Source organism: Amphiura filiformis, unplaced genomic scaffold (assembly GCF_039555335.1).
Source record: "Amphiura filiformis unplaced genomic scaffold, Afil_fr2py scaffold_23, whole genome shotgun sequence".
NCBI classification, from domain to species: Eukaryota; Metazoa; Echinodermata; class Ophiuroidea; order Amphilepidida; family Amphiuridae; genus Amphiura; species Amphiura filiformis.
This window is the reverse complement of record NW_027305487.1, coordinates 866,423-1,010,601: the sequence shown is the minus strand read 5'-3', so window position 1 is coordinate 1,010,601 and position 144,179 is coordinate 866,423. Positions and strand designations below refer to the sequence as shown.

General features: G+C 36.3%; 1 protein-coding gene across 1 annotated transcript; it reads right to left on the bottom strand.

Annotated features, from left to right (window-relative positions):
- Window positions 1-60,198: 60,198 nt before the first annotated feature.
- Window positions 60,199-132,065, bottom strand: LOC140143549 (uncharacterized). The gene is made up of 23 exons (XM_072165373.1): window positions 131,655-132,065; window positions 122,221-122,322; window positions 107,608-107,673; window positions 101,054-101,173; window positions 99,837-99,893; window positions 92,461-92,652; window positions 92,005-92,116; window positions 84,491-84,651; window positions 84,097-84,276; window positions 76,486-77,589; window positions 76,133-76,172; window positions 75,420-75,727; window positions 74,752-74,806; window positions 73,264-73,326; window positions 72,646-72,690; window positions 71,189-71,254; window positions 70,121-70,231; window positions 66,664-66,765; window positions 65,416-65,598; window positions 64,203-64,232; window positions 63,097-63,389; window positions 62,774-62,907; window positions 60,199-61,338 (listed from the first exon to the last, which is right to left on the bottom strand). Exons 1-22 carry the CDS (start codon window positions 132,063-132,065, stop codon window positions 62,794-62,796), a joined length of 3,915 nt encoding a protein of 1,304 aa, XP_072021474.1. The 3' UTR covers window positions 60,199-61,338; window positions 62,774-62,793.
- Window positions 132,066-144,179: the final 12,114 nt, after the last annotated feature.

Below are 144,179 nucleotides of genomic sequence, written 5' to 3'. Positions count from 1 at the left end.
CAACTAATCACCGAAGTGGCAGAATGTTTAGAATTATTATAGTTTAGGTTTTAAACTTACCGAAATGAAATAAATGTGCTAGAAACTGTAATGTCCGATCCCGGGTGTCCGACCGATCCGCGATCCCTGTTCCACAGCCATTGTAGAATGAAGAGAGGCACCGATATGCGATATCCGTTAAAATCCAATAATTCATGTTCCGGGCGCACATCACTAAGTATTCCTCCCATTCTAGACCGTTTTATAAGAACAGCCCATTAAAAGCCTTAACACTAAAACTACGAATATTTTTATCCGTCTTAAAACAAACGCGCGTATTTACGACCTAAGCTAATCGAACATCCATCCTTTGTGCTTGTTTTAATGATAAAGTTTTCACCCCATCACTTTACTCGGGGTAGGACCGGCCATCAAAAATTCCAAGGACGTGAGGGACACCTAAAACAAGCCCTGTTCACAAAACGAGACGCCTCTCGAATAGCGAGCGAAGCGAACACCGGGCGTAGAACTAGCCCCGTTCACAAACCGCGACGCCTCTCGAATAGCGAGCGAAACGAGCACCGAGCGTAGCTATTTCACTATCGGTGGAATATCATCTTGGATATCATAGGTATCGTAGTACAGCACAGAGTCTGTGCTAGGTCCATCATTAGTTTCTACAGTAAAATCCATGAATTTCATTTTGCTCATTTCGCCTTTTATATTTAGGAGAATTTTATCCGAAAAATAAATTTTGCCTGTACATAGCCAGAATTTCCTAAATTTGCAAGGGCGCGCTTGAATTATGACGTCAAAGGGAAATTACGTGGCGAATGTCTGTACTTATTTTGGTATCACTGTATAGAAGATACCTATACATTGATGCCAGATATAACGGTATATGACGTTTATAATAAATTGAAAATTAGCCCGCACAGTGTCAACACCCTGTATTATAAATATTTTTTTCCATACATCTCAATACTCCGTTGAAATCAATATTTTATTATTGACACAGATAAAGAAAGTTTACATATGCATTGTGTTATAGGACGTGCACCTGGAACTTAACTGAATGGGCTAAACGCGTTCCTTTATACCTATAAAGTATAATTGTCATTCTCAAAATTAAATATATCTCAATTTTTACTTTGGATTTCAAATGTTTTACTTTAAAAATGCAGTAAAAGATATCCACAGCAAGCTGCAAGGCCCCGCTAATTAGTGTACTGCTTTTCGAGTGAGTGTACTGGAAACAAAAACCTGGTTTTACCTGAAAACATTTTTTCTTGTAATAGCAACATCATATGGGGTATTAGAGCATGCACAAATCGTAATAATGTGTAGAATACAGAAACGCTGTGGTATCGCATATGATAGTCATGGTATGCTTAGCCCTGAGATCTCGAACAAAATCGCGATGCGTAGCTGTTAAAAATCGAGAGGATTCACTGTACTATCACAGTAATTTTTAACACGAAGATATAGGGATGATGACGATGTGGCCCGCCCCCCTCGTAGTCCATGTTACAAAATATGGCTCAGTAGTGCTAGAGTTAATACACGATTTCGGTTAAATTTCAGGGTGAGGTTATTTTTTTGGGATTATTTGATTGATATTGACTTACTTGAATACCTGATTCATTGCATAATGTATCGATTTACTGCGATTTTTGTTTCTATATGGGACTTTTATCATTTGATAGATCAGTATAGATTAATCCATCAAGCAATATATATTATTAATATTGCCCTTCTTACAGCTACTTGGTTTAGTGGTTGTATACGCGATTCACGGGTTCGATTCCCGGCTCCAGCCTGTAAGAGGACACATCTTTTCTGAATGCTATTATAAACAGCCTCCCTCTGGAATCAAACGGTGGAGGTGTACCTTTACGAGCTCTTAAAGCCACGGCCATAATGTACGATCTTATGATGAAATTGGTTAATATTTTTCAAACCTGATTTTGTGGCGTATTTGTAATGTTTACATATGTCGCAACTTACACCTAATTGGAATCAGCCGAATTGTTTGTGTTTGCCAGGTAAACAGAACAAGATTAACATAAAGTCATAATTCATACATAAAGTCCCCATAGAACTCCATGTTAAACTGCCAAACTAGTTAGTGTGGTTTCTTTCACGTTATCTTGTCATTCGACTTAAAATAGACAGAAACCTTTCCTGACACGTATTACTAATATCATTTTAGCATTTTGAGTATAGAATAACACAAACATAAGTGAAGAGGCTAAAAAAGTCTGCGTAACCCGATCGACCTTGTTTCTGCCACAGATTGTTTCCGCAGAACTAGAGGAGAGCCAAATAGTTGCTTGGTGACCGGCATGGTATAAAAGTCCCGAATGAAAGGAAGTGGGCCAGTTCCGAAAGCTACGGTATATAAATACGGTTGTATAAGTTTTGCATTTTCTATTTAAAGGGAGTCTCCGGTAATCACAACATTATGCCTTTTATGTGAGGAAAATTATTATCAAGCACGAATTACATGGTTTTATTTTAAACAAACTCAAAACAGCCGTGTCTCAACACGCGATATTCAAAATTCCAGGACGCTGAAAGCTCCGAAATTGTCCGGTGCAATAACGTCTTTATTGATCATAAAGAAAACCAGGCAGTGGCAGGAACATCAAGGTTGTCCGATTTTGCCCATATTTGGTATAGTAGGGGTGTTTGATGAAACATTCTCACTGGATTTTGACCCACCTTGTTAAGGGTTTATAGCCCTTATTTGTTTTGGTACAATCTACCCCCTTAAAAAATTGATTAATTTTAGCCAATTTTGTATTCTCATTTTTTTCACAAGAAGTTGAAGTTATTTAAGTAAATTAAGTATTTGTATGAAACATCTACCCCGGGTATTACAGGGAAAAATTGACATTGAACCAACCCCTATCATTTGGCTCTGGGGGGTGTGTAAACATACCCCCTTCAAAATGTCATAAACAAATTGAATTTTTAGTTAATGAATTCAAATGCAAATATAAAAAATATACATCCAAATTTTGAATTTTTGTTGGTGTCATTAGAGTGACCCAACATGTGGCTGTGGGAAACAAATTAGAATATCTTGGGGCGGTGTTGCTTTTTTTTTAGAAAATACAGTGTTTCTATATGGTATTTTTAGCAATATTACAAACTGAAAATATTGTAATATTAATGAAATATGTGACTATTTCAACTACATACTTTATTTAGAGCTGGTTATTAAGTTGAGTAAGGTTTTAAACTTTAATATCATGGATAACAAAAGCAAAATGTTAATAAAATTTAAGTGTTTCTAGATTTTATTCGATCTAAAATGAGAAAAACCTAAAATACGCGGTCAAACCCTCAGGAATTTTAAAGAACGGTTTGATTGAACAAACCGCTTATGAACAGAAGTAAGAAATAAACAATTATTTGGTAAGCAGCACTCCCTTAGGATTTAAATCATGGTCATACAACATTGCTTAGCATCAACATAAATTATATAAATATGAGTTATTATAGACCTAGCAATTCAGTTTTTTATTAGTACATAATCATGATGACACTTTGCATGTTACTGTTCTTTTCAACGCCTAATTGTACTACATGTAGCTGAGGACAGGCAAGTGTCAAAATGATATTCTAGCTTACACATAAGAAGTTGTATGGAACTGAAAGTGCAATGTTTACATTAATTGCTTTGAGGAATCACTACATTAAGAACCATTCAGTGTTTCTATATGGTATTTTAGCAAGATCACAAAACTGAAAATCTCCGTTAAGGAAGCACATGTCTTTTAAGGTATTTCTTCTAATGTTGACTAAAGTTACCAAGCTGATAATAAATGGAAAAATAAACACTACTAAACCTTTAAAATGTAGATGTTTCTATATCTCATTTGATTAAACAATCATAAAGCTGAAAGATATCGTATGTCTTTCATGCATTATGCCATGCTGCACGTATACTAAAATCGAATGAACATGATGTATGCCAGAATCTTATGCAAGAATAGTAGCATAAGAATAAATATTATTATGTAGATCTTGAGGTTAATTTGCTTCCGCACCAAGTGTCAACATTATTTTCGAGTTGACTTGACATCTAAAGATCTTGTTTGGAGCTGAAAGTGCAAAGTTACATTCCTCTAAAACATCTACAAATTGTCCCAGCGTAGATTGGCTGTGCACTTATTTTCTTTGTTTCAAAATATCACAATCAGCCTATAAATAATATAATGTAAGAAAACAAAATGTTGCCTCATACTGGTGTTTGAAATACAATTATCGTGGCATTGTTGAAAATGTCTATTAACAAGTTACAACGTAACCACTAAAGAAAAAACGAACAAAGCAGGATACTCGCAATATTAATTTGGAGTATCTCAAATGGAAATCTGTTACTTTTTTTTTTTTTTTTCAAAAAAGACAAGATTCTTGGATTTTACTCTCAATCGTCCATTGATATTTCTGATCTTGATAATCATGATAATATAGAACAACTCATCCCAACTTACCCAATATTTTATTGAAAAGTATACAATTTCTAAGTATTCCAGCCAGAATAGATACTTTGATTAAATCATATACATCAAACATGTTTTACTTCTCAAGTATTTATGATGTCTTGCTGTAATATTATTTTGACCTCTGCATGACCTTTGACCCCTATAAAATGTTCCCCTGGTCATGAGATTTGTTGTCACCGAGTTTGAGCCCCATACCCCTTACGGATGTCGAGATAATGCAATTGTAAGATTTTACCCCCTTAATGACCTTTGACCTCAATTATTTGTTCAACTTTTAGACATTAGCTAAAGCTGATGCAGGTATGCACGTGACGTCATTGTGTTATGAAATTTGTGGAAGAAGAAGCATTTTTATTGAAAATCATATTTTGGCCATAATGACCTTTGGATGACCTTCGACCCCAAGTTGGTCATGTAACATTTGTGCCCCCACCCACTGGTCCTTGTGACCAACTATGGTTACATTGGCCTAAGGCCCTATGGCTACGATGGCTCATTACAAGTTTCATAGAAGAAAGAAAGAAGAACTGTCCAAAAACAGCGATTGTAAACAATCCTGGTTTGATTTAGTGAATACTTCAGTATTTATAAGGCAGTTGCAGTTTAAGCAGTATAGCATGAAATTGAAGATCATAAAAGACCATATCTGCCCCAGCTACTAGCTAGGCCTACTAGAACTACATCCCATGGCTAAGATTCTTGGGCACTTGCAGTATAGTGTTTCTAGAATAATTATTTGTGAATGTAAACTGTGATCCAATTTATTTGAAATGATTAACTTACTGCTTTATAAACTCTTGTGATTTATGTTAGTTATCAGCTATTATCACAGTAGGGAACTAATATCCTAAACTCAACCAATAAAGTATCGAAACGATTGCAGATGGTCAGATATATCGGGAACTGAAATATATAGCAAAAACCTATTAAATGTATATAAAGCGCAGTTTTCTCTTGCGCATTTTGATACCTCTTTTGTTGCTCTACGGTAGCATTTGGTTGAGTTATGGGCGCTTGAGTGGCTTCACGTCGGATTTTGAAAGTTGCACTTAGCTCCTATTCAAGCCTAATGCGTTCGACGACGAATCCAGGCAGTGGTAGACATTGATGGTGGGCACACCAAGTATTGGAGCATTGAGATGTCAGCAGAAAGAGTTCATGAGATAAGTAAAGGGTATAGCAAGTATTGAAGTTGGAAGTCGAAGGAGTAAAATAAAGTAAAGTTCATGGTTAAATAAACAGAGCACATCGGTGTCATCTGTCTTGATTTTGTGCGTGTGTGTGTACACGACGAAAGCATTTGGCTTGAATAGGAGCCAAGTGCAACTTTCAAAATCTGACTTGATGCCCTTCAAGCGCCCATAACTCAACCAAATGATATCGTAGAGCAACAATAGAGGTATCAAAATGCGCAGGAGAAAGCTGCGGTTTATATACATTAAAGAAGTTTTTGCTATATACAGGGTGTCCCAAAAAAAGAGGCCCCACATTGAGCCCTCTTTTTCTCCTATTTCTGAAAAGTTGATTAAATATATTTTGATACGTAAAGAAACCTTTAATCGTTAGCTTTAATAAACCAAAACAATTGTTTCAATCGGCGCACAACTTTTGAAGATATGCCCTTTGGAATAAAAGTACCCGTTTTTCACTCTGTCCACGGATAGAAAAACAGAGTGGTTGGGATGGCTCATGCTGTGGAGTGGCCTGCACGACCACCAGACCTCACACCACTTGATAGTTTTCCTTTGTGGCAAAATCCAAGATCTTCGCAAACGTATTACTGAATGCATTCGTAAGTATCCGGCGCACAAGGATGGTACGCAACGCAATTGATGCAACGAGGACCAGGGCTGAGGCCAAGGAGGCAACCAGGTACAGGGCAGAGAAGCATAGTAAACTCACTTCAGAAGAACCAAATACAAACCAAACAGCCTTTTAGGGCTACCTTTTATCCTAAAAAGAGAAATGACTTAATAAAATAAAAAAGCAAGAAACAACAAAGTAAGAAAGTAAGAAACATAATAAAACAAAAAGGCATAAATAACCAAGAAAAATAAGTAATTGCAAGTAAAGCAAAAGAAGTCCCATTCGGCATCCATTTTACCCACAAATTAATGACACTATTAACAAAATCCATTGCCCAACCCACCGGTAAAGCCCATTCCATAAATAAAGTTATTTTATAAAGTTATCATTGAGGAATGTTTGATATTCATGCATGGTATGTGTACTCCTTTTCAATCTTTGAAGTAACCAAACCTTCTCCGTGGACAGAGTGAAAAACAGGTACATTTCTTTAAAAGAGCATATCTTCAAAAGTTGTAAGCCGATTGATATAATTGTTTTGGTTTATGATAGCTAACGACTCAAGGTTTCTTTACATACCAAAATATATTTGATCAACTTTTCAGAAATAGGAGAAAAAGAGGGCGCAATGAGGGGCCTCTTTTTTTGGGACACCCTGTATTTCAGTTTCCGATATATCTAACCATCTATAATCGTTTCGATACTTTATTGGCTGAGTTTAGTTTCTTACTCACACCATGGAAATATTAGATGAGAAGGAATCACAACTAACCATCATCAAAGTTCCAAACACATTGCCGACATGTACATTGACGTTTCTATACATGTCAATCGCTATAGTTATATCATAATCTTCGGGATTATATCCCAACACGATGGTCATCGGTGACGTAACATTTCTATGACATGACATTTTCAATTCTAAAGCTGCAGTCAAGCGACCAATGCTTATGGACTAAATGCGGCCTTGTGAGCAGGAAAGGGCGGGAAATATGAATGCATTATGGGACAGATGGGATAACATAGCCAAAAATAATGCCTTGTGGGAAGGATGTATTACCAAAATCGGAAGTAGAAAGTCATATATTTGAAACATTTAGGGGCAAATTTACCTATGTGGGCGGTCTGGGGCACATGTGAAGACAATTTGATAGAATTGATTTTCCGTTTGTCTTATGATAGCATTTGTTCCCATTTTTCGGAAACAATCGGAACAACTTGTTTTATACCTTTATATTTTAAATAAATTTGGGGTCAGCGAAAATACGATTATCCTTACAAAATGTAAAACTTTTTTTAAAGTGTCTTTAGTCGAAAATACAACGTATTTTGATTAAATTTCCCAATATGTGTATTGTTTTGACTTCTCTGCATCTGAAAATGCAGAAATCTGTTGCAAATGTTTATAAAATCCAGTCTAAATGAACGTTAAAAGTGCGCTTCATCAAGTAAGGTCACAACAACCGGTTAAAAATTTGTTTGTGCGCAAAGATTTATCGCTATGAATTTCCAGTTGTGCAACCAAATCACGCTGATGGCGGCAATATGAGTGTCCTCAAAAGGGAATTTGTTGAGTCCTCTTCCTTTGTAATGAAGAATAGATAAGCGGGATTAGTCACAGGCGATCGATTTCGTTGTGATTCCTTCTCATCTACTATTTCCATGCTCACACATATTGGCCTTGAGTAACGCAAACTTTAGACTAGAATCTACTCATTTGTCGCCATTTGAGGGACACGCTTGACCAACTTCAACGCAAACCTTATCACTCTTAGAAGTGCCAATATTGATTAAAAGCTATTAAAGTCAACTACTGAAGTGCGTACGCAAACATGCACCTGAAATCTCAATGGGATTACACGACCCTGGGAACTCGCGACTTTCCTCGCTGTTTATCTAGCATGACTATATTTACTTGGGATAGTAATTGTCTGTATTTATCCATGATATGTAATTCATTCACTGACCACTTTAGCGTGGTATCGGTAATTGAAATAAAAAGAGGTTTCATAGCCAAGTAAACAAACACCTTTCAGGTTTAAAAATATTTTTATAATTTGCGATTAAGATGTATTATTTTATGTTACTTGAGTTGAAGCGAATAATTTTATTACGCCTATGATCCTCAGCGCTTTATTAATCACAAAGGGAAAATAACAAAATAGGCCAAACTGAAAACTAAGGGCGCTCAAAATGGGGCTCTGTTCGGAGTGTTCAGTCACTCGCCAAAAATGTCCAAATTAATATTCTCAGAAATTTGTAGAGCTATAGCCCTACATTTTTAAATATACGTTGGGACATTTTTAAGCCAAATTTAACGTGATGAAATCCACTAAAACGGGTCTCTTAACGGGAACGGGAAAAATGGGATCTTGCGGCACCCTGCCCTGATACTATTCTCATAGCATGTTTAAGGCCTAAAATAGGTAATCGAAAAGAGAAAAGAAGCATAGCTTTCTTGGCTCTTTACCCTCTGGCTCTTTACTGTCCGGTGTAATAGGCCTATCTGTGGTTTTGCCGTGCGCGGCGAGTTCCCGAGGCGAGTTCGTCGAGCCAGCTCCCCGAGCTCTTTACGCTAGCCGCAGCTCAGCAGCGGGTCCGCGAGATGGCGACCCGGTGATGGCGGCTGACACTAAACATGTATATGTAGTAGATAAAGGGTTAGAAACAGACCATTACCGTAGATAATCGGTGTCTTGTTGAGATATGGTGAGCATGTTAGTCGCTCGGAAGGGGTCGAGCCTTCCGAGCGACTAACATGCGAACCATACCTCAACAAGACACCGATTATCTATGGTAATGGTCTGTTTTGAACCGTTTATCTCACATATACGGTGAGCCAAAATAAACGAATTTGTTGTTATGGTTTATTCATTTTCCAAAAGACAAACTGGAAAAGCTGATATGATTATCTTGTGTAAGTTTAGGGTTTTTCCAAAATAAAAACACACCGGGACAGTGTAATATTCTTCTCATGTGTCATGCGTTCGAGTCTATGAGTCTTATCTTGTTACAATTGCAAGTGATTTAATCAAATCAATACAGCATTGATTTCAACCTATTTAACGCGTTAACGGGAGATTCTATTCAATTCACTCGATAGCCTTATTAATTCTTTATACATATTCGTAATATTAATAATGAATATGTAAATAGTTCAAAGGTCAAATTACCAAAGTGGGCGTGTTTTACGTAGATATGACGGTAACTCATTTAACACCATAGAATATATATTTATCTTTAATATACTTATACAACTAATGTCCTGAACCAAATCAACGCATATTCCTGGGTACCCTCCTCGACCTTTTTTGGTTGGGGTTAGGCCGCGGATTGTTGTAGTTACTAGTTTTTCTACATCTAGTCTTGTTGGCCTGTAATGTACTGCATTTTAGGTGCAAAATATCCTTGGTTGAACTTAATTTGTAAGACATCATGGCTCTGTTTTGTTACCTACTTTGTCGGAATCTGCGTTTGTTGGGAAAAGGGGGACAAAGGTAGATTGACATCCCCGTCCTAATTATACAGGCTTTAAGAGACATAATACAAAATAATTTGCATTATTCAATAGAGGTGTTCTTGGTGTCATTTAATACCATGGAGCTATTATAAGATGGAGAGGAAATAGATTACGTAACGCATTGGAACCTTGTGCCGATTTGAAGTCTGACAAGCTATTTATTGACCTGACCAAGATTATCTTGACCTGACCAAGATTATCTTGACCTGTCCAGATTATCTTGACCTGTCCAGATTATCTTGACCTGTCCACATTACTTGATATAATCGACAGTTGACCAGACTTTGAACAAAAGAAATACAATAGATAATGGAACAAAAGAAGAGGGCTAGACATATATAAATTCTCTCTATGTTAACTTTCCACTTTAAAATGTCATTAATAAAGGAAATCACGTTATTGATGGAGCATATCATGTCACGTCCAATGTGCTCTCTTTGTGCATATAGGCCTTTACTAGCAAGTCATACCAGGGGACAAGTTATGATGGCTTAAATGAATTGGCGTTACCCACGAATTCAAAGATAAAGCACCATATATGTCATTGAATGTCCTTCAATCAAAATGAAATTATTACCGTTAGAAAGACGTTTGCATGATCTCTCATCATATGTAAAACGATTGAATTCCACCAAAGTTTGTGGACTCTAGAGGCCATTAAGTCAATTTGGCTAATAATTTTGTTACCCGCGTATCAAAAATAAAATGATCGTTCTGAAAAATGTTAAGTGAATATGCCATAAATGACTATATCATGAAACGAAGTTTCGTTATATAATTCTGAGGTTCAAGTGATTAGTTTATGCAAATACGTTTTACCCATAAAATTCAATAAAATCAAATTTGACGTTACCCACGTATCAACTGTTACCCACGAGTCCAGCAAACATAATTGCCATAACTTAAATTAATATTTAATGACTTTGGACACTGAATTTAGTTTGACAAGCGCTTAAAATGGTAAATCGTAAAAATACGTTCACCGCTTTAAAAAAATAATCTACGACGGTTTAATCTTTTGTTACCCACGAATCCCGGATAGATGCTAACCTTGAAAAACAAGGAGATTGTTTATTTTAATTTTAAATCAGCACATAATCAAGCCATGGGTATGCTATAATTTTTACAGTACTTACAGTTTATGCACCTAAGAAACGCAAACCCCAAACGGCACTATAGGCCTTATAGCCTTACCCACGAATTCGGCGTTACCCACGAATCCAAGGATTTACTCGTAAATTATATGTTTCTTATGCATCTTAACATTTTGAAAACATGCGAAATAGGTTCCAAAACAGTCCTGTTTAATAGCGTCCTTATGAAGGCATACTGAAGCTGTATCATGAAGTTTTGATTGATTATCCTAAATTACCATTTTTTTGGGTAAATGCACTTGGTTAGAGAAACGGGAATCATTGAAACACAATGGAGGAATAAGCGCATGATGGTTTCCAACCTTCTGTAATATTTTCTATTTTGCCGCTTACCTATACATACCTTCAAATATGTGTTACCCACGAACATTTTGGTTACCCACGAATCCCTACTTAAATTATAGGTAACAATGTATTGATAGTGTTTTAGTTCATAGGAACTGTCAAACACGAGTTAATAGAATATTGCTGCATGAAAATATGGAATGATTTTACTAAAATAATAATATAAAACTGTTTGCTCTGTCTATTTGAATTTGGCTACTTCATTATTCTCAAAATTTTTATACCTAAAATGCCATAATGATCCATTCTAAATATTCCATGTAGTTTGTATTTTGATTAAAATTCATTTTAGTGCCATTGCAGCCTGAATTATTGACATACGGAAAAGTATTTTTTATTTTTTATTAAAAAAAATTGATAGGAATTGCCATTTTCCAGACGCTGTTACCCACGAATCCATCCGAGATCCTCATCCTGCCACGAGATACAAAATCTAACTTTATATTTATATGAAGCATTTATTCTAATCTTTCTAAATAATACAGTAATGTTAAATGATAGCCACTTTGGAAAGAGTTCGAAGAATTGACACAATCTTAACTGTACACCTGGTTCTTTCTTAAAATTTGTAATAACCAAAATATTTCTTTGTAGATATATGTAATAAAATTATATTTTACGTTCAAAGTCTTCACCGATTTCTAGTGTATATGAGTCACACATAAAATATTGAAAGATATTAAAGAAAGTGAAATTTTATGGCGTACAACAGGTGAAAAAGGTTTGAATTCGTGGGTAACATGCATATGCGCATTTAACACTTTATTTGGTCTAGCAAGAAAAGCTATTTTTCAATCCGATGGCACTTCCACCTGATGATTCACTAGATATGATCGTCTCATTTGATAAGTCTAGAATTGAAAAGGAAAACATTTTCAAAATGGCCCCCAGAGAGAATTTTGTCCCGCTTTGGCTGGAATTGACCATATACCGGGGTAACTTAGCCTTCCCAAGCCGACCAACAGCAGGGCATCGCCGTTCAAGCATACATACGGTAGGTATTTGAGGAAATAAAAAAAAATATACCTATGGTTCAAGTTTTAAATACTGAAAATTCAAACATTTGTTGCACCCGCCCGCCCGATACATGTAGCAATGCAAAGTAAAATAAACTTGCCATGAAAGCAGTTTAGGTATTCTTTTATTTTCTTTTTTTTTTGGTCAAAATGGCCGGCCTCGAATTAGGAAGTAAAAACAAAATAATTTGCAACAAAACGGTCCTTGGTCATGTTCAGTGGTGTAAATTATTATCCCGGGAAATATTTCCGATGTTATTTTAAGCACGCAGCTACAGCCTAGAGAACGAATCATAATGCGGATATCTAAATCAGGAAGGGCCGCAGCAAGCGGGTCAGCCGGGAGGCAACGACCGCCTCACTTTTTGAGAAATATAGGTTTTCTTTTTCTGTCTCATGCTGATTATTATCCATCCATGAACAAATGTGCCACTTTATTTAAATGTACTGGAGTTTACATTAATATGATAAACCTTCACTATACGGAATTTTCTTTTAAAAATTCAAAAAGTTTAGAATTGTACATTTTATGACCATATTAGGAATTAGCATGATGAATGCATTAATATAAGTACAAACAACCCAAGTATTGGTTCAGTGGTTCTTAAGATAGAAATTTTGAGAAAATATCTCAAAACTTGGAAGTTTTATGTAGAAGAATATTACCAGCACGAAAAGCATTAAGATTTTCTTGATTCAATAGATATCTAGAAAAAGAAGCTTCATTTTCAAAAAATTGAGTTGATTAGGATATTGAATTTGCTAGTTAAGTTAATTGTAGTGCCCAATATACTACAATGTCGTTATATGCGGTCCACAACTTATAAGTTCCCCCTAATACTTTTTTTAGAATAAGTCAAAAAATATTTTACAAAATGTAAAAATGTAAACAGATATGTATAGCCCTATTTGTTTTACACATGTGGACCAATTTATAGCGTCACACGTCATTGCGTTCAGTCATAATGGTTAATTGTGTAAAAAAGAGACCGTTTTAAAAGTGGCACCTGAGTCCATAGCAGTCCGGTTTTCTCAGACACATGAATATACCTATATACTGTATTGTATTGATTTAATACGGGCCAAAATTTTGAAATTAACAAGTAGTAAATGGTACTGCGTGTCATGCAGGCGATCTCATTTCTTTCTTTTTTTTTACATAACGAACCATTGTGACTGAACGCAATGACGTGTGACGCTATAATTTAGTCCATATGTGTAAAACCTTTGCATTTTGGTAAATATTTTTCGATTTATTTTAAAAAGTATTTAGGGGGGAACTTATAAGCTGTGGACCCTATATTAGTCTGTAGACAGATAGAAAATGCACATTAGACTGTGTCCGAAAGGATAGTCCAACAATTACCCCAATCAATTTGACTACGTATCGTTAACCCGAGGAAGAGAACGCATTGGTCTTCGTAAGAAGAATTTTAGCAAGTAAATATCGATTTTAGCCAAAAAAGTTTTACAATGATGATCAATTGGACAATATCAATACAGGCAAAGATTCTTGTCATGTTGTCACAATCAGCATAGTAAATTAATCGATTTCAAAATTAAAAAGAATCGACCAGCCATCGCTGGTCGATCGCAAGATCTAACTAATTTACTTCTATTGTCTCAGTTGCCTACTACGAGTAACCTTTTTTTTTCTTTTAGAAAAAGTGCATAATTTCACGGAAGGTTTGTTTAGATTGATTTTAACTGTGTAATACATTGTGTGGGAAAAAACACTTGCTTAACTTTTTTTAACTCTCCGGCCCGTATGCATGAAACAAGTTAGACCAAGCCTAAATTTAGAATGGAGATTAGTTCTATGGAAAAGGAACACTTTGGTATTCACATATCTTATTCTATATTACTTTAGATCCTGTTAAGGGCAAATACATGTACCTTAATATTAGAGAGATGCAGTTTAATTGTTGGAATATGATAGGAGTAAAGGAGGAAAAGAAAAGAGTACAAGGATACCTGCCTAAGTCTAATCTCTAAAGTAAGAACTGGTCTAACTTTTTTGTGCATACTGACCTCATAGTTCGGTAATCTATATGGGTATTTTGATCTGATTGGTTATCTTTGATTACAATTTAAAGCTATTTCATAAGAGTTACGAGAGATGGGATTCCCCAATTCAAATAATCATGGAATAGTTTGTGTTTAAAGACTTATTTGGAAAAATCCGTCTTGGGTAGAAAACAAATCTAATCATATCTACTCTTGGATATTGGAAATCACCATGTGAACACTGTATTGCATGATGTGGGGAAATGCCGTGGATGTAATAAGGTAGAAGTGACTGAAATAAGTAATTATAGCTTGGAAATTTCCCGTTTTACTAGTAGTATAAAAGGTGAAAAGGGTTAGTTTTCTCTTGGCAGTTAGGCCTATTATATGAAGAGAGTTTGTAGGGTCTCTATGTGTTGGTCGTCGTTGTGCTTCAAAGAGAGCTGCGTGCGAAGTTTGCATCTAGCCAATAATGTGCTAGTAATGTATACAGAAACGAATAAGACTTTGAGGACACGAATGTGCTCCTCCTCCTCCCCAAGGGCTTATAATCTTCTATCGATTTACTGGATTCTGGTTTATAAAACTAAACATCTGTCAATAAAGTGGGTCAGTGCAGGAAAAAACCTGTTTCCTGGAGAAAGAGAGTGATCGGTGAAATAAGCATCATTATTGGAGACTGTCGTCTGTGTTATGATTTTATACGCTTTGTATTTGAAGTGTACAGTGGACTTCGCTGAGCAGTGATTTTCGCAGGACAAGTTAACGATGATATACATCAGCTGTCCAGAACATTGCAACAAAACTGTGTAGCATTCACTCATACAAGCATTGAATGTCAATCAAACGATGTCGTCGTGGAAAGCCAAAAGTAGTATCGCCCTAATTTATTGAACACATCTAGTTCCAATAGGAACCCGTTATCGATAAGAAATCACCATATCGATTTGTATATCATTAGCGTATAGTTCCGTAGGAAAAAAGTTCCATTGAAAAAGTTTGCGAGTGACATCGATCGCTAGTGCTAAGTGAAAGACAGAAGGAAGTTAACGAAAGTTTTTTTATTTATTTCAAAATCATTTATTGGACTGTTTTATCATTGCATGTGATTAGCTGAGATGTGATACCCAGCTTAAGTCTTTTCTGCCGGCTGCCGATCAAGGATATCAGGCGCTAGCAACCGAAAAACAATTTTATGTATAATTCAATTTTTAAACATGTTTATACAATTTTCCATTCTTTCTTTCATCACCGTGCATAAGCAAAGTAAAATGTTAGTCCATTGATCACCAAATTATTTTTCACCAACATCTTCCGTCTACCCACGGCCTCTCATGAACCGACGGCCATCATGAGCGGGGGCACCGGCCCCTGCAACCCCCCCACCCACCCCACTGGCTACGCCACTGCTTCCCATCGTTGTCGGTACCACGTTTAATACACCCACGAAAGCTGCTAGATCGTTATAGGGGGGATTCTGGCCTAGAACTGCCCAGTCAATAGAATTATAGCGGACCAGCGTCGCTGTATTATTTTGCAATGCTCTAGTAGCCACTTCATCAAAGTATTGATATGGTGGAATAGGAAATCCGCACATATTGTAGTGGGTGATATTATTGAAAGTGGATTTCAAAATGGACTTTCATTCGGTGAGCATTTGTTTGTGTGCGAACCGTGCGTTTTCGTCATAGAGGTATGGGAAAAACGGAATCTCGACGGTCACAGCGAAGGCAGCAATTCCATGCAAATTTTAAGTTAACACCACCAGGCACCCCAGACAAAACTTAGTACACTAAGAAAGATGGCGCTCCCACTACAGGGCTCCAGACAAGGTTAGGATGAATCTATTAACTTATTCAGACAGTTTGATATTGTTTTGCATTCGTTTGGATCAAATTTCACTCTTTTAGAATAAAATTCACTATTTAAAAGTGACATTTTACTCTTTTTAGGAGTAATTTTATTCCACAAGTGTGAATTTAATTCCAAAAAATTGAAATATTCACTCTTTAAGGAGAGTGAAAATTTCACTCTTTTGGAGTAATTTTCACTCTTTGTAGAGTGAATAAATGCTCACTCTTTTGGTTCGGTCTATTACATTCAGAGAGCTAGCGCATATGATTGTGCAGACACGTCATTTGATTGTGTAGACCATACTGCAACCAACACAATATGAAATACACAGAGCATATAAGTTTCTAAATAAGAGCACATGTCATTTTATGATATTCACGCAAAAAATGGCTGTTAAATTGTTCTACATTTTAATTTTAAATTTTATCGTATGAATTATATTTTCGCTCCCATAAAATCAAGCGGGAGTGAGTCCCAGAATATATAATCTCCAGCAAACACAAAAACGTTTTTCAGCGTTTTAAACGGGTTGTTTTTGGGTTTTTGTTTAGATAAAAACGTTATAACAACATTAAATGTCAGGTTATATAAAGGTTAAGAAAACGTTTTGTATAAAAAACACACTACAACAATATTTTGAAAATGTTTTCAAAATATTATCGTAAAATAGTTTGTGCAAACATTTGTTGCCAAATAATTTGTCAACAACACTTAAAGAACATTATGTTAGAATAATTGCAGTAGGTTATCAAGGAATGTTTTTTAATGTTATGAAAACATTTTATACCCTTTATATAACGCGACATTTAACCTTTTTTCTGACAACCTTCCCTAACCTTTTGCGAATGATGTCCAAAACGTTTTGTGTTTGCTGGGTAGTTACCGCCATGCATTGCTCAATAAGTTGATGCATTGTTCTTAACAGTACTGTAGTATTATAAATGCAAAATATTTGTGTCTTCATGTAAAGTGTTAAAGTGTTTTTTTTTCTTCCGTGCCAAGGGTGTATGTTTGAAAAATATAATGATTTTACAACCTGTTGCAAGGTTTTCAGAATGGTTAAACAAAATGCTATATACAGTCTAGAAACCAATCGCTCGTCGCTCAGTGGCGGACTGCTTAAGACTGCCGATAAGTGATTCGTCTCGTTGTTAAATTTATTTTAAGGTTATTAATTATTTTAAACTGTTGTGATTTGGTAGTTCACAGCATCTTACGAATGGTAGTGAGCTTTGGCAAAAACTGCATTTCTCAATTCATAGCGAGTGTGTAGAAGAATTAAAATATCACAGATATAGTTTTATAGGAGCTGCGGTTCTTGAGTTACGTTGTAAAGAGGGCGGAAACAACAACGCTTTTGTAAAACGTACATAACTCATTAGTTTTCAAAGTATACGATTTGTATTATTTGTGTTATTTTTCAATAATATATTGATCTAGATAATGAACATCGATTTTTAGGTTGCTTCGACCAACAATACCTCGTCTACCATTTTGTCTCGTTGATGAATTCTCTCTGGTCATGCTGCTGAAGTTCCAGAGGGCGGTATATCAGTTATTGAAAAGTGATTCAGTATGACAAAGGAGCAACATAAAATTAACGTTGCAGTGCACCACCGTATGATCCGTTATTTGTCTATTTAGACTGGTTCTATTTTGGAAATATGTGCTATTTAAGCATCTAGCGGCAAGTTCGCGTAAAAGTTGGCACCAAATTATTTTGGTTCATTCGGGTATGCTGAATTCAAATATTTTGTCTGCCAAGCTATATTGGAACCCCGTGACCCTAAAAACCCGTGTTCATATAGGGGGCAAAAATTAAAAATACTCCAAATTCACTAAAAAACATGTCAAATTATTCTTCTGGGTCTAAGATCACACAAATCTTACATATTTGCGCGTAGGACATGAATTACCAAGTTATGAGGCTCAGTAGGTACAAGGTCAAAACAGGGGTGAAAATTAAAGTTGCTCCGATTTTCGTAAATATGGATGCAAACGGTTCCTCAAGTTAAAGGGATTCAGGAAAAGAATAGTTTTTATTATTTGCGATGTCAAGTTCAGAAGATAGATGATACATACAATTGAGTCCTATGGAATCCTACATATTTTTGACACTTTGCTGTGTAACATGCTAACTAGTAATCGCAGATAGTGCAAACTATTCTTTTTCTGAAACATCTTAACTAGGCGAATAATTTGCCACAACTTTTACGAAAATTTGAGCAACTTTGATTTTTGACCCATACACAATAAGCAAAGCAACCTTCCCTACCCTTTTGCGAATGATGTCCAAAACGTTTTGTGTTTGCTGGGTAGTTACCACCATGCATTGCTCAATAAGTTGATGCATTGTTCCTAACAGTATTGTAGTATTATAAATGCAAAATATTTGTGTCTTCAACATGTAAAGTGTTCAGGTGATTTGGGGTTTTTTTTCGTGCCAAGAGTGTATGTTTGATAAATATAATGATTTTACAACCTGTTGCAAGGTTTTCCGAATGGTCAATAAAAATGCTATATACAGTTTATAAAGCTGAATTTATACTCCATCGCTGAGCGACGAGCGATTGGTATTTGACCAATGAGGTAGCGCGATTTTCCTGACGCAACAAGAAGCGCAGTACCTCATTGGCTAGAAACCGATCGCTAGTCGCACAGTGGTGGAGTATAAATTCAGCTTAAGCCTGCCGAAAAGTGATTCGTCTCGTTGTTAAATTTATTTTAAAGCTATTTGTCTCGTTGATGAATTCATGCTGAGCATGAATTCTCTCTGGTCATGCTGCTGGAGTTCCAGAGGGCGGTATATCAGTTATTGAAAAGTGATTCAGGATGACAAATGAGCAACATAAAATTAACGTTGCAGTGTACCACCGTATGATCCGTTATTTGTCTATTTAGACTGGTTCTATTTTGGAAATATGTGCTTATTTAATCATCTAGCGGCAAGTTCGCGTAAAAGTTGGCACCAAATTATTTTGGTTCATTTGGGTATGCTGAATTCAAATATTTTGTCTGCCAAGCTATATTGGAACCCCGTGACCCTAAAAACCCGTGTTCATATAGGGGGCAAAAATTAAAAATACTCCAAATTCACTAAAAAACATGTCAAATTATTCTTCTGGGTCTAAGATCACACAAATGTTACATATTTGCGCGTAGGACATGAATTACCAAGTTATGAGGTTCAGTAGTTACAAGGTCAAAACAGGGGTGAAAATTAAAGTTGCTCCGATTTTCGTAAATATGGATGCAAACGGTTCCTCATTAAAAGGGATTCAGGAAAAGAATAGTTTTTATTATTTGCGATGTCAAGTTCAGAAGATAGATGATACATACAGGAATCCTACATATTTTTGACACTTTGCTGTGTAGTAATCGCATATTCTTTTTCTGAAACATCTTAACTAGGCGAATAATTTGCCACATCTTTTACGAAAATTTGAGCAACTTTGACTTTTTACCCATACACAATAAGCAAATCGACCTGTGACCTTTACAACAGGTCGTACCTTTTCTTAACAACAGGTCATACACGCACAAACATTACATTTCTGGGATCCATGGGGCCAGACGCGTAATTTTGACATGTTTGAAACTGTTATTGAATAAAATTGACCTTTGCCCCCTATGCAACCCTATGGGGTCTTTTGAGGGTCTTTTTTGAGAGTCGCGGTCTCAAAATATTGCTTGGCAGACAACAGAATCCATTTCAGCATACCCAAATTAACAAAAATAAGCTGGTTGCCAACTTTTACGCTAACTTGTCGCTAGGAACGCGATTTTTCCAAAATAGAACAAATCTAATTCATCATGTTCATGCGTAGCATGAATTTAACAAAGAGACGGTTCGATAAGCCTTTTCGGCACTCTTCCAAACTCATGACGAAAATATGATGTATTTCAAAAATACCTTGTGCATTGTATCCAAATCTCTATCATCGTTAATTGTGGTCACTTTCGAACTAAGGGCCCGGATTGGTAGACCACTGCTTATACAGACCAACATTATGTAAATATTTCATCAATATGACTCAAAGGACAAAAGATCAAAGATTAAAGACGGGTTTTACGGTAATTTACGGGAATTTAGGGCTTTTTTGAAAGAAACTACATGGTAAAACAAATGCGTAAGGAAACAGTGAAATTCTTTGTTGAAATTACATCAGGTATATGTGTCGGTTTTTATTTTTTATTTTTTGCATGTATGAAGATAAAATATTCAAATCAATTGTGATATTTTGGCCTAAATACATTTTGTTTAGCAACGTACGGCTTTCGAAAGGAGTGGATACGTGAGTTATCCTATACCGACGAGTGTCTGATTATTACGTACTCAATTCAAAGCAGCCAAAAAATAAATTTCCAGTATTTAAATCAATATATAATATTTAAAAAAGTAACACTGATGTTTTGCAAAAGTTCATTCTACAAATCATATACTTTGAAAACGTGAGTGATTTATTGTTGTTAATGAGTTATGTACGTTTTACTAAAGTGTTGTTGTTTCAGCCCTCTTTACAACATAACTCAAGAACCACAGGACCTACAAAAGGATATCTGTGTTAATTCTTCTACACGCTCGCTATGAAATGATCAATGCAATTTTTGCCAATGCTCACTATCATTCGCAAGATGTTGTGAAGTACCAAATCGCAACAGTTTAAAAATAGTTACTAATCTTAAAACATGGGCTTATGGTATGGTATGGAACCTAATTTGAAAAGTGAAGTATATGATTACTTGAGGTCAAATTTCAAAAGTTCAGCTTGTGATAACGAAATACGTCAATGTAGTACTGTTGACTACTGGTAGGAACACACACGTGTAAAATATCATTCACAAATTTCGTCTCGTTGGCTTCTGGTGCTCAACTTAATGCTGACTTCACACCGCATACCGCATTTGTGTTGTGAAATTGGAAATAAACACTATCAGGTTTTATAAACATATTAAGCATAGTTTGCGCAAAAATGTCGTCGGAAAAGCAAAAAGGACATTATGTAAAAGTAAACACAAGAGGCGGAGTGGATAGTTCCCTAGACGAAACGTATGGAGATGATGATGTTGCTAATAATAATACAGAAAGAGGAGAACATTTGGATGAAGAATCCGAGAAGATGGCTAAGTGTTTGAGAATAGCCAATCCTCTGGTACTAGTCTTGGCAGTAGCTGTCTTATTTACCTTTGTATTTTGTATAATACTTTATGGCTGTTTGAATAGTCGTGGATTAATTCATCCTAAAGCGTATGTTACAGTGACGTCATATCCTGCAAATACACCCTTTACCATGGTATCACCAACAGGTGAGTTTGTCGAATTTTAACAATTAAAACTAACTGATCTTTTATTATACGCATTTCTTTCTGAACAGATATAATTGTAACTATGAAAGTAGCCATTACCGCCAATTCCAATTGAAAAGGTAGGGCGTCGGCTTGAATTGTCACCAAGTGGCTGAAAAGAACAACAAATGGGCCATTTTGCAGAAAGGTGGGGGACACGTCCCCCTCTCGGATTGACGCCTATAAATGTACCTATGAATAAGCTGAGGAATTCAGAAAAAGAAGCAGTGTTTTAAAAATTCGGTTATCAATTAATTAGGACAAAATGTTATATGAACAAATTTAATGTATTATTTTTCATTTAAGTATTTAATAAAATTTAAAGCTTTCATGAGACATTAGCCATAACCGTTATGACATAACCCCTAAAACTCTCAAAACGTATACATGGTATAGGGATACGCTGAATCTAATTATTGTGGCAAAGACCTTTATCATTGTTTATGATTAAACTATTTTCAAACGTGTACACGATCGTTCAAGTACTATATAAATAACTTAATACAATATAGGCTAAACAAATAAGCTGACAGACTTTGACATCATTTTGAATTTATTTGATATTGAACAAATTGTCTATGTTATTGACGAACGGACCCAATGACATCGCAATTCAATAAGGCGTGGAGATGCGCGTGTAAAATCGTTCAGCGAAATAAATAAAATAAAAAAAGATTCGCACAAAATGTTTTATCAACTCTCCCAAGAAAGATTGGTTTTGGGGTTTTTTCCACCTCAGAAATATTCAGACAAGTAGAAAAAACGAACACTCTTTCCTGTCTCAATTTAAATTTAAAATGGCGCCAAAATTTCGATATATGATATATATCTTAGTAAATTTTCAATTTTTACCATAAAGACTGTGGCAAACTAATGGCAAACTAATTTACGTTTACAGTAATTTCAAACCTTTTCAGTATGATATTTATGTTTGAAAAGATTTTGCCCACCTACACGTGCAGAGTTTCTTTGGTGGGATTCGAAGGTTCTAAGAAATTGCCTTTTTTCAACCGCGCAGTTTTACTTCCGGTGTATGGAAACCAGCATGTACCACCATACATCATTACATGTGTAGGTTAGTCAACGTTTATATAGGGGAAGGACATTCCACTATACTATTTACAATATAGACCCTGCCACATGCAAATATAACTTCATTTAGGCACTTTTTTTTGGGGGGGGGGGGAGAAAAGTGAATTATTCGAACGGTAACCCATTCGACATGGGGAACAGAGTGGTAAAATGGTTAAGATTTTTTCCTTTTTTTCTCAAATCGAAACATCATGATCATATCAAAAATCTTCCCTCGCAGTATGGTTCATTGATATGTGTTCTCAAAATATAAACTTAGGCATACATATTTTTGAACACTAACTTAGCAAGCAAAAATAGAGTTAGAAACGCTGCCAATTCATCCCACTTTATCCATGAGCTTATCCCCTATAAGGGTCTCATACAAAGACAGGAAATTAGTTTTATCATTCACCAAAAGAGTAAACCAAATAAACTAAAATGAATTTAACAAAATAAAACACCGAGTAAATGATCTTTTACACAGTATACAAACATATCTGTAATATTTAATCATTGTTGACAAGCTTTGGTTAATTGTTTTGTTTAACTTAGAGATTAGCTTATCAGCTCAGTGACTGGCACAATGATTTGACGTCATACTTATCGAAATCTGTAAAAAATCAATTACAGATTTTCTGTACAAAATAGTTGAACTGCTCAACCAAATTATTAACAAGATAAAAAGCAGACCATAAAAGGCCATAATAATACATTGCCAAACAACTCGTACGTAGCTATAAGCATAAATCGCCACTGAAAACGCCAAAATGAAGTCGCACAACTTTATATTAGTAAATTACCAAAAAGAGTTATGTGCCCAAATGACGCTTTCTTGCAATATCACCAAATTATCAAATTTGGGGAAAACAATTAAAACAATGGCCATTCTAAAATTAATATACGTTCGCACTCGGTAACCTGGTTATTACCTAGCTAGCTGGCCCTGTGATTGTGTCTTCCCCCTTCATGTACTAGTACTTTAAGTTTGGCCCTTACAGAGCCCTTAACTGTAGTGCTATTCGCGAATTTACTACAGCTCTTTGAATCCTCCGAGATCTGGTAAAGTAAAAAGGCGCTAAAAAAGCGAAATCTATTTTGTTTATTTTGATTTGAGACAAGTTTCGATTAAATGGGAACATTTTCGAAATTTGATCCTGTGCATGGGATTTTGCCCGAATTTTTGACATTTGAATTTATAACTCCTAAAATAAGGCTAATAACAGACAAGTTTCTCAAGGACAATATTGTTCAAGGTTGCGCCGCAGGCTTACAAAGAAACAATAGCAATCAAGCTTAAACTTTAAATTAACACCCGATAGAGGGCAGGGCCTGAAGAATGAGGGAAATTATGGGGTAAATATTTAACGGAATAAACTGCATAATCATATTATTTAGATTTAGTCCGTTAAAAATCGTATCTTAACTTATCAAATTACTAGTTTTTATATTCTATGGTGTCAAATATTTATTAACAACGTTGTAAATACGCATTAAATACGATTAATAACAACAGAGGGCGCTTTTTCTCATTCACTATCGGTTACTGCCATATAGTGCTATATATAGTTGCTATATTGGCTCGATAGCTATAGGTTACTGGTGTGCAGCAGTAACCGATACCTATGGGTTACTGGTATGTGCTTTGGGTGTCAACTGTATTTGCCATTCAATCCATGTGACCCACAATCTATCACAACCTCGCTCTCACAGCTCTCTTCATTCATTTTTGACATTAAGTCATGGATGACGAAGAACATGCTCAAGCTCAATGAGGAGACGACAGAGTTTTTTTGTTGTTCACCTGAACATCTCAAGTGCAAGATGCCTTCTGTATCCTTGGAAAAATCGGTGATTAGTTGTTTGGTTATCAAAAACTTCCTTCACCCAATGGAATTTGGGGAGCTGCACAGATAATTGGTGGATGTTACAATCTAAATGCGGATAGGTGTGCGCCGTTCGGCAGCAACCTAGTTGATGCGATCTGATTGTGATGATTCACCATTGCAGCGAAATTACAGCGCTTTGAGTCCTCTAAGATCTGGAGAAAGGCGCTTTATAAATCCAAAATTTATTTATAAATTTATTTAAAAACACCTTCTGAGAGAGTCAGTAATCTGGGAGTTGTCTTTGATACTTCAATGACAATGTCTTCTCACATCACAAGTCTCTGCACCAGTCTTAACTACCAACTCGGAAATATAACGCGCATTCGCAAATATCCAGACTTTGATTCTTGTCACTCTGTCATCCGGGCTCTAGTTCTTTCATGACTCGATTATGGTAATGCTTTATTGCTTAACATCAAACGTCTCCGACGCATACAAAACTGGTCCGCGAAGTTAATTTGTGGAGCGCTGAAATTTGACCGTGCCACGCCGTGTTTACAACAACTGCACTGGCTACCTGTCAAAGACCGTATAAGATCATTGTTTTTGTTATGGAGCTGCACCCAACTATCATGACTATCTAGCATCTTGCCTGATTCTGTACCAGCCGCCACGAGCTGGTCTTCGTTCAGCTTCTGTCATTACCCAGGTATCCGAACGCACTCCTACTAAAACACTCATCTATGCTCATAACCGGACTTTCACATACATCGCTTGGAACAACTTACCAGCTGAAACTCGGAATCTGTGACACACTTACTACGTTCAAAAAATGTCTGAAAACACACTTGTATCCAAATGATGAATTGTAGTAATGTTTTTGCTTGTATTGTATATGTTTACCATTTTCTCTTATCGCCGTTTTCACTGGTTCATACTGCGCTTTGATCTTGATGTAACAACGCTATATTAAGTGTACTTTTGTAGGATGATGTGCATGTGGGTGGGTGTGTATATGTATGTAACACCGACTGTGATAGTTTCACTTAATAATAAGTAGTTATAATGTAGCTCACGCTGTTTCTTTAATCATGTTTCATGAAATATGCAGGAAATACAAAATGAAATACGTACATGTAAAGAGATTTACGAGTATAGTTTTACTCCTTACTGAACAAGATCTCGCTAAATCTCACTATTAAAACCACTGCTCGTGCACGCATCCTACATGATCTGATGACGCAATCAGCCTAAGTCATACATATCCAGGGAATCGCTGCCCGGGCAGCGTAACATCGGTGGCTACAGGTCGGTGAATTTCTTTCCCTTCCGATAGCCAAAAAACCTTGTGTTCAGTTAAGGTTATGTAGCATGTTTTTCTTAGATATAGGCCTTCTTCCTAGAAGTGACTTCTTTCTTCACCTTCTCTCCTTTTTTGTTTTCCGCTCATACTGAATGCGTCCCAAAGCCTAAAGTTATTATCTATCCATGTCATTAACCGTGTGTTTTGTTTTAATCTTTGATGTAGCCAAACCTCATCCGTAGACAGGGTGAAAATGGGCACATTTCTCAAAGAGGGCATTTCTTCAAATATTGTGAGCCGATTGAAATAATTACTGTTTTGGCTTATTAAAGCTAACGATTTAAGGTTTATTTACATACCAAATTACATTTGATCAACTTTTCAGAAATAGGAGTAAAGGAGGGCGTATAGTTTCATTGGGACCCCCTGTATATGTACACGGGAATATTCTTTGACGTTTTGTTTTTAGATTTATTTTTCTTATACACGTGGGTACAAAGAGGGGTCAATAGGACATTATATTAAACTTCTTTCAACAGAGGAGGAGGGGATAACGCTGCAACCTTTCAAGATCTTACGATGCAGCCATCAATTCACATTCATAAAATCACCCGATAGACAGAGGGCAAGCATAACTTAAAAGTTTACCGCTCCTCTGATTTGATTTGTCTTTGATGTTATGTCATCAGTACCGCGGAGGTTAGGTCACTCATTAAAATTTAGCTAACTGCTTGGCGCGTTTTCTGCTCGTCGAATGCTTCGCCTTCTACTGGTGTACCCGGTGTGTCCCAGGTGAAAGTGCAATGATATTTCTCCACCTTTATCACCTATCTAGGTCAGACGACGGCATACTTGCATTTTCTCATTTTTATCAGACAGGGGGCCATCAAAAGCAGAACCAGGTACGCTACCACCAGAGATGATGACTACCCTGACACCCATGGAGAAATGCGCACTACCCTTGGATCCTATCGAAGGTGTTTTAGATCCAGTCGATAAAGAACTTGGTGTGTTCATAGGACCTGCCGGAGGACATGTCATTTTAGGTAGGTGTACATGCATGTGTATCTAGGCCAACATTAGTCACTGTCAGAGTTGAATTGACAAAAACTCTTCTGCTGACAGTTAGCCTATTATACAGGGTGTCCCAGAATGATCTGTACCGGGAAAGATGGATTTTTTTAGGTATGAAGGGCATGTTGAATGGTCATATTGTATTACATTTTAAGTTCTACATATATTCAGCTTTCTCAGATTTTTTAGATTGTAAAAATTGGACGTTTCTAGTAGAAGTTATAGAAGATTGCGTAAAAATGGTGAATTCTAAGTTTTGACAACGCAACCTATTTTGAAAATCTGTAACATTACTAACCGTTCAGCACAAAGTTATTTTGAAAAAGTTATGCAGGTATTTTAGTTGTGCCCTGTTCATATTTCCACTAAATAGCCGATATCTATCTATTATTTATGACGTTACGAAGCAATCATTATATGGAATTCAGGATTTGTGGCCTAATCCCATTCTCTCTTTGGCGTTAGTTTTAAATATAGTTATTGTGGTGTGAGGTCCATGTCATTTGAAATGCTTGCAGAGATCGAACTGGTTGTGGTACAGAAAAGATGGCTCCTCAATTTACTGTACAGCAGCGTGGATTTCTTTCAAAGCCTTACTGGCAAACCGGCAGAGTGAAGCTTCAGGTGCTCGTAAGACTGTAAGAACTAGAGCGAACATTGCAGCTGTCCGGCAAGCTTTAAGGCGCAACCCCAACAGTAGTTGTCGTCGAAATGCTGTGCCAAACATCCCACGTTCTTCATTTAATCGTATCGTGCCATTTTTCAAAGGTATGCGAGTCGTTTTTCATTGATTTTACATTATTGCATGCCACGCCAAAACAAATAAAGGTAGCGTGCTGAAATTAACAGAATATGTAGGAGACATGTCCAGCATTATAATGCTGGTATCAAAAATAGATACACTGCCCGTCTTCTATTTTTAGTTATTTTTGCAAACACGGTACAAATCATTCTGGGACACCCTGTAGTAAAGATCTGTCAGCTTGCAGTTTAATGATAAAGTCTTTGCATAGACCTTAGTGCTCCAAGCACTGACCTGATTCAGAGAGTTTCCTAAGATGGCATGTGGCAGTAACATAATAATAATAATAATAATACTACTAATAATAATAATAATAATAATAATAATAATAATAATAATAATAATAATAATACTGAAATTAATGATATTTATACCAGGTATTTTGGCAAATTGCTTTCATAGATCCTAATTTCACGGTTGGTGTTGGTGTAAGTAAGGAAGTACGGCTGTCAATCAAGCCTAGGTCATCGTCTGGTGTCATCTTTTCTGTAAAGGACACGCCAAATGGTGATTTCCTCTTACTTGAGATGGTTGATGGAGTGGTGAGTAGGGTCAAAGGTTACAGGCATATGAATCGAAGAAAGGGAAACCAGCAACATTTTACTCAATATTTTCTAATGTTTTATTAAAGGGCATATCTATTGCAAAAAGAAGTTGAACTCCATTCGAAGAGAATGATTATTACATTACAAGATGACACTCGTTGCAAATTTTTTATTCGTATTTCTCCTGAAAAAAGAGAAATTGTGTTTGTAAATTCTGCCTCGTACACCAATTTACGGTCCTTCCCCCGCTCGAAGCAAAATTGATGTCCATGGCAGGAGACGGGTGACGTCACAGTAAACGAAGAGTCATATATTATATACACATGAGCCCTGGATATGAGCTCTTTTGACATTTAGTCATGTGTATAATATGCGACCTTGTTCCACTAGAAATCGGGAAGGTTCGAAGAAAAGGCCATTGAAATTGTTTATTTGCATAATAAATACAATATCGATATACATCACGCTAAAATTCTAAAATTGCACGGTAAAATTGGTCTGAAATATTTGTTATTGTTTAGTCCAAATATTTCTCAAAAACTTGATATACATATGAATAGTAATATCACAATTTACTAATATATAAAACAGAAGCGGCTGATTTTATCCATATTTTTAAAAACCATTAAATTTGTAACACTTGATTAAACTTTTTTCTGAGGACAACAACAATATACGTTTTGTGCATTGAGAGCGTTTACAGTCCCTTTTCTCAGAGCAGGCACATCTCATTTCATGACATCAACTTTTTTCTAGGTCAAAACTGTCTCGTTCGAAGGAACCTACCGCTTAAGCTGTTTTTTGCGGAATATCAATTTTAAACGTCTTATTTTCTCAAAAAAGGAGTCATTTTCATTGTCTTCATAATATTAGCTTGCCAATGATATGATTTTGTCCGAGCAATATATATGAGGTAGGTCCGTTCCAGATAAAAAAAAATACATCTTTTTCCTACCAACATGTTCAAAGTCATACTAGGTGGCCTCTGAGCTTAAATATTAACTTCTTTTATCCAAGTAACACACAATGCCAGGTATGATTTTTGTAGGAAAAGGTGGTGGTGTTTTTTTGCTGGGATTGTCCTGTCACACCGGGATAAAACATAATGTACACTTTACCACTCTGTATTGTACCACAATACGTCAGATAAACCCGAAATTGATTTTGCCCACCTGTTTTGGCCATTAGAAAAATAACTCTTGTATCATTTTGATGTAGCTATATCTACGCTGTGACAATGGTGCTGGTGAATTTGATGCCTCCTACACTCCCGCTGAAGGTCCGTTCATCATGTGTGACGGCAACTGGCACGACATTGCCGGTAAGTTCAGAAAATAACGTATGTAGGCGTCAAAGGGAATCTCAACATTTCACCATTTCTTCGGTGAAACCGTGTATATTGTTTACCTTGCTGAACAAAATGATAAGGGTGCATTTCGACCCGATAAATGATCGCAATTAGGTTGCATCTATGACTAATCTTTTCTCTCGTGTAGAGTGTTATAATGCTTTTAACAAACACTTAAAGATCTTGAGGAGGGCAGGTTAAAGATATGTTTATATTCCCGGGTTTATATCCCACTGATAATGCTGGGTCAAATGATGCAACAGCAAATTTTGCTCAAGCACCCACAACACCCATCCCCCTCCCCCACCACCCCTTCCATCAACAACAACAAAAACAACAACGAGGAAGGTCACCACTGGTCACGACACTGTGTAAAACCTTATCATGACAATTCATAAGTTAGTCATATTTTTGTCCCCGTTTACCACATTTTAGTCAATTTGTAGGTATGTTAATGACAATTTGTAGTCTTTGCCGTCCTTAACAATTTTTGTGCTGGAAATTTCCCCATAATTTCCCTCGTTGTCCGCTGACTACGCCACACTGGGGTTTGGAATATTGTGTTTTGCTTGGTTTTTGTTTGTTTGTTTGTTTGTTTGTTTGTTTTGGTTGAAAATAAATAAATTTGATTTGATTTTTGTTTGTATATATAATATGTAGCTATTATTGAAATACACACTATTTAATTTCTTACAGCCTTGAAGCATGAAAACACTCTGCAGTTAATTGTTGATGGGAAAGAAGGTGAAATAGGAATAGGATCAAACAGAGCCTTAGCTATTAACACTAATCATCCATTTTATCTCGGCGGTCTTCCAGGTAAACATGTAACTGACAGTTCACCTGACCTCTCAGTTATATTTTAACCCAGCTAGCCAAAATACGTTTTTAGAGCGTTAAAAAAAGTTTCACTTTGGTTGCGAAAACGTTTCAATATTACGGTTAAAATACGTAAAAGTGTGGAGTTTTGATTACGTATAAATAACGTTTGCATGAAACGTTCCAAACACGTTCTCATAACGTTTTTCTTACCTTCATAAACCGTGTCACTTTTGGTTTAGAAAACGTTTCAAAATTACGTTTTCATAACGTTAAAGTGTGGAGTTTTTTAACCGTTTAAATAACGTTTCCACAGAATCATACGACGGTAAAACTTCTCGATCTCTTGTGTAGTATAAGACATGAAACCGGTAAGAAATGCATTCAACTTGATGAATTCAAGATTCACATCATGAGATAAGCATATCCCAAATGCTCCGTGCTCTTGATATACTTCTCACTGCTGCGTCGGTTCTTCTTGCCGGCAGGAATGATTCGGATAACCAAAATATGAAAGCTATAATAGCTTCATAGCCGCTGTTTAGTTTCTTCTAACTGACTACACTATCAAACACCCTGTTTTGATATTTAGTGCGACCGCGTATATTATATCCACTACTTACATAGAAGCTTGAAGTTGGTTAATCCAGATCCATGATAAACTCGCATTTCGTTAAGACATAGTTCAATATCCTATAGCAAATTACCGATGGAAGAAAACTCAAACTTGAGTACCCGAAAAATGTCACTTTTTGGAAAATACTACTGTCATGGCAGTACCCCAACAGCTCTAGTCAGGAGAGTGTATTAAACATTGTAAATGCAGAAACTACAATGATATATATTTTTTTATATAAGTTTTTCCATTGAAATATTTGCACACACTGAAAACTTAAACTAGTCAGGCAGTTGCTTGACTAACTAAAGCTAGTCAAGCAGGTTAGTCCAGCCCGCCTGACCAACCTAACATTAGTCAAGCCCGTAGTTCAAGCTAGTACAGCCTGCTGGACTAGCTTGCAATTTTGATAAGCTAGTCAAGCCTGCTTGACTAACGTGTAATGCAGTGCTTGACTAGCTTAGAATATCGATGGCTTGACTAACTTGAAGATACAAACCGGCTTGACTAGCTTTAGATTAGTCAAGCCTGCTTGACTAGCTTTAGGTTAGTCAATCCGGCTTGACTAGCTTTAGGTTAGTCAAGCCAATGACTTTCGTAACTTTCATTTCACAATACTAAATTGCGCAACCGCTTGCACGTGCATGTTCAACACATAGCTTTGAAATGGCTTTGAAATGGCTACCCCATTTTACGTAGTTGTCTAGTAATAGTTAAATAATATTATCGGAATGGAAAGTTTAGGATTGACAACCTAGCACTAGCATCATTGTTAACAACACTACTGTTTATATTTGTAAAAGCTTTCTGATGGTTTTAATGTAATTTAGTGATATTTTGGATATTCACATGCGATTACAGAGTTTAAAATCTAAGGTAAGCATACTAAACATGATAAGTACTAATATTAAGTTCCATGAATTGTAAGTGCCTCCGTGGTCTAGTGGTGAGTGTATAGGGTTTGTAATCTCCAGGTCCGAGTTCAATTCCCAATGAAGGTAAGTGGTCATAAATGTGTTGTCATCATGATTACCAGGTAAGAGGATTTTCTTCCATCACTTTCAAAACGCAAAACTATGAGAATAAATCCCACCAGACAAGATAAACATCCACATTTGTATCTTTTTTTTCAATTTTTTACCAGTAACGTTGTTTACAGCACGCTAGTCAAGCAAGCTAGTCAAGCAGCTGCATTGACTAACTGCTTGACTAACGTTAGGTTAGTCAAGATGGACACCATCTGGACTAACTTAAAGTTAGTCATAAACTAGTCGAGCGACTAACCTAACGTTAGTCAAGCAGGCTTGACTAACGTCCAAGCTAGTCAAGCAAGTTAGTCAAGCCGGCTCGACTAACGTCAAGTTGGTCAAGCACGTTAGTCAAGCCAAAAATATCATCAGAAATTATTTTTAACATGAACCATTTCCCAGAACCTTTATATAAAAAACATGTTATGAAAATGTGTTCTTTGATGGAATGATGATGCTGATAATGATGACGATGATGATGTTGATGATAGTGATGATATGAAGATAATGATGATAAATGACGACATCCGATTTAATAATGACAAATTATGCTTATACCTATATATAAAATAATTGGTTGTATTGGAACGTTTTATAACCGTTGTAATTGCGCTCTAATATGATTGTTTTAAGAGCCGTTGCATTCGTTATTATTTCGTTATTAAAACGTTTTGGTGCAAAATTTCAGCAATCACGGATTCAACTGTTACACGGCTGCGTTTTTAAAACGTTTTTTAAACGTTTCATAAAAACGAAACCAAACTAAAACCAATTTAAAACGTTTTGAAAACGTTTTGTGTTTGCTGGGAAGTGACTTAAGCGCCAAAATTAAGCACAATTGTACACTTCTAACATGATATTTTCACATATGAAGTACATGGTCCAAAACGATCGGGAGCCATTTGGAATTTGACCCGTAGTAACCAATAGAACGGTTGGTTTGAATAAACGTTTTAAAAACATTTTTGTGTTTGTTGGGTTATTCAAAAAGCGCTAGATAATAAATTATGCGATGACTTGAACGAAGTAGGTAAGGTTGAGTGACTGACCGCTTACAGTTGAATTTCCAGTCTGCCAAGTCATGAAGTATTTAAGGCGCAGGTCTCGTAAACTTGAGGTCCTGGTGGGCTCAATTCCCTGGCGGCATCTCTTCCTGGTTTCGTTCTTTAATAATTGCTCAACTGCAAAACTCATAAAATATCATAGTTGTCACTTAGTTTTCAACTTTTTGTTCCCTTCCTCTCCCAGATGGTGTATCACATCGTGGTGTACGTACGGATGATATATTTGTAGGCTGCATACGTGACATCATATTTGACCAGAACCTCTACGACTTCAAGCAAGTCAATGATGTTGCAGGCGATGTGGACCTACAGGCTTGTCCTACCCATTAAGACAATTTAATCTACCATTACGAAACACGTCATTATTACGATGCCTGTGTTAGTTCAAATATGTGTTGGGTTTTCAATCTATCAACAATAAAAGCGCGAGTGACAGAAGCGTTGTCACCGTGAAAACACCTTGCGTCAATGTACTGGAAATGGTTCACTTTTGATGTGATTCCATTATCATTTCATTTTGTTTTAGCATCCTAACTTAATCCTTAGAGTACAGTGATACGATTATGTAACAAACTGAAATGAAAACCGAAAGTTTCTAACAAAGGGCACAGGCAAAGATATCGATAATGACGTCAGTCAAGAGCTTAAGCAGGATAATAGTAAACCACGTGACCAAAAGCAAAACCAATCCTGAAACTCACAATTTGAAGCGACCGAATGTAGACGTGATATGCATTGAAATACTTTGATAATGTAGGCTATACTGTACTACCGAGTGTTTGAATAAGGCTTGAAGGGTTAAACTGGCAATGCATTGTACTTTAACATTGTATCGTAATGCATGCGAGAGATAGAAGGGCTTACATTAAAACAATAACTATGTTTTAAAAGAATCTTACATTTGACCAAGATCTGATGACTTAAAATATATGATGAATTATGTTTCAGCATAACATAAAAATGAATCAATGACAGAAAGTAAGCCCAATTGTATTGACTCATTAGAGCGTATTTTAAACAGTAAACGTTAAAAACGTTTTAAACAACTCGTGGTTTAAAGTCTTACACGTTCAGTTGTTTAAATCATTAAAAGTATTTGATTAAAGGTTAACGGGATAATTGTATACGGTTGTAAAGCTTTACCAATTATTAAAGGATATCGGCAGTAACCAACTTTTACACAGTATTTTTGCCCATCAGGCATATTGAATTAAATTCTGAATACGAAGAATGTCCTTCTGATATCAAATAATTTTGATTTTTTTTTAATTCACGATATAATAAAAAATTTATGGCAAGTTGTTAATATTTTTTATATTTTTGATATTTAGCAGTCCTCAGAATAAACTTTATAAATACAATAATAAGTAAAAGCTACATAAGCTGGGGATGAAAAGTCGACCATTAATTGAAAATTTTGACCTTTCATAATTGAAGATACCATATACCTTTTTTTTTTTTTTTTTTTTTGGTGTTATCGGGAAAAAGATCTATACCTTCAAAACGAAAGGTCAAAAGGACTGTTAAATTTCAAAAATATCAATTTTTATTCATTTGCCATAAAATGTGCATAGACCTACACTACTTATATTTTAAAATAAACACCCGACTACAGATATCGCAGTCAGTAGTAACGAGGACTTTCCCAGTTCAGGACCTTAATGCAGAATTGTTTGTTTAAACACTCTCGAACAACCATACATCGTATACATACCAGTGGTAAATACATTAAGCACCCCTACCCTACACACACCCATACCCACCCCTACACACCCCATATTCACCCACAACCCCCACCCTCCTCTTACATTCAGAACCCTATACAATCAGGCATTCACAGAAAAGCGAAGATTAGTATGACGTACAACTCGCGATTTGACCGTTAAAGGTCACGTTTTTACGATGCGAGCTTTGCTTTGACGAACTGAGCCCTCGTGGGTATCGAGATCGATATTTTTTCGCGCGTCATAAACGGCGTGACTGCTCTAATCGAGTCTAAAAGGTCAGATTGATTTAAACCGGGTTTGTTCTAAAATGAATCTAGTTATACTTACTTTCTTAATATTTTCCTGCGATTAGCCTCGTCGGTCCGGTTAAGAAAATATTATCCCCAGTAGCAACGGACCTGTCTGGTAAGTGATATTTTATTATTGTTTACCTCAAACGATACAAATAACTACTGTCTTACCCCTCGGAGCAGAATTTGCATGTATTCATTAGCTCCACTAGTGTTGTTGGCAACTTTTAATCATATTTAAGTTATTGTGCACGACAATGTACTGGAAATGGTCAAACATTCTAATATAATGCTATTTAAGGGATCTGGAATGAGCGTTTTGAGCGGTTCGACAGTATTTTTTGTGGGACATGAGAGCACATCAGACATATCGAATTGCTTTCTGAATACGAAGAATATCTTTCTGATATCAAATAATTTTCATTTTTTGAAATTCACGATATAATACAAAATTTATGACAAATTATTAAAATTTGACATTTTCACATTTTGATATATAACAGTCCTCGAAGTAAATTTTATAAATCTAATGACATTATTCTTAAAGTGTAGGTAGCTGGAAGGAAAAGCCGACGATCAATTGAAAATTTGGACCTTTCATATTGAAGATATGGATTTTTGTCCCAAAAGACTAATTGTTTTGGGTGTTTTGGGGAAAAAAATCCATATCTTCAATACGAAAGGTCAAAAGTTTCAGTTGATCGTCGGCTTTTCATCCCACCTACATACACTTTAAGTACAAATCATCAGATTTATAAAGTTTACTTCGAGTACTGTTAAATATCAAAAATATCAATTTTTAACCATTTGCCATAAAAAGAGGCCAGCGAAGAAAAACACCTTCTCCTGAACACAAAGAAGACAAAAATAATGGTTGTAGACAGAGAGCGGAAAAGTGATGAGTTTGTGATAGATGGACAGCAGATTGAGGAGGTGAAGCAATTTGAATATCTGGGTTCAATGATTAACAACAGTGGTGACAGCACAACTGAAATTAAGAGAAGACTGGCTATTGCAAGGACAACTGTGCAGGGCATGTCAAGCATATGGAAAAGCAGAGGCCTATCCATTGACCTCAAGGTACGCCTACTTCGTGCAACTGTGTTTTCCATTGCCACTTATGGATGCGAGTCTTGGGCTATGACCAAGAATGATAGGAAAAGAGTAGATGCTTTTGAGATGTGGTGTTACAGGAGGCTTCTACGAGTGACATGGAAAGACAGGAGAACAAATTCCTGGATCCTCGACAAGATTGGTACAAGTCTAACCATCAGAAGCGGCATAATGGAGAGAAAGCTGAAGTACTTTGGCCATATTGTCAGGAAACATGGAGGTGTAGAAAAACAGATTTTGCAAGGGGCTATGGAAGGCAAACGAGGAAGAGGACGTCCACCAACATCTTGGACTAATGACGTGAAGCTGGTTTCTAACCAGGGAATGCAAGGTGCAACGCACTTGGCATCAGATCGAGTGAGATGGCGTACTCTTGTGAAGACCACAGCAGCGCTACACAACGCCACCTGACACAGAGAGAGAGAGCCATAAAATGTGCATTACATTGCGAATTTCAAAGAATCAAAATTATTTGATATTAGAAGGACATTCTTCGTATTCGGAAGGCAATTCGATATGTCTGTTGTGCTCTAATGTCCCACAATAAATACTGTCCAAACGTTCATACCCCGCCCCTTAAGTGTTGACCAAATATGTGGCAAAAAATGTTTGCAAACAATATTTTACAATAACATTAAAAAAAAAAATAGTGTTGTAGTGTGTTTTCATACAAAACGTTTCCTTGACCTTGGTATAACCAAACGTTTAATGTTAGTAAAAGGTTTTTTTCTAAACCAAAATGGTAGATTATGACGAATGCGTAGGGTAAGCTTATAGCTACAATCCAGGAAAAAAGGGTGGGCACACTTTGCCTGTCTTTTAGTATATCTCCTCCCCCACTCCCCCAATTCAACGTTGGACCAAGCCATGTTGTCAACAGGTCCGTGAGACCCTCCAACATTAAAAGATGAAGAGTGGGGAAGGGTGAGATATAGGGCGGAGTCTGTACTTCATATATATTGCATGCATGTTTCACTCGCCTCTCCAATTTTGACAGGGCACACATTTCCATTAGCTTCCATTGTTTAGTGTAAGTGTGCCAACTATTTTTTTCGGGAATGTAGCTATAGGTCACTACTGATTACAAAGAATAAATAATTATGAATCATTTGCTGCACGACTGTGATTTTTCACAGTGAGACTTGAGTATTGACATGCTTGATTGCGACTAGACTGAGTCTGAGAGTGGTGAGACCTCGACACATGACCTTGACATGCATCAGATACAATCAGCTTTTTTCATGCACATGATAACAGTTGTGTCTCATGAGATGGCAGATGCTGCTGTAATGGATGTATGGGTTATAAACTTATAATTCGTTACTGAAATAGAGAATCGGCGTAGCCATAGCTCGATACACACATGAAGTGTGTACATACAGGGTGTCCTGGTCCTGAAAGAACTATATCGTCAAAAACTTAACTGTTTGGGTATATTATATTATTTAGTATTTTAACGCCACAAACATGACAACTAAACATAACTAAATACTTGGTGTGCTTGAATATCAGCTATTACATACTTTTTGAATTTTGACAATTGACCATACCGTTTTTGAAATATAGGAAGTTTACGAAACTCCCTCATTTTCAGGACTTTCCACGGATTCAAATATCAATCGATGATCTATATTCAGAGTGATAAGGCCACCTTGATTTAATATTTCGTTCCAAAAAAACCCGCGCGCATTAGTAAAATTGCCCCTTTTGCGCGTTATTCCCGCTGGATTAAGCAAATTTCATTTTCTCGCTGTTTTATTTTTCCGATCCACCACACAAAATTATCACGTTTCCCTGGTAATGGCACTTTGAAATGGCATCTATTCAACGAAATTTCCCTGGTAATGACACATTTTATTCAATATGGAAACATTAATATTATACAGTAACACAGAAATAATGAAAATCATGATGTCTTTTATATTAGATGGATATTTGTGAAAATGTTTTATTTAACAATCACATGAAGCAGGCCATAAACAATTATAGTAATAGTTGGCTTATTCCAAGATGAAAAATAAACGTTTCTGATAAACTTTCAGTTCATAGAAATTAAATGCACACAAAATAATACCGGTAACATAGAGACAGGCTACTTTCATCAAAAGAAACAAGTGACATGGTTAGAAAAAAACTCGTTTGAGCGATTGCCATGTGCAAATATGTGTTTAAACACGTACGCCTTACGACTTACGCCACGACATATCAGGTCTGTTTAAATCCGGGGTTACAGCAGGAAAAAAGTGACCCAAAAGACGGCTCATCTTCCCACTTCACCCCATCAATAGTAAGAGTTCCGTACCTGAAAAAAGTTCATATATTTTCTCATACTGCCCTAAATAATAAGCCTCAGATTTGTTTCCTTACATATCGTTATGAGAGTGCCGAATACGCAGAATTGCTGTTCTGAGTAAACTGCGTTTGAAAATCTTGGTACTATTCCATTGGTCCTTCTAAAAATTTAGAACATTCGTGAGCACTAATTTGAAATGTATATTATAGAAATGAATGTACACGAACTATTGGCAATAATTGTATGTTCTGAAATAATCGATATATCCCTAAAACGCGTTTTAACAGCTATTCGGCTTTATGCTGTATCCAAAATGTCCCTACCACTGCGCAGAGAGAGGTCGAATACACATTCAACTATGTGGTAACCATAGCATGCATTCTTGATTTGGGGCTTTTGTGTACAAATTACTGGTTGTCCTAAGGCTATGTAGACTTAACTTGCTATATAAGTTATAAATAGTAATCCCTGTAATATTTAGCAAAACTCGAGGATTTAAAGCAAAAATAACAATATTGACCTATATTTTGAGTATGATTTTCCGGGATTTTCCAATTTCACGGGCGCGCACTCACATTATTAAACCACAGCAGTATCATGTGGGGAATGTTTGTACTTTTTTTGGTATCACTGGATAGAAGATACATACAGCTATACGTTGGTATCAAATATATTCGTATATACTATAGATCAAAATGATTTGTACAGCTAATTATACGATTCGTCTCTCTGCCGAATTAATTTATCGCACTTAGGCGCGATTCGTCCAAATCTAAATATCAATAACTAAATCTGTGAGTAAGATTTACCATTAGTTTTTGGTGGAAATAAATGATAACCTGAAACATAATCATAAGCATACAAAAACTCAATTTGCTCAAAATTCTCGATTCGTCACTCTGCCGAATTCATAACGATATGGAATGGAATGGGCAGCTGTATGGACATCCCTCAATGATGATGTACCACCCTAAAATAAATAAAATTTTCCTGAAAGTTTATAAGAAAAATAATGACGCGACCAACAGCACAATGTCGTCGCGTTGACCGGCTCCCAGAACGACTTTACCGGGACAAATTCGCGTTAAGCGCGCAAAATTTCAAAGGGCCAAAATGAGGTTACATGACCAATACGATGGAACTTGCACCAGATATGTACGGAGATCTATTTTTTTGGTCAGTCCTCAACCCCCTTTGGAAGAGGCCGCAACCCCCAAAAGGGTCACGACCCAGAGTTTGGGAATGCAAGCACTATACAGTCTAGATACATCTTTTACTTCTACGTAATATCCAAGCCACTGGAGCAATTTGGACATCAAACGGGGAACCAGATTGTTCTTCTGACAGGGGTACGGCTTGCGCTTAATACCCCTGTCAGACTTCCATGTCGGTTATTACTGCGGCAAGCGGCATGATTTATCAGCCAATAATAAACCTCGTGTGTCCGTTTGTCTGCAATGCGCGTGCGTCACGCCGCTCAGTGGCAAGTGGAAATCTTGGTAGCAAATCACAATCTCTAATAATCGCCGCTTAATTTACTTCTAGTGCATGTCTATAGACAAGATAGTGAGCACTACATTTTAGCCAATATTAAAAGAGGCCAATATAAAAATAAGAAAAGCATCCCTAGAATGGAGTCTCAAGTGAAAGAACGCATTAATCTTTTCAAGGTTATTCCAAAAAATGGGCCAAATATGTTTTTGTGGTGACTTTCTCCCAAATTCTTATTTTTACATGAAATCTTGTTTATATTTAGCTTCTTTGATTCCATAAATTTATGGTAAGTCTTGTTTTAGTAAAAGTTACCAAAATTACCACGCATTATTATTATTATTATTATTATTTTGTTGTTGTATTTCTTCCGTTGTCCGGGTTGTGTGTATCGCGTACACGAGCGTATAAAGCACACATGCAATTAACAGTCTTTACCACATGATGGTTGACCCATTGGTTGTCTGCGAGTAGAAGGGAGGAGACCTGGCCATTTCTACGCGATCACCGATCACTAGCGCGTACGTCGAGCACGGAAGAAATAAAGAATTAACTTTTAGGCGCCGATTTCAAAAATCATCATGGCCATTTCAGGAGCTGTACATCCAATAATTGACCTGCATAAGCATTGTCATAAAAAGACATGCAGTTGACCATATAAAACATGACTGGCTATTTTACTCTTTATTACAAACAGCTAATGCCATCATGACGTCACATTGGCTAAACAGATTTTTAATATGGCGTCGCCCATGAGTGGTCATTTGCAATTGATTTTCCCCGTTGCAATACTTATCGAAGGTATATGCATGCTGATTTGTAACAAGTTAACATATTTGGAGAAAAAAAAATGTTGTAAAATTCTGAAACCAGATCATTAAGGGAAGGGGTGTGAACGTTTGGACAGTATTTATTATGGGACATTAGAACACATCAGACATATCGAATTGCATTCTGAATACGAAGAATGGCCTTCTGATATCTAATAATTTTGATTTTTGAAATTCGCAATGTAATACACATTTTATGGCAAATCATTAAAAATGTATATTTTTGATATTTAACAGTACTCGAAGTAAACTTTATAAATCTGATGATTTCTACCTAAAGTGTATGTAGGTGGGATAAAAAGCCGACGATCAATTGAAAATTTTGACCTTTCGTATTGAAGATATGGATTTTTTTTCCAAAACACCCAAAAAAATTAGGTCTTTTGGGGAAAAATCCATATCTTCAATATGAAAGGTCAAAATTTTCAATTGATCGTCGGCTTTTCCTCCCAGCTACATACACTTTAAGACTATATCATTAAATTTATAAAATGTATTTCGAGGACTGATATATCTCCAAAATGTGAAAAATATCAAATTTTAATAATTTGTCATAACATTTGTATTATATCGTGAATTTCATAAAATGAAAAATTATTTGATATCAGAAAGACATTCTTCGTATTCAGAATACAATTCGATAGGTCTGATGTGCTCTCATGCCCCACAAAAATGCTGTCGAAACGCTCAAAACGCTCATTTCAGTTCCCTTAATTCAGCCTGAATTCCTTTGATGAAAGCAGATCTTACCTATATCCGGTATCTATTATGTGACCCGTTTCTACAAAGCTCGGCTCATGCCGACATACATAATTTTAGCGGTAAGAAATACATACCATCAAATTAGTCAATTATCTGAAACAGAGTTTTTTACTGCTATTAGGATGTAATACTCATATATTGTATTATTATTAAACACACACAACTTGCAAGCACTAAATGTTTACAGAAAACGTTTATATGTCAGATTATAAAAAGTGTATTAGTGCTGCAGAATGGTGAAAGTATTGTTAAATTTTGGTGAAAAGCCCAAAATTGGCACAGATGTAGCTCTTGATATGCTTAACAAATTTGGATCCAGGGCCAAATTAAATTCATTCCAAGATAAGGGTAGAGGTCATCGAACTTTTTACAGGGAAAAAATTCTTGCTCTCAGCATAATAATTCATAATAAGATGTTTGATTCCCAATGTTACTCCCAAAATTGGTCAGTCAATAGGCCTATGTACCGTTTGATATGGAGCTTAATGGTCTTGACCTATTTGCCTGTGCAAACTTGGGAAGCAAACTTCCTACATTATGTAAAACCTATCATACTATGGAATATTTCGCTGAGAGGAATAATTTGAGACCATTTTGATAACAATCGGAGCAATTTTTTCAAATTTGACCCCTGTAGAGGTCAAACCTGGTCAAACCTTGACCTTTGACCTTTTTGCTTACAATGTATAACTTGAGAACCGTACATCACAGATAGGTCAAGCTATACGTTTTCTGAATCAATTTGAACAACTTTGAATCTGTGTCAATTTTGGGACTTTTCACCAAAAGTTAACAATATTTTTGCTATGATTCACCATTCTGCAGCACTATATATAACACATTCAAGAATATTTCTGAAAACATGCACCAAAACATTGAAGCATGTTATAGGCACAACATGTTTTGGTCCTATAGCGCTATCGGTGCCCGAATAGGTACCGAAGGCTCTTTTTATCGTACCCTGAACATTTGTACAGTGCATTGGTTTTTATTTAAATGAAAACAATAACACTATACAACTGTTAATTATTATGCTAGTTACAATTTATTACATCACCAGGGAGTAATGTTAAGAGTCATTGGTACCTAACCGGGCACCGACAGTTTTATAGGACCAAATTTGATGTGGTGCCGTAAGTGTTGACTAAAATGTTGAAGTGTATTTTAAACATTTTATGACCTTCATATAACCCGACATTTAAATTTATAAAAAGTAACGCTTTCGCCAAAACTAAAGCACATTCACATCACGGTAATAACACGTTTTGAAAACAGTTGTGTGTTTGCTTGTAATGTAAGAAAAGTAATGTAAGAAAAGAAGACCTATTTACTGTAACTTTAGGTAATACACTCTTCAGTCCGCTAATTTTGGAAATTAGCTAAGAAGTAATGCATTGCTGTATTTCTTAGAATTGCTTTGACACTTATGTGTAAAGAACAAATGGTTAATTGCACCGTATCTTGATATACATGATACAATAAAGAAACTTGGTGTAAGCTTATACAATATGTACAGATAAAGGGTTTTCAACAAGTAAAGTGACATGTTTCTGTTTTTTAACGGGTCACATACATGTATTTGCCAACTAATACGTATCTTATTCAGCAGCATTGGATTCAAGTCGTACATGTTAAGTCGGAGTCTATCTTAGGTGGAGTCCAAGCCAGGTCCAAATCTACTGAGACAAGAATCCAGACTCGGACTAGAAACTCGAGTTCGAGTTAAAAAGTTTTCGTTGTTTATATTTGACTTGCTCGGTATGATCAGCGGCGTGTACGAACCGGTCAATGTTGTGGAGATTTCCCACCGGCCTGCTCCAAAGATAACTTCACGGGATTATTAAAATTTTACGGGCGAAATACCAAAAAACAAACACCACAATTTTCTGGCCCAGATGTCGTGTTGGCCCACTCGAACGATTGCATTAAAATGTGGACCGATTCCAACACTGCTATTTAGTAATTGTTATCTAGATAAAAAAAAATATTTTGATCTATGTTCAAGCTCCGAAATGCAGATATTTAAAGAGTTTGTATCATATTGATCACTTTTTACTTATGTACAGGCTGTATCAAAATGATTGTTCTCGGCACATGAATATCAAGTAAATATTAGAAATATAAAATCGTTTTTATCGGTTAATTTTGTTGGAATTTGCAATTGCATTAGGAAGATATTGTTCTTTAAATGAAGAAAGGTGATACCGCGAATTTCACTCACAGCACAGTATAATTAGTTCACTGCTTGCAATATTTATTACATGGGTGCTTTCACCAGTACCAAGCGAAATGGTAATTTCTGTACTTTGTAAGTTTGTCAAATGTATTCAAATAATAATACTGAAACATACTACTAGCGTATTTATTTTATTCTTGATCATTGATTAAGAAAACAAACTGGAATATGCCTTTTCACACATTTTTCCTGTCAAATCACATCGTGTTACTAGTGGTGACACGTCAACAAGTCAATTTTGTGATAAAATTGTGAAAATAAGGCCTTCCTTAAGCGCGCAATTTCTTCACAGAGTGTGATATTTTCACAAGGTTAACTTCTTTTGGCATTTTTAGCAATTGGATTACATAACAAAATTGCAAACACATTTATGCAACATGATACTGAGAAAATCATTAAAATTAAAAACAGTCCGACAACAATCATTTGATACAGCCTGTATGCCCATTATATCCACTTTCTTTGTTTCTTAAAATAAAAATTGTATTGTTTTCGAAATTTTTTTCTTAACACTCGTCTTACCAAGCTATTTTGTAAACGTTTTACAAAGGTTGCCCGTGGTTACCACCCACTACTGATTTTCAAAAATAAATACAATATGTATTTCAAGTACTACCAAGACAATTTGCAAACACTGCATATACAATTAAAGTTATATTGCTTTGTTAATTCTCAAAGTTTTTAAACATTCGTCTTACCAGGTTATTTGGTAAACGTTTTACAAAGATGGAGCCGTGTAGGATGGTTTCCACCAACTATTGATTTTCGACAATAAATGACATATATGTACATGAAGTATTTCAAGTACCAAATTGGCAATTTGCAAACAATGCATATTACCACCAACTAATGATTTTCAAAAATGAATGTCTATATTATGTAGAGTATCAATGGCGGCGGAACGAGAGGGGGATATGAAGGTCACTGTCACTACCCCCCCCCCCACACACACACAACACAAACACATATTTTTGAGTGGGGATTGCATTCTAACCATATCAAGCTGTATTCTAAATTGTTTGCAGAATATTAAATACTGAGCAGTGCGATTACTACATGTATGTCTAGGCATATCCATAGGCGTACGTAAATCGTAGGGGGATGGGCGGAAATTAATATTTTCCATGTTATCACCCCCACTGTTATGTATTGCGTCTTTTTGAGCACTTTTAACCTCATTATTTGACCATTTTAGCCAAGAATGGCGCATTTGTCCAACCTTAAAAATTACAACTTGTTTTTAAGAAAGTAGTATTTTGGGAATGAAACCGTTCCTTTCACTCTGCCCGCGGATTTTACCTCAACCCCCGTTTCCCAATGTCAAAAGAGAATTTACGCCATGGGGCCTCCAGTTGACTTAAAGCCATAATGTGTGATTTGCTTCACAACGACGCCCTCAATTTTACTCGGATTTCTACTTTTTGCATAATTATAATGCCCGGTGGTATACTAGAATACCACGTAAAAGACTAAGCCTGAAGTGCTTTAATAACAGTAAAATTTAACTTTTTGTATTAAAACCGGGTTGACCCGGTTTTATTCAGAGTTCAACAATCGAGTACTTGCTAACATGTACCATGGATGTCAGCTTGTATGTACACACGTCGAGCGCGATGCTCCGCGCAGTTACATGTAATACGATTGGCGAGCGTAGTACACGCATTGTAGGCGTTGGAATGAATCGCAAATTTCTTCGTTATACCTCGTTTGTTTAGCTCAAAATTAAAATGGGATAATGTGATCAGTGAAAACAAACATTTAATTAAGAATCTATTCTTTATGCAAATCACACATTATTGCTTTATATGATTTCCGCTGAAAAGCGATTTTTTAACTTGGGACATGGCCTACACACTTGACAAGAAAGAAAGTTGTTGAAGCCTTCTCTGTATAGTGTAAAAAAATGGTGCACCAACATACAACAAATGGTTTCACTTTCAAACATGCTCCCAATTCGGAGATTCTTCAACAATTATGCCCCCCCCCCCTTAACAAAATCCAGAGGGTTCAGTTCCTTTTAAATTGGTAAGACGAGCTAAAAGTGTATTTGAAGCCTGTACAGGGTGTATCAAAATGACTGGTACCCGTCAATATCCTTTTAGGCAGAATCAAGAAGGCCACATCAAATTGCAGCATAATTTGAAGAGAACCCAATCTTGAAATTGAAAGAAGCATGCTCTTCATTAGACAACAAAGGTGATGGGTACCAATCATTTAGATACAGCTTGTATAACAGTGCTACATAATAGTAACATTATATTATATTATAATATATATACACATATTAATATGCGTATGTTAATGACTTTGAAATGCATACACAAATCCGATTTGACACATTCCTACAACTCACTGGTAGCCATGTATGCGTAACTCTTCATACAAGACTTTTGACAACATTCAGATCTATAGAAAGTTGAGCATATTCACACCTACAGAAACACAGTATTTATACATCTCAATGGTTGGTCTTTCTTTTAACCCATAGAACTAGGTTAATTGTCCAAATGACCACTCCATTGTAAACAAAACAAGTTATTCAAAGATGCTGTCACCATTTGGTACTATATCGGATTAGTCTACACATAGTGTCCCAGAGATCTCTTAACCCTTCATTGTTGGACAAACAATTCCGAGAATTCGAAAACAATTTTGAAGGGAATTACTTACAGAATTATACAAAAAGCAAAAATTGACCCAGAATTTAAATCAACTATGCTTTAGAAAGTATCAGAAACAAAGAGCTAAAACAGGGATTTATTGGAGAAAGTTTATGTTAAATCAGTGAAGATATTCGGAAAGCATTGCAAAGTAATTTGACGTAACATGTAGCTGCTTTGTGTGCTGCGAAATAAAAAGTTTGCTTATTCATTTATTTCCTGAATTTAAATGTTATGTTTAATAATTGGCACCGTTCATCTATTGGGCTATTCCAGTTGAAATCCATACATCCAATAAGTAGAAATGGTCTTAACCTTTTACATGGGAGTGGAACATCAACACATGTCTTCTTGTCATCATTGATAGAGGGGTACCTTCCAAAGTTGTCACTACAAGATACAATCAACCTTGGATCATAAAACAGGTTAAAAGACTCCCTTGACAGAAGAAGCGTAGCTTTTTTAAAGCCCGGCACTCTAAGAAACCAAAATACTTTGAGAGATAGAAGGTTCTGAAGACTACATGTAGATTAGCTTGTAAGAAAGCATACAATGATTATGTGACTAACATCATTTCTCCAGAATCTTCCTCAAATCCTAAGCGCTTTTGGAGCTTTATTAACAGTAATAAATCTGACAGTGCTGGGGTTGCCCAATTGAAAGCTTCTAACGGTGTCAGCTACTCTGATAGTACCACCAAGGCAAACATTTTGAATGATCAGTTCTCTTCTCTTTAATATGAATGAGGATGCAACCACCATGAAAGACAAGGGGCCCAGTCCTCACTCAGCCATGGATCCAACCATCATCCACCCTGATGGCATCCACAAACTACTCTCTGGTCTCCAAATCCATAAAGCGAGTGGACCAGACGAGATCCCAACTATACTGTTGAAGGTGTTGGCAGACGAGCTTGCTCCAGACATCTCTTTGTTCTTCCAAGCTTCTCTCAACCAAGGGCTCATCACAGAAGATTGGAAGAAAGCCAATGTCGTGCCTGTTTTCAAAAACGGTGACAGGAATGAAGCTAAAAACTTCTGTCCCATATCACTAACATATGTCACATGTAAACTTCTAGAACATGTAATCTGCTGCAGTACCATGCATCACCTCGATAAGCATAATATTCTCAATGATGCCCAACATGGCTTCCGCAACAGACGATCGTGTGCGACACAGCTTATTCAAACCATCTAAGATCTGGCAAAGAGCATCGAGACTCGAGACCAGGTAGACGTCATCCTGCTTGATTTCTCGAAGGCATTTGATCGAGTTCCACATTTGAGACTGCTTCACAAACTTTAATTTTATGGTATCGAGGACAGCACATATAATTTTGCCTGGATTGTTGATTTTCTAAACCATCGCTCCCAGCAAGTGATCCTGGACGGAGCTACATCTAAGTCATCTACTGTCCACTCCGGGGTCCCGCAAGGCAGTGTGCTTGTGCCTTTGCTCTTTCTCCTCCTCATCAATGACCTACCTCAATCCACTCTCAAGTTATTTGCAGATGACTGCATCCTCTACCGGAAAATCCAGAAGGAAAGATGCAGCTGGTCTTCAACATGATTTCGATCAACTGCAGAAGTGGGAGAAAGATTGGTTGATGGCATTTCATCATCAATAATGTCAAGTGCTTCATGTCACCAACAAAGAAAAAGATCATCAAGATGCCATACAACATCCATGGCCGTACTGTCGACGAGGCAGAATCTGCGAAATACTTGGCTGTCGATATCCACCATAATCTCACCTGGAATCCCCACAAGCCAACTCTACCCGTGCATTCCTGCAAAGAAACATCAATCAGTGCCCTAGGGAGACAAAAGCTATCTGCGCCCTGTAACGGAATATGCAAGTGTTGTCTGGGATTCGCACTCCACTACTTACATCAGGAAACTGGAAATGGTAACAACGTAGATATGCCCGCTTTGTCTTCCATGACTACAGAACTACCAGTAGTGTATCAGCAATGCTTCACCAACTATAATGGCCAACCCTACAGGAACGGCGTGCCCAGGCTTAAGTGGAGATGATGTACCGCATCGCTTCCGGACTTGTTGACATTCCACAGTCCTACCTTGTTCCAACCGTGATGCTACGTGGGCACTCTAAGAAGAAGAAGAAGAAGAAGAAGAAGAAGAAGAAGAAGAAGAAGAAGAAGAAGAAGAAGAAGAAGAAGAAAAAAGAAGAAGAAGAAGAAGAAGCAGAAGAAGAAGAAGAAGAAGAAGAAGAAGAAGAAGAAGAAGAAGAAGAAGAAGAAGAAGAAGAAGAAGAAGAAGAAGAAGAAGAAGAAGAAGAAGAAGAAGAAGAAGAAGAAGAAGAAGAAGAAGAAGAAGAAGAAGAAGAAGAAGAAGAAGAAGAAGATGATGATGAAGAAGAAGGAGAAGGAGAAGGAGAAGGAGAAGGAGAAGGAGAAGAAGACGATGAAATAATCTATGCTCCCTGTATGAAAGATTAAGATCATGGATTTCAACTTGAACACCTCATTGTTGGAAACTTCTCGTTTTTATGCAAAAAAGGTTGCTTGGTTGCATAATTGTACAAGTGTATTCTTTTAAGCATTTCATAAATTTTAAGCATGCGCAAACACTGAATGCTTCGAAAAGTTAAAGAGATTTCTGAGACACATTTTTTATATATAAATGTACATGATATATTATTGAAACCAAGTGACAGTTTCAGAGTTTATAGGTTTTGAAACTGAGTACAAATTCTACTTTAATTATGTTAACACACTAATTTACATATGTTATATATGCGGGTACTTATAATGTACCCCAAACGTTTTTCAATGATAATGAAAAAAGTGACGATACTAGGAAACCACACATTTATATAAGGAAACACGTTTCTAAAAGGCATGTTAGTATACAATCCAACATATACCTTTTCATTTCTTCTCTTTAATTTCACTTAAAACCAATCTATCAACTTATATATATCATTATCCTCATTCAACAGGTAAAGCATTAAGTTTAAGAATAAAGAAGTCTATGTTATGGAAAGCAAACACTGTATTTACAGGTGTTCGAATTCAATGAAATATGGTATCAATCGAAGGTTCAATCGCGCCTAGGAAGCTCTCAATATTAGTTTCATTAGAATTGCGTTTCTCTTTTCATATTCATGTTAGTTTGGTTCCTTGTATCATTGAACGAATAACTATCAAAATGTAAAAATATTACAAATGTATTCGCTCATTAACATTTCATCTCCATTTTTCTCATAAACTATCATAAAATTGAACATCACACAACATGAGGTTTTTGTGACGTACCGTATACATTTTCAAACTGAATTACGTTACACTTCAAACTTATACAGGCAATCCCGAAAGTCTCAAAACCTAGACACTATTCTTCTCAAGGTTCTAGCTACGGTCCAATCATCCCGAACCCGGAATGATTTTTAACATTGGCTATGTCGATGAGGTTGCCATGGATATAGGGACAAATAATGGCACGGTGAAATAGGTCGTGTCGTTTGCAATTGCCCAATAAAGTGACATGATTTGATAATGAAGAGCTTAGTTGCAAAGGCCTTCACATCCACTTTTTGAGAAAAACAGCTTTTTTTATTGTGCAAATATTACTTGTGCGATTTGATTCATTTTGGTTTTGGATAAAGTAGGGTCCTATTGATGAATAGAAACTAGATATATACAGGGTGTATCAAAATGATTGGTACCGACGACTTTTCACGTTTTACCGATTTTTGTTACTATTTTTGTACCAGTTTGGGGTAAATTGTTTACATATTTGTAATTATAGTAGTTTTATCTTCTCTACGAATTTTTAGATCATAAAGAAAGCAGATTTTGTTCAGAAGTTACTTGATTCTAAAGGAAAGTAGGTGTTTTTTACACTTTTCATCGTAACGCTGGATCGGTAGCGCACCATTTTCAAAACTCTATTTTACTACAAATACCTTGTGAGAATGATATGTTGAAAATCATGGAAATGTTTAATTTTTCTTTGCCTATTTCTTCATTCATATTATATATAAATGTTCTAATCAATAGTTATTGGTTGAGAATAATATTATTGACTTGAATAATTTAGGTGGGGTGAAATAGGTTATTTGTGAATCTACACCTTCCAGGGCGGTAATTTAAATTGTAGTATTGCGATTACTAAAAGTATATAGATGGTGTGGCAGAATGGCTATAGACTGTTGACAGTGTAGGTTAGGTTAGACCTGGTAATAGTATTCCACAGTATTCCACACTTCAGCGTGCATTCATAGTAAAGAATCGCTGGTTGACACGAAGCTATGGAGAAGTGCAGAAAAGATTTTGAAGACAGTTTTCAAGAGCAAGGAGTATATCATGCAAACATGCTATAACTTGCAATGTTTCACAATTTGATGTGGGCAGTTATAGATCGGATTCATCCCAGGTGTTAAGTTCACTCAAGATAGGGCTTCACCTCATACTGTCAGAGTCGTAAGGCATGGACTTCAAGAACTATCTTTCTAAAAGCATGAGTAAAGCAATCTTTTGTTATGTAGACTGAGGTGAGATATTGAAGAGCATGTATGCAATAAATGGTTCAAGCAGTGAACCTATTCATCTTGTGTTGTGTAAGTAGAACCATGATTACGTCGATCTTCGTTTAGATGAGAATAGCTCCCAGATGCTTCAACCTATTATCTTCAAATTATTAGATCAATAAGGTAACATATGCCCCTTTCTATTTATAGTACAAAAACTATATGAATTAGCAATTTTATATGTTTGATATATTTTTGAAAATGTCACATAGCCCGGTACCAATCATTTTGATACACCCTGTAGGTTTGGTGCAATTTCCAAGCCGTACTATTTATTTTATTTATTTTCTTGTTAAGCGCTCAGTTCTTTGTGGGGCCTATTATGGTATGTTATAATTTTTTTTTATATCGCACCTTTTGTGGATGTAATGGTTAATGTTTTCAAAATCTCATTTACATTTTTAATAATGAATTTTTAATTACAATGCTAAAATGCCATTTTTGAGTTTTTCCGAAGCTACAAGTTTTTTTTTTAATTAAAATGATTTGTTTCCAAACATTCCCTAAGATTTCCCAAACGGATCTCCGGATGGGAATGTGGTATAAAGGTCAAATAGCAACACTATAATGTCATGCCAATAACTCAATTTCAGCCAGCGGTGGATGTAAGGACTTTTGCAACCGAACTCTTCATTTGTGAGGTGTAATAAATGAAACACTGTGTCAAATTTTGAAAATTATGTCTGAAGAGAAAACACTTCTATAATTATTTTGGCACCGTACTTGCTTTCATTCCTAAGACACAACCAGACCCTGCTGTGATCAAAGACCACGAACCCAATCAAGCCGTTCAGTCAGTCCAGATTGTCGATGGTTTTTGTATTTCAAGTGTGTTTCCAAATTCCATGACAATACATTAACCTTTAGATTTGGTCTTAGCTCAAAGCTGTAAGGGATTTTTAAAATTATTCAATCATGTCACAGAATCACCTCCCTCAAGTCAAACCTTGATTACCAAAATTGATGTGGTGCACCACATAATCAATGTTTAAGTTTAACGCCAAGTACCGTCAAAAGTGCAAACTAATTAAACCGTACTTCTAATTGGATCTTACCACCCTTTTACATCCACTTATTAAAAACATTCAACGGTGATGATCCTGATTCAGCAACTTGAACTAAACATGACCATCAAGCCATATAATAAATGGATTTTTAACTGATGAGTAAACTGTTAAAAACATTTCAGTTTACTGTTTTGTCATACACATATTATCGTTATCTTATTATAACCGTTTCACATTTGAAGTTATTTAAACCTTGCAAATCAATATTCTATCTACTCTTCTCTGGGACTCTTAATACTCTCTCCCAATCACTTTCTCACCCAATGACCACTAAATCAAGTCCAAGTCCATTCTTATCCCCAAACCATTACTTTCTAACATAATGAGCGATAATCACATCTTTGCACCATCCATTTCATATTAAAGTTCCGTACCCCAAACGCTTACAGAACACATCAATTGAGATGTATAAAGATATGTGGTCAAGTTCCACAAATTAAAACAAAAATGATCAAAGCTAAGTATAATTTGCACATGATGTATTACAAACATACAGGTATGTCTTTATATAGTACACCAATCATGACTCATCCTTGGAATTACATGAAATATTCCTATATAACAAGTGTTACTCATACATAATAATCCATTTATTTAAACATGGAGTAAAATTCTTAAAAATATAATCCACATTTTTGCGCGGAAATACTATAAATGTCATTTTCGTAGTTAATTATTTACATATTGATTTTTTATACATAATTGTTAATTTTCCCGATTGAAGCATATGTCAACAATATTCTACGCTCTACGGACTGTTTCAAATTCTCTTCCAAAGTGCACCTTTTATGTGTGTAAATTTGACCCAATGACTGCTAAATCAAGTCAAAAAGTCAATATATTTCACAAAGACCCACTTTAATACATTTTCTCACTGAATTCACCTTGCTTTTAAATGTTTTCATGTTGACGTACCACTGAACAACTTATACAAAATATATCAATAATCGAAATCTGGGTAGCACCTAACTTACAGGATCTGCTAGGCACTAAACATGCAATATAAGCTACAAACATAGGACTACAACTAAACCACAACTTTTACGGAACTGCTTTGTAAAACTATTATATACAAGACGAAAACAATGATCCCTGATTGGTAAACCTTCGAACCGTGATCATTATCATAATGTGGAGAAACTCCACAAATTAAATTGAAAGTGAAGGTACTAAAAACTGGCACATGGTGCATTTCATTCAAAACATGCATGTATATTTCATTCAGTCGTTCACCAATCAGGGCCCTTTGAATTACAAAATCTTCCTTAGATATTAATCATATCAAGGCCTACATCATGATATTCCATGTACTTAAATGTAGATACAATTCTACGAAACCAAATTTAAATATTTGCGTGGACATACATGCTAATATCGTATTACCAGCTATTACTGTTTTGTTATTTACATATTAGGCGTATTCATTTTGTTTTTGCAACTGTTTTGCATTTGAAGCAATTTATAATTGACAATTCAATATAACCACGCTTCCGTGCTGACGTTTTGACTCTCGTCTAAAGTCACTTGTTTTGTGTGCAAAAATCACGTTCCCATCCAATGACCGCACACTTTCTTATACAGTATATATTTTTCTCACCGAGATTTATATATCACCTAACCTGCAGGCACTAAATAAGCATTATAAGCTACAACCTTACGACTACAACAACTTGCTTTATGGATTTATAATATTAAATACATGTTGAACAAATACCGTAGCCCTGATAAGTGAATCTTAAACATTTTACTTGACCATTATGTTATGCAATAATTAGTGTTGTCATAAAACTTGTTTTTTGATAGACAAATCAAATGCTCTTTACTCACTTTCATTTTGATCACAGGTGTTCATGCTCACTGCACTTCCCGCCGTGGGACTTGAGCAGCGAGTCAAAGACGTGGTCCAGATACTAAATCCCTTTGTCTGGATTCTTAGTTTTGTCGCCCCTTCTCCAGATCAACATGGCTGCACGGATTGTTCTAGTAAATTTGTTCGAGTCTTTGTTTGTTATCTTGCCCCATTTCAGTCGATAACATGGTTTTCTTGCGATATGTGGTTTGAACAAGCCATGGTCCGCGCCAGATTGTATGCCAAAGATATATTGGAGATTATCAAGTAAAACTCTACTAAAAAGCTAACTGTCCACCTTAACTCGCTGGACCTGTCGGGAAACATCAATTTCAAATATGAAGAGGAATCGGAAGGAAAGATACCTTCCTAAATACGCGTATTGTCAAGAAACAAGATGGCTCGATAAAATGACTGGTTTATCGAAAGAAATCACACACACAGGCCAATACATAAACTTCGCGTCACAACATCCATTACATCAAAAATCTAGGGTTATCCGTACCCTACTAGATAGAATGCAGAACTTAGTAACTGATTAGAGGAAGATAAGAAAGAAAAAGAGGAAATAAATAAGAAAGCTTTCGAGTTATCCTAGATGGTCAGTTGACAAAAGTAAACATCAAATGTCAAATAAAGCGAAAAAGGAAACCAAAGACAAGAAAACTGACAATAATCCGTCGAAAGCTATGGTAGTGTTACCATACATAGAAGAGAAGGACTTTCGGAAAAGCTGCAACGAATCATCTGGAAGCACCGTGTTGCCACCGACTTGATACCTCACAACACGTTGAAAAGCCCCTACTTTTTCATTCAAAAGACAAAATAGAGGCCAGCAAGGCTGATGAAGTTGCCTTTATTGTGGAGTGTAAGGGATGTGATATGACTTTATGTTGGTGAAACGGTAAGAGCATTCAAAGAATACCAGAAAGACGTCAACAGAAAATAAATCTCTAACAACACAAATCCGCCATAACAGACCATATCGCACAAGAAAATCATGTTATCGCCTGGGAGGGGGTAAGATAACATCAAAGACACAACCCAATTTACTTGAAAAATCCGTGAAGCCATGTTGATCAGGAGATGGGGCGACCAAACCATGAATCGAGTCACAAGGATGTATTCTCTTGATCACGTCTTTGACTCGCTGCTCAACCAATCACCAACCTGTGGGAATGAGACTACAAAGTTCCACAGTGGGAAGTGCAGTCAGGATGGACATCTGTGATCAAGATGACATAACCGGTCATCGAAAGCTCAGAAAGTGAGTAAAAACATTGGATTTTTCTGTGAAATAGTCCTACAAAGAAAACTCTTTAATCTTGCACACAATGTTTTCAAACGTACAGGTATAATATCCTATAGTTCACTAATAAAAGCTCACCCTTTAGATTATAAAATTATAAATTCATAATTATTATGGCGAAACTAAATCTCGAATTCGGAAGAACGAGAAATCTAAAGAATTGACTTAAAATATATACAAAATTGAAAAAAAAAAATACAAATCATTTACACGTAAATAGTATGGTTAGTAGGTTAGTAAAAGTGATATACATAGATACATGAGGTAATAATATCTGCATAATACAGGAAGCAATAATATCTGTATAATACATTGAGCAATAATATTCGCGTTTTTCAGCAAACCTTTCCGTCACCAATCGCAATGTATCTGTCAAGGTAACATCGACAATTTGAAGGGTCATCAGATATATTTTTGTACATATTTTGCTAATAATTGTTCCACCAATTTGATCAAGAAACATACATGGGTCATTATAATCATAGTAAATCATCTGTATTTAATTGGATATTGCAAGTAATGAATTACCAGCCCTAATGACAAACATGTACGCATTCTTACATTTATGTCAAATGTCAGATTGTGCCTTTATTAGGTTATTTTAATGTTTGGCATTTGCACAGATTTTCAGCAAAATACGTGTTCCAAATGATATTCCATGTAATTATTGTAGATACAATTCTTCGAAACCAATTTCACATCTTTGCGTAGAAATACATGCCAATATCGTATTACTAGCTATTACTGTTTTGTTATTTACATGTTAGGCGGATTCATTTTGTTTTTGCAACTGTTTTGCATTTGAAGCAATTTATACTTGACAATTCAATATTACAACGCTTCTGTGCTGACATTTTGACTCTCGTCTAAAGTCACTTATTTTGTATGCAAAAATCACGTTCCCATCTAATGACGGCACACTTTCTTATACAGTATATATTTTTCTCGCCGAGATTTATATATCGCCTAACCTCTAGGCACTAGATAAACACTATAAGCTACAACCTTACAAGAACTTACTTTACTGAACTATAATACTAAATACATGTTGAACAAAAACCGTAGCCCTGATAAGTGAATCTTTGGATCTTAAACCTTTCTTACTTGGCCATTATGTTATGCAATAATTAGTTTTGTCATAACACCTTTTTTTGATAGACAAGTCCAATGTTTTTTACTCACTTTCTGAGCTTTCGATGGCCGGTTATGTCATCTTGATCACAGATGCTCATGCTCACTGTACTTCCCGCCGCGGGACTTGGAGGTTTCATTCCCACATGTTAGCGATTGTTTGAGCAGCGAGTCAAAGACGTGATCCAGAGACTACATCCCTTTGTATTGATTCATTTCTGTCGCCCCTTCTCCTGATCAACATGGCGAGTCTTTGTCTGTTATCTTGCCCCCTCACAGTCGATAACATGGCTTTTTTTGCCGTATATATAAAAAAAGACAAGACAATTTACAAGGATCCGTCGAAAGGTATTAAAGTGTTACAATACATAGAAGAGAAGGACATTCTGAAAAGCTGCAACGAATCATCTGGAAGCATCGTATTGCCACCGCCATGAGACCTCACAACACGTTGAAAACCCCCTACTTTTCAATTCAAAAGACACAATAGAGCCCAATAAGACTTGTGAAGTTGCCTATAGAGTGGGGTGATGTGAGACCGGAGGAACATTCGGAACTAGATTAAAAGAATACCAGAAACACGCCAAAAGAAAATAATCTCTAACAGAACAAAACAAATACGCCATAACATACATTATCGCACAGGAAAACCATGTTATCGACTAGGGGGGGCAAATGTACGAGGGTGGATCAGTATGTAATAAGAGTTGACCTCTTACCCCATATATTGAATATTTGGATGGGATTTCTTTATGATCACATAAAGACTGTACCTTTGTCTTTCAAACCTCATATGTGTAAATGATACCGTATACTTGATTACGTAATAGCATTAGCATACAATGGCATCAAAGGCACGTGTTTAAAATGTCCGAGAACAGCAAAAGTACAAACTGCATATGGGTAGTTTGGGGCAGGAATAAACACTAGCTCCACAGTTTATGAGATTTGGCATTAAACCTGGGTGGAAATGGGACGTCTGGGACTTCAACAACTTTCGGGCTTGAATGGAAGCAACATTATTCTCCAAAATTTGCGAAAATGAAAAGGCAGTTATTACAAATGACATTAATTATCTCCAAAATGAAACAGATTAAAATATAATGACTGGTCACGTGTGAGAGCTAGTCCTTAGTACGATGATAACTGGTGCAAATCAAAAAACAATATGCGCATGCGTAGGTGGGATGACCGATACAACATGCTGAAAATGCACGAGAATTGCAAAATTCCATGTAAATAGGGCCTAAAATATTACAAAATGCTGAAAAAATTTTAATCTAAATATTCATATGAATTTTTATGGATGATCTCAACCTCAATTGAACAGAAAAGTTTTAAAAATAAATTTCTCATTCAAACGATAGCCTCTCTCTCTCTCTCTGTACCACTACTTTTTGTATAAATGTAACAATGGTAGAATAACAGTTATATTTCAATCACGGTTTCAAATATTTTCTAGGAGACTCCCTTTTTAACCTTTGGGGACTAGTCAACAGAACTGGCAAAAACTAAAATTTCCACGTTTGCTATTGTTGGCAATATCAAAATGTTTATAGACAGAAAAGCCTTGTTTTTGTCATAAATAAAACATATTTGACCACGAACATGGTTTAATGAACTGGAAGTTTGTGTTCTATAACTGTTCCAAAAGGCAGCATTCTCCATACTTTAATTCCCGAGAAAATATAAAATATACAACAATACCTCGTTTCAGCCTCTTATTTCCCTTAACAAAAACAACTAGTAATAGGTCTACTCTTTTCTAATAAAGAAAAGACATCCATTTTAATGAAATCAAAACCACTCATGCTTAAATTTCATAGTAGAACATGATTTCTGTCACTAAATATTAGCATAGGCCTTCACAATGCCATAATAGACATTGCATTTGCCATTTTTAGAGAAAAACTCTGTCACTAAAAATGGACCAAACTGCAAATGTCAAAAAGTTAGGCACTTTGGACCTAAGTTAATTAGGTATGCAGATCCATGTTTCTACTGTGAACAAATATACCAAAATACTAGGTGATCATAAATTAAGCTGAGCAAAATGTAGCTGATGAGATTAATAAAAAGATCAACTAAGTCTTGATCACCATTAATCGAAACGCGTCCTACGATAGCTTTCTATAAGTTTCTCAAAAATAGAGAAACTCAAGTGTCTTTTATTCCTATACGGAATTAATGGCCATTCTTCACAACCACTCATATTACAATCTCTATACGCATTTTTTGCAAAGCAAAAACATAGCTTCTTTTTACCTAAAACGTAGCAATTAATTTGCATAAAGGTAAAATATATAGCTATACCCATCTATTCTCTTAAAATATAGGCCTACCGATATCTGAACATTAGATTGCGTAACTCTATCACCCCCCTTACGACCATTAATTTGATGCTAATGCTGTTACGTAATCATGTGTGTGATATAATTTTTACACGTGTGTTGTTTGAAAGCCAAAGGTACAGTGTTTATGTGATCATTGAGCAATGCCATGAAAACAATCCATACATGGCGTCACAAGTCAACTCTTATTACATACTGACCGACCCTCATAATAGACAGAGATTCGATCCAATACTAGAAAAATACGTGAAGCCACGTGGATCAGGAGATGGGGCGACAAAACAATGAATCGAGACACAAGGATGTATTATCTGGATCACGCCCTTGACTCGCTGCTCAATCAATCACCAACCTGTGGGAATGAGACTACAAAGTTCCACGGTGGGAAGTGCAGTGAGCACGGACATCTGTGATCAAGATGGCATAACCAGTCATCGAAAACTCAGAAAGTGAGTAAAACATTGGATTTATCTTTGCAAAAGTCACCAATTGTATGAAACAATCCTATAAATAAAACTCTTTAATCTTACACATAATGTTTTCAAACGTACAGGTATATTGTCCTATAAATCACCAATAAAGGCTCATTCTTTAGATTATAAAATTATAAATTCATAATGTTATCATTGGTTATGGTGAAACTTAAGCTCAAATTCGGAAGAACGGGAAATCTGAAAAATTGGCTTAAAGAGATTATACAAAATTGGAAAAATAAATTATTTACACTCAACGAGTATTGTTAGTACGTTAGTAGAAGGTGATATACATAAATACATGAAGTAATAATATCTGCATAATACATGAAGCAATAACATCTGTTTAATACATTGACAAATAATATTCGCATTTTCAGCAAACCTTCCCTTCACCAATCGCAATGTATCTGTCAAGGTAACATTTCAAGGGATAATTATCAGATATATATTTTTGTACATATTTTTCCTAATTGTTCCACCAAGGAAACATACATGGGTTATTGTAATCATAGTACACCAAATTTATTTAATTGGATATTCATATCCAAAAAACATCGAATTACTAGCTTTACTTGCAAGAGAATAAAATGTAATTGTGTACGAATTTTCAGCAAAATACATGTTCCCAAATTGCCAAATTTCATTGAACTTTGATGAGTTTCTTTTGTGTTCTAATATAGCGGATCACTGATTGTTTGGGAAATGTGATTCAGAATAATATATTTGATGCATTATTAATAACTCTGCATGGTAAGATCAAACAATATAATATGTTTTATGCCTAATATTAAGGCAATCACAACAAGGTGTCAAAACCGTGAAATTACTTTCAAGTCTTTAACGTTACCAGAAAAGACGTTAAATACATCTTTCTGTTAACTGTTAATTACTATTTCCAAATCTCAAAAACCAGCGGGCCTATTTACGCTGGCGAAGTTACGTAATTAATCGGATTAATTACCATAGCAATAGATGAAAACAATTTTGAACATATCGACCTGCACTACAAGCAGGTTACACTCATCACCTGTTTATGTCTGCAATCATAGATTGAATACAATACTGGTATTTTCAAAGATACTAATCTTACAGGTGCAAGTAATCAGCATGATATGGTTCAATGAAGAGGTACCGCGTGAACGTATCAGTACAGCGCGGTATATTCAAAGATTGTTTTCACCTATTGCTATGGTAGTTAATCCGATTATTACGTAACTTCGCCAGCGTATAGAAACCCGTACTTTACGAGACTGGAGCTTCGTGATTAGGCGGGTAGAAAATCGAACCTATAAGCGGTCACTTAATCTTATCTCCTCCCCACAAAAATGCCCGTAGTTGCTAAGGCTTAAATACGAGAAATAAATTGCCGTCCTCCCTGTAGAGGAGGGTGGACATTTTCCTTTACGAGGGAGGATGGCAATTTATTTTTTGTATTTTCCTAGCTACTATATGCGACTGCGAGCCTGATAAAACATGTGTCTATTTTATTTAATTTCCGTCGATCATTGCTTCCGCTGCGACTCGTCAATATTTATCGTCAATCTAAATAAACTTGACCCTGGCTCCACTTCTTCTGCTGATATGTTAATACCTTTTGATATGAATGGTAAACATTTGCACTTGAAAACTCAGATAAATTGGAGAACAAACTAAGAAAGTAATGACAAAATAGTGTCATTTAAATAGTAATTGGGCCAATTTTATCATGAAATTTATACTTTCATCAAAGCTTTGAAGTGCTCAGAGGGAACACTGGTGGGATGAGCTTGTTGATCGGACCATCCTTCGTGAAATCCATGTTTGTGGATTTAAACACTGGTGGGGATGAATTTGTTGATCGGACCATCCTCTGTGAAATTCATGTCTATTGTGTATCTAAACACTGGTGGGATGAGCTTGTTGATCGGACCATCTTTCGTGAAATCCAGGTCTTTGGATTTAAACACTGTTAGGGATAAGGTTGTTGATCGGACCATCCTTCGTGAAATCCAAGTCTATGGATATAACCACTGCTGGGGATGAGCTTGTTGATCGGACCATTATTCCTGAAATCCATGCCTATGTCGAATTTCTCAACATCTTTGTAGCTGATTTCCATAGAGAATACAGATCTTAGAAGTCGCTTGGGGTGAGTGACTCAACGGCGTCTCAAGTGTCTATATATATGAATAATTTAAAGAAAAATATCTGAATTCACACGGTATGCATTGCACAATAACTAAGGTGTAAAAATACCAAGGGCAAGGGTGCTGGGTATGCGGCTCTAGGGGTAGATCTATTTCTAGGGTAAGTTTACCAAAAATAGGGACCGTAATGATTTTCATTAATACAGTTTCATATTATTGCCGATTTTACATTTATATAACGCAAGCTCGTAAAAAACTGCATTTTGCGTTAAACGTTCATTTCATGAAAATTATCATGAAATATATCCATGTCTACGGTATTTACATTTCTAGCGAAAAAAACCTTGCCCATTTGAGAGGCACATCATCGTATAGAGGAAACCCAGAGGAGGCTTAAGGGCATTCCTACAATGCACTATGATTGGGAAATTTGATCAATATAACCTAATCTTAAAGGCAAAGTCCCCATTGCCACACACACAAAATGGTAATTTTAAAACTGCAGTCAACAGGCAAATAGTTGAGACTTATAACTTATATTTGAATTTCTTACAGGAAACATTCATTATTGTCCCGCTGCATTAATTTTATTCATAAGTCTCAATGTTTTGAATGTTAAATAAAAGGATGCAAACACCAGATATTTGCACACAATCCCAATGCAAGGTATAGTCAACTATGCCACATGTGTACAAAGGCCAGACATACCAAGGTCAGAAACCCCATTGGGTTATGGGAATGCCTTTAAACATCCTCTGGAGGAAACCGTGAAGTGTTCGCCCTATTTTCTCTGAGTAGCCTAGTGTACAATGTAAATTGGGCAGTCATTCTTTTCCGGTAAATTACTAATTTATTGGAGGGGTATAAAAAATGTAGGGGGAGGGGACACTCCCCGATCTTCTCTACCTCATAGTGTAAGTACCCCTTCCCCTGAAGGATAAATTTACGCTAAAATCTGAAAAATCTGAAATATTTTTTTTTAACATAATTATTTTTAAAAAATGTACAAATAGCCCCTGTTCTGTAATATTCTGTAATGGGTATGATGTATGACATGAGCCGTTTAATATGCAATTGAAGTATCCTTGTTCTACACAACTCACACAATTAGGACAACAGCTATTTTTCACAAATCGTGCCAAATATGTATTTGTTTTTTATACTATAAAAGGAAAAGACTATTTTAATGTAAATGGCACGTGTATGTCCATATACCTTAGAAGATCTCATAAAACTTATTTTAAGCTCATGAAGGTTCACCAGCCCCTGTACACGCCCTTCCACACATCCTCGAGGCTAGATCTAGATGGGTGGTTGGTCGATATTATTTTCTCTAAAATGTAAGCAAAGGATGACCAACGACTTAAGTCATTGACTGAATGAATGTATTTAATAGAATCAACTGTAATAAAGAACAGCTTTGAAGGTTTACTGAAACTGGATTATCAAGAAGACAATTTAGTACCTAATTCTGACGGGTAAAGCTCAGTCTTCATCATCATCTGAATTCGAACTTGCAGGACGCGGGGACTCCATTGTGCTGTGTTCCGTTTTCTCCGTGAAGCCAGAAGCTCTACCAGATGGGCTATCCGTTTGTATCTGTCGTTGAGCGAAATGAGAATTAAAGGTAAATAAAGATGGAATATTTTTTGAAATAACGTGGTTACTCTAATCTTCAGCTTTACACAGTGGAAATACTACTTAATGATGTTTATTTTTCTTTGTTTATTGTCTTGAGGTTAACATGTGTTTGTTTATTTTGCCACCCTTGGTTTACCCTTAGCTTACTTTGATTTCACTGGCAACGTTTTCGAACTCTTTCAATGCATTAGACAGATGCACGTATTTTGTTTCCCCCTGCAGTGCATCAATGAAGGCATTGGGCCAGGCCTCCTCTTTGCAACGAAGCAAAATTGCTAGCAGTGTCTCGACAGGGTCGCTGGATTTTTCAATCTCTGCGCACTCGTGTTGCGATAGAAATTTCAGACGAGACACCAACATTTTAGGATCCATGTCCGCTTGTAGCTTTGGCCTCTGTCGATTCAGAACAGTCCTCCATCTCAATATGTTCTCAGACACCCCTAGTGTTATTAAAGAATGTTTGATTCTTTATTTATTATACTTATTATGAAAGAAAGAAAGAAAGAAAGAAAGAAAGAAAGAAAGAAAAAAAAGAAAGAAAGAAAGAAAGAAAGAAAGAAAGAAAGAAAGAAAGAAAGAAAGAAAGAAAGAAAGAAAGAAAGAAAGAAAATAAAAATAAAATTATAATGCTGCTGGTTTATTTCAATCGGATTAACCTCTCTATTAAGTCATGTTTACGGTACTGCATAACTTTTAAGTTTAATTTAAAAAGTGATGATTTCCAAATTCAGAGGCAATTGCACGCCGCTATAGCTACGCGCCATTTCCATGCAAGTATTACAGTATAGGTTGGTTTCATATCCTGGTTACACCCAGAATGTAAAAATATCAAGACAATAAAACATATGCGAGAGTCTTTAAAATCTTGGCAAACTTGAGGGTGCATTTGTTAACAATTGTAAGTAAATACAATGGCTAAATTGCAAAATCGTCCTGCTGATTCGCTCTGATAATGAGGTTACCGGAACAAAGGCATAATTTTAATGTTAAAATTGGGCAGGATGGGGTTAATATTTGTCGAAAACAGACCAAAAGGAAGATGCCGACATATCGAGTTTTGTGGCAATTATATTCCGGTATTTCTGGCCAGGTGGGCAACTTGAATATCCCTACTCGCGGTCCGTACACCTAGGTGGACAACTTGAATATCCCTGCTCGTGGTCCGTACACCTACAATCTACAATCGGTCGGTACACCTTTGGGTATATTTTTTAAAAGTCCCACAGTGCACGTTTTTGCAATCATATTCTTACCTGTGTTGGTTTCTGGATCATGGTCAGCATCTGTGTAACAATAATAAAGAAGTATTTCCTTTAAAGGTTCATATTCTAGCCGCGATGTGAAATTCCTCAAAACTAATTGCAGCAGAATCCAGACAATTATTTTTCCTCTGATGAGTGGAACAATTTGAGATAAATTACAAAATAATGGGAATACTTTTAAGATTTGGTCCCACTGTGAACCTTGACTCCTCGTGGGAACCAGAGTGGGCATAGAAAAAATGCCAATCAAATTGTTTATCATTTCAGGATTAAGGATGCAAAAAAGAATTGGTTCCAGTAATGTAGGAAAGTAAAATCCGAAACACATTGCGCCACGTACTATATTGACCAATTTAGCTCGTCATGCTCAAGATCGCGAAATTTTTGAGGAAAAAATCGAATTAATTGTTCTTGTGATCGCACCTAGAGGAGCACAAAAGGTACCCGTGACCAATGGTAGGACAATTACATCCAAGATGTTAGGTGTACACTGAGTCCGTTTTAAATTAGCATGGAATGACTAGTTTATGAATTTGGGCACCATCTTGGATTCATGTAGATTTTAGTAGTGGCTTCTAGATTTATTTTGATTATCATGCTTTTATGAACATACAAGCAACTTTGAAGTTTTTGTAGTTGTATATTAATACCATAAAAGACTCATTAACTTACTGTGTCATTTCATAATTGCTTTCAAAGGCAGCTATATATAGAGTTTTTAAGGATTTAGTGGAAGTTTAAAATTTTGGCCGCCATCTTAGATTAAAGGAAAAATTTGAGGCGTGCTTATTTTACTTCTTTCATCCAAAGTAACATTCATGCCAAGCATGGTTTTGATAGGAAAAAGTGGTAGTTTGTTCTTGGGATGGACCTGCCAAATGTTGAAAATATTTGCCACTGAATAGAGTTGTATATGTTAATAGTTAATAATGGCTTAGAATGGAATGTGGATGAAAAAAATTAATTACGATATACTTACGATATTCTGAGATTTGTTACACTGGCGGGAAAACGTTGCATATTTCTGATATTGGCTAAGTAGGTTACCCTTATAATCCGTTGCAGTTTACAACAGCTCACTTTTTAACTTATAATTCGTTAAGAATTGAGGGTTTTACACAGCACAGGTAAAGATAACCTACAATTATTGTTATATAATTGTCATACTATTAAGCTCACATTGTATGGATATATATATACCTACCAGATCCAATGCGTGCATTTATATCTCTGAGAAGACCATTCCAGTTTTTATTGAGCATTTCGTCGGTGCCTACATGATAATACATTTTTGTACCGCAGATTGCTCCCAGCCACTCTTTTGGTTTGAAGTGATCTACTTTGAGAGGGATTATAGGGACGTTGCTATTGTATGCATACTCGGCTTCTGAAATTGAAATAGAAACAAAAGGTAAGAACTATTAAATTATCCCTACATTTGCATTAATTAAACGAAACTGCTACTTTATATTCATTAGTATAACTTCACTGTGTTAATTTAACCATAATATTGCAATAATATTATACTGTGTTTATTCCAATATTAGTCGAGGAGAACCTGTTATATGAATGGTAAACGCCATTAATATTTTGCCAGCAAGATATGTTGGACGATGTACATAATTATAAATTGAACCGTTAATACATTTCAACGTTGGCTAGAATATGTCTAGAAACCCTAAATTTTACTTAGGATTTCTAGCATTATATCATTGTATTTCTCTTGTTCAAAGTATGTTGACCTGTCGGATTATTCAGATTTGTGGACAGTTCATTAAAGTGGAACTGGGCAATTCCAAGCACCACCATTCCGCAACGCGAAGTTTGCACATGAATTCTTTTTAATGCATCAGCCAACTGGGCAATTCCAAGCACCACCATTCCGCAACGCGAAGTTTGCACATGAATTCTTTTTAATGCAGCAGCCAATTAAGTAGGTGAATAGTATAATGGAAACTATTTTTGGTAAGTGAAAGATTAAAGTAGGAGAAACATTCCCAAATGACCCTAATTTAATTGCATATGCAAACTTCGCGTTGCGGAATGATGCTTGGAATTGCCCAACTATTCAAATTATCTTGACCTGTCCAAATTATCTACATCATGTGGTTACCGTCCATATTACCAGTTAATATATTTCGAATGGATTCAATGGATACATCACTGTACATGGACGCAGTCGCAGTAGCCTGTCAAATATGTTCATACTTAGGGCTCGCTGCATACTCTTTATTCGACGTAGAATGTGCGATGCAACATCTCTTATTTATTTAATCTATTCCAAGTCATGTTTAACTTCTAACAAATGTTTGATGACGTGAAGTTGATAATATATTTCCACAAGACATAAACATCAATTTTGAGTGTAATATGGTTCTGATTCCAGAAATGTCCATTTCATCATTGTATTTTTCTTTATATTCTTAAGGATAAAGTGAAATATTCATCACACCTGTTTTGCAATTTTTGCTGTTTTGGTACTTCTGTGTTACACATGCAAGAACGACATCAGCATTATCCACCGCTTTGCCCATGCTTTCGAGAATACTCCCTTCTGTAACAAGAAACACACACATCGCACACAACCGAATTAACTTTTACATGTATATGATAGCTTATAATTCTAATAACAGACCTTCAATAATACTACGGTATTTACATATTAATATCAGTTGGTCGTTAAAACAAGTGATTGGTAGCACAAATGTCGTCATGTGAACAACTGGAGGTCAGAGGTTATACACAGGTCATTATGGCACAAAACGTTTTTTTTTTTCTATAAGTTACTTCTTCATTTCGCCCATACATGGATCCTACGTTATCATGCACGCAGTATTGAGTCCCATTTTTAGAGTCCGTATAGGCCTTATAAGCTATATACAGTGCGTATCAAAATAAAGTATAGTTTGAAAAATGCCACAAGATTAAAAGAAAATGAGGCATTTGTTCTAGCTGAATCAACATCTTGTCCTCCGACAACTGTAAAATCACTGGCGTATGACCACTAATAAAGACTAGATTCAGAGCTATTTTTGAGATCCAAGTAAAAACGCAGTTACACAAAGTCAATTAAAATCAAATCAACATGAAAATCACCACTTTCTTTACAAATGGTGGTCATGTGGAAGACCACAATTCCTCTGTATGCAGATTTCGTCTCTCCTCAACATGATAATCACGTCTGATGAGAAGCCTGTCCTGCCTGAGGATGTCAACTTGTGCAATTATGCACAAATACATCAGCTATTCCCAGTATCCATAGGGTGAACACAAAATCGGGGCCAAAGGTCATTAGCGAGTCATTACCGGTTAACTAAATACCTTCAAATTACCATTGCCGCAATTTACACATTACACTGATGTCACTTGCACACATATGCATCGGCTAAAGCTATTGTCTATATTATGTTGCAAACATAAGTGAAGTTCAAATGTCATTTTGGATCATTTTTGGTATGGGGTTAAATACCTATAAAATGCTGCTTCTGTCACAAATGAAATAACAAAATGATATCAATCACACATAATTGGGGTCAAATGTCATGTAAACAATTATTTCCGGTACGGGCCAATACGCTTAAAATGACTTTCTGCCACAAATTACATTGCAAAATGAGGTCTCTTGCGCATATACATTGCTGTGCATGGACCCTATACACATCATATAAAATAAGTATCCCTTCATTACGAGATAATAGCTCAGAAGGTTCAATACCTCAAATTCCCTATAACATTTTCAATGTAAACATCATTGATTTCAATCACGATTTTCTCATACATGGAACTCTCACATTGTAAAGACATTATTATCAATAAATATTGATTCCCCAAATGACTAATATTTCAACATAAGATTTTTGTTTCGTTTTAAACCCCTGAAGTGTAAAGACCACAATTTTACAGTGCGCCCTCCTTTTATGAGACTAGATATAGGTACACCGGCTGCGTGGGAAATCGATATGCAGAGGATGAATTTGGGGTGCGTTTTCATCAAAACTATAACATAATGGTAGAAAACATGTCATTTCTGCATGTTACTCTGAAATTTGCATATTTTTGGCTATACATCTTGGCATTTTCAGAGATTTTTAATCATCCTTTTCAGATGCCCTCCACAAAAATGATCCCATTGGTTTTTTCAAGCACTGCCTATCTCTACACTCTCAGAACATTGGTGAAAAAATTGTAACCAACTTGGTTAAAATGTTAACCAACCATGTATTTACAGGTGAACAGCCCAACAGTTGGTTATATTGTTAACCAACTTGGGTTGGTTAACAATATAACCACAGGTTGGTTAAAAACATTGACCAACTGCTGGTTAACATTACGGTAACCAACCAGTTGGGCAAAGCATGTTGGACAAAATATAACCAATAGTTGGTTAAACACTATGAATGGGAAGTTCATTTCATTGTTCATATTTTAACCAATTGGAGACATTTGAAGGCAGGAAATTATATTATAAACATTGTATCGGGTATAACACTTAGTTTAAGTGTGTGCGAGGCCAGACTGTGAGCAAGACTTACGATGCTTTATCGACGACAACTACCACCACAACCGGTAAAGCTTAAAAGCTTTACCGGTTGTGGTGGTAGTTTTCGTCGATAAAGCATCATAATTCTTGCTCACAGTCTCGGCCTCGCACACACTTAAACTAAGTGTTATACCCGATGAAATGATATACGTTATAATATAATTTCATACCTTCAAATGTCTCCAACAGATCTTGAAGACCCCGATCCACCGCTTTGCAGCAAGCCACTCATATCGGCCATCTTGTTTTCTGAAATGCATTTTTGCCCAACACAATGACCAATCGTAGTTCGCAAAGGAACACCATGTGACCATGGTTGGGCAAAACCATACTTTGCCCAACTTTATTGGCGGGAAAAGGATGTTTTTTACCCAGGTTTGTGTAAATACCATATTGACAGGTTTGACCAACCATGTATTAAACTGTATTTTGCCCAACTTAAAGAATCTTAACCATTGTTGGGCATTTTTTAACCAACTGTTTTCTGCCCATTCATTTTTTATCCAATGTTCTGAAAGTGTAATTAGTGGTATTTAATCAAAATCTACGCATCAAAATCAAAATAAAACCCATGTTTGTTCTTAAAATGTTGATGCCCTCATTTGTCTTAATAGCCCATAATTTGTTGCTATGGTTATTTTTTGGGTGAAAAAGGTGCCTGCCTATTCAAAGGCTGCACCTAAACTCGTTGAAAATGTGAGCTTGTTGGTCACCGCGGGTTATCCTTGACCGTTATGTAGAGAATGTAATGGTCCACTGATTTACTGGATAAATACTCTACACCACGAAATGCGAATTTAGATAAGCAACAAGATGATTAACATAGGATATGATTTAAAAAAAAATATGACTGGGAGCCATAAAAAACACTCACAAGCTATGGTGACGTTTTGAAGTATGGGCTATTTTTAAATTCTGTACTTTTGTTCAACCTACATATTCTTCTTCTTTTCTCTTTGACATTATCGTCGGCTTTTATCTTCTTACTCTTCAATATCATTTGATTTTAGCTAGGAATGCTAGGAAATAGCGACGTTAGTGCTGCCGTATGTTATATAAAGATATAAGCCTATATTTAAGGGATGCGATCAAGCAAAATGAGTCGGATGTCGGGAATATTGATTTTTAAAAATATACAATAATAACATTCAACTTTCTTTGTATTTTATTGTTCTAAGCAACACTAAAATGACCATAACTTTCGAACCGTAAGTCTAATTATGATGGGGTCTTCAGCAAAATAACGCTCGGAGAATAGCTCATTGCATTGTTATCGACATCAGACTCATTTTGCTTGATTGCATCACCAAGGTTCGTGGGAAATGTGTTTCCATTTAATATGGGAAAGGCATGGAAATCACAACCTTACCAATATTCTGAATATCTAACCATACTTGGAAGCCTTCATGTTGAAGTTTATCTTTCAACGTTATCATCCTTTCCTGGGTGTCCCATTGGTAGCTTATCATCACATGACGACCTGAAATAACAAAAGAGCCACATATTAATTGTTAATCATTGATTTATTTGAATGACCCACAAAGGTTTGCCAATTACGCCGTAGACTTGCATGTCATGTACAAATTGTGCAATGATCCCCACTGAGCTTTCCCACTTCATGGTTCGATGTCGTTGTAATAAAGCGAGTGGTATGAAGGGACACTATTTTTCCCAGTTTTAACCATTTACCTTAATAGTAATACAATGATATTGCAGTTTTATGGCTAATGAGTGAATGTTCTTAGTCATCCAGTAGTTTCAAACAGAGTTTTGGAATTAAATCTAATACTGGAACTTACTTTTTGCAACTATTGCGACGTTGCGTCTGGAACTCCGCTTCAATTTATCTCATGCATGGGACCGGGCCATCGGGTCGATACCTAGCCGTCTATCACGTGACCAGTCCAACGGGTCAGTTGCCTGATGAAGTCTGGTGGTTCCAGACGCAACGTCGCAACAGTTGCAAAAAGTAAGTTCCAGTATTAGATTTAATTCCAAAACTCTTTTATGGCTAATGTTTTACCACTCTCGAGATAAATCATACATATGAGGTGGAAATAACACGCTTTGTAATCAAGCCTTTGGATCTCCTTCACATAGTGATAGAACCCAAACCATTTCACTTGTGTTTCTATCTTATTTGCCTCAATATTTGCCCCGGATATTTGCGTGCAAACACGGCTAGGCTACAGTACCCCGACCCGCCTTAAAGGTTCACGACGCCACGTGCGTAACTTTCCAATTGTATAAGGAATCGGATATTAACGTTTGCACACTATTTTATGTGGGAGCTGGGAGTACACCAGACCTATCAAATTGCATTCTGAATACGCGGAATGTCCTCCTGGTTATATCAAATCATTTTGATTTTTTGAAATTGTGGATATAATATAAATTCTTTACAGTGTATAATGCATATCATGTTTCATGACCTTACCATGCTTTCCTGGGACACCCTCGTTATCTTCCTCTTTGCTGTCAGCTGTAGGCCTATGTTCAACGTCTAAAAGAGAAAGGAAACCACCCACTGTTAAAGTGAACCCTAATCACAATTTTTAGATACAGAGCAGTTGAGCTGAATTACTCATTGTGCCCATCCGTTCATTATTTCGTTGGTAACAAACGCCCTGTAATTCATCGCACAAAACGCAACGCGAGATGTGTCAGATATATGCAGCTATTACATCTGGGCGTGGGCCGTTTGGGGGTATATTTTATTCATAGACATCACATATAAATATTATAGGCCTATTAATATTATATCTGGGTGAATGGCGGCTTGGTGTTTTGCATTTTGTCAAAATTATTTTTACTGAAAAATTACGAACATTGCACTTTCCTTTCCATTACAGACATGTTGTAAAGTATTATAAAGCTTATTTGTGAATAGTCAAATATATTTAAGAAACTATTTCTGCTGAAGACCCCGGGTTGGCATATAACTTGTATTTTAGCTCATAAGGGTCACTAATTCGTTACAATATGTCGCCATCTTTATATTTATAGACAACTTGGCTTATTGTGGTCATCTAGTAGACTTTCTTACCATTCCTATATGTTTTCCTAACAACAGTTTGTCTTTAAAAATTATTTGTACTGAAAAATGACGAACATTGTACTTTTCTTTCCATTACAGACATATTGTAAAATATTATACAGCTCATTTGTGAATAGTCCAATATATTTCAGAAACTATTTCTGCTTATGACCCCGGGTTGATATTGTATTTTAGCTCCTATTAAGGTCACTTATTCGTTACAATTTGTCGCCATCTTTATATTTACAGACGACATGGCTTGTTGAGGTCATCTAGTAGACTTTCTTACCACTCGTGTATGTTTTCCTAGCAACAGTTCGTCTTTTAAAATTGAACTTCGACGTAATCGGGGCGAAAATTCTTGCCACGTTTTTTTTTTTTTTTCGGGGGGGGGGGTCCAGTTTGTTTTTCAGAACGTGTGGTTCAGCCGTGTCTAAGACCTTTAGGAATAATGAAATGGGGCACTAGCTTAATTGCCTTCTCTTCATTTTGGGTGGAGCTGGGCAAATCGATCCATGTTCCGATTTGGTGTAATTTGGCAAACATTAAAAAGTAATGTAAACCAGACGACGATATCCTTCCGTCCAAATGGAAATTGTGTCCATATCTGGGAGCCCATTCATTCGTACGCTACTATTAGCAGAGTCGAGTAGCCAAGTTGCATCCTCGACGCAAGATCGCAGCAGTTGAAGGAAGTTTCTGATTATAAGAGATGACGGTGATGATTTACTATTATACACCCTGTAAATCCCTATGTACATGACATTATTTTTCTTACGTTTTCCTTAAGACGCTGGCAGAATTGGCAGTGATTTAACGCAATTCATTACAATGTTTAATGTATTACACGATCTTACCTTGCTTCTTGGAGCCATCCTCTTTATCTTCCTCTTTGTTTTCAGCTGTATTTATATTAACATATAAAAAACAAAATCAAACTATAAACCCGTTTTTAAAGTATATCGTACTGGTATCGAATATGTCATATTTGTGCGCCCATTCTTTATATCCCGAAAATTAGCTGCGCAGCCATTCCAAGTTGCACCAATGGCCCATGATCGCAGTAGTTGGAGTAAGCTTGTGACTCGAGGCTTGTGATGATAAGGTGATGATACCCTAATATTAAATGTACGATCATTATGCCCTCTGTAAATCCCCATGCACAAGTATTTTCTCCTGTTTTCGCTGGATAAATAATAGGCAGTATCGCACAGTAATTCTTCACAGTGTATAATGCACGTCATGATCTTACCATAATTTGCTGAGCCACACCAAGTTGTATAAATGCCCCAATATCGCATTAATTGAGGAAGCTTGTGATGATGGGGTGATGGTACCGTAATATTCTACGATTATTCACCCGGTTAATTCCCAAACACATTTTTTTTTTCGTTTCCGTAAGATGCTGGAAGAATAATCATCAGTCATATCTTACGGCAATTCTTTGCAGTATACAATGTAAATCATGATCTTACCTAGCTTTTCTATGTCATCGGTTTTATCTCCATCTTCGCTTTCGGCTACAACGTGTACAACGTCTAGAAGAGAAAAACAAACCTCTGTGTAAGTGATAACCTCAGTGGTAATTGTAGTTTAAAAATGCATCGTATCCTTTCATTGACTCATTCGTTAGTAACAAACGCACGGTAAAACGACACACAAAAAGTGAGATGTATAGTGGGTGAGATGTATGCAGCGAGCACATTTTTATAAGTACGCATATATTCGGAGGGGTGGATTTTTACTTTGGTTGGCGCAGGACAAATCATCCATGTTCCAAATTGGTAAACACCGAATATCAGTCTGATCAGACTCTTCCGAACATTTTGATACATGGAATTGTTCATTTGAAACGTCTATCCAACGACGCGAAAATGTCATGAGGCAGGCCCTTGTATTTAATATGTCTATATCTGCGTGCCCATCTCTTGTCACGCGAATAATACCTGGTCAGCCACCTGGCCACGCCAAGTTGCATGAATCGCAGTATTTGCAGGAAGCTTGTGAAGATGGGGGTCACCGTATGGTTTGAATATTCATTGGAGTGTGCTGGGAGATGGTGTCATCAAAATATGCTTTCCATGAGTTCCATTATGGTGCTCATAATGTAGTGAACAAGCCTAAATGGCGGTTTTAAGGAGACTGAATTTGAGGGTTTTTTTTTGGGGGGGGGGGGTAAATGTATGACTTCCTGAACATTGTTCTCATATAATCAAATTTATTGAATTTTGAGGTCATAATTATGTACTGAACCTAAATACCAACAAGTGTTGATCAGAACTGAAATGCACTTGTAATGTACCAAATTTTAATGTAGGATGAGCTTTTGAAAAAACGGCTCATAAAAGTGATACGTACTCAGAAAGTTTGAAAGGCGCCCTGGGGCCAAGTGTTATAAACTTACTGTACACACATAAACAGCATGAGTTCATTGGACAAATAGTACAATAATTTTTGTACCGTAAGTTTCTAACATTTGACCCCAGTGGGGACATTATAATATTATAAGCTCCGCTTCGCTCATTTGCAAAAAATGGTACATTGCAACTGTATTTCAGCTCTAACGAATGCCAATGGCTGACAAAGTTTAGGAAATATCACCTTAAATCCCAATACATTTGATAATAACAGAACAATGATGAATGAAGTCCGAAATATTGTGTCCCCCAAAAAGCTCAAATTCAAAAAAAGGAAATGATGCAAGAAATTCCAGGAACCTAGTTGTTTGTAATAAAAGCTCCAAATGTACCATGTTAATTTCTTCGTGCGCCATAACAACTATCCTCAAATTCTCAAATTAATGAAAACTGCATATTTATGTTCTGAAGACACAAAAATAGAAACTGTTTTACCAAATTTTAAGAATTAGTATCTCATTACTATTTGTATACTTCCAAAATTCGTTCAAATGTTAAACTAACATTTTGATAACGATGGCGTTTCCGAAACAAAATATGTTTTACCTTGTTTTCCCTCAGTGTGGTCAGAAGCCCCGTCAGATTGGCTGTCCGCTTCTGTCTGTAATAGATCAAACAGAACTTGTTCAATATAGGATTTACTGGCGGAATATCTTGGCCATAACGTAATATATCATTGCTTTAATTTGCAGCAATAAGACCACTGAGATATTTATATATGTGACGTGTCATGTCAAAATGAGACACTTTTGGGCAGGATCGTAAATGGAGAAATAGCCAAAAATATGCCCGAGGTAATTTTTTCACAATTTCGGTTTGTTGCGAATTTGTGATGTTAATAATGTTTTAAATATTGTCTGATATTTTCAGACTGGAATATAACTGACATCTTGTATTTTTTGAGACATTTTTCAAGGTAATTCCTACTCTCAACATTGTCAATATCCAATTTTATGATGCCATAACTTACGAACTCAATATCTTCGCTTAGGAATGTCCGATTTCATTGGAGAAAACGGTGTTGTGGGGCAAAATACCCATATATTTAAGATATGTAAAAACCTCAAATTTGATAACCTGCCCAAAAGTGTCTCCTTTTGACATGACACGTCAAATATTCTACGCTAATTTAGTACTGTTGTCTTGAGTTTTGCATTTTTATTGCCTTTGTTTATGTTTAACCTTTTGCCGCCTTTTATTTGGCTTCAGCTTACTTTGTTTTCACTAGCAACTTTTTCGAAGTCTTCTGTTAGTGCCTTAGCCAGATGAAGATGTTTTGTTTCATCCCGCAGTGCACCGATGAATGTATTGGGCCAGGTTTCGTCTTCGCAGTGAAGCAACAATTGTAACAGTCTTTTGACTTTCTGTGTTCTTGGGTCGCTTGATTCTTCAATCTCTGTGCACATAGCAGGTGCTAGGCATTGTAGGCGCGACGCCAATATTCTAGGATCCATGTAGGCTTTCAATACTTCCCATTGGCGCTTCAGAACCACCCTCCATCTCACGATGTCTTCAGACACGCCTATTAAAGTGATGAATTTAGTTCAGTGTAAGTCTGAAATCACCATGCAATATGCAGATTATTGGGACAATGTTTGTTTATTTATTTATTTATTTATTTATTTATTTATTTATTTATTTAAATAGGCTAGAAAGCCTAAACAAACAAAAAGTGAAAACACTACAATAAAAAATACAAAAAAATACAAACAAAAAAAATACAAAAAGGTGCCAAGGCAATATGAGAATTTGATGTAAGCCCGACACATAATAACAAAAGAAAGAAAGACATCAGGAAAGAGCAGCACCTGACATGGATTAAACAAGCATGATTATTGATATTGCTCATGGCCAATATGAACTGATATCCCTCCAGAGTCGTATAAAAATTCTCACACTAATATGAATGATTCATGTAACCACTTACCAGGTTCAAATGTCTCATTGCCGGAACCACCGTTTGAATGCTGCAAATATAACAATTGAGATGATCAGTGACGATGGTAAACGGGTTAAAATCGCAGTGACCGATCAGTAGATCACTGCCGATTTCTTTATTACGTGATGTAGTATAATGTAATTAGGCATACATATATCATCAATGTAATGCATATTATGCATTCTGCTGGTCGGTATTATGGCGAGTATACAGTAATAACATCTATTTTGCAACCGCACTCTATTATATCATGTATAAGATTTACACGTATAGTAAATGAAATAAGGTAATTATCAATGACTTTTTCTATACCACAGAGAATACATTAAGTGTATTCATACCTTTGTTTGACATTTTTGCATCAGCTCCTCTACGGCTATCAAGGCATCCTCATTGGTTACAAGACTTAGCCGACTCAGCAATTTGTGCAGCATGCCGATCGTCATCTTCATTTTGTTCTTTTTGCACCAGATCTTGATTATGTTGATGGTTGGCTGTTCCTTTAGATCAACTTCGTCCGGTTCGATCTTCAGTGCCTTACCGACTGCCCTGTAGTCTTCTTCCCATTCCTCGTTGATTCTGTCTAGTCGTCTGAAACATCTTGTGACTACATCCATTGGAAGCCACTCATATCCACATTCTGCTCCAAATTCTTGTAAGAACATCTCATCGTATCCTGGAAACAATATCTTGGTCACCTCTTCTTGCTTTCCATATTGATGCAAGGGGCTATTCACCCTTTCTGCTTGTACAAGATTGTCCCTGGTATAGGTCAAGACATCGTCAAGATTCCTGCTTGTCTTCAGCGAGTCTTGGCTGATGAAGTTTACTTTAAAGCTAGTACCTGGTGATTTCTCCGTAACTTCTGATTGGATAAGATCAACAGCTTTCTCAAGACTGGTGCTACATGCCTCGATGTCATCTTTGTCAGAACACATGGCAGCGATGTTGATGGCGCGTTTAATCTTCGTCATCTGGACCAGGACTTTTACAGCACCATCTTCATAGATCACAGCCGAACGAGAAACTCTCGGGTATTTGTTCTCGTCGAGAAGTTTTTTCTGCACAGAGGGATACACATTGGGGTTAAAAATGTCGATATCAGCTACGCATTCTATGCTTTTTCCTCTCACATAAGTATTTTCTGCTTCCCAAACAATCTCTGGTGCGTCCGTTGGAAGTTTTCCTGGCCATAGGTACATGTTGTCCTTCGTCTTGTGAACCAGGTCCATATGACCTAAAAGGCCAAGAAGTTGCGAGGTATCTATTTCATCAGTGAAGAAAGCGGAGAGCTCTTCCAGTGAGTATTGTGTCTTGTTTGGAAGAACTGGGAACTGTGTTTCAAATTCCTGTCCGGCAAAGGCAGCTCCGATGACATTTGTTGTAAACCAATGAGTATCAAGGATAACCTGATCTTCATTCTCTACAAATTCAGCCCAATAAACCTGTAAATACAAAACAATACTATACAGTAAGCCAAATAATTAAGGTACCAGTTACGTTCACCCGCTGTACGTATATCCTCAACAAAGGCAGATATGTCATAATTGAAACCAACAGCCAATAGCTGCATCTTTTAGCTCGAATTTAAGTGTGAATATAGATAAGGACCACACAGTCGACGGAAGAAGGGGGTCAGCAAAATTCACTCATATTAGGTCTGTGACATTCTTATCATAAACTCATTCTCCCAGTGCAGTAAAAAAATCAAAGTGTTTTTACTTTAAGAAAAAAGCTAAATTAAAAAATATGCATATTTCACAATATGACATATCGCCATTCCTTTCTTCTTCCAGATTTCGTACTAACATTGTAAAATAAGATTGTCAATAGAGTTATCTTGATAATATCTGAAATATGAAATGTCAGTGTTTCTAATTTTGGGAAAAAAGTGTGATGCCTTTTCCCTAAAACGTGATAAAACGTGATTTTTTGGTCCAAAAGGGATAAATTTGGATGCTCATTTTTGTGGTTGGACAGCGACTTCATGGGTACAATCAACACACTTTGGCCCCACATAAGCAAAAATAAAAACATTGTGTTCTGGCTTGCTGATGCTAGAAACACTACAGCAATGTTTGCATTGTTTACAAACTCAATGTTCCCTTTAGTGTGTATATAGACAAGGACTATATGGTCGAGGGAAGAAGGGGGTCAGCAAAATTCACTCATATTAAGTCTATCACATTCCTATGATGAACTTATTCTCCCAATGCAGTAAAACAATCACAGTGTTTCTAGTTTAAGAAAAAAGCTTGATTAAAAATATGCATAGTTTACCAATTTTGTCCCGCTTACTAATACACGTTTCTTAACATAAATTATGGGTCTCACATTCCTTTCTTCTTTCAAATTTCGTACTATGAGATTGTCAATAGAGTTATCTTGATAATATCTGTGAAATATCAGTATTTCAAATTATGGAAAAAAAAAAACTGAGTTTCCCTAAAACGTGATTTTTTCGGCCCAAAAAGGATAAATTTGGATGCTCATTTTTTTGGTTGGACATCAACTTCAAAGGAACCTTTTATTATAGGAAGGTTAGGAAGGTTTTTTATTTCAAACTCTAATGGTGACCCACAGGTCAAATTGCTAGAATTGTACATTAAACACACCTAAACAGACACAATGCAACTTGCAGGCAGCAGCTTAATCAGCGCCAATATTGCAACATTGAAACAAACAACTATACAAACATCCAATCCAACCCAACCACATCCCCCAAGTAGGCAATGAAGATAAAGTGCCTTGCCCAAGGACACAACACGTTGGCTCGAACTCACAACCTATGCATTATGAGTCGGGCGCCTTATCCACTCGGCCACACGTGCTCCACAAATAGGTACAATTTTATAGGTACAATAAACACAATTTGCACCCACATAAGCAAAAAATAGAAACACTGTGTTATTGGCTTGCTGATGCTAGAAACACTACAACAACTTGAATGTTTGTATTGTTTATAAGCTCAATATTCCCTTTTAACGGGCATTGAAGGCTCCTCATGGGAATAGATTTTTTTCAAGAACTTCAGTAAACATAAGCTTAGGAATAGAGATGGAGTTGGAGAATTGCTCCGCCCCTATAATGATTTTAGTCAGGCTTCGGTTTTTGCCGTTTTTGTCAGTTATTTAAACCAGCAAAAATGGCAAACTTAAATAAAGTCCGTCAAATATTAAAAAGTAACACAGAAAGCTCATAAACAGTAACACACAACTTAAACTAATGAATCATCAAACATATTTTTTGTCTCGCCAAGTCCTTTAAAAGCAAAACATTTCGAATTTGATATAACACTTTCAGGTAAGTGCCGGCACTACGAGAACAATGAAAAGCCATGCCTTTAATTTCTTAATATGTCACGTATAATGACAAAATCTGGCCTTATTACACTCAGGAAATAATTTTTGTTACTTAATAATTCGTTTTGAGATGAAAACAGTAAAGTATTTATCACTTTTTTAGTTTGTCATTTTTGCGGCAAAAAATGTTTTTTGCCAAGCGGAAAAAACCGTGGATAAGACCATGTTTTTTTTCACCTGCGGCAAAAACCTGCGAACCCTGATTTTGCTGAAGACAAAACACCTTCCCCCACCTGTTAAATGCAATTTGAAGGGATAATCCAGTTGCAAATCAATTAATGGTTTTCTTTCATTGTTTTGTTTAAAGATTATTACCTTGAAAAACATCCCAGGACCCTCCCTTACCATGACAGACAATTTCCCCACCCATTAGATACATATAGTCCATTGAAATTGTGAAAACACAAATCGTCACCTTAATTTTGGTCTGTCACACAAATCGTCACAATTATCACTAAACACAAGGTTGAAATGATGGCTACCAGAGGTTTTTTTTTTGTCTTTGCCCTTCAGATGCGCCACTGAACATGTAAAATACCTACACCCCCCCATACAAAGACCATGTACATGTAGATTAAGAAGATATATAACTTGACAATGTATATCAAATCAGAAATGCAATCCTGACATTTTTGCAATCTTCACCGGAAAAGAGCATTTCGTATTAAAGACCGCCTGGCGCCTCCACCCAGGCTAATTCATTTAATTGAATCCCTAAGATTAAAAATTCAGAATACCTAAACGTATTCAGGCTTGTCATATTTAGGCCATATACAGTACAATAATTACTAATTTTGAACAAAATAAAAAACAAATCAAAAACAACATGCAAATAAGCTGGCGCAAATATTAACCTAAAGGTGCATATAATGGGCTGACTCCACCCTGACATTGTTTTAGTTGAGCCGCTATAACGTTTGAAGTATTTGTGCTATATTAAAAGTTAAGGTTTCAATTTAAAGCACTTACTAATAGCATTAAGTTGACATATAATTTACCTATGTAGGTATAGTAATTAAACAATTCAACATTTTTGCAAAACATTATGTGCAAATGTCCGGGCCCAAATCACAACGCATGGCCACAAACAAACACAAGTATGCACATCTAGATTCCAACTCAAGTTTTTTTCAAAGATGTAAATGTAATTAACTTCACTCGAGAATCATCATTTCCTCTCTTCATGGCCTTATAGGGTCAGCTTATGTTGTACTAGTGTTAAAATATCCAAGTAATCTGAATTAGTTCATTCGGTATAATTTATTGTAGAAGTATTATTTCCATCTGGAAACACTGTTAAGTTAAATATTAAAACACATTTTTTTAAAAGATGTAATTAATTTACCCGAGAATCATCATTTCCTCCTTTCATGGCTCTTGTAGGGTCAGCTTATGTTGTACTGACTAGTGTCATATTAGCCAAGCAGCCTGAATTAGAAGTATTATTTCAATATAGAACACTGTAATTTTAAGCTATTTTAGATATTAAAACACATTGAGTAAATGTTTCTTGTAAAATAAACTTGACTTTTATTTGAATTATAATATTTGAATATTATTATTTAAATTTGAATGCAATCCACTATTCTGGTTTAAACCATTTTGAATGTTATTATACCAGTAGACCTAATTACTTTTGACTTTAAAGTGCTTTTAAACTAGAAACACTAATCAACAAACTTTGTTTGTTGTTGAATATGTTGAAATAGATCCAATCTTCATTCATGAAAGCTTTATAATATTGTTGACAAAATCCGGATGATCCTGTATAAATAAGACTTGGATATCTTGAAATGTTTTATGATTTTTGACGCAGTATTTTTATAACAAAAAAAAAAAAAACACAACGATTTTATTTTACAACCGCGTGGGGGGCTATGCCTGTTTGTTATAACCAGGATACAAACTAACACCAGCATGACTGTCCAGCAGAGAACAGCAGGCATGATCACTTTTTGACCTAAAAATTAGGAAAAACTAGGAAAATAACGTTCTTTCTATTAAAAACTAGAAACACTGCAAATCCCTTATACGTTCTTTCTATTAAAAACTAGAAACACTGCAAATCCCTTTGTTCATGAAATATGACAAGAAATGAGTTAGCTATATACTGACAACAAATGGATGTGAAAATATTAACTTCTACATGTTAGCAGTGCCATATGTCTTTGTTCTTGATTTTAAGAGTGTGTTTCAGAGGTGTTCAATTCACGAAAATCAAAGGTTTTGTAAAAAATAATCTAGAAACACTTAGAATGTGTAATGCCCACCATTGATGTTGGTATACCTAAAGGTAGTCAGGGACTTCATATGAAAAACAATTGCAGACTCCCTTCTTCCGAAATATTTTCAAATCGTATGGTGGTTAACTATATTTACACTTAAGACCGCATTCGTTGACATTGTTCAAGAAATAAAGACACCACGATCCAAAAACCCAAGGAAGATGCAAATTTAAAAGTTGCAGTTTGCCACATTGCATGCCCTATTGATTTGTACACAAAGCGTTCGCGAACAAGAGAACTAGCGCCGTGCTTTCATTGATTAGAACACAAAAGTGCAACTTTTTATTTCGTATTTTCATTCGTTTTGGATCACCGTTTCTTTAATTCTCATTAAATTTCAAGAAATAAGGTCTTAAATCAGAGCTAAAGAGTACATGCATCGGCTGCTTTTCTAATTTTGACACATTTGTCTTTATTTAGGATATACAGGGGTGAACAGCACTGAACGCAATTGCTACCTTAATTATTTTGCTTACTGTATATTATTATAGGTGTATTTTATTTCCCCAACAACGTTTGTTACAGCACTTTCTTATCATATTTAAAAAATCGATCCTAAATACGACCTTCTATCTCCTCGTCTTTATTTGTTAATCCCTTTTCGCCAGCCCATAGGGCTGGTACCTGTTTCTGAGATGGGGTTTGTGTACACTAAAGATTAGCTAAGTTTATAGCCTTCTTCTATTGGTATGAATTATTTTTTTTACTTCTCGTGGTAGAAATGTTTTTGATGTCTGCTAATTCGATTTGCAAGGAAAAGAAAGTATGTTTTGCCGTTTCAACGAACGAAAACGATTGAGTATTGCCAAAGTTATGTTTGAATTAATTATGACTTAAAAAGTTATCATAGGATATGCCTACACATATAAACATAAACTTGTTCAGCAATCAGCATATCAAAAAAATGACATGGTCAAAGCGGGGGAATGATCACGAGGTCATATCAGTGGACTGCTGAGCATAGCATGATGTTTGGTTGCCTGTGAGTGCATAATTGATATGTTGATAACAGATCAATCAAAATCTTCATTATATGGACCACATTGAAGTCAAAGTAATTATCTATCCTATCCTGTATCGTTTTATGGATAAAATTGACTCAAAATGTTATTGATGATATTATTGCTATCTTTAACATCAGTTTTGTCTTTTCAACGGGAAAAATCCGATTGAAAATAAAGTTTTTAGGGGCTAGCTATAATATTGAACAATATATCCCATATTTTGACATGCACTTATAGAAAATAAAATAAATTATTGTCTTACTTTATAAATTATAAATACTGTAAAATGACACATAACTAAAGTGAGGCCAATTTCTATCTTTTTATTTGATTCATAAAATTACATTCAACAAAATGATTGAAGACTGAGAAAACACACAATGCAGACTATTACAGAATGGAGTAGGTTAGATGCCATGTCCATAGCTTTGCAGGAGTTTCGGACTAACAATCAACACATTCAAAAAATACAGTTTAAAAGTGAAGATTGTAGTGAATGATCAGTCCTTTATCATGTGCTTGCCACTATCTACTTTATAGTAAACTATACATTGCGAAATAATTTAAAATAAAATGTGCATGTAAGTTGAGTTAACATTTTTATTTTTTATTTATAACATTCGGCCGAAGCCAGGCTAATCCCAATAGTGCTCAGAGGCTACTAAATTTAAGGGACGCCATCCGGATATGACGGGACAGGGATATGGGAAGAGGTCCGATTTTAGATGCAGGAGGAAAACCGGAGCACCCGGAGAAAAACCTGTGAGGACGAGCATGGATCGGCAACCAAACTCACATGTGGCGCCGCGGGGAATTGAACCTGGGCCACAGTGGTGAGAAGCGAATGAGCCCTCCCCATACCCTAAACAGGTATTTTGTCATGTTTTTCCCACCCTAAAGAAGTATTTTAAAATCAAGTCTGAAATCATACCCTTTTCAAGTAAGCCTTCATTAATGTTTTGCATAATTATGCAAATTAACTAACAACTGCAGTGTATTTCTTGATTTTAATAATAAGCATGGGTAAAAAGCAGTAAAGACAAACATACAGAACAATTTGGAGTAATGAATTAAAGAGTTGACAGGAGTTATAGGAGTTAATGTTTTTGCTGTTTCAGTGTGCATGTTCTCACCATTGATGGTTTGGTGAACTGTCATGTAACATGGATGTAAGCGTGATCCTAAAAAATGCCTTTCACGGTGACCCAAACTATTTACAAGACCTCTTCTGCATTGAGGCTGGCCTTCCCTTTTAAAGGGAATTTTTATTAAACAATAAAACTAATATCTACATGACATACCTCTCCCATCAAGTGGAGATATTTTGTGGCTGATTGGAGTGTATCCTCATCCATTCCCGGATATTTCTTCTTGACTCTCTCGTGGTAATCCTGCCAACTGATTACATGCACACCATCATCACGCCAGGGTTTGATTATCTTTTGCATCTTTTCGCACAACTTTGGAAGTTTTTCCGTTCCCTGAAAGGATTAGTAAGTAGAGTTATGAAGGAATCGTATTTATACAAAAATAAGTCTAAATTTCTAAATTAATGAAGAGTAAACGAATTAATTTGGTATTTCTGCCCAATGAACTAATTTGTTTGTTAGTCTGATGGTGGCAATGGCTAATGACTATTTTAATGCGTTTTTGTATTAAACTTATTTCTCATTTCTACACATCAGGGTTTCTTACCACAATCTTCTGTCTTTGAGTTTTCATAACCCCTTTCAGAATCTCTATCCCATTACATTTTGCATCATGTCCATTTACAAGGATCAGCGATTCGTCTATTTCTAGAATTCCAGCATACGCATCTCGTGAGTCTTTTAGAAATTTGTTTGCCAAACGTTCTCCTTAAATAAGAACAGAATATCATTTCAGAATAAGCACGATATTTTGAGGAAGTACATATAGATAAAAAAAGATACAAATTGGAAAATGGCATGCAACGCTCAGTAGTAGTTGATAAGCGCCTCGCTGGGGAAATCGATGAGAAAAATAAGCAATAATGTTCTCCCAAATGTCACATTCAGGACTACTACGGGGAAAAATCCGAATTCAGCATACACGGAATGAAATTTATGATAAATTTACCAAAATTATCCACAAAATATTGCAAAAACAAAGGCCTCGTGCGGGTATTATAATGCACAAGAACGAAAACACTACCACGAACATAGATTCTTTTTTATAATATAAATTTGCCATTAACTTAAGTTATTTCCATCATCGTCAATGGGTGATATACACAATTCTACATTCTTCACTCATACCTCCCGACCCTGAGATCCCCCACCGGGCCCCCCTCACACAAACGAATAAACGTACTAAAACACAAGAAATTAGCATTAATTGTCGATACTGTTATTGATCAGAGCACTACTGTAATGCTCCATGATTACCATTATGTTAAACATAATGAATCCATTGTCTTAAATTACTACATAGATCAGTAGATTTGAATCTATTACAATAGGACAGCCTACACAGAATACGAACGCAGCAACTAGGGAGCTACGAAAACTTGAAAATCTTTAACTTTTTTATTATTATTAATATTTTGTATTATTGATAAAGAACAAGAAAATTTGAGAACGTAGATTGGCCCAGCCTAGTCACCCCATGCCAATCTGGTGTTCGATTCTCCCTCCCGCCAAAATTTCACGTGCCAAAAGACCTTCCCATCCAGAATACTAACCAGCTTGACCACAGCAAAAAAAAAATATAAAAATTGTGTGTAGTAGGCTCCAGCTACCGACGTGAAGTAATCTAACCCCGGAACAACCCTTCACAATCTCATTCCCGATGACGTAATCGTGAAGAAGTTTAATTTATTCTAATTCAACGAGGGCAGTATGAACCGAATAAACTTGAATTCCGATTCAGTAGCGTGCAGTAATATATTTATTATATCATGGGTGCATTTTACTAAACTTTCAACACTCGTTATTGAATTATATCCGGTTTTTTTTTACTAGTAGTAACTTTACGAAGGGTCACCGTAGTCGTACTTTAAATAGTGTATAAATCTGAAGAGCTACGATGCCATTGACATGTACCCTTCCTAGGAAAATTGTCACCAAGAAGGCAGGGGACGAGGCCTGGTTTAAAAGCAAATGTTGGTTAGCTGTCAGAAAGAAAACCGAAAAAACAACACAGTAATGACGCTAAGAGACTGTTGCAGCAGCTTGTACCTGATGGCAAAACATCTGTTCCAGACCAATCGCCGTCACACATTTGTTTCGTTTGAACCACTAAGGTCAGATTAAAAACAAATAGACGCGAGCATTAGATTTATACTGCGCGTTTGCTCATGAAAAAGTGCAGAAGTTTAATATTATTTTCTATTTTCTATTTTATTTTTCCTTTTAACGAAAATCTTGTTGAAAATCTGCTATAATATTAATGTGCAGTTTCAATTTTGCTTTCGATCGAATCGGCAACTTCAAAATGTATTACATAGAGCTTAAACGCAACATGAAAACTACAAAAACATGAAATTGCAGTAGTCATGGTAGTGTAGGGTGAAATGACATTTCGAATCTATTCTGTAGGCCCTACTACATGTATAGCCTACATGGGGTGTGTTGTATGACAACACTAGAGAATTGCATATGGGTTACAATATAATACCACCAATTGGCATTGTCGAATTATAAACTATAAAATAAAAATAAAAATTCAATACCCATGGGACATGAGACAAATCAATTTATTGTTTGGCCTAAGGTAGAGAACATTATTTTCAGAAGTATTTAGTTGAGTAGCATTTTGGGCGAATTTTGTGTCTTATGGGGTTCTTTTTCTATGATCCTTTAAATGCCTGAAATGGCCTAAAACGGGCCTATAGCGCCATTTTCAGTCTATCTTCATAACCATAGACATTACATGTGAAATGGAAATGTCCATTTAAAAGAACCCCATTCAAGTTTGAAACAAAATTTTCACAAAATGCTAATTTCGCAAGTGAAGCGATCCATATTAGGGGGCTGTCATTTTCTTCAAAAGGGGGGTCATGAATATACTGGGGGGGGGGTGTCATAGAATTTTGAGGCCAGAATTGAGGGGGTGGTATTTTTTTAACAACCAAAATATGGGGGTATAGAATTATTAAGGGCTGGTGACTCAAATTTTTTTGCGCGCTGCGTGCCGATTCTTTAACTTAAAAAACCAAAATGAGCGCACAATATTTAGTTATACAATGCAAGGTTTTTGCACACTCTGCGCGCCTTCTTTACACTTACGATCAAAATTGTTATCGCGTTTCGCGCACTGTGCTTTAAGATTTTGGATGAATAATTTGTCTTGAGTGTGTATAGACGGAAGGGGGGTCATGCACATTTTCGACCCATGATAGGGGGGTCATAAAAAATTTACCCACGATAGGGGGTCGTAACAAAATGACTCTGGTCAACGACCAGAGTCATGACCCCCCCCCCCCCCCTGCCGAAGAAAATAATATCCCCTTTAGGAGAGACCCGCAGCCAAAAAATCAACACCTCGCAGGGGTATGACCTATCTCCAGTGTACAACAGCTTGCTGACATCAGTGAAACCAACTGGCAACTGTAGTAGAAGATCTTCTAGAAACACTATCTCAGCAGCATCTCACACACTATTACCCGCTGAGGAAGGAACCAGTTGGTTCCAAAATATTTGGGAAAATAACCGGGTGAGTGCAGTTGAAAGTTTTAATCTTTTTACTTCTTGTGTGTATCGCTGTTCGTCTTACATCAGCTGCGTAAAACGATAATCATGATAATAATGTGATCGGCGCGCTAATGCACGCACTGTAGGTGCTGGATTGAAATAGCAATTTTCATCATTTCACCTCATTTGTTTGGCTCGAAATTAAAAGCGGCTTATGCGATCAGTAGCTATCAGTGAACATTTAAAGCCATATGTGTATATCCATTAAGGGAGGTTGATTTTGGAACTGGGGTCTGAAACAAGTGGAGATATATGTGAATCCATGTAGAAACACCATTGCAACAAGTCATTTTTGTTGAAACTACTGTAATTTTTGAGGAAATCCAAATATATTTTGGAAAATAAACCTGTCGAATTCGGCAACCTTGCACAATGTTATACTATGGGAGATTATAGGCTAATTTTTAAGTACTTGTATTACAGGAATTATAAACACAGCCCAAATGTTGGTTGACACTAGCAATAAGACTGATGTGTCTGTGGACCAGATGTGCTTATCCTACAAGAAAGGCTTCACCATGCTATCAAGTTCATTGTTGAAGTGTATGCAGTAAGTTGGTTTGAGATCAAAAGGGACAGCAAGTTCCATAACCAGCAACTGTACATTTTCAACATGATCCAGAGGATCAAGCTGTAGTCTGAAGAGAGCCAATCTATCGCAGGATGAACCTCAAGTACAATGCATTTGCATTGCTTCCTGAGAATGTACTGTACTCCATGGTGAAGTCTGATGATTTAGAAATGAGAGCAACTGTACTCAAGAAAGTCTTGTCTATCAGAAGTGAAGAACCAGCAAAGAAGCGCTTAAAGAAGATCACACCAATTAATACTGAAGCCACCCATTGGTCGGAACTTATCAGCTGTCTCAAAGTGGAATCTGTGAATCAGCTCTGACGTGACAGAAAACATTCCTGACCAGATGCTTCAAGAAGCAATGCTGAATGATTCCAAAGTAGAGCTGCCTGACCTGCCTTCACATTCCCAGAGTGTTGAAAGAGCTGTGAAGCTAACATCTGAAGCTGCCCACACTGTGAATGGTCTGGTCTGGAAGCAAGGCAGAATCACATCATAGCCAAAACTGTGAGTCGTCAGGTGAGACTTTGCTTCTAAGGGATCTTACACTCAACAGTATGATGACCTTGGAATCTAAGCAGAACCAGAAGTTAAAATGAAGTGGGGTAATTGAAATTGAGAACTATATATTATGTTATTGTTGATATTAGAATGACTCCTATATCTTGTATGGATAACATTTGAACAATTTTTAAGTTAAACATAATGAGCAAGAAAGTGGCATATTTTGGGGTTGAAGAGTAGGCTTACAAAAATACAGCACTCCCAGGTGTGATAAGGGGTTAAATTTGAAAATGATTTTCTGGCATCTGATACATAATGGTTATTTTTCACATCAATGGAATGAAACAGTTTTCACATTTAAAATATTGATACAAAAAAGTTGCAAAAACGTAGGAACTTAACATCACATATACAAACTTCCCATAGTACAGGCTTATTTTAAAAAATTAAAATGAATTTCCTCAACAAATGCTTGATGGTAGAATTTTTTTCTTTGCATGGTAGTTAATGTTATGGCAAGTCACAGATATCTCCATTTGTTTCAAATTAAATATCTAAAAAAAGTTGAAAATCAACTTCCCTTAATATCCATATCAAAACGATGCACTTGTCGGCTGCTACATGTGCCTCATTTCACATAATAGCTAGGAATAAATACCAGACTCATCTCAAGTGGAGGTCACTTCAAATCATCATCAAGTCACATGGTTATAAAATGTTCTCTGTATTAATAAGCCATGTGACTTGGGGATGATATAAAGTGACCCCCACTTGAAATGAGTCTGGTATTTATTCCCAGTCATTATGTGAAATGAGACACATGTAGCAGCCGACAAGTGCATCCTTTTGATATGGATTTGCTGAGGAGGACGCCCTCACTGAATTTTTTAAATACATTCTTTTACACGATTAAATTGTACTTTATTAAACCAATATAGCCTGCAAAAATCAAGACTCTAGGTGCTGTAGTTTTGTCAAAATCCGAGATTTTGAATAAAACGCCGGATTCGGCGCTTTTTATTATTACGATGGAATTATTAGTCGAACGCATACACGATGTTCATAACACACAGTACGTGCACGGCGTGCGGGACAGTGATATACACAACAAAAGGTCGTACTATAACATGACCGAAGGAGTGGTACGTATTGGCGACATGTGCGCTGGTAGTAAATTCCAATTTTCTTTGCTTTGCCGTAGTTGTTCGGCTCAAAAATAAAAGGGGATATATCTGACAGTAAAGCTAACATTTTTTGGCAAAGAAATGCTAATCTATTTTGTTTGAAAATGTTATAATATGGCTTTAAATAGGAATCAATTTTACTGCAAATCATACAGTATTGCTTTAAATACACGAGTGATGCAGTTATCGAGCGATGTAGAACATCTGTTTCAGAGATTATTGTTTACGTATGTTTTTTTATCTCTGAAAAAAGAAAGAAATAAACAAAACGTATATAAAGTTAGGTTACAATAACAGGATAGAAATGTTGTTGTTTTGTTGTTGTTGTTTTTTTTTGCCCCGGAAAGGTACCATATTAGTCATCGTGCGCCACTATTGGTGATTTTTCCGGTGAAGGCACCAGCCGAAAAGAAAGTCGAACTGAACTCTGTACACCCCAGGGAGATGATGTGTTTTGCGACACTCGAAAGTCTGAATGCGACGTTAGTACACCCCCCCCCCGATAGTGCATGATGGGAAGTAGGGATAAAGGTCTATGGACACCTAGACGAAGTCGGAGCCAATGGCGTTGTCTGTTTTGTTACATCGCCATCTATAGAGTTTTTGTCCGGCTCTGATATAGCTTTCTGAGAGGCTGCTTTGACCACACAGTATTGCTATCGACTTTTATACCTTAAAATGAGAGTAAGCCTACTTAAGCATTGATTCGTGCTTTGAGACGGGTTGCAAACAAACTAGACACCAAGGACTGAGTCACAGAGGCATCGTGTACAAAGCACAAGCATGCAGTGTCGTTATGGAATACGCATATCTGTGCTGGATTAATACTTCATCAACTGTTCTCAGCCCATTTGACAATATCCAATAGAAGTCCCAAGATTTCCATCCCAAGTTCGAGCCATAGACGCCAGATTGCTGCTGTGTCAGTGTCATACAAGATGTATATCATAGGCCAAGAACATTACCTATAACCGGTAAATAACTGGTAATAAGCTGAATTTTTCGTGATAGGTCCAGGAATATGTGTAAAATACCATACTAAAAGTCTCTTAAAATCACCTTTTTGCTCTCTCGGAAATCCAAGATGGCGTCCAAATAGCCACCATTTTCCATTTTTATCATATCTTTGCAACCAGACAAGTTAGAAATACAATTAAAGTATCCAAACATATGTTTTAAGGTATTATAAATCTAATACAAAACATTACTTAGAGTGTTCTAAACTCACAAGTAGCCAAAACTAGGATGGCGTCCAAAATGGCCGCCATTTTTACATTTTTATATCAGCTTTTTGAACCGGCATGTTAGATACACAAATTAAGTCTCTATAAATTATGTTTAAAGACACACGGTATATTTAAGTTAATAATTTCATTTGAGTTTTTAAATAATCCAGCCAATTTTTTGTCATGACTGAGTGATTATTGTCAATTGAATGTGGACAATCTCTTTGGATAGAACTCATGACTTTAGTTAACGCTTAATAATTATTCTTTCTGATAAAGCAAAGGGTCATTCAGGTATCACAAAGGTCTTTCTGCTTCAATTGCAATAGCAGTTATACATAACAAAGTGACATTTTGAAGTATAATTTAAAAGTTTTGTTTTCCTTTGTGTTGCAGGGTTACTATAGACCTTTTTCTGATGACGTCACCTAATCGATATTGGGGTCTGAGATGTAAACAAACAACACGTGCGTTTCTCACGAGTCAACGGTGTAAAACACCAAATACTGCGTATTTTCTCCTCTGTTTTGTCATATTTCACTTTAGCTTCCATAAAATAATTGTTTAAACGGACTCTGTATACTACCTTTGTTCCAGTTTGTTTTGATGCCATAAAATACATTAGATACGGAAAAACCGCGATGCTATTTAAAATTCAATCTTTGTTTTTTGTTTACTTTTTACACCGTGGCGAACTAAACGCGTACTGCGAGCTGGCAATTTCGCGCAGGACGCATAGCGTGGCGCAAAGTTGATCGCTCGCGCCGGCGCGGTATTTGCGTTTGGGTGCTGATGACTCGAATGCTGGACCCCAATATCGATTGATTGGTGACGTCTGAGAAAAAGGTCTATAGGCCTATAATATTTTCACGTTCATGTTTTTGCGTGTATTACGCGATGGCGCGCCGACAGAGTGAGTCCGCCTAAATAGTATTAAGATATGCATAGAGGAAGATGCAGCTATAAATGGGAGATACGAACTACGAAAATAGAAATAAAATAAATAATACCTTCTTTTTTGTCCGTTATTTCGTCTAGATGACTGCCAACTAGTACGACTTGAGGTATGTATTCTCTTCTCCGTGTTGCCTTTATAAATGGCAACCAATATGTTTTGATTGCCTGGAAAAAATGAATTAAAGTTTAATGATGAATTGAACACAATCTGAGATAATCTTTAAAAAAATCTTATGATGGATATTTTATGGAAACATTATTCATGGCTCATTGCAATAAGGATAATAATGAGCTAATTTGGTAATGCTTTATTCTCATTACACCAGAAGTTTATAAAATTAAAAGGAATGATTACCAAAGTGCAATTTCAAAAAGGTATAGGCCTATTAGATGAATAATAAATAAATTATTTAATGATTAAATAAATAATAAATAAATAAATAAATAAATAAATAAATAAATAAATAAATAAATAAATAAATAAATAAATAAATGCAAAAAATACATACCATCTGCTCCTGATATAACTCCCTAACATCAAACACTACCACAAACAGGGACTGGCCGACCCCTAAGAACATCCCATGGGTCAGGGCATATTCTATTTGGCCGGCACAGTCCCATAGTAAGAACTGTCCGGCTCCCTCCACTGATTGTTTGGCTATGTCTATACCTGGAGTCTTAGTATAGTCCTCGCCACCCTGTTATGGATAAAAATAAGTACCATTTGTGTGTGTGGGGTGTGGGGGTGGAGTGGATGGGGTGTGTAGGGGTGTGTTTGTTTTGTTTTTGTAATTGTTTTTTGCACACCCGTCCGTCAGATTGAGTACAGAATTATAATGCATTCGATGTTGATAAAACAACTCTGAGTGTTTTCACTTAAGGGCGTACTACACCCATATATTGGTTTGATTGGTCTAAAAAAATATTTTTTCATTTATAGCTGGGCGATATATGCACGGATCATGTGAAATAAAAAAAACTATGAAAAAAACCCGCAAAAGTGTTCTTTTTCACCTACTTGTTGTTATGGAGCCCCGTTCCCGATTTCATTATAATCGGATGGAGACACCATGACCTCGTTAACCTAACCTTTTTAACTATTTATGAGTCGGCGCATTGACGACTAAGCCAGCTTGGCAAAGACTGCCCCGCCCTTGTTGAGTCAGTTGATTGCGAGCTGGCTGGTCGAAAACACGTCTTTATTTAGTGAGTACATTTTATACAGAATCAATTTGATTTGTAGTAACTTGAAATAAGAATTAAATATATTGCAAAGAAATTAATTTATTGGTTTCAGCTAGTTATTTTGTGTTTGATCTCGGTTTCCTCTTTTGGCGTTTAACGTCATAATATTGTCTTAAAGTTGATTGGTTGATAAGGACGCTTATTTTTTAGCGATAGTACCAGGCGGCATAGGAAGCGCAACACGTGACGTACGAGGCTGGCGACTAAGATACAGGGCTGACGGCCCCATTCAAAATACACGGTTAGCAATTACAAGTGGAAAATTAACATACTTGCAGTGGGGTACTTTGTCGAACCCCGACGGTTTTAGAGTAAGATAATTTTGCTTTGACACCACATAACAAATTTAGAATTGTTTGTGAAGATTTCATAATTATGTGTTAATCCAATGGCGACATCAAAATTGGCGATATCGCTTCCATCACCGCCTGGATAGTACGTCTGTGGTAGTCAATCTCCATAGGGATGGGCGATACCAGCTTTTGGTACTGATTGTCCATCTAGAGCAGTCAGGGGGTGGGGCCGAATTTTTAGAAAAAAATAAAATAAAATGAAAAAAATATGGCCGCGGAGCGCGCTTGCGCGACGCAGGGGGTTGTCTGAGGGGGGATGTTCCCCCTCAGAAGTAAGAAACTTGTGCAAAATGAAGATCTAATTGAGTGGTGGACAATTTTGGCACTATAGGCTATAGTGTAAAATTTTAGTTGAAAAAGCCACAAATTTGTAAAATTAATTCCCTATAAATTGTGTTAACATAGGAAATTTGCAAATGTCGAAAGAAGAGCGAAAATGGTCATATGTTTATCCACTACGCTGTCTGAGGACGGATGTTCCCTCCTGAGAAGTTTGAAAAATTTGCAAAATGAAGGTCCAATTCAAGCCATTTGGTGCATCATTTTTACACCATTCAAAACAATTGCTTTAAAAAAAAGGGCCCGAACTCAATTTTCAAAATTTGAGATTCGTAAACATGGTTAAAGCCGGGATCACTGCATAAATCGCCGGGATGAAGTCGGTAGGGATAATGACTTTGGCGGCAAAATGTGACGGACCCTGTATCGGCGGGGCCGCACTAGTAATTTGCACATGCTTTTAGGATGCGGACCCGCCTTCAAGCCCAATTATTATAGGACCCATTTCCAATCGACCCGACTACTGCGGGTTTTATTAAGCATAGCCCTATACTCAATTACGTGAAATTTAACCTTCCTTTTCTCTCCTCCTTTTCTCCTTTTTCTTCTCCTTTCCCCTTTCTCTTCTCTTCTCTTCTCTTCTCTTCGCCTTTCCTCTCTTTGGGGGGGTAGCAGGCCAGTCGGCGCTCCCCTGAAACCGCGCCTGAAATGAGTAGGATATGTTTGTTCAGGGATGGGGTACGTGTGGCTGTAGGCCTACCACATGATGAACTAAACTTACTCTTCGTGGGATTACGAATCGTAAACACAAAAAACACAGGTGATAATAAAACCAGTAGCAAACATCACTTTAATCAATTAGATGCAACAAGTTTACAACTTTCTTTTTAAAGCCTGATGTACGATCGTTTTAAATTTTTTTAAAGGCCCATTCAGTGATTTGCTCATCCAGAAGATCGTAAAAATCATCAAAATTCAGATTTCGGTACTTTTGTCATTGTCATAGATCTGCTAAACATAGCCTATGCGAGTGGCTCAGCCGAAAGACATTTTACACGAATCTGTAATTTAGATACTGATAGTAGGCCTATCTAAATTAGCTACTGTGTATTTGAATGGGGCTTCAACCAGTGGCGTAGCTGGGATTTTTTTCCAGGGGGAGGGCCAAATCCACCAAACAAAAATTTAGCCGCCCCTTCCTCAACAGCCCGAAAAGGTTTACCCAAATTATTTTCCGGTGGTTTGAGAAAGTGAGAGAGAGAGAGAAAAGCAACACATTTTGATATTATATAGGTAGTACCATTCCACCCCCCCCCCTCCTCTCCCTTTTTTTTCCTCTTTCTCTCTCCTTTTTCCTCTTTTTTCCTTGAGCTAGGGGGCGGGGCCCAAATAGGCAATTTTGGCAGCTACGCCACTGGCTTCAACTTCGTCAGTAGGCCTACTGCTGGTTTTTTTCCGGTTTTTTTTGTCAAATTTGTCATTTCAAAAATACCAAATGACAATTTGAATGACTTATCCTTCAAACAATTTTAATTTTTTACACTTGCGCTGGGATCACTGAATGGGTCTTTAATATGCAATCATTATGAAAGTTCCCAATACATTTGGAGGCGAAAAACATTGGAAATTTGCAAAAAAACATCATCATAAACTTCACCTCTATCACTCGAAATATCTCGCACACATGATATCACGCCATGGCATGCCGCTGAGTATATCCCATAGACAATCCCGGGGACAATCCATTGGAATTAAATCACTATACCGCACAAAGGGGCATTCGGTGAGAGCAAAATGTAAAAAATATGGGGTCATTGGGTGAGAACATGACCTTATTTTTAAATGGAATCTTTGGGTGAGGGCCGGGACAGCGCCGCAAAAACCTCGAAAATCGAATTTCTAGTTCTAAATGGCTTCAAATTTCATTGGTTTTTTTTTCAAAATAAGCAACAAAATCAGTGATAAATGAAAGTTGCTGTTCAAATTGAACTTGTAAGGGTCTTTGGGTGACAGATCAAATGGAAAAATCAGGTGGTGGTCGCATTGCATTCTCTAAATTCAGTAAATTTTCATCTTCAACTGTGTAATTGAATGGGATTATTTTGAAATTTTAAAACGATTGAAATATCACAAACAAAATATAGGCCTATGTTAATAAATAATATAAATACAAGCTAAAACCGTTGGGGTTCGATAAAAATATGGTCTTTGGGTGACAGCGATGCTGAAAAAGGGGGTCTTATCCAGCCCTAGGCCTAGGCCTACATACGCGTCACCCTCCAAAGTTGCCGAGTGCCCCCCCGGCCTGAAGTCGAGAATGAAAGATTAGAATATTTGCTTATAATTATTTGTTTACAATTTTCGAATATTTTTGTTTTCAATACGTTTCATAATTATACATTTTATTTTTTCTATTATATTCTGTCAAAAGTAGCCTATTGTATGGCCGATACCAATTAATGGTATCGACCCACAGTACCGATCGGCGGTATCGGAAGTTTCAAGTATCGCCCAACCCCGAAATACAAAATTATAATGGCGACCTCCACAAACATGGAAATATCATCTGGCAGGAATTGTTTCAAGTGAAATAGAACGGATTGTCTTCTCTGATGTAAGTAAAAATGGTGGCATATTAATTATGCTCCAACATACAATGTAAACGTTCTCACTTAAGTTGATTTTGTGCAACAAGTTGCGACAAATTAACATTTTTATCCCAAACACATGTAGGCCTACTTGTGATAGCGTTTACATTATATTCAGTCTTTGTGTTTTACTGAGATGGCGACCCTAAAAATCGCCTAGAACTAAAAACCAAGCATTATCTTATCATTAAGATTTTACTGTTTCAAACCTGAAACAGATGTGCTGGCTAGCGAACACAAATTTTGCATATCATTGTCAACTGGAAGGGGAAAAAAGAAGTTTATTTTCTTTAATAATAATAAGTGATGCCAAGCATGTGTTTTCAAAGCTGTGCATAATTAATGCATTTCCAAAAAATATATATTTTGGTACTTTTAGGGTCTGACATTAATGCTTAATTTGTGCGTGTGACTGGTTTCACGGTAGCAATTCTGAAATTTTAGATATACTCCAATTTGTAAAAGTGCCCCCATGTACCGCTTTTGGGCATGTCCCTTTAAAAGCATGTATAAAGCTACATCGATACCGATGCCACCAATAGAACGAGAAGATTTGCCCTTCATTTTGCATACCACTTTGACCAATTTTTTTCTCATTTCTTCACAAAATGCAAAAACCTGCCAAAAATGTGATGGGTGTAGTACCCCCTTAAGGGCCACATCAACAATCGAGAAACACACGGGTACACTGATGCCTCGCCCTCAACTGTTTTCAATGGCAAACTTTGACCAAATCTCTTTGGACAAAGATTGCACATAAAGTGGCTTAAATAGCCGGTGCTGCGTATCAATCATGTAATATGTATTTTAGAAGTCCCTTTCAGATGATAAAATAGAGAAAATTGTCTAAAATGTCTAAGTAGTAAATAATTTGGTAGATCTACGCAATTGTCATTATATTAGTAACTAGCGGGAGACCCGCGCGAGTTGAGTAAACGGGAGCGGTTAGTAAACGGGAGTGTTTAGTAAACGGGAGTAAACGGTGATGATAATCATGCTGTCTTGGTGTAGATTATTCATCCAGTAATAATCAGATAGCTTCAGATGTTGATGATGTTAGCTCCTGTCATGTAAGAAGCTAAACTTTTATTTAAGTGAATACACAGATCTGTGATAATGTTGTTATACTCACTCAATCTCTCAGATTTATTTTGCAAATCTGCCAGCCAATGCCCCTTTTTTCACCAGCTTACACCCAATGACCCCCTTTTTTTTAATAGAAATTTACACTAAATCTGCAAATATTTTAGGCGCTTCGCGCGCATTGTGAACAAATTTAATATTTTTGTAGCAATTTCAGTTTCAAAAAGGCAATTTTTCACAAAACGTTGTCCAGAAAGTTATATTTTACGGTTAATGGCGCTGAATTTTAGCGTTCTCGGACATTTTCTTGGAGGCCCCCGCTGAATGATCCCCTTTTTGACCATAATCACCTTCGATAGACCCCTAGTGTCATACTCTTGTAGGGACAGGTAGGCCTACGTTACTTTCATATTCGAGTGCATGATCCCCCCTCCCCGGCGCACCCTCCATCAGATACCCCCGTAACAACTATTATAGTGTCAAAGTGGTCGCGAAATAGCTTCAATTCGGTCTTTATTTTGAATTTTTTTTCAAATAGGGCCTACTCAGGGGGCCACATTCCCCCTGGGTATTAAGAAGTGTCCGTTTTTGCTTCTACTTCGGACAGCTCTATACTTACGTTTTAAACGATGATAACAACATTAGTGTCAAAATGGTACTTCAATTGAGCCTTTATTTTGATTTTTTTCAAATACTCAGCCCCCCCTGATACCCCCTGCGTATAAAGAAGTGTCCGTTTTGGCTTCTGTTTTGGACACCTGTACACTTTAAAGCAATGACAAAACAAAAATGGTCCCCGAAATGGCTTCAATTAGGCCTGGGCCTCTATTTTGATCAAGTGTTCAATTCTGAGTGGACACCACCCCCCTCCTCAGACCATCAGACAACCCTCTGGGGCGCGCGACCTATAAACCCACACGCAGTACGTGTCATGGTGCGTGACTCGCCACTAATCGCGCGCGTGCATTTGACGCGTTTTGGGTCATGGCCTGAGCCGTAAGGTTATTGACCTCAACGGCCTAGCAACCGACCAATTTTTTTGTTATTTCCATTTCTGAGTCTATTCGCGAACAAGATTTAGCGACTTCATTTTATTTATATAGATGGTGGTTCAAATAAATATGCCAAAGTGAATTCAAGATAAAGATTAAACCCTACTCATATTTACCGACCTATAGTACCAATTTATTTTAAATTATTTTTCTAAGCATACTGCAGTTACTGTCCGTTTTCCTATACATAATACACAGTGCTCTTTCCCATTGACGCGTGACCTCTACAAATAGCTTACGTTAAAAGAATGGGGATATGCCTAGTTAACGTCGCTGTGTGAAAAATAACCGGCCAATATTAAAAGTACTCTTCTAAAGTTCTAGAAAATATAGTTTTGTAACATGTCCTAAATTTTTAGCTAATTTAGATGTTTGGAAATATTCGTACTTTGGTGTTTTAGTTAATGTTATAGGTAATAGTACATTGCCTAGTTAACGTCGCTGTGTGAAAAATAACCGGCCAATATTAAAAGTACTCTTCTAAAATTCTAGACAATATAGTTTTGTAACATGTCCTAAATTTTTAGCTAATTTAGATGTTTGGTGTTTTAGGAATGATATGTAAACGACAGATAACACCAAAAAATATGAAGAAATTATTTCAAACCGTGTTAAGTCTGCAAACCACCATGTTTCTCATTTTCAAGAACGCTGGTTAACAATAAGCAGAGTTTTGTCTCATTTCGTAAACAAAAGCCCACACAGAATTGTTCTCTAGCGCTCGCTTTATAATCGTTCACCCAACTGAAACTATAATCCCAGCCATTGCTCCATTGTACGTGTAAAAGCAGAAACATATGATGTGTGTATTTAACCAGAGAAGATATGATTTAATCAGTTGAGCTGCTTTCAATGAGTGTTATCTTGGTTTAATAGCTTTTAATGGGGTTTAAGTCCTGCAAAGGTCGAATTGAATTCTACTGTAGACATGACTGCATCATGGTTACATGATACTACCAATATGCTCGAAATATTGTTAGCCTAATTGCTTTTTTTCTTGTCAAAATTGTTTACCACCCTCTCATATGGCTTGCCAAAAATGTTTGCTCTTCCAAGTCGTCCCCTCTTCCGAGGCACATACTTATGACATCATTCCTTATCATTCCTATGCAGATTTCTAGATAGTATTTCTCAATCTAACTTTATTGCAGTGTATTAAAAAAAACGACATCCCATCGGTACGCATGTGAATAGCCCTCTCTAAAAACCTTACCATGCTTACCGCTTTGTTGCTACGTGTAGTGGCTGCGTTCTTGATCCTCGAAAATAAACCAAGCTTCTGTTTGTAATATAATGAAGAAACAGTCTAAAATGTAGTTTTAAATGATTTGATAGACCTACGAAATTTTCATCGTATTAGCAATGGTGGTTAAAACAATACCAAAGTGAATTTCTTCTTGGTATTATTATCAGTGGTAGCTTGTGGTTGACCGGGCTTGTAGCCTAATGGATAGAGCGTTCGTCTAGAGAAGCTCATGCCGGCACATTCCCTTTATTTCTTTGGGTTGCGTACCGGTCGGAATTGGAGTTCATTTGTTGTCTTGTTTAATGGTAACACTTTCGGTTGGTAAACTGTTCTTTCTGTCTTCTCTTGTTATCTTTCTTCAGATATTATGTGTACTTTTGTGTAAACAATAGGGAGAAATTGGAGGGTCACGGACTAATTACCATAGCACTATATTCATTATTTGCCCGGCAGTACATTAAACACAGTCCATTTTAGGTTGTCCTTGTTCAACTCACTATCGACAATTGAATACATGAATACAAAACCCACCCAAGTCCATGGGAAGTAATTTTGAGAGAAAAACATGTGTATCATTTTAATTTCTTAAGTTAGATTTACCTGGTCAATATGGTAAGTTTTACGTGCAAATGAGTTGATTAAACTGTATAAAGTATGACAATTAGCATTTCAGGGACTTTGTAGGGTTCATTTTAAATTTTGGACTTGGGTGGTTTTTGAATCATATACAAAGACAACAACGTTGGAATGAGATTACCACTAGTAAGATAATACAAAATAAAGCAATAAAATAATGTTGATAAGCATTCTGCCATGTAATATAAACCACACACGTTCCTTTATTAAACCCATTTTTTTCAAAAGTCACTCTCCAGCAATGAATGTGTTACAAGTGTACTTTTATACATACTGGATTTCAATCAATGTGTTACAAGACTCAAATCACGGAATTGGGTGGTTCTTTCATACATGCTATTTCTCACATGCTCAATAGACACAGATGATGAATTTGAGTTGTTCTTTCATACATATGACAGGCTCGTGTATAGCAACAATTTCCCATGCTTAACTCAATTTGGCCAACGTATGGACTTGGTTGGGTTTTGTATTCATATATTCAGTTGTTTCATGTAAAACGTGAGGTACAAAATGTCAAATTATTCGGCACAGATTAGAATATTACCCACGCTTACCTTCGTCAGCGTACTTTTGATTGTTGTTTTCCCAGCAGCAGGATCACCGCAAAGGAAAACCTTAACCACATCAACTGGTTTAGTTCCCGATTCCATCAGTGTACGATGTAATGTCCATTCCTACTCACACAAAATATTTTCAGATGTTTATCCGTTTCCATACCGTAATGATTTAAATAAAGTCTCAGTTACAAAAAATAGAATTTTATTTTCCAAACTGCTTGGGAACGTTGGAATAATTAAGCTACTGGTACTCTACCGCTATACTCATGACAAATAAACTTTAAAAATGAAATTATTTTGAAAGGATTTTTTTTTATAATGGCCAAACAATGTTGAACCTTGACTACATTGAGCTATTGACGCAACCAAAAATATCTTTCAGTTTTAGAAAACGCACATTGTACAGTAAATAGAATTGAAGATAAACAATTTAAACATTTTGCTAGGCACGTGTACTCTCTAAATGTGAAAGAGTGAAAAACAGCTCAAAAAGAGTGGTTTTCCACTCCTCCTTGGAGCTGTATGAGTGACCACTCCTTTTAGAGTGAAATTCACTCTTCAAAAGAGTGAGGAAATTCACTCGAAAAAAAGAGTGAATAAAATCACTCTTTAGGGAGAGTGAATTTCACTCCAAAAGGAGTGGTCACTCATACAGCTCCAAAGAGGAGTGGAAAAACCACTCTTTTTGAGTTAATAGCTCTGAAATAAAGAATTGAATGAGACTGACAAAAAATAATCACAGAAATAGGCACAAAATGTTCATTCATTCATGTATTTTTGTGAGCAAAGGAATCACAACACAATAAGTATTTTTACATGTTAATTAAGATTAAAATGGTAATTTTGGCATGCTTAAAAGCTTAGTGATGTAGGACTATAGGCCTAGCATCACACATGCAGGTAGACGTGCTGTACTATAGTAAAGCCTTTTGGAGACTGGTCAGACATAGAGGCCTATAGTCCTCTGTGACTTTTGGCATCACACATGCAGATATAACATGCTGCAGTATATAAACATGATAAATTAGAGACTGGTCAGAGATAACATGCCTATGCTTTGGCCTGGCCCTATGGCCTAAGCCTAGCTAGGTATGGCCTGGCCTTGCTGCATGTGATCCTGTGGCTACTGGTATGTATAGCATGACTAGCGCATCGGACTCGGAGATGTGATCGGGTACATACTAACAATAAAAAGGCTGACGCAGTATAACAAACATTACACAAGTACACTCAATCATTTACAGGTTTATGATCGAAGTAATACATGTACCAGGTATGCATAGCAGTCCATGAGTGTGCCACCGTAATGCCGGACCGACAATGTGAATCAATGTGTTCAACAAATGAAGAAGCTTCATGGGTACAATTATCACATTTGAGACAGTAACATCAGATTTTAGTTGTCGATTACAATCTGCAATGATTCAACATATAAATAAAATAGTTCAAAGTATACTTACCGACGAAAATATTGGCTATTTCTTCGCCAAACTGCCTCGCCCATTCCTGACTACTGACAACTCCACCGCCATTGCTGCAACGATTAATTCGCCGAATGAATAATCACAATTTTTTTCATGCGAAAATCCGGCTTTCTGATTGGCTGTACGAACTGTGGATTCACTCCGCAAAGAGTGATTCTGATTTCACTCTGAAATTGAGCGGTAATTTTGGATCACTCTGTAAGGAGTGAATCTAGATTGACCGAGTAGAAGCTTTTTTTCACTCTAAAAGAACGACTAACCACTCGAATAGAGTGAGAATGAAATCACTCCAAGTTCCGAGTGAAATTTTCACTCTTTTACATTTAGAGAGTACAGGTATATGGATAACATTGTACATTGCGTTGACGGGAAAATAAGTATCAACAGTCTCAATGTAGCGTTACATTCAGATTCTGATCATGTCCTTGTGAAACTGTGAAAGTGCCTTTGATCCTGACCGTCTATAAAATTTAAACTGCTGAGTAAAATAAGGGTCGGTTCATAGTGAATATTCGAAGGCGAATATTCGGCTTCGAATACTTTTTGTGACGTCAAAATATATACGGCAACGAAAAAATTATGATGACACGCCGAGTTGAATCGGATTAAATATCGCGCAACTGATAGCGAGATACTATTGATTTATATGAAAGGCTCGAGGTCACCTGAATATCGTTCGACGAACGATGATTTCAAAAATCCCCAATGAAAATTAAGGGATCAGGAATGAGCGTTTTGAGCGTTTCTACAGTATTTTTGTGGGACATGAGAGCACATTTATATCGAATTACATTATGAATACGAAGAATGTCTTTCTGATATCAAATAATTTTCATTTTTTGAAATTCACGATAGAATACAAATTTTATGACAAATTATTAAAAGTTGATATTTTTCACATGTTGATATAACAGTCCTCGAAGTAAATATTATAAATCTAATGATATTTTCTTAAAGTGTATGTAGCTGGGAGGAAAAGCCGACGATCAATTGAAAGTTTAACATATGTTTCAATTTATAGGGGTCCTTCCACCTCATTTTCCCGCTAAGAGCCCGCGAACAGCGCCCTCACTGTTGTTGACATGCTCTCAAGACTGCAAACCCGATTCTGCCATTTTTTAATTCGCGGACCTATTTTCTCAATAATTATAAAATGCGACTTTTTGGTGACTCAAATTTATGTATAGGCTTTCCACTTTTATTTAAGCTATAATTCGCCACTCTTTCTGATTAATAAGTCTAAAGACCAGCCAAAAATACCTCAAATAGTTTCTGTATTTTACCGGAACTCATTAGGGTTGCACAAATGGCGCATTGATTTAGTGGTGTGCCCCCTTATTAGTGCGGTACAAGGGTACCCATTTTTATATGATATGAAAGTAAAGGAAAAATGCCTGGCAGGCAATAGCATTCCAATGCTGTAGTGATGGTAAGTAATGTTTTATGCAAATAATATGATATTTAGACTTACAAACATAACCTAAATGTACAAGTGAATGTTTCCATATTAACGTCCCAACAAACACAAAACGTTTTCGACATCATTCGCAAAAGGTTATAAAAGGTTGTCAAAAAACGTTTAAATGTCGGGTTATATAAAGGGTATATTAAGACTATAAAACGTTTTCACAACCTTAAAAACATTTTTGATAATCTACTGCTCAGCAAACAAAAATGTTTTACAGAAAACGTTTAAATGTCGGGTTATGTAAAGGGTATAAAACGTTTTAATAACATTCCAAAAACATTCTTGAAAACTTGATACAAAACATTCTAAACAGAATGTTACTTTGGGGTGAAAAAATATTTTGCGAAAAATGTTGGCCCAAAATATTTTCAATAACGTTTTAAAAACGTTTTCATGACATTTATATAACCCGACATTTAAATGTTATTAAAAGGTTTTGAAAAAAACATTTTAAGAACATTTCTGTGTTTGCTGGGTTCAAATATTTTAACATCATGTTATTTAAGTATTGACACAATATTTGGCAGAAATGTTTGCACAAATAGTTTACAATAACATTTTTTGAAAACATTTAAAAATATTGTTGCAGTGTGTTTCCATACAAAACGTTTTAAAACGTTATCATGACCTTTATATAACCCGACATTTTAATGTTATTAAAACGTTTTTACCTAAACCAAAAGCCAAAATATAACTTATTTATAACGTTTTTAAAACGTGTTTGTGTTTGCTGGGGTAGCTCTATTTAAATCGACTGATGCAGAAAAAAAGTCTAACTCCAAATTCAGATATATGCCTCCACCCCGGTTTTACATAAATAATGTTTGGCCCCAGTTCTAGGTCCCCATATGCATCTGCCCCTGGCAGAGGATGTGTGAGGGTCTGGGGTGGTAAATCATTGGTTATTGATATAAAAATGCGTTTGCCATGGAGGTTCACCCATTTTTGTCATCTTTTCCGCACTAGCGGAATTCTTGACGTTTGTGGCACCTATAAACGATGTTATTTTGGGCGAAATAACGATGTAATGCGTTGTTATCAGTCAAATTCATAATTATAATTAATAATTAAGAGGGCAAAATAAGTAATGTAGGAATGAATATATAGCGCTTTGCAATGAATATCTTCATAAACTATGCAGAACAACCAAAACCACGAGCGTTGGTACCCTATCATTGGGTGTTTTTTTTTTTTTTTTAAATAAATTCATTAAAATTCATTCAGGCATTAAAACACACTTAGGCCCTAGCAATGTAGGCCTACACAAGTTCGGAACGAGACTTTTTATCTTTTGACGCGTATTTCGGTCAAATGCCAAAATTGATTGCTCAATGAATCTTGAAATGAGAGCAATACTACTTTGATGATACCGATCTCAAGTGGATATCAGCCAATGAAAAAAGTATTCACCGGAAATATATTTGTGGGAGTTGAATTTTGTTGAACTCGACAGATATATATTTGGTGGGTCACCGTGGATGGTCTCATATATAACACTTGTGAGGGCTGTCATATTTGTCGGCGCTTCAATCATATCTTATGATATTTTTATTTATTTATTTATTTATTTATTTATTTATTTATTTATTTATTTATTTATTTATTTATTTATTTATTTATTTATTTAATTATTTATGTATTTATTGACTTATTTATTTATTTTTTATTTATTTATTTATCTATTGACTCATTCATTTCTTGATTTGCTTTGCAGTTGAAACCTACAATTAAAGAAGGTATGGGTCAAGTCCGCGCCTGTTACAGGCAGGTCGTAAATGCCCCGAAAAGCAAATATTTTTGACTCCTATTCAGGTCAGGGGCGTAACCAGACCTGACCTTCGGGGGCAAGATTGAAAAATTTCCCAATTTCTGATCAAAAGTTTTAGTATTTATGTTCGAGAGAAAGCTCGCTTGCCACGAAGCGTTAAACGGGTGGAGTCGGTGGGGTCCAGGGGTCCACGGGGCAAAGCCCAGGCGGGGGTCAAGGGGGCTGAGCGCCGTGAAGCTCCTGGTTTTTGGGATATTAGAAAATATCAGTGTTTCAGAGTACAAATTTCACAATTAAAGTAGTAGGCCTGTAGATCTTCTTCTCTCTTTCTTTCCCTTTTCTGTTCTCCCTTGAGTCCCTTCCCTTTCTCTTCTCCCTTCCCCTTTTCTTCCCTCTTTTTCTTTTCTTCTTTTCCTTTCTCTTCCTCTTTCTTTCTCTTTTTCTCTTCTCCCTTCCCTTTTTCTCTTCTTTCCCTTTCTCTCCCCTCTTTTTCTTCCCTCTTTATCTCTCTTTCCCCCTTTTCCCCTTCCCAATTTTTGACTCTTCTTCCAGGTTTTTTGTGTCCGGGGGGCAGCTTGCATCCCCGGCCCCCACTGGTTACGCCACTGCTCCTATTTAGACCCATTTATACAGACATTAAATCATGACAATAGTTCAATGGAGTTTACCTATTATGATTTTATTAACTTCGTTAAAGAAATTCTATAAATTTTGCTTACCTTGGTCAACGGGCAATACTTGTTAACAGTCGGGCAACGCTGTGAATTGTAGAAATATATCTTTCTCCGGTTCATAGTTTTATATTCGAAGCCGCATATATTTTGACGCCAAAAACGTATTCGAAGCCGAATATTCGCCTTCGAATATTCACTTTGAACCGGCCTTAAGGGATCTAAAATGAGCGTTTATTGCGTTTCGACAGTATTTTTGTGGGACATGAGAGCACCTCAGACCTATCAATTGCATTCTGAATACGAAGCATGTCTTTCTGATATCAAATAATTTTCATTTTTGAAAATCACAATATAATACAAATTTTATGACAAATTATAAAAATTTGATATTTTTCACATTTTGATATATAACAGTCCTCGAAGTAAATTATATAAATCTAATGATATATTCTTAAAGTATATGCAGCAGGAAGGAAAAGCCGACGGTCAATTGAAAATTTTGACTTTTCATATTGAAGATTTTTTTCCCCAAAAGACCTTTTTTTTTTGGTGTTTTGGGGAAAAAATCCATATCTTCAATACGAAAGGTCAAAATTTTCAATTGATCGTTGGCTTTTCATCCCACCTACATACACTTTAAGTATAAATCATCAGATTTATAAAGTTTACTTCAAGTACTGTTAAATATCAAAAATATCAATTTTAATGATTTGCCATAAAATGTGTATTAAATTGCGAATTTCAAAAAATCAAAATTATTTGATATCAGAATGACATTCTTCGTATTCAGAATGCAATTCGATATGTCTGATGTGCTCTAATGTCCCAAAATAAATACTGTCCAAACGTTCATACCCCAGCCCTTAAGGAAACTAAGGTTGTAGATCTTTGCATTTCTCAGATGAAATGGTGCTCCCATAGCTAGTCCTGCTTATTTGGTGATTTATGTGGAATATCTTATAACATGAATGGGGAAAATAAGGCGATTGGGGCCACCTAGTATAACCTACGTGGAACGTTACACAGTCACAGCTTCAAACTTATATTAAAATAATTACCTATGCTATGCCTAAATGTTAACACGGATATGTGACGTGAGAATGACTAACAATATCATATCTTAAAATGTACAATTAAACATGCTCATTCTGAGTTACCTTGTATGATTTCTCAACTTGTTTCTTTTTATAACCAGTAAGCTGATCAAGTGGTGTTTCGCCATCCTGAATAAGAATGATTGTTAAATATCATTATAACATATGATTGCCACTTTCTAAATCTCGTGTGATAAAGTAAAGACAATACTTTACGATACAATTTACAATACTGAGCGATCATTTTCGTCCCAAGAGCTTCCAAGCAGAGAACAACAAGCAGCGAATGTCTCCACCACAGTCTTTGATTACACTAAACGGTTGAGTGCATAGCAATGTAGGAGCTGTGAAACTTCTAGCTAAAATATGGGCCTCTTTGATTGGTTTGTGTCTAAGAATGGCAGTGTACTTCTTAACATTAATAAATTGATCTTATTATAGGAAATTAGTCTAAGAAACTAATAAGAAGCTAATCTTATGTATATTTCCATACATTTTGTGATTCTTATATCAAAACCAAAAATATACCAAAACCAATCAAGCCTTGTGATCTCCTTTATATAACCCATGCCATACCTCCTGTGTATCGGTTTTACCCAGCAAACGCAAAATGTTACACAGAACACGTTGTTATTGTCGGGTTGTATAAGTATAAAACGTTGTAATAACATTCCAAAATTATTTGTGAAAACTTGATTAAAACGTTCTAACATAATGGTATTTAAGGGTTGACAAAATATTTTGCAAAAATATTTGCCTAAAATATTTTACAATAACATAACATTTTGACAACATGATGTTGTAGTGCTTGTTTATATAAAACGTTATAAGAACTTTTTTCTGACCTTTATAAAACCCAACATTTAAATGTTATTGAAACGTTTTAAAAGCTTTAGGGTATGGGTTAAGGTATGGTTAGGTCCAGCGAAATTTTGGACTAGCGAACCTTAGAACTAACCGATAAAGACCGTTCACAGCCACAGGTATGAAAATGTGTATGACAAAGTGCACTTTGCACTGATAGAGATGAAGCTGTCAGAAGCTTTATCTAAAACTCCATTATGGCACTTCCACTATACACCAGTAATAGTGAAAGTGTAAATGTAATAGATATAGTGCAAACGTAATACGACAATATTAGTGTTATTTAAAAAAAAAATAGATATCACAGGATTAAAAAAGAAAGTGTACATAAATATGAACTATATTGTCTAACCTCATTTTGTTTTGTTGCATCGGCTTTTGCACGTATCAACGTTAGTATGATATCGTAGTATTTCATATCATCATTCGTCCTGTACTTGGAACATGATATGTGAAGTGCCGTATTTCCCTAAATTAGATATTGATAAAAAAACACAGAAGAAGACGATGAAGAAGAAGACAAAAATCAATTAAAATAGGAATCTTTCTGGATACGAAATCCAGATAATTGCGGCGTGGTATCAACACAATGAAGCTTTCTAATTGATAACATAGCCAATTTTAATATAATCACAGTCGTGAAAACGAGGAAGAGATGGCATGCCACCACTTATCATCCAACCACGTTACTGCGCTTCAACCCGTGAGTCATCTTTATGCCGCTCTATGTACTTGTATACCACTCTCTTGCTGGAGAAGGCCCGTTGATGTGATGATGGAACATTTTAAACTTGTTAATTTTATCTCTACATGTACACTGAATTGCACGGCCCAGCTCACATACAATGCTACTGGAGCACACTACAGTTTAACACAAAATTCTTCTTTTTCTCTCGTAATCAATACTTTTTATAAGTCCAATAAATTCCCGTAACAATCGTGCAAATCATGTTAAATTTGATGTATTTGGCAGAGCTATTGACGCATTTCAACAGCACCCTTATTTGGTGGGAAAAAGTCGTTGTCAAACTTTTACACAGAGGACAAGTTCAAAAATTGACCTTGACAAATTGTTGTGTTAACTGGATAAGAACTATCATTTTCTGATTTATTGCAACAAGACAAGTAATTTGAGACCAGTTTCATTAAAATCAGAACAAATTTAATTTTTGCCCCCAACCTCAACTGTGGTGTATACGACCTTACGTATCAGGATGAACGTTGTACAAGAGTATGATGTTGCAATTTAACTGGATAGCTAATTGGAAAGATATGCGTGCTGAGTGGGCAATTAATTACAGCAAGTATGGCAAGTTCCTGTATAAAAGTCGAGATCAAAACGATTTATTATTCAAGAGCTCTACACGGGCTGTCATTCATTAATAATCTGGAGTCAACTTTAAACAAAAGAAGTATAAAGGTCTCGAAATTTACAAGGATGGTGGGTGCAATATTTATGTGTAATTGCCAAGCCTGGGAGGGGAGTTGAAGCATGTTTGGGCCGTTCAGAATTGGGAGACAAGGGATTTTGGCATAAATATGAAAAAACCTATTCATAAAACCGTCAAGCTTTCAAATAATTATGCAGTGTTTCATGATAACTGTGCTCGCACCACACACAATTTGAATAAGGGGGGGGGGTGCCATACCATTTTCAGAACCACTGCCCCCCCCCCCACACACACACATGCACACCCCTACTCATTGCAGACACGCATTGTTATATGACAAAAAGAGTCACTTTACTCCATTATAACAATCTTACAGCGTCCGACAAGATGATATCTCTGCAGACACGAAAATAATAACATACTAGAAGGCTATATATTTGTACCCAAATACGGCTATACCCGCATGTACCCAAACTTACAGTCCTTATTTGCTGAGGACTTAAAATAAAAAATTGTAAAAAGTCGCCCAATTGGGCAGAAAATATGTAAGAAGTGAAAGTCCAAGTCACAAGCTTTAATTGAATGTAGGTTGCACTGTCGTAGCACTTAAAATAAAGAAATTGTAAAAAGTCCCCTCACAGGAAATTGATAAAAGTCCCCCCGGAGTCGTCTCTCTTACTCTCCATAGGTAGCTGTTGTCAGTATCTCTTACTCACAGTGAGGCTATGCAATATGATTCAGGGGAAACTATTCCAGAGGGAGTATGTAAATCAAATGGAACAGCCATTTCAGAGGGAGTATGTAAATTATACGGAACAGCCTTTTGGGGCCATTTCAGAGGGAGTATGTAAATTAAATGGAACAGCCAATGGGTATGTAATTTAACTGGAACAGCCTTAACGCTTCACGCTGGTATTTCCAATTATGATAATACGATCTGTCTGTTTAGTCCTACGTGTGGGGTGGATGGGCGTGTGGGTGTTAGTAACAATATACTTCTCAGGTGCTATCTGTGTACATATTCTGAGCCCGGAAGCTGCTTTCTTTGATGAGAAACGGCCGGCCCTTTGTTTTAACATTTGGGGCCCTGGGGCCCAATATATATGACTTATGGGGCTCATGTACATATGTTAAAGTATGATTCTCAAGTGCTATCAGTAGACTCAAGCTGGGCATTGTAGCTGCTTTATATACTGAGTAACGGCCGGCCCTATGTTTTAGCGTTTGGGGCCCTGGGGCCCATATTATGTGACATATGGGGATTATATATAGATATGACAATATAATACTAAAGACCTATCTGTGTACCAAATCTGAACCCTGTAGCTGCTTTATTTACTGAGTAATGGCTGGCCCTATGTTTTAGCATTTGGGGCCCTGGGGCCCATATTATGTGGTATATGGGGCTCATATGTACATATAACAATGAAATTCTCAGGTGCAATCTGTGTACAAACTCTGAGCCCTAAAGCTGCTTTAACTGATGAGAAACGGCCGGCCCTTTGTTTTAACATGTGGGGCCCTGGGGCCCATATTTTTTTACTTATGAGGCTCATGTACATATGTTGAAGTATAATTCTCAAGTGCTATCAGTAAACTCAAGCTGGGCATTGTAGCTGCTTTATTTACTGAGTAACGGCCGGCCCTATGTTTTAGCGTTTGGGGCCTTGGGGCCCATATTATGTGACATATGGGGTTATACATACATTTGACAATACAATACTAAAGACCTACCTGTGTACCAAATCTGAACCCTGTAGCTACTTTATTTGCTGAGAAACGGCCGGCCCTTTGTTTTAACATTTTGGCCCCTGGGGCCCCTAGCCTTGTAAATCTGGGGCCAAAACGGGCAAAAGGCACATCTACAACTTAGGGCCCATACATATGCCATGTATGAGCCCTAGTGATCTTGTACTTTTAGAGCTAGGCTTGTCAATCTGTTGCACCATATTGTAACATTTGGGCCCCTGGGGCCCATAATATATAACATATGGGGCTCTTGTATATTTGTAATATAGAGTGCCCCTAGGGCTATCAGTGTACCAACTGAGGGCCCTGAGGCTGCTTCATTTGATGAGAAACGGCGTGCTTTGTATTTTCACATTTGGGCCCCTGGGGCCCGTGACCTTTGACCTCTGGGGCCAAGATGGGCAAAAGGCACTTCTATGGGGTAGGGCCCATAAGTGTACCACATATGGGCCCCAGGGCCTTTGTAGTTTTAGCGCTAGCCTTGACAGAATGATGTGTTTGATGGAGAAGGAGAAGGAGAAGGAGAAGGAGAAGAAGGAGAACTAGAAGGCTACATATTTGTACACAAATACGGCTATACCCGCATGTTATCGGTGTACCCAAACTTACAGTCCTTATTTGCTGAGGACTTAAAATAAAGAAATTGTAAAAAGTCGCCCAATTGGGCAGAAAATGTGTAAAAGTGAAAGTCCAAGTCACAAGCTTTAATTGAATGTAGGTTGCACTGTCGTAGCACTTAAAATAAAGAAATTGTAAAAAGTCCTCCCAGGGAGTTGTCTCTCTTACTCTCCATAGGTTGCTGTTGTCAGTATCTCATACTCACAGTGAGGGTATGCAATATGATTAGGGGGAAACTATTCCAGAGGGAGTATGTAAATTAAATGGAACAGCCATTTCAGAGGGCGTATGTAACTTATACGGAACAGCCTGTTTTGAGGCCATTTCAGAGGGAGTATGTAAATTAAATGGAACAGCCAATGGGTATGTAATTTAACTGGAACAGCCTTAACGCTTCACGCTGGTATTTCCAATTATGATATAATACGATCTGTCTGTTTAGTCCTACGTGTGTGATGAGTGTGTGGGTGTTATAATAACAATATATTTCTCAGGTGCTATCTGTGTACATATTCTGAACCCGGCAGCTGCTTTCTTTGATGAGAAACGGCCCGCCCTTTGTTTTAACATTTGGGGCCCTGGGGCCCATAATATTTGACTTATTTTTTTTTTTTTTTTTTTTTTTCCTTTTTTGTAGACAGCTGTCTTTATTACAAGTTTCTTAATACATAGTACTGTCACTTAATCAGTGACCTTAAAATACATTTACGTGCATTTTATTTATTAATATTAGTGACATAGTCATTTCAAGAGAGTTATAAGAGGATTGAAAAACAAGCAACAAAAAAAAAGGGAAAAGAGCAACAGAATGAGCGAATAGAACCAACTGCTGATTATTTTGTACTCAAATTGAGTAGAAAACAAAAAACAATCAACAATAAGCTCCACCCGACCCACCCCGCCGACCCCCTCCACCACACATTGAGCATGTTGAGCATATTTTACTTTCTGTACTATGGATTAAAAATACACAGGAATGAAAAATTATATCATAACATTAATAGTTGCCAGGATTGCCACTCATTATTAAACTTTTGTAACTTTAGGCTACATACTGCTTGGTATTTCAAAACATTATAATAACATTTAAGTTCCCTTTTTTTAAAACATGTAAGTTTGGTCGTTTCTCTGTCATCTTTACTCTATACAAATGAAATTTTGCAATAGTCAAAATCAGTGTTAGAATTAAATCATATTTAGATCCAAAAAGAATTAACTGAGGGTCATAGCTAGATCTATACTGATCTTGTCTTTTATCCAATCTTTGAGATCTTCCCAAAAATTTCTAGAAAAAGGGCAATCCACAAAGAGATGCTTGATTGTTTCTGGATTTATCTTACAAAAAGTACATAAGTCATCATCACTTATGTTCATTTTTAACAACAATGTATTTGTGCCTATGATGCTCTGATTAATTCTGTATTGAAACCATCTCAGTTTAATATCAGTGGAAAATTTGAAATTTAAGGTACATATTTTTTTCAAATCATCATTCTCCATTCCAAATTCCATTTGCCACTTTGACTTACTCATTGTATTCTTCATCTTTGATTCAATAGAAATATTATAGAACATTTTGCACCCTTTTCGTTGCTTAAAAAGTAGTTCCATATTATACGGCTGAAAGGGGGAGGCTAGTTTGGAGCCTATAGTACCATTGTAATTAAAATTTGACTGAATTGCCCTAATAATACCATTGTACTCTAAGAAATTGGTCTTCACTTTATAAAGTTTTGTAAATTCGACAATCGACAAAAAGGATCCGTTTGCATTTAAGAGATCATTTATAAACAGCACACCCCTTTTTTTCCAATGGGCATAACAAACTGATTTACCACCAATCTTTATTTTATCGTTCCACCACAAATATTGTTTTGCAATACGGTTGAAATCCAGATTATTATTATTTACAATGTTTATAAGTGAGGACCAAGAAAACAGAGTATCATACCAGAACTTATTATCTATCATGTTTTTCATGTCATTAAAACGATACATACCAAGGCAACAAATATCATCACTTATTACATTAAAACAAAGACGAAATAGCTTAACCCATTTTTGATCACCACAGGCAACCCTCCGAATCCAATTTACCTTTAAAGCATTTATATGCATTTCTACATTTGGCATCTTTACTCCACCATTCTCATAATTTTGCACAAATTGTATTCTTTTAACTCGATCTGGCTTGCCGTTCCAAATATATTTATATATCTCATCATTTACCGTTTTGATAAATTCCTTGCTTGGGTTTGGTAGCATTTGAGCAATATAACTTATTTTTGGCAAAGCTAATGATTTCACAACTACAACCCGTCCCAACACCGTTAAATTTCTTTTTTTTCCAACTTGATAACAGTTTTCGTATCAAAAGAAGTGCTTTATCATAATTATCATTTACCATTTGAGCAAGGTTTGTACTAAAAGAAATGCCTAGAAACTCAAAGCTACCATTGAAATTCCATTGTATTTTTAAATTGTTACTAATTATAGTGTTTCTGAATTTCTGAGACCCAATCCATACTGCAACCGTTTTATCAATATTAATTTTCAAACCAGACATCTCATAAAATGATTGCAATGTTTTAAAGGCACTTTCCAGTGATTTTTCTGTACCATCAAGAATTAATGTAGTGTCATCTGCATACTGTGCAATTTTAAAATTCATATCATTAATGCAAATTCCTGTTATATCCTTATTTTGTCTAATCATTGTAGATAATACCTCCGCACATAAAACGAAGATATATGGCGACAGAGGATCGCCTTGTCTACAACTGCGCTGAATTTGGAACGGTTTAGATATATTTCCATTTATGATTACGGAAGAAGATGCGTTCTTATACAAAGCCATAAACCATCTGCAAATGTCTGATCCGAAATTAAATACCCTTATAGTTTCAAGAATAAAATCATGCGAAACCGTGTCAAAAGCTTTTTCAAAATCTATTAGTAAAAGCATCCCCGGAATTTCATTAACCTCTGTATAACTTAACAAATCATAAATAAGGCGAATACTTTCACCAATGAATCTATTTGGGACAAAACCTGTTTGATCTTCTGAAATTAAATATGGCAAAACCGATTTTATACGGTTTGCAATACATGCAGAGGCCAATTTATAAGAAACATTTAGAAGCGAAATAGGCCTCCAGTTTTTAAGAACTGACGGGGTTTATCTCCTTTTGGCAGAAGAGTAACGTGACCCCTTTTTTGAACTTGAGTAAGAGTCCCAATTCTAAAACCTTCATTTAATGATCGAAGAAGAAAACAAGATATTTCCAACCAGAAGCATTTGTAAAATTCCGCTGTAAAACCATCAGGTCCGGGTGTCTTGTTGTTTTTCATGTTTTTCAAAGCATATGTGAGCTCAGAAAGAGTAATTTCACCCTCTAATATTTGACTTATGATGCCCATGTACATAATTATGTTGAAGTATAATTCTCTAGTGCTATCAGTAGACTCAAGCTGGCCACTGTAGCTACCTTATTTATGAGTAACGGCCGGCCCTATGTTTTAGCGTTTGGGGCCCTGGGGCCAATATTATGTGATATATGGGGCTCATATGTACATATAACAATGTAATTCTCAGGTGCAATCTATGTACAAACTCTGAGCCATAAAGCTGCTTTATATGATGAGAAACGGCCGGCCCTTTGTTTTAACATTGGGGCCCTGGGGCCCAATATATATGACTTATGGGGCTCATGTACATATGTTAAAGTATGATTCTCAAGTGCTATCAGTAGACTCAAGCTGGGCATTGTAGCTGCTTTATTTACTGAGTAACGGCCGGCCCTATGTTGGGGCCCTGGGGCCCATATTATGTGACATATGGGGGTTATATATACATATGACAATATAATACTAAAAGACCTATCTGTGTACCAAATCTGAACTCTGTAGCTACTTTATTTGCTGAGACACGGCCGGCCCTTTGTTTTAACATTAGGGCCCTTGGGCCCCAGCCTTGTACATCTGGGGCCAAAATGGGCAAAAGGCACATCTACAACTTAGGGCCCATACATATGCCACATATGAGCCCTAGTGATCTTGTAATTTTAGAGCTAGGCTTGTCAATCTGTTGCACCATATTTTAACATTTGGGCCCCTGGGGCCCATAATATATAACATATGGGGCTCTTGTATATTTGTAAATATAGAGTACCCCTAGGGCTATCAGTGTACCAACTCAGGGCCCTGAGGCTGCTTCATTTGATGAGAAATGGCGTGCTTTGTATTTTCACATTTGGGCCCCTGGGGCCCGTGACCTTTGACCTCTGGAGCCAAGATGGGCAAAAGGCACTTCTACGGGGTAGGGCCCATAAGTGTACCACATATGGGGCCTGGGCCCTTGTAGTTTTAGTGCTAGCCTTGACAGAATGATGTGTTTGATGGAAGGAGGAGGAGGAGAAGGAAAGGAAACCACAGGATGGCAATATACCCGTCCATGCTTCGCATGCGGGTATAACTAGATGGCACTGTTGTGTTTGAGCAAACACGAATATATATGCCTGTGATTCCCACCCTAATCCCCAATGACCTTGACATGACCTTGACCATTATTAGCACTCAATGGTGATATCATCCACCAAGTTTGGTTACAATCCAACAATCTTAACTCTGATGACCTTGACATGACCTTATCCATTTTGGCATTCGATGGTGATGCCATGCACTAAGTTTGGTGACAATCCAACAATCTAACTCGGATGACCTTGACATAACCTTGACCAATATTGGCGCTCGATTGTGATCTCATTCACCAAGTTTGGTTACAATCTAACAATCTTTACTCTGATGACCTTGACATGACCTTGACCATAATTGGCACTCGATGGAGATCTCATCCACCAAGTTTGATGATAATCCAACAAACTATACTCGGATGACCTTGACATGACCTTGACCCTTTTCGGCATTCGATTGTGATCACATTCACCAAATATGAAGACAATCCAACAATATATACTTAGACGACCTTGACATGACCTTGACCCCTAAAAGGCACATCTTTGGGGTGGGGCCATTAAGTGTGCCAAGTATGAGCCCTGGGGCCCTTGTAGTTTTGGAGCTAGCCCTGTTAATATGAAGCGTAAGAAGGAGAAGAAGAAGGAGAAGAAGAAGAAGAAGAACTAGATGGCACTGTTGTGTTTGAGCAAACACGAATATATATGCCTGTGATTCCCACCCTAACCCCAATGACCTTGACCATTTTTGGCACTCGATGGTGATATCATCCACCAAGTTTGATGACAATCCAACAATTTTTGCTCTGATGATCTTGACATGACCTTGACCATAATTGGCACTCGATGGAGATCTCATCCACCAAGTTTGATGATAATCCAAGAAACTATACTCGGATGACCTTGATATGACCTTGACCATTTTTGGCATTCGATGGTGATCCCATGTACCAAGTTTGGTGGCAATCCAACAATATTTGCTCTGATGACCTTGACATGACCTTGACCATAATTGGCACTCGATGGTGATCTCATCCACCAAGTTTGATGGTAATCCAACAAACTATACTCCGATGACCTTGACATGACCTTGACCCTTTTCGGCATTCGATTGTGATCACATCCACCAAATATGATGACAATCCAACAATATATACTTAAGATGACCTTGACATGACCTTGACCCCTACGAGGCACATCTTTGGGGTGGGGCCATTAAGTGTGCCAAGTATGAGCCCCAGGGCCCTTGTAGTTTTGGAGATAGCCCTGTCATTATGAAGTGTGAGAAGGAGAAGGAGAAGAAGAAGGAGAAGAAGACGGAGAAGACTAAAGAGCATAAGGAGAATATATATGCCCTGTTACACAGGCATATATAAGGAGAAGACTAAAGAGCATAAGGAGAATATATATGCCCTGTTACACAGGCATATATAAGAAACCAAAGGATAACAATATACCCGTCCATGCTTCGCATGCGGGTATAACTATACTGTTTTGTGGCATATTTGCACCAATTTAAACCTTAATTAATAGACCCGACTTAGACCAAAGCTTGAGTTAGACTTGCTTCGGGAATGTCAAGGTAGGTTTAGTCCCTGCTTAGTTAGACCTGGGTTTAGCTTAAACCAAAGTTAGACCCACTTTCAGAATATCAACCAAGATGGCTCATAAAGTTCAACGCTACCAAGTGCCACCGCTTGTGCGTATCACAAATTCGGGATCAGAACCAAGCACAAACCTATCAACGGATCTTACACCATACCATCCATGGTCATGAGTTGGAACATGTAGAGTTAGCCAAATACCTTAGTCTGCACCTGGACTAATGCCGTTTGTTCCGTTCAATTTGCTTGTTTTAATCTCGAGATATGTTTAGTTAAATGACAGGTTGCAATGAAAATTGTTCTTGCAAAATGGTGGCATTTATTGCAAAGCGCAAAATAATTTCACCCGAAACATAAACTCCTTATTTGGGTTTTCCATTACGAAAAAAAAAATAACGACGGAAAAGCTATATATACCGGTAGCTGATTTAAAAACTTACATTTCACTATTTCCGTCCTAAATGGGCGTGGCAATAGGCCATATTGATGACGAAATGGGATTCTTACGGGCATTAAGGTCAGAACTGCGTAGCTGCCGATGATGTTATTTGATCATTTTTGCACGCGGTGATAGGGAACTTAGGGGCTGTCATTTTCTTCGGAAGGAATGGGTCATGAATTTATTTATTTTGGGAGTCAAGAAAAATATCTCCCCCTCCCCCGGTAATGCCGCCACTGAACATAACCCTGATCCTAATTTTAACACTAATTTTAACATAAATTGACGAAACTATAACTTTAGTCTTTTTCGGAATAATGACCCTCTCGAACAGGCAAGATGTCCCAGCCCGACCCCCTCATTCCGAACTTACTCATTCGCTCGCTCACATGCAATTAAGTATCAAAATGGACAAAAAACAAATTCAAAATTAAGCACCTTTTTGTGTTTCCGCATGCTAAATCGGTAATCTGTACATCACGCTATACGTTATACGACAATTTGACGTACAATTCACGCATACGATGCATGGTTTATTGGAGTTAGATCGTCATACACATTATTGTCGTGGTATTATACAGCCTGTCTCAAAAAAATTGTGCAAATGAAAAGCGCCCTCTCTGGCAATTAGAAAATACCGTTGTGACATGATAATTACATCAACGTCAAGGGCGTAGTCTTAGCTCTCAAATGCCGTTTGTTCCGTTCAATTTGCTTGTTTTAATCTCGAGATATGTTTAGTTAAAGACGAAAGGGTAAAATCACAATTGTTTTTGTTTGTTTTTTCATTTTTTTCTCAGAACAATTTGTTTCAGAACAATTGTGTGCATGAACATTTATGTGCAGTTTAAAAGTAACCATCATTACATAGCAAGCAAAAGAAGCTGGTACAAATATTTTGTAAATGCTATCAAAGATTCCCTGTCATTACTTTATATATTCAAAAAGGTCTCCGTCCATCATCACATCTCTGTTATGTATTGAAATTATAAATGGTTATACACTTAAATTTTGGCCACAAAATAAAAGTTATTTGATTAAAATGTGATTTTTGGTTGTTACGGTGTGTTGGTTAAAGTGAATACAGATTTGGTACGTCGGAAACGGTCTGAAGGCTAATTTTGATTAAAAAGGTTGCCAACATCTATGTGGAAGTCATTACAGATTTATTTCTGAAAATGATTAAATTGTTTTATTTTTGTTCAAATAATTTAATCAATATCTATTGCTTGCAGAGAGCACAGTTTTACTGGGCATCATGTCTTTTGCAGAACAAAACCGATACATGTTCAGAATAGACTTCGTATTGACACTTTTCCATAGGTTTTTGACTTCGGTCGGGTGAGCACTTATTATATGTAGTTCATATTGATTGTTTCATAAGTTAAAATCAAATAAGGGTTATTCCGTAGTTGCGGACGTACATTCAGAAGACTTTGAGGACCCAGAACTTCTAAATTATTGAGGCTTTTGTATTTTGAACTCTCTTTGTATTTGAAGTATCTCTGATAAAAGTGTAAAACCTGAAAATGTAATTCAAATCCCATTCTCGGTTGGCAGGATCCTTACTACATAGCTGACACATAAAATCATGCAGGAACTTTCATCTTCATCTTCATTAGATACAGTGCATCCCTCAAAATTCAGTATTGCTGCACCTTGAATATTAACATAGCGAGGCGAACAAAAGTGGTGGTGATGAACGTGAAAGTTTATTATATACTGTGCTTCGTGCGAGTAACAATAGCACCAGCAATTATGGAAGCTGGATGCTAGCAACATATTTTCATTATTCTTAAAAAGCATTTCATAATATGGAAAAGCTAATAAGCATACCTATTTGAAAAAGGCGCTGTAGATGTCAAACGAATAAGTTCAAATTTACCTTCAGATTGACGATCAGATACATAATGATCGTTATTGCTAAATAATTCAGTTCTTTGCTCTTGCCGCATGTGCATTTGACAAAGGAACTAACGAGGTGCAGTCGGATTAAAAATTGAGCATTAACTGGTCTGGCGATGTTTGAAAACAAATTTCGTGTCATTCTATTTAAATGCAGGAAATAATTGTGTGACAGGAATGTAACAATAGCGTAAAACCTCGTCTACAAGCATATAGAGTGCTTCTGATGAAACCTACATTAATTACATATTGGCATATTTACGATTGTTTCGAATTAATTAAGCCTTCATAAAAACACTACATATGCTTGTTGACGAGGTTTTACGGACAAATACAGTAAGTGATATTGTGATCGAAGGTTTCAGCCTTCGTCCTCAAAACCTTTCATAATCCATATATCATTATTCGGGTACGAAAAGAAACTGACTATAGCTATGCATTAAACCAGGAGCAGCCCTATTCAATATGATAATGCATGGTTTCAGAACGATAGCGTGCATTTTTGAACAATTATTCAAAAATTACAAGCTGGGACAAATATTTTGTAAATGATATCAAAAAACCCTGTCATTAATTTATACACATCAGAACCAGTGGTGGACCCTGTTGCCCCACCAGTAAAAACCCAAATTTACGAACATTTCAAATTTTTTCGGTAATTATTTTGCGCAAAATGTGTTGATATTACCCCCCCCCCCCCTAAAATTCACTTTGCCCCTCCTAATGCCTCCCACCCATAAAAAACAATCCTGACGCCGCCACTGATCAGAACAACATGAGCAGAACAACTGTGACATTTGGGGTACCCCAGGGGTCAATCCTGGGGCCTCTTTTATTTACAATATATATCAACAATCTCCCCACAGTTGTCAAGAATTGCAAAATAAACCTTTATGCTGATGATACTGCCATTTTCTTTGCCAGTAAAAACATTGATGAAGTAAATAATGTATTGAATTCTGGTATGCAAAGTGTTGCTAAATGGCTTCACCAACATAGGCTCACATTGAATGTTAATAAAACCAAAACTATGCTGTTTGGATCTGCTCGTAAACTTGCATCCTCTGGTCCTCTTACTGTTCATATCAAAGATCAGCCCCTTGAATGTGTCCCACATTTTAAGTATCTTGGCATTATTTTTGATCAGCGGTTAACTTGGGAACACCAAATCGATAAAATCTGCATGTCACTTTATAAATATATTGGTCTTTTTTACCGTATCAGAAAGTTTTTAGCTGTTGACACCCTGAAGTTGTTGTATACATCCGTTGTTTTACCTAAAGTTGATTATTGTGATCTAATTTGGTCAAATGCAGGCTTAACTCTCCTGAACAGGTTGGATCGCCATCAAAAACGTCTCGGTAGAGCAATCATTGGTGTCCCAATGCGCACTCCAACTCATTTTGTCTTTGATTCCCTAAACTGGGAAACTTTTTCTGATCGTCGTAAATATCATATCTGTCTCAATGTTTTTAAATGTCTTGGGGCTGGTACCCCCAACCTGTGCAATATTTTCACCAAGTGTATTGATGCTTATAGCAATCATACTCTCAGATCATCGACCGCTGGGAATCACCCAATTATTACATTGAATCGATGAGAAAGATAATCTATTGAAATGATATCAGACTTACCTTGTTATCCTGGATATCAACATTTGACATTTTATCCAGTAAAATGCGACACAAATCTTCAGAAAACTCTGAATTGATAGCGTAATGCAATGCGGTCTTCCCCTGTTACAAATATGACAACAAGAACAAGGTCAATTATAATGGTAACATACACATTAAAGTATAACGATTATGACGTCCGTGTGCAAAACAATGGCAACTGTAATAAATAGTAATTAAATGTTTATAGATAAAGCACTATGTCAATTATTACTATCTTTGCCTTGCCCTGTGTCAATAGGAAAAAACGGGGAATCGCCTGAAAACGCAAACTAGCATGAAATTGCCAAACATAATTGTTGTAATATCGTACAAAAATCTAAAATCGCTAAAGGAAAAAGCACAATCACAGAAAAGGTTGATGGCGATTTTCTGCCTTTTCCCTAGTGACATAAGGCAAATTTGACATGAAATGAAAAGTGTAAATTGTCAAAGAGCTAGAAGATGATAATTGCTGAATATCTTGCCTTGCGGGGTACCACGCCTAGAGCACACCAACCGTTTACCCTCGCTGGGTTTACCATAGATCATGGTTTTACCTGAGTAACTCTGTAACCAATTACGTACACACAATATTGACTGGTCATACAGTGTGTATCAAAATGATTAGTGCCGACGACTTCTCATTTTGCAAAATCTTTTGTGCTATTTTTGTATCAGTTTGGGGATAACTGTTTAAATATTTGAAATTATAGTAGTTTTATCTTCTCTCAGAATTTTAGATCAGAAAGATTACACATTCCGTTCAGAAGTTACATGATTCCAAAGGAAAATAGGCGTTTTTACACATTTCATCGTAACGCTCGAATAGCGCACCATTTAAGCTCTATTTAGACTATTTCAGTACAAATACCTTTCAATTGAGAATGATGTTGAAATTTTGCCTATTTCTTCATTCATAATGTATATAAATAATCTGATCAATATTTGTTGCTTAAGGTTTATGCCAGGCCGTAATACCCTATTGACTTGAATAATTTAGGTGGGTGAAAGAATGGTAGTATAAGATGCATAGAGATTAATTACTAAGAAGATAGTGTGGCAGAATGGTTATAGACTGTAGACAGTGTCTGTTAGACCTGGTAAGAGTTATTGGAATTGCTCCACAGTATTCCACACTTCAGCGTGTTTTCATAGTGAAGAATTACTTATTGACACTCTTGAGAAGGACAGAGAAGATTTAGAAGACATTTTTAGAAGAGCAAGGAGTATCCCATGCAAACAAGCTATAACTTAAAATGTTTCAAAATTTGCTATGGGCAGTTACAGAATGGGTCCATCACAGGTGTTAAGTTCATTCAAAATGGGACTTCACTTCACACTGCCACACTGAATCAGGAACTAGCTTTCTAAAAGTACGTGTAAAGCAATTTTATGTTATGTAGACTGATGTGAGATATTAATTGAGAGCATGTATGCAAAGAAATAGATCAAGCAGTGAACCTGTTCATCTTGTGTTGTGTAAGTAAATCCATGGTTACGTCCATCTTTGTTTAAATGACAAAAGCTCTCAGATGCATTAACCTATTATCTTCAGATTATTAGATATAAGATATGCCCCTTTCCTTTATAGTGCAAAAACTATATTAATTAGCAATTTTATATTTTTAATATATTTTTGAAAAAGGTCACATATCTCGGTACCAATCATGTTGATACTACACCCTGTATGCGTATAATTTCCCGTCAGCATTTCATCTTGCTTTGATTTAAAAAAAAAGTTTGCTTAGTTCAAAATAGACCACTTTTACAGATAGTTTGGCTGGCCTTTGCATAACCTGACTGTGCAGCAAAATGGAGTTGCTCTAATTGTTATTGCACCCAAGATGCTATAGAAATAAAATGATTGATAAGCGTACATGCTTATCTTATTCTTGCAAACAAACAATCTGATGAACTGAAGTTGTGAGATTTAAGCTTTTGCTCCTGGATATCTACTGACAAATGTCAAAAAAAGTGGATGCTAGGTTTGTGAAATACTCCATCTTCTTTATTTCATTCAAATATAAAATATAACAGCACAACAATTAAACACATACATTGAATGAGGAGGTTCTCGGAAGGCCGGATGGCCTGTATTAAGACCCCCTGTCCTAACAACAACAAAAAAGTTTCAAAATAACAACAACAACCAGATATACCGCAAAATGTCAAAAACAACCCCCCTCGCCCCATTTACCCTAACAAAAACCAAAAGAGCCTGTTTTGTGATCAAGAATATGCAAGAAATTACCGAGAATATGCAAGAACTTCAATACTACATTAACTATATTACAGATAATACGATACACAATTAAATTACTTTAAGCCGTACAAGGAAATTAGATAAAATACTAAATGTAATTAAGAATAATATTATCTTTCACTTTGGTTTTGAAATGCTTGATCGTCTTTATAGTCTTTATATGTTTCTCAAGTGAGTTCCACTTAATTGGGCCCGCTGTTTTTAAGGTTTTATGAGCGAAATTCGTTTTAGATTTAGGAACCTGGTAATCTTCATTGTTTCTCGTGTGGTACTTGTGCAGAGTACTCTGCCTTACAAAATACTTTTGAAATGCTTCTGGAAGTTGATTGGTAAAATGTTTATACTTTAACATATTATGTCACATTTAGTGATGTAGGCCTATGCACTTGAATGTTTCCCATGAAAATAAAAAGTAAATTTTAAGTTGTACATGTTAACGATCTAAATAATACAATTCAATGTAAATATTACACCACTTTATCACCAATGCATCATTTTTACAAACAAAAAATAATTTAAGCCCTTAGCTCCAATATGCTCTGTTCTATTTCAGATGCCATTACCCAAAATGGTTTAAACTTGATAAATATGTGTTTGTGGGATATTCCAATCTGTTGGCGTTGAAGATGCTGCTGGATATAAATTTGTATCTGCGGAATATTCCAATTTCTGTTGGTCTTCATTCTTGAAGATGATGCTGTGGAAGGCTGTTGTGTAGAGTGTGAATGAGATGACTACTGTGTATAATAGTGTGGATGAGATGACCACTGTGAACTTCTGGCAAATCCAGAACAGTCAGAACACATTACTTATCATGCTTATCTCTCAATGCAAATTTAAGAAGTTCATGGACATTTGGTAACTTGGTATAATTGACCATGCATGCTGACCTAGCTAGCTGACTTTGTCCATAAAACAAAATCTGTTCATGGACAGTTTGTAACTTGTTATTAAACTTCAACTTCAACTTCCAGACCACTACACTATCAATCTGTCAACACTCATAATATTGAAACTGATTATCATTCCCAGGTAACAAAACCCTCCACTATGGGATACAGAACACCGTCTTATAAATAATTTCACGTGGAATGAGGCTAATATCCTATCCCCACCTCAAACTAGAAATCTCACTGCTGCATATATTTATGAACTATGTCATGAGGAGTGAGGTTATTTTAGGAGCTGGCAGTAGTCTGCATTAGTGCATTTCTATTACTGAGATACCATGCATTATTCTACAAAATATTTTTAGTGATTACAAAGCAAGAGCATTTGCAAAAGAAGCTCGACTTGGAGCTACTTAGGTTCAGAGGTCGAATTTTATTTCAAGGTCTAAACTGGATGTATATATTCACTCAGGTGTACCTGAGCGAAAAAAAAGACCGGCAGTTTATGTGCGGGCGTGTTTGTCGGAGACAGTTGCCTTGGCCCCCATATGTATCGCCCAATTATGTCCTGATAACGCACCTGAAGTGAATGATGTGTTTTTGCAGCATTGTAAGCTATTGTAATGGACATTAACTTCCATGGTATAAAGCGCTTTTTTGTTTTTCTTCAATTCACGAATATGCTTTGAAAAAGTACCCCTTTTGTGTGCGCTAATCACGTTTCTTCAGCAGAAATCATCCAAAATTTCAGACGAATATGAGTACCCGCGGATATATCTCACACTACGGGCTTCAACATCACCACAAGATGAGATTGGGTCATCTTAATTTTGACCTGGCCCAGAGCACCAAAGGGTAAATCCGGCCCTGTCGAGATATGATAATATACACCAGTGGAAATTTAAAATGAGAATTATTTCAAAGCGATGAGAATTGGACAAAACTATGAGAATTGAAAATGTTTCCATTTCTATGAATTTTCTCATCCAAATGAATGAAAAATACTAATTAACCTGTCAACAACCTGTCATAATGGTTGTTTGACACTGAAGTTATTGTGAGCTTCAGTTTTCTCATATCATTATTATGATCACTTTGTTTTGATGCAAAAACACATACATTACGTTATGTTTGTCTAAATGGGTGTATATAAAATGTAAGGAAGCAATAGCCAGTTTCTTGAGACTTTGTTAATTTATAATCTCACAGATGAACATAATTTTAAAAAAAATATATGAATCGATAGTCTCCGCCGTCGTAGGTGTCATCTGAAATTTTAAAAAGGGATAAAGAGAAGAACTTTAAAGGAAAAAAAAATCGACAAAAATGAGATTCGAACTCTAGACCGCATCATCACAATGCAGTAACGAAACCACTACGCTGTAGTAGAGCTGTTGGTTGTTAATCTTGCAAATTTATTTACAATAATAGATAACAAGAATTAATGACGCAATAAAGGTTTACCTACATAATATAACTTAAAAGGTAATATTTTACATTATGGTAAACCGTGCTATTTTGGCTTAAATGCAGGTATAATTACATACAAACCTATCGCGCGCACAAAGGTATGTAAAGTGACCGTGCATATTCAAAACATATTTTAGATAAATGCCGAATACGAACACACCATTAGTATTAATGAATGAATACGCTGGAATCGAGAGTGATTTCCAACTTCTTCCGGTGGCATATCGTTAGAATACCTCGCTTCTTATATATACTTAGGATGAGAAAGTGAATGAGAAAATTTACAATTCTGATACTTTTGTCCAATTCTTATCGCTTTGAAAGAATTCTCATTACAAATTTTCTACTAGCGATAGTTGCAGCGTGGTAAGATATGCGGTTGGTTTCTACAAATAAAATCGCCACTGCACTTTGAATACAAATCGCAGTCATTAAAATTAACAAGATACTATGCCACTGTTGTATGGGAAAGTGGGTTAGTGTAGCGGTTCCGTCCTCACTTATAGACCCACCAATGTACAGGTAACAGGTTCGAGCCCCAGCAGTTCTTGACGACTTTATTTGCATTTTGTCTTCCAGTCCAAACTCGCTGTCCCAGGTTTTATCTGGGTTTTTCGGCTTCCCCCTGCTTCTAAAACCGGTATTTCTTCCATGATTGCAAAGCGTCGGACCGCAACCACAAACAAACAAACAAAATCACGTTTCTGCGCTTCATCCCAAGAGTCGCCTGAATAATAACGTTGCCGCTCTACGTACTTATAACACTCTACTTCAGGTGAATACCCTATATTTTTCCTATTTGCCCCTCAAAGACTAAAAGACCCATTTCCCTCTTTATTTGTCCCGGAAAGACCCACAACTTTGAGCTTTGCCCCTGAAATTTTATTTAAATGCAGGAAACAATAGTGTGACAGGAGTAAGGGGTATTGTAATCGATGGTTTCAACCTTCGTCCTCAAACATTTCCTAATTCAGAAATCATTATCCAGGTACGGAATGAAACTGACTATAGCTATATATTAAACCAGGGGCAGTCCTGTTCACTATGATAATGCAGGGTTTCAGAACGATAGCGTGCATGAAAATCTATGTATGTTGCCCCACCAGTAAATACTCAAAATTACGAACATTTCAACTTGTTGCGGTAATTTTGCGCAAAATTTGTTACCCCCCGAAAATCACTTTGCCCCTCACAATGCCCAAAAAAAAAAAAAAAAAGTCCTGATGCCCTCACTGATCACAACAACATGAGCAATGGCCCTATTAAATAAATTCAGACTCACTTAGTACTCCTGTGCATAATGACATTCTTCAACACACCCCGGGATTTGTGAACAGAATCACCCAATCATTACATTGAAAAATGAGAAAGATAACCTAATGAAATGATTTCAGACTCCATCCTGGATATCAACATTTGTTGTAAAAGTAAAAGGCGACACAAATCTTCCGAACGCCGTGAATCGATAGCGTAATGTAATGGAGTATTCCTCTGTTACAAATATGACAACAAGAACAAAGTCGATTATAATGGCAACATGGTAATGATGACGTCCGTGTGCAAAACAATGGCAACTTTAATAAATAGTAATTAAATGTTTGAAGATAAAGCACTATGTCAATTATAACTATCTTGAAAAAAAAAACACATTACCATTCAAAATGATAAAAACGATTTCACTAGTACTAAAAAAAGAGGACTCAATGACTTCCTTCCCACTAATGTTAATACATGAGTGACCTACGTACTTTTCTCCGCTTGCAACCAATAGGGGCTATATGGACCCATTCGAAAAGGTACGTTCCCATGGAACAAAAACAATGGCAAGTGTAATAAATAGTAATTAAATGTTTATAGATAAAGCAGTATATCAATTATATCTATATTGAAAAAAAACCACATTAACATTCAAAGTGATAAAACGATTTCACTAATACTAAAAAAGAGGAATCAATGAACTCTTTCCCAATAATGTTAATACTTCAGTGATGTATATACGTAATTTTCTCCGCTTTCAGCCAAGGGGGGGGGTATGGGCCCTTCGCAAAAGCACTTTTCCATAGGATACTCAAACATTTCCTTATCTAAAAGGGAAATTTTGACAATTATTTTCCACGTACAACATCACGGATTGAAAAGAACATTTGTATACATGAATTTATCTCACAATCACGAGAACTTTTGTTTCTCAAAACAAGATTTTTGGAGCAATATTTTGAGAATAATGAATATTTGAAAATGCGCATTTAGTTTACTTGATTCAACTAGATGAAGAACACCATTTTCTTTAGAATTTCGCGAATATGTTTTGAAAAAATTCCCCCTTTTGTATTTGCGTGAATCACGTTTCCTCAGGAGTAATCACACTACATTTTCGACGAGCATAGCATGAGTACTCACGGATGTATCTCACCCTACGGGCTTCAACATCACCATAATGTGAGATTGGGGCCTCTAAATTTTGGCCTGGCTCAGAGCCCCAAATGGTAAATCCGGCCCGTTGAGATAAGATTACATAGTTGCAACGTGGTTATAAATACACTGAGGTGACAACATATCAAATCGCCACTACACTTTGAATACAAATCGCAGTCATTAAAACGAACAAGATGCCATTTTACTGCCGTTAGTGGAAGCGGGTTAGCGTCGCGGTTCTGTCCTCACTTAGCCCCACTGAGTTACCAGGTTCGAGCACGGAGTTCTTGACGACTTTTTTTGCATTTGGTTTCCAGTCCATATTCGCTGCCACAGGTATTCTCCATTCTCCATAATCTGACCTAAATTGCCATTTAATAAATACGATTAATTTCTTTTACAAAGAACCCCTATCAGTTATTTTAAATAAATCCGGACGACCACCCTTTTAAAAGAATCAGATTCATATTTTGCTCATGTTAAATTATGACGTTCTCCCACTGAGGCACAAAGATAACCGAAATAATTAAAGTTAAATGAGGTTAGCCTTACATTGTCATCCTGGACGTCAGCATTTGTCATTTTACAACAAATTTTCAAATATTACAACATGAAAAAAATCAATTATAATGATAACATTCACAATAAAGAACACTCTCAGAAAAAAAGGTTCTAAAATCTGTCCTCTATATGGGATCCGCAACAATTCTGAAATGAACCAAAATGACCACAAAGGGTAAAAGGACCCTTTAAAGAACCTAAAAGGCTTCTTTCAGTTTTAAAAACCTTTTTCTTGAGGTTCCATATAAAAGAAAAAGGGTCATTTAAGGCCTTTTAGAACCTTTCTTTCTGAGAGTATATGACGATATTGACATTTGTGTCAGATTAAAAGGTGGCAACAACCCCTACAAATACATGTCAATAGTTTATTGTAATCACAACGCCTTTGGACCTTTTTCTAAATCATTCAGTTTTTCTATTTTAGAGTTTGGCAAGGATAGAGCCCTAATAGATAGTGGATTTAGCATTGTACAGTAACGTTTTAAGTTGAAAAGGTAGTTGTATTAGGTTTTCAAAGTTGTGTTGGTAATTAATTCTTCTTTTTAGCGTGTCCAAGCGCAGGGTCAAATGCGCCCGAGCCAATAGCTGACGCAGTAGTTAGGTGAAAAAGTTCAGTTTGGTGACCACTCTCTGGCTAGTAAGGTTTGACGATTGATAAGGGATGTAAACCCAAGATAAGGCAGTTTAAACCCCATATAAGGGACATGAACCCCAGATAAGGCGGAAATGACACACTTATGCTTCTGCTCTCATTCAAAAATCACATTTACGCTCTACCAAATAGGGGCCATCTTGGATTTCTGGGCAAAAAGTATGTTATAACGTCAAATTAATGTCAGATTCGGATTTCTTGGGGTCTACTTACCGGAAAAAGTGTCTTTGTGCACGATTTTAGGTAATCTGGTTCAAAACTTATTTTTTTCAAGATGGCGCCGGCGGCCACCATCTTGGATTTCTGGGTAAATATGAGATCGTAATGTCAAAGTAATGTCAAATTTGAAATCCTTGTGGTCGACTTATCCAAAAAAGTGTCTTTGTACAAAACTAAATTTTTCAAGATGGTGCCGGCCACCATCTTGGATTTCTGGGTGAAAATGATGCCGTAATGTCAAACTAATGTCAGAATCGGAATCCTTGTACTCGACATATCCGAAAAAGTGTCTTTGTGCATGATTATAGGTGCTCTGGTTCAAAACTTAAATTTTCAAAATGGTGGTGGCGGCCATTTTGGATTTTGGCCTCTAGCGAAAAATGCCGGGATTTTCGCGAGGGACATGGTGGCTATTTTTTTCTAAATGGTCCATAGAAGTCGAATCAATCGTCAAACCTTACTAGCCAGAGAGTGGTCACCAAATTGAACTTTTTCCCCTAACTACAGTGACGAGCAGAATCGTTGAATTCAGCTAGGTCCTCATGTGTGCAATGTTGCCCCATCTGTGGACAGACCAACAGGTGTTCCATAGTCTGTGGAACCGTTCCACACTCACAGGTAGTGTTTTGTCCTTCTGGTAGGTATCCCCATTTCTGCAAAGCGACCTTGCACCTTCCGACCCCTGATCTAAGTCTGTTGAGACACCGCCACTCAGGCCATGTGGAATCAGCTCCAGGTGGTAGCTGCTCACTGGGTTGCAGTCCCATAGCTGGTGAATTGGGAGGTCTCCAAGCTGAACAAAGAACATCCTGTTGTCAAGCATGCATTCGATGAGCTCCGTCAGGTGGATATCTTTGGTTAGCTCCAGGATTTTGCTGAGGAGACATCTATGATTGACGGTATCGTAAGCTGCTGAGAGGTCGACGAAAACAACTCCGGTTACCAATCCTTCCTCAAATCCATCCTCGATGTGCTGGGTAAGGTTGAGAACATGGCTTGTTGTTGATTTGCCAGGACGGAAACCTGCTTGTTCTGGGACGAGTTGCTCGTCTACCACAGGTGCCAGTCTGTTGAGCAAGAGGCGTTCGAGTAGCTTGTAGGTATGGCTGAGAAGCGATATTGGTCGATAACTCTTTGGGATGGATGGATCTTTCCCTGGCTTCAGCAGACCGATGATGTGAGACTTCTTCCAGATCTTAGGGAGTCTGTGGCTGCGACGACAGGTGTTGTAGACCTGTAAGAGACATTTCTTTGCCTTTGGACCAAAGTTCTTCAGCTGCTCAGTTGCGATGTTGTCAAGGTCAATTGCTTTCCCTGGTTGGAGTTTGGCGATTCCTGCTTCCAGCTCCTGCATAGTAAAGGGCTTTAGTGAAGCCGGGATCTCCGCTGTATTTCTTGCGGTCTAATTTGGTCTTATGTTTCTTGCCACTTCTTCCATTCAGGAGCAGTTATGTGGGCAGAGGGGAAAATCAAACTTTTGTGGTAAATGTTTAAAAGATACGTTACCAATATTATCTGCTTCAATTTAGGTCACCGTTGAATTGCCATTAGCTTTGCATTAGCTATTTGTTAACCATACTGATGTCTGAGGGTTTATTATTTGAAAGGAAAACAGTACATGACTGCATGACTGTTGGTGGATGACTTTTTAGTCCATAGAATACAAAAAATATATATATTGTGGCATGACGGGTAGTAGTATTTTTATTATTGAATTCAACTTTCGAGTTAATAGGTGCTACTTTGTTACCGATAACGCAAAATGCATTTGTTCCTGACATGAATGGTTCACATTGATATATGGAAAATTGTCAATTGCCTAAAGGTAGTCCTACTTTCTAACGGATGATCTGACAGATACGTTACCATTCACTATTCGCGCTCAAACCGTGATTTTTTTTTCTACCAAGAGGGGAATTATTCACTATTTTTTTTGTTAATCGGATGATAGTATTTGTGTCGCTATTGTAAGGAAATCATAATGCATAAAGGAAAAGCTGATAAGCATAACTAATTGTATAAAATCACTACAAATACCAGACGAAAGTTCAAATAACCTTCAGAAAAGTACCATTGTATGTAAAGATCGTTATAGCTAAATAATGAAGATGTGAGACCTAGCCTCATGTATATTTGACAAAGAAACTATGACTAAAATATGCAGTAGGATTGACATTGAGCAGCAACTGGTCTGACGATGTTTGATAAAAAAATTTCGTCTTATATATTTAGGTGCAGGAAATAATAGTGTAACATGAATGTAACAATGTTCCTAAAATTATCAGTATCAATGCAATTTAGTTTAGAAAATACAGCAAGGGGTATTGCATTCGAATGTTTCAGCCTTCCTGATCAAACATTTCCTTATCCAACATGTCCAAAAGGGAGATTTTGATACTCATTTTAACGTTTAACATTACATTGAAAACGTGACGCAATTGACTTACGCGATTAATTTTTAAAGGGGGTGAACAGGAGCTGATTACAAGGCGACATGATATCTCAGATATAATGACTGGAATTGGATAATTATAGATGCTTTTATTCCATGATAGAAATGCATTCAGATGACATTATCAATCAAGTTTTAATTCTTATTTTACATGTTTTATGCTTTATAATGTCTAAAAGACATAGGATAATTGAGAAGGTAAGGTTACCTTCAACGGGAACCGGTTTTCGCCCGCGCGTTTAAGCCGGGCTCATCAGCCGCACAGTTAAACAGTATCAGGGATAAAGTATAGTAAAAGCATATAAACTTCACACAAGTACTCCCCGAGTTTTTTTGATATCTTATATTCACAAGAATTCTTGTGACAATAATTTGTTAAATTAATGGCTTTCTGTGGATATGCCAATCCTTCATGATGAGTTAGATGACATTTTCGACTTTTCACATTGGATATTCTTTATTTCGAGATATTTCTCAGAGACTGAGGTTTAAAAGAGCCACTTTCAAGTCATTTGGTAATTATCTATTTTAATTATGGGATATTTGACTTGTATAGACCATTTGGTGTCTGGGATTATGATATATTGCAACTCTGTTGTATGATATTGCTACCCTTTGTTAAAACTTGGTCTTTTTGAAGTTTCAAGTGGCTCTGAAAAGAGCCGTTTGTTTTGCATACACTGACTGGTTCCTATGCAAGTTATTGTTTGATGAATATTTCCGTAGACGGCAGATATCATGACTAGACCCACCTGTGACATGGAATTTTAGATCAAACATTCAGTTCTTGCATTCAAGCCTTATTTCATTATTGAGAACTTGTTAATTCGTGCGGTACAATTTGCATTAGACTCACCGTGTATTACAATACACAGCAGTAATGCCGATGTTAACACGTCCGCTCAAATTCTCTCCTTTTGGCCAGCCATTCAAATATTTCCAGTCTGATCATGAATCTCCATGTGAGGATAAATATGTTACCTTGTGGTCTTTTTGATGTTTCGGTGGCTCTGAAAAGAGTGGTCTTTTCAATTATGATGTTTTTTGGTTTCTTCTTCCCGAAAAAATTCGGGTTTTTGAAAACCAATATTTATATAAATAACTACATGCACAACATCATAATTGAAAAGACAAATAAATAAGAAAAATGTATACTTGTGAATAAGAAACCAAAATCCATTTGGATGAGTTAAAACAAAATCAACTTGTTGAGTTTTACCAAAAAATCAAATCACTGCATGCAAATCAAACGACTCTTTTCAGAGCCACCGAAACATCAAAAAGACCACAAGGTAACATAGGCAGGGTTTTCTTTAACGAACAAAACACGCGTATTTACGCGTTCAGGCACTTTTCTGACTCCTTCAAGTCCCTAGTCCCAAAGTCCAATGCGTACAAAATCTTGAAAACGTACGCGTTCAGATATTGCAAGAATTGAATAGAGAAACACCTGATATTGTGTATTTATTCTCGGCTTTTGGCATTTAGGACCTATACTCCCGATATGTAGGACAACGAAAGGCTTTATTGACCTGCATTTCACAATTTTCAGCTTTTCAACTGTTCAAATTTAAATTTTACACAGTAATAGTGCCAAAATGGTCCACCAAATCGCTTCAATTAGGTCTTATTTTGTAAAATTTTCCAAGTTCTAAGGGGGGGAACATCACCCTGCGTAGTTGATAAACAAATGGCCACTTTCACTTCTGCTTCCGACATTTGCCAATTTATGTTTAACACAATTTATAGGCCTACCATAATAGGGAAAACTTGCCGTCCACGAAAGACTCCATGGACTGCTCATTTCACAAATGTTCGGCTTTTTTAAACTAAAATTCATTAATTAATATTGCCAAAATGATCCACCAAATTGCTTCAATTAGGTCTTCATTTTGCAAAAGTTTCTTACTTCTCAGGGGGCATCTTTAAATATTATTATTTTCTTCTAAAATTGCCCCACCCCCTTCTGACTGCTCTAGATCCGCCACTGCTCCAAACAGTGGTGTAGATTTCTTTTTGACTTGGGGAGGGGGGTGTCTTGAAGTATAGTGAATCCAGCACCCCAATCCGGATCTACGCCTATGGCTCCAAAAACACACATATTGTTAAAAATGTCTTCAAAAATAATATTATAAAAATACCCCTTGGGCCATGTTTTTGACTCTTCAGAGGAAAAATTCACAATTGAAAGGGTCAAAAATGCTTAAAGAAAACCCTGAACATAGGGTAGCAACCCTATGCATTAATGTTGTAATATACCATAATCTCAAACACCGATGGTCTATACAAGTCAAATATCCCATAATAAAAATTTATAACTAACAAATGACTTGAAGGTGGGACTTTTAAACTTCGATCTCTTACTAAATTCAAAATAACCATTGAAATCAATGGGGCATTTTTGAAAAAACATCAAATAAACACCTTAAAATGGATGTATTTTAATTATCCTACACATTTCAACCGATCGAATGCTATCATTTCATGGGAGATTGTTAGCTCAAAGCATCCAGTAAGATTTTGCACCTTGGATATCAAGGAAAAGCAAACAAACACAAAAAAATATCAACACAAACTAGCACAAGTTGAAAAAAGTTTGGCGAGTTTGGAAGTGAGTGCAATCACACAGCGATCGAGACGGCAGCACTGTACTGCGTGCATTACGGCGAAACTACTCTCGCAATTTAAAATGCTAGAGTAAAGATTATACACACACAAGAATCAATGACAAGACTTGGAATATTTATCCTCACATGGAGATTCATGATCAGACTGGAAATATTTGAAAGGCCGGCCAAAAGGAGAGAATTTGAGCGGACATGTTAACATCGGCATTACCGCTGTGTATTGTAATACACGGTGAGTCTAATGCAAATTGTACCGCACGAATTAACAAGTTCTCATTAATGAAATAAAGCTTAATGTAAGAACTGAATGTTTGATCTAAGTTCCATGTCACAGGTGGGTCTAGTCATGATATCTGCCGTCTATGGAAATATCCGTGGAAAAATAACTTGCACAGGAACCAGTCAGTGTATGCAAAACGAACGGCTCTTTTCAGAGCCACTTGAAATTTCAAAAAGACCAAGATTTGATAAAGGGTAGCATCTCATACAACAGAGTTGCAATATATCATAATCCCAGACACCAAATGGTCTATACAATTCAAATATCCCATAATTAAAATAAATAATTACCAAATGTGAAAATTCGAAAATGTCAATCTAACTCATCATGAAGGATTGGTATATCCACAGAAAGCCATTGGCTATTAAATATAATGCTAAAAACAAGTAACTACCCTACAATTTATTTAAAAAAATTATTGTCACAAGAATTCTTGTGAATACAAGATATCAAAAAAACTCGGGGAGTACTTGTGTGACGTTTATATGCTTTTAATATAATTTATCCCTGATACAGTTTAACTGTGCGGCTGATGAGCCCGGCTTAAACGCGCGGGCGAAAACCGGTTCCCGTTGAAGGTGACCTTACCTTCTCATTTATCCTATGTCTCTTAGACATTATAAAGCATAAAACATGTAAAATAAGAATTAAAACTTGATTGATAATGTCATCTATCATTGAATAAAAGCATCCACAATTATCCAATTATCCAATTCCAGTTATTATATCTGAGATATCATGTCTCCTTGTAGTCAGCTCCTGTTCACCCCCTTTAAAATTGTATGAAAGGAACTTGTCGATAAATCATGCTGGCACCCTTAAACCAGGCGAATCCCTATTCAACTAAGTATGATAAAACACGGTTTCAGAACGATTGTGTGCATTCTGTTCCTCAATTGGTACCTCCAACATTCTCACCCAATTGCATTGGCTTCCTATCAAGGACCGAATTCTTGTTAAACTTCTGCTTTATGTTTTCAAGTGCTCTCAGGGCCGTGCCCCTAATTATCTTTGTGAGCTTCTTTCAGCCTATGCTCCCAGAAGAGAAGGATTGCGATCTTCTTCCGACAATGCCCTGTTTAGTTAGCATAGGGCACGCATATCAATTTGTGAGCGCTTTTTGGCAAATTCAGAGTTCATTGAATTTTACAACTGTATGACAAAACAGGCGAAAAAAAACGTTTTGCACATAATACCTTCTCTGTCTCTGGCCCGAGGGAATGGAATAAACTCCCTAAAGCCATTAGGGAGTCTCAATTCCAGTTTTCAGAAAGAAACTGAAAACTCACTTTTTCAGTAAGCTTCTTTCTTGTTCCTTCTGCTTTTCTTCTTTCTTTTTTTTTTTTTTTTTTTTTTTTTTTTTTTTTTTTTTTTTTTTTTTTTTCTTCTTTTTTTCTCTCCTTGTTCAGCGCTTTGATACTTTTTAAAGGCGCTTTATAAATATCTTTATGTAAGTATGTACAGTTTTATCAGCTCTTAATCGCCGGGCCTTATAACATCGCGGATTAATATCAATATATTTCTTTCGAGATTGTCCTGTGACAACTCGTCAGAGGTCTCACAAATTATTAATTCAGGTCATATACTTAATCGATTTTATTTAACACACACAATATAGACCAGACAGGTCAACTATATTACTCTTAATGTTGATCTATTTTTTCGGCGTATTTGTAAAAGCCTTACATTTCCCACCGATTACGAGCTGATCAAAGTATATGTATGTAAGTGTGATCATTTATGTGTAGTTTTAATAGCAATCTTCAATACATAGCAAGAACACCAATTATTCAAAAATTTGCAAATGATATCAAGAACCCCTGTCATTACTTTATATACATCTGAACAATGACTAATTAAAATAAATTCAGACTAACATATTGCTCCTGTGCATAATGACATTCTACACCAGAATCGCCAAATCATTACATTGAATAAATCACAAGATGACATATTGAAATTATTTCAAACTTACTTCGTTATTCTGGATATCAACATTTTCCATTTTATTTAGTAAAATGCGACACAACTCTTCAGAATACCGCGAAACGATAGCGTGATGCAATGGGGTATTCCCCTATTAAAAATATGAAAACAAGAATAACATCAAATGGCAATATTTACAATAAAGTATAACGATATTGACATTTGTGCGCTATGTTAATTACAGCTATCCTGAAAAAGAAAAATATAACATTCACAGTGCAAGCTATAAACGATTTCACCAATACTAAAAAGTGGAACCAATGACCAAATGATTTAAAGGACGTGACTAAAATCGGGTTGGCGATAAATCACTGTACATTGCCAGGTTATTGTCTGCTTTGTGTGCCTGCGATCTTTGAAAGTACTATTTTCATTGCAAGAAATAGTGGTACGACAAGCATGCAACAATAGTCAATATCACCCGAAATTATTATTCGTATCGCAATCGAAGGTTTCAGTCACCATCGTCATACCATGCCCTATCGAAAAAAGGAAATTTTGACACTAATTTGCCACGTTCAACATGGCGGATTGAAAAGGACTTATGCGAAGAACAGATCAAGTAAAATGGGCCAATTTCCATGTACGAAAATGAATGAAATAGTAATTCTTATACAAGTACCCACATACCTACACAATTGAAAATTGTAGAATAGTAGAAAAGAATGTCCTCACGTGTATAACTTTCACTAAGCATTCACTGGATATTTATAACGCGAATTCTTTCAAAGCGATGAGAATTGGACAACACTGTGATTTCTCATTTCTTTGAAACTTTGAAAAAGACGTGTTAACATTTTGTTTTAAATGAGAAGATTTTCAATTCTTATAGTTCTGTCCAATACTCATAGGTTTGTAAATCCTCAATCATATTAACTGTTCTTGGCACTTGCATTTATGAAAAGCAATCATTTTCATTTTTTTCGGTTAATATCAGCAGAAAATTATATATTTTAAAAAATCCTGGTGCTAAACTTAGGCATGAAATTTAGTCTTCTAGTTTAAAATTTTCGACTTTTACAGGCTTTAACTTCGCCCATGAGCCTTTTTTGGTGTCACCTTTTTTTTTAAAGTAATATAGTTCGCATATGAACGACTTTTCCCAACTTTCGTATAAGCACATCATACATGGCTATACATGTATATCATTGCTTTCTCAGAATGTACGTTTTAATTCTACCATTCCATTTTTTCAGTCCCTACTGCCCTGAGACAAGAATGTTGGTATTCTTGTCTCAGCCAATGTTTTTCAAAATCAACACATGCATATACATACCCATGGTTGGATGATTATGCATACAACAATAGAAATATCGATTATTTCTGCTGGTTGTATTCGAAATAAAGTACTGGGTTAGATATCTTTGCAGTTGCAGGTGAAAAATAGTGAAATCAAAACGGATATTCTGAAAAAAACCCTATAATATATACACGCATACGATGTTCCTTATAGAGGTGGGAAAACGCTACAAATTTAACCCCCAAAAAAGCTCATGGACGAAGTTCAGGTGTGTAAAAATCAAAAAAATTAGCGTAAAAGACACAATTTTATGATTAATTTTAACGAATGGATTCTTTTTTTTTTAATCTTGTATCGATCAATTTTTAGCACTACTATGCGTAATGATAGAGAATGGTCAGTGGCATTCTATGTGTACATTGAATATATCCGGAATATAACCTATTTTAATGAGTTCAGACTTACCTTTTCATCCTGGATATCAACATTTGTCATTTTATTCATTAAAACGCGAAACAAATCTTCAGAACACTGCTGATCGATAGCGTAATGCCAGGGGGTCTTCCCCTGTTATAAATAGGACAACAAGAACAACAAGAACAACGTCAATTCCTAGTATAATGGTAACATTCACAATAAATGATGGCGAATGTGTATGCGAAAAAATGTAATAAACAATAACTAAATGTTTATCGTTAAGGTTAGTCTTAACCAGGATTATGGAAAAAAATGTGGGCCTCATACCTGTTAAATTATTGCTCTAAAATACATAAAAGTATACATAATTTAGAATGGCAAAGACTTGATAAATTCAAATGTCAAATTTGGACAAAAATGCTCATTTTTGGAGAATATCTCAAAAAACTGTTGTTTTTTGCCCAATTTGTTTTTACTAATTTAACAAAACTAGATCAAAATATCTAGGACCCGTTTGGTTGACAAAGGCTCAATTTTTAAATAACCGGACGAAAAATTTCAACTATTCAAGCACTATGTTAATTACAATTATAATTATTTTGAAAAACAAAACATGACACTCACAGTGCAAGTGAAAAATAAACCCGATTTCACCAATACTAAAAGGTGGAATCAATGAACTCCCTTCCCACTTTTGTTAATACTGTAGTGACCGATGTATTTCTATCCGCTTGTGTCCAACGAGGGTTATAAAAAACCCTTCACAATAGCACTTCCCACAAGAATATGCGGACATATCTTGTGATTCGCCTAACGCTGGTATGGGCCATCATATGTTGGCATGGCACAATTGGATTTGCAGAGTAAAAATGGTAGCGTTGCCCTTTACATAATGCGAAGGGAAAACGAATTGATGTAAAGGACGTGACTAAAATCGGGTTGATGATAAATAACTGTACATTGCCAGGTTAAGGTACGCTTTGTGTACTTGCGATCTTTCAAACACACCTTGGATTTACTTTCAATCGATAGGTAGCACTGTTGTTCTGAAATAATTGAGTGACAAGAATGTATCAATATCCCCTAAATTTATTCTAATGGATTTTAGCTTAGCAAATACAGTACGGGGTATAATTGCAACCGAAGGTTTCAGCCTTTATCATCAAAAATTTCCTTATCCAAAACATTGTGACACTTATTTACCACGTGTGACATCGGGGATTGAAAAGGACTTATGCGATACGGGGTATAATTGTAACCGAAGGTTTCAGCCTTCATCATCAAAAATGTCCTTATCCAAAACGACTTATGCGATTAACAGATCAAGCAAAATGGATCAGACGTCGCAAAATCAATTTTCAGGTACGAAACGAAAGAAATGACAATTGTCATACAATTACATACACATGTGCATAATATATACACATATAAACTTATAATGCGCCTGTAATGGGAATGAACAAACTATGCCACATTCATGAACACTGACAAAAGAATATAAAGAAACAGTTCAAGCAAAATGTTACAAGCAACCAGTAAAAAAAAATCAGTTGAAAAATAAGTGTAATTTCAGACTTTTTATAAAATGGCTCAACGTCGAAGCTTTCCTAGTAACTTCCACACGAGATATCCATATAAAGAGTAAAACATAAATAACTACCCATTTGGATTTGTTTCAATATTTCAAAAAGTGTTTCTTCAATTAAAAAGATTTTTAGCATGCATCATCATAAACTCATAGCAACAGAGACACCGATTTCATTCCTGTAGCTGACTTCATGCTTGAATGAGCACACAATGATTGAAAGAGTTCACTAATTCAAAAGTGGCAAAAAGTTAATATCAAGTACTCGATTATAATGTACGTTTTTCTGATACCGGCTGCTGGATTATAATTTAAGTCACAACACTCCACGCCATACATAAATTCTGACAGTCACATTTCCCCAATATGAAATTTTTAAAAGTAAAATTTTAATTTTAATTTTACTTCATTAAAGTTTGGCGGAGGCGGGGTTCGAACTCACGGCGGCGGACTGCTTTGGACACACTATGAACCCAGCGCCTTAGACCACTCGGCCACTTGTCTTGTTGGAATTCATTTGAAACTTATTTGAAGATATAATCGCAACTTCAACAGTTCAGTTCAGTTCAGTTCTCTCCATATGGAGAGATTTTATTTCTCAGTATATATAGGCCTTCGGCCTTACAATACAATAAAGTACAGTACAATATATTTACCCATCACCAGGGGGCAAAAGAGTTTGCCTGATTTTATGAGCATTAAAAATAAATTTTGATAATGAAATTATAGTTTGTTGATTTCTAGACTGAAATAGAGTAATAAAATAATTGAAATTTGGAATACACTCTGGCAATAAGCGATTTCTTTCATTAGCATAAGCAGGACATTTTAATACAAAATGATACAAATCTTCAATTTCACCAGTGTGGCAGATTTTACAAATACGTAAATTTCGAGGAACCTTAAACCATATTCCACGAACATATTCTAACTCAAGAACACCCAATCTGGCTTTGGTCAGAAGTATTTTATGAAATGGTTTCTCCAGCCACAATAAATAGTCTTCCACCACTAGATTTTCTTTGATTTGAGTATAAAAAGTAAGTAAGTAAAGTATGTAACTTCAACATAGGCCTACCACGTGACAATCAAAGGCAGAAAACGTACCATATTTTGGAATTTTATTTGCCTAAAAACATTTATGTGCATTATTAGCGCTCAATTGTTGTTAACTGCATGTTTTATACAAAAGAATCCAACAATAAACATGAAACTGGGCGTCTATATGGACAATACATTATATCGATTTTGACACGTGCTTGTGTCCCAGTACATTTCCATGGTCAGTAAAATACTATAGAGGAAAACCTACCATTTTCACGAATCGTTAAATATGATGTGCAGTTAATATTCATATTTTCTTTTATACAGAGGATGCTTCAGTTTTGACAGGAAAAATATTTTCTTGAAGACCCTCTCACTCGGTTATTTTAAAAAGGTAACCACGCTTCCCTAGAATGTGCAATAAATTAGCATTAACATTTTTCTTATTCAAACAGCAAGCATTTCTAGAATGTATTATGGCGAAATGTGGTGTAAATTTAAGTGGACATGCTAATAATGGTTGCCAGATTATAATGCAGGTTTCATGATACCGGATGCCTGATTATAATGCAAGTACCCGATTGCAATTGCCCTATTCTTGACAGACAGAAAGTGGATGCACATAGTGATTCTGCTAAACCATCTTTCTGTAAAGGGATACTCATTTTTAACACTTTTGAAATCAGCAATCTCTCCATTCATGTATGATCAGAACAGCTGCGGGATTAGAACTACTGGGTATGAATATGCTATGAGTTTGCAGCTGATACATGTCAAAAATATTTTCAATCGAAGAAATGATTTTTCAAATATAGAAAACAATCCAAAAAGACCTGCTTTACTTGACATGAAGTGAACAAGCTAGAAAAATAAATTGCGCAACCAGCACAATGCTTCATTCTGTCAGGTAGCGTCTAAAACGAGCGATATTTCTCAATTGACAATTCAATCTCAATTCCCCTATTTATGTTTTGAATAAAACCGAATGATGACGTATTCAGATGACTCTAGACCACAAATTGCTCCTATGCTAATGACTTTATCTATAGAATCATCCAAATTTTACAATAATGAATTAACCCGAAAGATGAATTTGACATCACAATGGCTGAGTTCTCAGTTCATTGACTCTTATCTGTATTAATATTATTGGATCTTGGGATGTGACCCAAAGTAATGACAGTAATACAACTATTGTTAATACCCAATAACAACAAACATTTTTACTGTGTAAACTTTGTAACTTTGCCTTGCAGAGATTCGGCTATGTTTATAAACTGCCCATCATAACTGTCACTGTCGTATTTGTCAGCACAGCAGCCATATTGTAGATTATAAAATTAAAGTTCTGGTTTTTACATAAACCACTGTAAAATAAGCTCAAAAGGTAGTTATAATGTTAAAGGTCCGTAACCCGATCGACAGCATCATCCCCCGATTTTTTCATTGTTGATGAGGTTTTGGTATCACATAATAGATACTATTTTTCTCATTACTATCCTGAAATTTGACGCTCCAAGTCGATGTATTTCCGGAGAAATCATGAATCGCAGCGGTTTTTACAGGTTACCAGTTTGTAAACAATGGTAAATACTTTGGATTTCTGGGAGGGAATTATGAACGAAATTTCAGTCTCCGCAACAGCTACTTTGGTTTCGCGTCATACACATTCTGTGAAAAAAGCGAACCACACTAACTGCTGAGGAGACGGTGCGCCGTATTTAGTTATGAAAACGGTAACGATTACCGTGGTGTGCTAAATAGCTCAATTGATTAGCGCGTTTGTTTTTACCCGAGAGGTACCCGGTTCAAAACCCGGTATCGGAAGGTTTTTTCC

Coding starts and splice junctions, on each gene's coding strand:
- LOC140143549 (XM_072165373.1), bottom strand. CDS start 132,065: ATGCAGGAGCTGGAAGCAGGAATCGCCAAACTCCAACCAGGGAAAGCA. Junction 76,173..76,485: donor TGCAAAAATGTCAAACAAAG/GTATGAATACAC, acceptor TTATATTTGCAG/CATTCAAACGGTGGTTCCGG. Junction 66,766..70,120: donor GTTAGATATTCAGAATATTG/GTAAGGTTGTGA, acceptor TTCTTGTTACAG/AAGGGAGTATTCTCGAAAGC.